At 43.6% G+C, this 144,179-nt stretch overlaps 2 long non-coding RNA genes across 2 annotated transcripts; one reads left to right on the forward strand and one right to left on the reverse strand.

Annotated features, from left to right (window-relative positions):
• The first annotated feature begins 10,490 nt into the window (after positions 1-10,490).
• LOC309339495 lies at positions 10,491-67,588 on the forward strand. The gene is made up of 2 exons (XR_014155412.1): positions 10,491-10,554; positions 67,484-67,588. It is a non-coding gene; the product is annotated as an uncharacterized lncRNA (long non-coding RNA).
• Positions 43,885-80,910, reverse strand: LOC309339415. Its single transcript, XR_014155320.1, has 6 exons — positions 80,883-80,910; positions 79,386-79,445; positions 69,854-69,998; positions 46,678-46,765; positions 45,632-46,167; positions 43,885-44,068 (listed from the first exon to the last, which is right to left on the reverse strand). It is a non-coding gene; the product is annotated as an uncharacterized lncRNA (long non-coding RNA).
• Positions 80,911-144,179: the final 63,269 nt, after the last annotated feature.

Raw genomic sequence — 144,179 nt, forward strand, 5'->3', positions numbered from 1 at the left:
CATTCTGCTATTTTTAGCAAAAATACCTCCATTATGTTTCCCAATGCCCTTAAGAAAGTAGAACATACAATATTTTGGTAAACCACGTGTAGGTATATTGTAAAGTTGCCACAGAAGGCTTCAGGGGAGATAAGAATTCAGTATTGCAAGATGTTGTTTCCATCACGTAAGTTATCAAAATTGTGTTCATTGTACAAAGTAATTCAACGGTTAGATACTCAAGAGAGGGGCACATCTTGTGGGAAATGGCCTTTCCACTCTAATGCCCAGTAAAACAATCAAGAGTTGAGAAAAAGTAGCTCTCATAGACAGCTGAAGTCAAATAATTATTCTGAGTACAGAAGGCTATTAAAGGTCAGTGAAACAAAGGACTAAAAATTGCACAAACAGATACATTTAGATTTCCGGTTCAGTGAGAAAGAAAAGGCCAGTCACTTAGAAAAATATTTCTGTAATGTTTTGAATGTATGCAGCTAAATTTCAGATATTTTGAAAGGATAAATTGATTTGCAATGATAAAGAATGTTTACATTGGGTAGTCGGATGGCAGGATCTTAGTAGAATCAGTTGCTATTTGATTCCTTGCCAGGAATTGCAATTAGACTTTACAAATGAATAAGCATAAGATCTCTGAAGACTTAGAGAGAATTTTCTTCTTGACCCTTTCCTTGTACTGGTTGACTTCCCACATAAATGTTCATCACTTGACAGCTGCAGTATCAAGTGGATGTGTGAACATCAAGTGTTTGTGTGAACAAGCCATCAAAGATCTACCACTACAGATACAGCCTTAAACAAGATGGAGTCAAATCACATCTTCAACTGCCATTTGTTAGGTGTACAATATAATCACTTTTTAGGGAAATCAAGAAATGCACATGTGTGAGAGAGAGACCCAGTGCTAGAAAATGAAAATCAACAGAAAAACAAATTGCACCTTAGATTTTATTTTATATGCCAAGGAGTGGGAGAGATCATTTTTGGATTTTTGGCTTAAGGTACCAGAAAACACCTGGCTGACCTTGAGTCCTATATGTACCTTGATTACTAGGGGTGAGATGCAGTTTCCTGTTCTCCCTCAGGCAGCAAAATATATTGGGCTGGCACTGTTTTGAAGTCTTGCTCTGTATCCTGTTGCCCTCAGAGGTTTGGCTGCTGCTCTCTGTTGTGGTGCTTAGTTTGTGGAGCTCTGTACCTTAAGAGGCTCCCTCACTTCACTAATGTCTTCCTGGCGCTCTGTTAATACTTCTTAAATTCTTGCTTAGGTTTTTTCTCCCCTCCTGTGTATGTTTAACATCCAGCCCTGGCATGTGACTTTTTGTTTCATTTTATTGTTTAAATTGAATCTTGTTTTCATTGGATGTTGTGCTTTCTGAGAGCTGTCTATGCTGGGGAAGTTGTTCGTGAGGGCCCCAAAGGCAGGATATAAATATATCAATATGTATTCTTAATCTAACGTACCACAAACCTTTTAAAGTGTGCATTACTTTATCAGAAAAATCAGCTTTCGCCTGTGGCTCCTAGAAGCTGTCAGCATGTGCCGGCAGTCACACCCTGGGAAACAGCCTTGTCTGGCCAGCTAAACCAGGTGAGGGTAGCTGATGGGTCTCAAACCCTCAGTGAGTTAGACACCACCACCCCTGCATGTGAAGACAGGCTCCTGCAGATTGAGTGGATGAGACCAATAGTGGGTCCAAGGGTCAAGAAGGCAGTTTCTGCACATGCTGTAGAGGGAAGTGAGGGGCATGAGGCTCATCTACCTGAGAAGGTAGCCCACCTAGGAAAAGGAAAATTATGATCCTAAACCAATGCTGCCTTGCAGGATATCTTTGGGAGAAGGAAAGGCTAAGGAAGAAACCCAACACAAATCTGGAGTGGAGTTTCTAAGATGGTTGGATGGTGCCTTGTACGCCTCCTTCCAGCAACTCCTGCAGCCAAGCTGATGCCAAACATTTTGCTTTGCTTTGGACCACATCTGTGAGGTCAAAAGTGTGGGGGGGGGTCCTTTGGGCAGCCCAGGGTGTCCATACACATTGTCCAGGCTTATACCCTGGGAAGGTCACTTAGGTGCTGCTAACACGGCGGTTTGACTTCACCCCCAGAGGCACACTCCATTGTCTTTCGAAACAGATGAGTGCCAGCAACCAGTGGCATCACAATGGGGAGGGCATGGGGGCGGTATGCCCCCAGGTTCCATGCCTGCGGGAGTGACAAGTCACCCCATGGGGCTCGCAGCAGCGCGAGCAAACATCGTGCCGCCGCAGCTGCCTTTGGAGGATCCTCCGTTCGCAGCTGCAGCCGCGAGCAGAGGATCCTGTCGCTGGCAGCAAACCGCAAAGTACAACGCATGTGCAGCGTCTCATGTATGCGCTGTACGTAACGACGCTTGCCTCCAGCGCCGTAGAGATAGTGTCGGGATCCTCTGCTCGCGGCTATCACCGGAGGGATCCTGGCACTGTCCGTAAAGTGCTGGAGTGGCCCCAGTGGCAAACCGCTATACAGCGCATGTGCGGCGTCACTACGTACGGCGCATGCGTCGTACGTAGCGACGCCGCACATGCGCCCGGCGTCATGACGCCCGCTCCAGGTGTCACAACGCCTTCCTTCGCCCCGGCCAACAACAACAACAACTCTATAAGGGAAGAGACTTAACGGGAACAAAACAGGATCCCCTTACCAGACGTTGAATAGCATCAAATTCAAAAAGGGCCCTAGCTCAGTGGTAGAGAATCTGCTTTGTGGAAAGAAACGTTCCTGGTTCGATTCTCAACAGCTCCATGCATGGTTGGGGAAGATTTCTGCCCACAACCCTGGAGAGCTCTGCTACTAGTTGGGATAGATAGCACTGTGCTAGATGGAACTATGGACTGCTTCCTATGTGCTGTCCAACCAGTTGTACGGAATTCAAATTTTGTCCATGGCAGTACCCTGCCAATATTTTCTTGTTTCATGATGCCAAACTGCCTTGCTTCAAGCGGCATGAATGTAGAAAGGCTGGTGCGTTAGAATCAAGCCCCTTTAAGCATGCAGTCAGGCCATATGAAATGCCATCTCTGCAAACAAAGGATGTTGCTTGCATGTGGCAAATTCTTAGCTACAAGTTTAAGTCTCACTTCTTTGCTTTTCTTCAACAGAGCCATTATGATGCATAAACATAAAATTGCTCCTTCTGGTTCATCCCCTCCTTTCTCCTTCTCAAGGGTACTTCTTAATGTTCAAGCCACACGTGTGCCTATAGAAATTCCTGGAATTAGCTTTTTACACTTTTTATGACTGGTGCTTGCTTATGCATTCTAAAAACGTCGGTGTGCTATTCCAAGGAGACTGAATTTAACTTTCCTTCCCCAACAATATAGCCTATCCATATATGTGTGTGTATATCCAATACACTGTTGATGATAGTAAATTGTGCCCTCTCTTTTTGCGACCAAATCTGCTCTGCTATTCACGTCATTAACATTCATTATTCTGACTTGCAAGTATTTTCCCTCACTTTGATTTTCAACAGATCCCCAAGTACTGAAACATTTTTTAAAAAATAAATAAATTAAATCATCACTGCCAGATGCTTAAAGTGTTATTATTTTGTCTCTTTGTTTCAGATTAATATGAAAGGGGGAAATCAAGAAATTGGAGTACATTGTGCTAAAACAAACATTTATTATTTTGTCAAATCATGCAAGAAACCCTACTTATAATAACAAGTGACATTTAAATAGAGCCTTTCATCCAGTGATCCCAGGGTATTTGACAAACTTTACATACCGATTCTGTTTCTCCCTGAGCTTTTGTGAAGAATTTTCCGTGACGGCAGTGGGAGTTCCGCATCTGGCAAACTGGAATCCAAATTAAAATCTGCATTTCTGACGCCACTAACAGATGTGAAGATATCACATATGCTCAAAACTCCCCCTATTTAGCAGGGACAGGTCTGAATTTTCTGGTGTGATTGGTAAATCACCATGAGCACTTAACACTAACAACGTTCCTGCAAGTCACTTCCCCAAAGGCAAAAATAGGTATAATGGTGATTCTCCAAGGCTCTGTAAGATAAGAGCTCCAGAAAGGAGAATGGATATCTCTTGATTCCAGTGCACATCCTACTAAAAGCATATGCATGAATAGTAAGACATGAAGTCTGCAGCTTACCATTGTAGCGGCCGAATGAACCATGTATTGTTTCAGCAAAATCACTGATTGGGGGGGGGGTTAAGATGTCAGAGGCTGGACTGAGGAGGAATGGTAGGGACTGCCCCCCCCTTCCTGGGAAGAGGACAATATAGATTTAGAACAGTGGTTTGCAGAAGGTCATAGTTCATAGGCTGCAGAGGGGAGAAGCTGGGAAATATTGGGAAGAAGCACCAGGGGAGAGACAGCTAACAGACTCTGTCTCTGGAAAGTATTTCTGGCACCCATCCTCTCCTAGGACTAGGCGTGCCTTGAGAGTAGTAGAACAGAAAGCTCAGAGGCAGAAAACATAGATCAGCCAATGCAGGGATAACATAGAATAGGAGGGATTGAGGGGGCGAGAGACTGCATTCCTTTGTCTCTCTCTGTGAATATTGAATACTGATAAGAACTCTTCTTGTTTATCTGCTTCTTGGTGTCCCACAATGGGAGGGATAGGATTCCCTGAAGCCTGACGGGGTAGGGATGACTTAAACGTAGAATCATTGAACTGTAGAGTTGGAAAGGACCATGAGAGTCATCTAGTCCAACCCCCTGCAATGCAGGAATCTTTTGCTCAACATGGGGCTTGAACCGACAACGCTGAGATCAAAAGTCTTATGCTCTACCAACTGAGCTATCCCAGGGGTTGTTGTTGTTTTAGAATTCTTAAGCATGTTTACTCAAAAGGAACCCCCAGTGTACCCAAATAATAAATCACATCTCAATACTTTCTCCCTGGCACCTAGTTTCCGATGCGCTGGGAAATGATGACTATATTGCCATTGCCGTTTAATTATATTTCACTTTCGCATCTCCAGTCCATGGTATACTCTAGTAAGAGTGGTATGCTATCTTCCTGTAAGTCCCACGGAGCTTGCATAGCATTGCAGCCTAACGAGGACAGAAAGTAATAAGCCTCTTTGCCTTTGTTAAACTGCTCCTCATTTACCTTGATTTCAGCAAGGCATTTGACAAGGTGCCCCATGATATTCTTGTAAAGAAGCTGGTAAAATGCGGACTCGACTATGCTACCACTCAGTGGATTTGTAACTGGCTGACTGACTGAACCCAAAGGGTGCTCATCAATGGTTCCTCTTCATCCTGGAGAAGAGTGACTAGTGGGGTGCCACAGGGTTCTGTCTTGGGCCTGGTCTTATTCAACATCTTTATCAACGACTTCGATGATGGACTCAAGGGCATCCTGATCAAATTTGCAGATGACACCAAACTGGGAGGGGTGGCTAACACCCCAGAGGACAGGATCACACTTCAAAACGAACATGACAGATTAGAGAACTGGGCCAAAACAAACAAGATGAATTTTAACAGGGAGAAATGTAAAGTATTGCACTTGGGCAAAAAAAATGAGAGGCACAAATACAAGATGGGTGACACCTGGCTTGAGAGCAGTACATGTGAAAAGGATCTAGGAGTCTTGGTTGACCACAAACTTGACATGAGCCAACAGTGTGACGCGGTAGCTAAAAAAGCCAATGCAATTGTGGGCTGCATCAATAGTATAGCATCTAGATCAAGGGAAGTAATAGTGCCACTGTATTCTGCTCTGGTCAGACCTCACCTGGAGTACTGTGTCCAGTTCTGGGCACCACACTTCAAGAAGGACACTGACAAACTGGAACGTGTCGAGAGGAGGGCAACCAAAATGGTCAAAGGCCTGGAAACGATGCCTTATGAGGAATGGCTAAGGGAGCTGGGCATGTTTAGCCTGGAGAAGAGGAGGTTAAGGGGTGATATGATAGCCATGTTCAAATATATAAAAGGATGTCACATAGAGGAGGGAGAAAGGCTGTTTTCTGCTGCTCCAGAGAAGCGGACACGGAGCAATGGTTCCAAACTACAAGAAAGAAGATTCCACCAAAACATTAGGAAGAACTTCCTGACAGTAAGAGCTGTTTGACAGTGGAATTTGCTGCCAAGGAGTGTGGTGGAGTCTCCTTCTTTGGAGGTCTTTAAGCAGAGGCTGGACAACCATATGTCAGGAGTGCTCTGATGGTGTTTCCTGCTTGGCAGGGGGTTGGACTCGATGGCCCTTGTGGTCTCTTCCAACTCTATGATTCTATGATTCTAAAGGTCATTGTAGCCCCTGTGATTGTGAATAGGTTATATGGTGTAGGTTTTTCTGCCCATAAACTATACTCAGTATCATGGAGGCCACATGTTACAGGCAGACAGAAGCTGCTGCTGCTGCTCCAGCTAACCATTCCCACTAACAGCTCGTCTGAAATATCTCAATGCTCAGCAAATGCAATCACTTTGCTCTTTCATATGCTCAGCATAGAATTCCTATGACTTTTCAGATAAACACTGCTTCCCTAGGTCTGATTACATACCTCCTTTTCCACACGAAAGGCAAATAATTTACAACTTTGCCCTTAACGAAGAACAGTTTAGCAAAGACAACACCATTTCTCTCTTTTTGCCATTCCCTACTTTTTTATGGTTACACAGATGGCATCATAAATCCTGCTAATTAATTCTTAAGAGGGTCCCCCCCCCCTCTTTGCTCCTTATTTACCTTGCAAAATATCTGGTGGGCCTGACTTCAGTCTTTCACTAGCCATTTGGAGGCTGGAATGTCTAAGTCTCAGGACTTAGAAGAGGAGCATGGGCAGACACAACAACCCAATAACACTCCCAAAAAAGAACCACATTTTGAAAGGGCATAGGCTGTCAATCAAATCAACCAAAGGCCTGGTTAAATAGGAACATTTTTGCCTGGCGCCTAAAGGTGTATAATGAAGGTGCCGACAAACTTCCCTGGGGAGAGCATTCCACAGACAGGGAGCCAGTGCAAAGAAGGCCCACTAAAATGTGAGAAATGGGACTCACAGTACTCTCCTGATCTACATCCCTAAACTGGTTTGGGCATTCACAACTCAAAGCTCAAGATGAATTCACTTTCCTAGGCATATCACAATGGGTATCCAGTGAAGAGAGTACTTGAATATTGTAGCCAGAATACCACCCTCTGGATATTATAAGACAATTCTCATCATCTGATTGAAAGAGGTGGGTTTGCTTAGTGTGGAAAAGAGATGTTTAAAAGGGAAACATCAAATACAACACACTAATATTACTATAGAAGAAACATCAGCATGCTGAAGGGTTTTGTACCTTGGCTGTCCTTTGAAAGATGGGACCTGGGAGGCAGGAAGGAGAGGAAGACAATGCAAGATATCACCCTCTCCAAAGGACATGCTTAATGTTCCCATGGCGAGTTATCAAGTGACTCTTGTGTCACTAGCCAAAAAAGAATGCCCTTTTCCAAGGCGTGATATCTTTTTAGTTTATTAGTTTATTAGTTTTTATTTAATTTATTTTTAAAAACCTGCAAAGTGGTTTACCAAAACAAAAAAAACCCACAGCAGTAAAATCAAGAAAAATTAACAATCCTACCTTAAAATATACAAAAGGTAAAATATTAAAATTAAAATTAATTCCACTTCCTACGCATCTAGGTATGCTTGCCTAAAGAAGAATGCTTTTAGCAGGTGCCCAAAAGAGTCTAGCAAAGGGACATGCTTTGTTGCAATATGCGGGGAATTCCAAAGTGCAGGTTCTGTCACAGTAAACAATGCAGTACAGATATTATGTGGAGCCTGTAGTAGTGCGATACAACTCGGAGGTTATTAAGAAGAAAAAGGATAACGACAAGGAGATGAGAAGATGGGACTGTGAACATCAAAGCAGCAGAAATATAAGATGATTGGACCCCTACCGAACTCGAAGCATGGGTACCCCCCCCACACACACACACACCAAAAAAAATGGTTAAATATTTGGACTCTGTGATATGTATTGGTTTAATTTGGAATAATTAATATGATATGATTGGTTTGGTAAATGGAAATTTAATAAAAATTATTTTTTAAAAAAGAACCTGTAGTAGTGCTTGAAAACTACTGAAGGGGAGGTTTTATTCATTGTGATTTCACCATGCTCTGTATTATCTGAAAAGGAAAACATTTATTTAAAAAACAGGAGTGCACAGCAGCAATCTAGTCCCATCATGATCAGTGGGCCTTATTCCCGAGCCGACGGTGCATAAGATGGGCTGCAATCCAACTTGTACCTAAAACTCTGCACAAGCCTGCACCAGAGAATTGTAGAGTTGGACCTGCTCCACTGAATTGAAATTTCAGCCTTAACTACATAGGAAAACGGCCAAGTAAACAGCTATTTTCGTGGAGGAGGGTCAAGATATTAACTGATATTCATAAAATGTCATATATAGCTATATAATCCCTAGTGTAGTAAGATAGGTTTTTTATGAACCACCATAGTAGGGCAGTACAGTGGTACCTCAGGTTACATACGCTTCAAGTTACACACTCCGCTAACCTAGAAATAGTGCTTCAGGTTAATAACTTTGCTTCAGGATAAGAACAGAAAACGTGCTCCGGGGGCGCGGCAGCAGCAGGAGGCCCCATTAGCTAAAGTGGTGCCTCAGGTTAAGCACAGTTTCAGGTTAAGTATGGACCTCCGGAACAAATTAAGTACTTAACCCGAGGTACCACTGTAATTGTTCCTTGATAATTTGTCACCCCCCCTCCATGATGGAACCTGAGGCGACCCCCACCCCCCCTTCCTACGCCCCTGGTTATCAAGTGATACTTCTGTCTCTAGCCCAAAAAGAACGCCCTTTCATTAGTTTTCCTTTTCCTAAAGTGTAAGCAGAATCCACAGTCACTTCTCCTCACTGTTACAAAACAGTGGGTGGAGTCATAAAGATGCCCAGAAGGGCTGGCTGAAGCATTTAAATCATTCCTGATCTTAATCTTTTAAATGCTCCCTAAGACTGCCATGGAGCATTACCAGCACAGAATGCAGATGCTGACGAGAAAGTCTACTTATATCTCCATCCACTTTCTCTCTCACTCGCTGAATGATCAAACCAAAGGAGATTGCTATGCCTCTAGAGCCCTAGTGACCAAGGAGCCAGCAGAGGGAGGTGTCACAATGAAGGGCGTGTCACAAGGACCTCCGCAACCTAGCAACCACCAGCACTCAACTGACACTACTCTCAACTGACACTACTAAGTTGCTAAGTTTTAATCCACATTCAGCTTTTTACAAATATGTAAAATGAAATTTATTCCTTTATATTCAAGCTTCCGTTGTTCCTGCACCTACTGAGCCTTAGCTATCTAATCTACCTATCTGCCTCTTTGGTCCTATATCGCTGAACCAGAAATCACTTCTTGGGTATTTATTCATTTTATTACCCTCCTTCACCAGCAGGTCCCAGGGAAGTTACAACCATCTAAAATTATTGATGTTGTGGTTATAAATTAAATTTGTATACCGCTGTATACCCACTGGTTTTGGGCAGTTCACAGGATAAAATCACAATATAAAAATACATAAAAGCAAAAACAACCCAATAACAGCCCCCCCAACACCTTTTAAAGGGGCATTGGATGTCAACAGGGCAAGTCTTGAAAATACAACTCTGGTGTCAAAGGCCAGGTAACAGACCCTCCAAATGCCTCTATTTCCCAGGGACAGTCCCAGATATACAGAAGCCATCCCGGTTTCTGATTTGGTCTCAGAATGTCCTGCTTTTCCTTAGGACATCCCTATTTTCAGAAATGGTGGAGGGTATGGAATTGTTGGACTCCTGAGCCATCCGAAGACAGCCTCAAATAAAGAAGGTTTTTCTTTTAAAAAAAATTATTATGGTTTTATATATGTTGGAAACTGCCACAGTGGCTAGGGCAACCCAGTCAGATGAGTGGGGTATACATAGTAAAATTATTATTATTAAATAGAATGTCCCTATTTTCATCAGAGAAATGTTGGAGGGTATGCATGAGGTTAGCAAAGAAACCAAAAGCCCAGGCAATCAGCAGATGTGTTCTGAGTTCTGCATTTGTTTCCTTTGGAACAGAAGGCCTATACAGGCGTTCTTCTCACACAACAAGGGTGCAAGAGTGGGAACAAGCTCTGGCCTTTCTGCTGTGTCACTTCTGCCAGCCCCACTGACCTCCACCCATTGGAAGGCAAGTGTGTGCCGTGGGGAGCTTGAGATACTCACGGATGCTCATTTCACCGTTTTAGAATCCTACCTGAAGGTTCTTCAGCATATGAGTTGATGTTTGCCCCCTAACCTTGGGTGGGAGAGTTGAGACAGGCAGAGTTGAGTCAGAGAGAGCAAAGCTGGATGGGTTTCGCATCCCTGCCTTATACAGTTTTAACCACATGGGGAGACTGACTACATGCAACTTTAGAAGCACTGGAAAGATTATGGTGCCCCAATGTAATTCAAAGAAAGTACAGTGGTACCTCGGGTTACATATGCTTCAGGTTACATATGCTTCAGGTTACAGACTCCGCTAACCCAGAAATAGTGCTTCAGGTTAAGTACTTTGCTTCAGGATGAGAACAGAAATCGTGCTTCGGCGGCGAGGCGACAGCAGGAGGCCCCATTAGCTAAAGTAGTGCTTCAGGTTAAGAACAGTTTCAGGTTAAGAATGGACCTCTGGAACGAATTAAGTTCTTAACCCAAGGTACCACTGTATATCTCCTGATTGTCAGGAGACCGGCACAGCTGAACTTTGTTTAGACTCAGAGACTCCGAGATCAAAAGAACGGACCTCTGGATCGAATTAAGTACTTAACCCAAGGTACCACTGTAATAAAAAGAGAACATTAAAATAGGGGCAGGGTAATGGAGGGATGTGGGTGTCGCTGTGGTCTAAACCACTGAGCCTCTTGGGCTTCCCGATCAGAAGGCCAGCGGTTTGAATCCCCACAACAGGGTGAGTTCCTGTTGCTCAGTCCCAGCTCCTGCCAACCCAGCAGTTCGAAAGCACATCAAAGTGCAAGTAGATAAATAAGTACCGCTGCAGTGGGAAGGTAAACGGCGTTTCCGTGCGCTGCTCTGGTTTCAGTGTTCTGTTGTGCCAAAAGCAGCTTAGTCATGCTGGCCACATGACCTGGAAAAACTGTCTGCAGACAAATGCCAGCTCCCTCAGCCTGTAAAGCGAAATGAACACCACAACCCCAGAGTCATCTGCGACTGGACTTAATTGTCAGGGGTCCTTTACCTTTTTAAGGAAGTCTAGCAAAGTTCTGATTCTTCCCATGATGACTACTTTGATGCTATATATATATGTAGAGAGAGAATTATTTCCCCCAAAGAAGTCTATTTTGGGGTGTGCTCCTGCTTTGCTGTACTCAGCAGATACTCAGCAAGTACTCAGGCCTCCTAGTGAGGTACAATTCACACCCCAAAGAAATCAATAGCAAAACAGCTGTTGATTGTAATGCTTCTCAGTAAGGTCATTCTTGCTATGAAGCAATCACATCGGGAGGCAACTTGTGGTGGTGATAGAGGAGGAGACATATTCTTGTGTCCAATCTCCACCTCTGCACATCGTTTTAAAAGAATGAGTAGTGGGGAAGGTGTCATTCTGACTTTTTGTTTCAAGCATAGATATGCCTAAGATCAATTCTGGTTGCACCACTTATTGGACCGTGTTCATGGAATATAATGTTGTATAAAGGAGGTGACCCCCTCTGCTGCTTCAGAAGCCTTGTTGACAAGATACTCAAGCCATATGTTGTTGTTGTTTAGTCATTTAGTTGTGTCCTACTCTTCGTGACCCCATGGACCAGAGCACGCCAGGCACTTCTGTCTTCCACTGCCTCCCGCAGTTTGGTCAAACTCATGCTGGTAGCTTCGATAACACCATCGTCCTCTGTCGTCCCCTTCTCCTTGTGCCCTCCATCTTTTCCAACATCAGGGTCTTTTCCAGGGAGTCTTCTCTTCTCATGAGGTGGCCAAAGTATTGGAGCCTCAGCTTCACGATCTTTCCTTCCAGTGAGCACTCAGGGCTGATTTCCTTAAGAATGGATAGGTTACTCAAGCCATATAAATTAGTTCAATTTGGTAAATTCAGAGAATGAGCACCCACACTTTACATTGTGGGTGCCCTTTTCAGGATCGCATGTGGTGCTACAGTTCCCAGGGATCTTACTGGCAAACAGGGCCTGGTTTGTTTCTCAGTGAATTTTTGGAGGTTCACGCCCAACCTCAGTAATCAAGTTTCTTGCTGGGAGGAGGGGCCAGAACCATTTATAAATAGGGGGTGGAGCTGACAATAGGCAGGCAGTCGGCTCTGGAGATTCACCCTCCCTACTCTCCCTTTGTTTCATGTTTCTTGTTTGTAGGTTAACTTTTTTTTTCCTGTTTAGCAGGTGCTGCTACGGTCTTGGACTGGTTGCTATTGAAGGACATGGAAGAAATTTTCCTGCATTGGCAGGTTCTGTCTTCCCCGTAGCAATTTGTCACAACTTTGGCAGTTATGGCCTTGGGTGGAATCCTTTAGTCTTTTCTTCCCTATGGGAGGGGCATGAAGTGGTGACTCACCCCCCCCCCCCCCGTGGCAGCGATTCCAAGGTCCCCCTCTTAAAGGGGTTATATATATATGACTGTCACTGGCCATACACTGAAAGGTCGTCAATGAACTACCCTGCATGTGGGGATATGGGCTTGGCTGCCTGCTACACTTACGTCGCGCAGAGCACCCCCATATCCCATTTACCCTGATGAGCCCCAGTTCCCCCCCCCCCGGCTGGAGGGCTGAGAGGGATACACGCCCAAGGCCTAAGCCAAGGTCTTTCTACATTCGGAAGTTTAATAAAGTTGTGGCCTAATTTTAATTCCATATAACGTTGTCAGAGTTTTTATCCCTTCCTTATGATCCCTGGGGGCTGGGGCTGTTGCCGCCTGGTCACGCAAATGTTCATTTGTACCAGATAGTGTACCCTTAAAAGTGTATCAAAATTCGCATCCTCCGAGGAACTCCTGGAACCCACCCAGCAAATAAAAAGAGAGCAGGGACTTCAAATCCCCAAATATTAAATAAAAAGGAAACATGGCCCCGTCTAAAAGAAAAAAACACCACAAGCCAGAATACTTGGAGCCATGATGAACATAAAGAGCAATCTTAGCAACAGCAAAATGAGGAGGGAAATGCACTTAGAGCAAATGCACAGCATGACAAACACAGCAAAGGGACACCTGGCCAAATGGGATGACAAGGCTCAGCTTGGGAGCCAAGAATGGATAAAATAATAGTGCTAAGTAGCTCTATAGTAAATCCCTTCTCAAGTGCTATTAGTCCATCTTTTCTCCCATTTATATATAAGCACTGGGACCCTGAGGGCTCACCAATTTATAATACAAAATGGACTCATTTTGATCAGAAAAGAAAGGATATTGTGGTCTTCCATCCTTCCCTCTCTTCTTAATCCAGGGTCAGTAGGTTGGGTTCAGTGACATATTTCAGTCAAGTATTTCCAGGCCATAAAATTGTACCAGATTGCAGGCTAATGTTAAGGCCAGATATACAAGGGACTTGGTAATTTTCTACACACACACGACACAAATTCTCTTCATGTTTCTAACAACAAAAATACATTGTTTTGAGAAGAATATTGGCACCTGCAGCATTCCCATCAATTCTTAAAGTAGGAATTCATCGCTGGCTACTATTCATCGCTGGATTGGGTTGCAAAAAGGTACAGGAGGTTATCAAGTAATTTACAACTCGGGAGCCTGGTACACTACGAGAGGCCTGGGAACGGAGTGAGAGTCTTTTGATCTCGGGGTCTCTGTGTCTAAACAAAGTTCAGCTGTGCCGGTCTCCTGACAGTCAAGAGATATACAGTGGTACCTTGGGTTAAGAACTTAATTCGTTCCGGAGGTCCATTCTTAACCTGAAACTGTTCTTAACCTGAAGCACCACTTTAGCTAATGGGGCCTCCCGCTGCTGTCACGCCGCCGGAGCACGATTTCTGTTCTCATCTTGAAGCAAAGTTCTTAACCCGAGGTACTATTTCTGGGTTAGTGGAGTCTGAAACCTGAAGCGTCTGTAACCCGAGGTACCACTGTAGTCTCATCATACAGCCATTGGTAAATTGGTAATTAACCTAAAGAAATGATTGGTCCCTAACCTGTCCTTCGCGTGGGTTCTCAAGGATAAAGGATTTGGGAATTCAGAGGCAAAGGACAGAACATCTTCGCCTGGGGGCGTTTGACCAGTGAAAGGACTCTTGACTACTCGCTGTGTTTTGAACTATTGTTGCTGTGTGAGTATGGTTTGAGCTAGTCATATTTTACAATGTTTTTATTTTTTGTTTGTAACCTAAGAAATGTGCAACTTTTTGAGTAGTTTTTTTTTTGAATAAAGGACTTTTTGTCTTTTGTACTCTGCCTTTGCTCGGGGAAGCTAAACTGGTGTTTACCGTTTGGACACCTACCTGTTGAATTTCTGTCTGCGTCGCGGTAAAGTGACTCAGGGCTGGGCAAACCTGGTAAATATCAAAGGGGGGTTCTCCTCCTTGAACCCCATTCGAGGGTGGTCCGGGAAAGGAGGTGGTGGCAGCTTTACTGTTTGGCTTGTGATTTGCAGCACCTAGCGATTTCTCCCCCTTCCTGGCCAAGTCCTGCCAGTGTCTAGGAGGAATGAAGGGGTGGATAGTCCCGCTTACTACAGTTCCCCTTTCAACAAATCCAGCAAGTTTTTTTTTAGGAGAGGAGCAGTTATGTCTGCATGAGCCTTTTTATGCAGATGGATCTGCAAGACACTCAGTGGCAAATGGTGCTATTGGAGAGGAGGGCACAAATATGTCATGGGAACGTGGCCAATGAGAGGTCATGGCAGTATGGCCAAGTTCCTATTTTACAGATAAGCATTGCTGGGGTGTGGGTGGGTGCGTTTAAAATTATTTATTGAATTACAAAAGAACGTGCAAGTGTCTCTGTAGATCTTAGTTACGTTCAGAATAGTTAGTGCCTAACTAAACTGACAAATGTCTTTGGTTCAGGAGGGGTTCCTGCAGTCACAATTGGTTCCCTGCTGGGAGAAACATTGTGTGGCTTCCACCTGTTCTGGTTTTCTCTCTGTCTTTCCCCTTTTGCGCAGAAAGAGTGGAGACTGAAACATTTCAGTTTTATCAATACTCGTGTAAGGATGGGCGCTTGTCTGAGTTTCTTACATGGTTCGTTGTTACGGATAATGGCATCGGTGCAGACGGTGACTGGCCCCTCCTACCTGTCAGAATTGACTCATGACCCATAAGGATTTGGCCTGCTGTTCAGATCAAGTCCTCCACCCTTGGTATATGTAGTAATAAATATGCACAAACTTGTTGGGAGAGGCATCACCTGTGGGCAATGAAAGCCTTGTATTTGCTTGCTGTAGTGCATGCCTGCTGTTACCAGCAGTCACGAAATTAAAAGACGCCTGCTTCTTGGGAGAAAAGCAGTGACAAACATAGACAGCATCTTAAAAAGCAGAGACATCACCTTGCCAACAAAGGTCCGTATAGTTAAAGTTATGGTTTTCCCAGTAGTGATGTATGGAAGTGAGAGCTAGACCATAAAGAAGGCTGATCGCCGAAGAATTGATGATTTTGAATTATGGTGCTGGAGGAGACTCTTGAGAGTCCCATGGACTGCAAGAAGATCAAACCTATCCATTCTGAAGGAAATCAGCCCTGAGTGCTCACTGGAAGGACAGGTTGTGAAGCTGAGGCTCCAATACTTTGGCCACCTCATGAGAAGAGAAGACTCCCTGGAAAAGACCCTGATGTTGGGGGAAATTGAGGGCACAAGGTGAAGAGGATGACAGAGGACGAGATGGTAGGACGGTGTTCTCGAAGCTACCAGCATGTGTTTGACCAAACTGCAGGAGGCAGTGGCAGACAGGAGTGCCTGGCATGCTCTAGTCCATGAGGTCACGAAGAGTCGGACACGACTAAACAACTAAACAACAAGTGCATGGCAAGATGGAGCTTGTTACTGCATCCTATCTCCAAGCACCAGGAAGTGACTCTGTATGCACGAAGCCAAAGTATCACCCAGACAGGCCTTGCATCTTTAAGATCAAGTCACATTCATTTACTAACTTAAATTTTTGTACCAGTTTCAATACTGAATCCCTAAGGAATTTATATTCAAAATTATGAACTCAAAAGTTTTTCAAAATAGGTCACTAAACACATTCATGAAAATGTCCTTTGTTGCAGTGCCTTCCAGCTGTGAGGAAGCGCTTGATATGTTGTCAGGCAAAGCCCTTTCCTTCACAAGATCCAGGCAGCTGCTGTCCTTTTCATCACTATGCAGCATTTTTTCTTGCTGTCTTTTTGGAATATTGTGCTGTAGGTCTTATGTCTTTGGAGATTCTTGGAGTTTTGGATCTTCATGCAAGGAGTATTCTTGGCGTGCATTTTGGTTGTAAGGCTAAGATCTGTTTCGTCTGCTCTGTCGATGCACTTTTAAAAAGCAGACAACCAGGTGGCTCTAGTGGAAGCAGAAGTAGTTTTGGGGAAAACACAACAACCCTATTGTCTGTGTTTTCCTGGCTCAAAGTTTGCAGCACATTCAGTAGTGAGCACCAGCTCCACTGATGGTTGATGAAGGACATCAACAAGGTCAAAGTTCTAAGGAGACTTGAGAGGAGATGTGTTAGAACTGTTTAGCAGCAGGTGAAATACCCAATTTAAAGAAATATAACAACCAGATAAATGTCCAAGTGGGGTTAGATATATGAGCAGCAGTTAAAAATAATCAGAAGAGGGAAGATGCAGTTCAACAAGGATTAAATAAGACCCCACAGAGGGATGTGTGGAAGTCAAAGAATGTAAGATAAACAATGACAATTGTATAATTGATGGACTAGGTAAAGGTAAAGGGACCGCTGACCAGTTGTGGCCGACTCTGGGGTTGCGGCGCTCATCTCACTCTATTGGCTGAGGGAGCCGGCGTACAGCTTCCGAGTCATGTGGCCAGCATGACTGAGTCGCTTCTGGGTGTATGGATCATTCTTTCCTCGCCTCCTTGGTAGCTTTGAAGGAAGAATGGAACCAGGCAACTGTTTTATCCCTTTCCAAAGTCTCCCAGCATTTAAAAACAATAGCCTGTGAGAAAATATCTCACTATCTTCTCTTTTGGTGGGCAGTGCATCAGAGAAGAGAATTGATTTCCGGAGAACCCAGCGGACGAATTGCACAGTTCCATCTAAGTAATTTTTTTTAATTATTTACATTGTTTCACAAAGTCAGTGGTGTCATTCCCAAATCAGCTGCTGAATGAGCACAGAATTGTCTAATAGATGGCGTAGCTTGATTGAAGCGGGGAGTCAAGTAACCTCTGGGAGGAGAAGCCCGCCCTTAGACAGAAAGCTGGTCTGCAGACCAATAACCCAAGATTTTAAGGGAAGCAGATGACCCTTTTGACAGCATACACTGTCCAAGCTGCTCAAGTCTGGAGCTTTTCTGAGCAGGAAGCTATAAAGAATATCAGCAGCCCTGAAATAAAGTACCACTGTGTTAAAAGTGAGCTGAGCAGCCATAAACTGCAGCTTGCACCTTGTTAAGGGCAGCGCTTGAAGGGGTTCCCCGGCTCAGCCAGGCAAAGGCCGGAATCATGGAAGCTAGTATCTGATCTTTTCTGTTCCAAACAAAAAATGGTAATAAAAGATTCGGAAGTTAGGTTATTTCTGAATCTTTCCTCATAACATCAACGAGAACTGGATTTGAAGTTTCTGCATCACTCGCTGGAGTAAAAAGGAGTTTTCCATTCCATCTGAACAAATAGCAATTAAGCCAATGAGGGGAAACAAGAAATTCCTGGAAGTGTTGAGGAATTCCATTTTGAATAGGGACACAGCGGAGGCAGAGAACTTAAACGCAAAGGTTTGCAACATATAAAAAATCAACGCTAACATTTAAATGCAAGGTCGTCAAGAACTGTAGAAACATAGAAAGCCAAATTTTAAAGGACAGTAAGAAATTAGGAACCTGATAAGGAAGGGCTGTTTTAATATTTTCTTTGTAATGCAGTTGATTATAATAAAAACAAAGCAATTCTGAAAACAGAAAAACTCACCAAAGCTTCCCCTTTCTCATCATCCCTTACACATAGCCAAAACTACCCCTTTCTTGTTGTTATTGTTTAGTCGTTTAGTTGTGTCCAACTCTGCGTGACCCCATGGACCAGAGCACGCCAGGCACTCCTGTCTTCCACTGCCTCCCGCAGTTTGGTCAGACTCATGCTGGTAGCTTCGAGAACACTATCCAACCATCTCGTCCTCTGTTGTCCCCTTCTCCTTGTGCCCTCCATCTTTCCCAACATCAGGGTCTTTTCCAGGGAGTCTTCTCTTCTCATGAGGTGGCCAAAGTATTGGAGCCTCAACTTCACGATCTGTCCTTCTTCCTCGCCAAAGGTGCCTCCTTCCCTTACAGCAGTCCACTTCTTTTACACCTCAAAACAAGCCACTCTCCCCAGAGCTCACCAAAACTCCTCTTCCTCTCCTTAGATTTTCATTGAACCTCTGCTCACTGGCATGTGACATTCAGCTGTCTCGGTCTCCTGGACAGCTGATCACTCACTTGCTTGGACCCTCTGGCCTGTCAGCCACTCGCTGGCCTCAAATGCCCACCTGATGCCATCTAGGAAATTGAATGCCCCAACGGATGTGGAGGAAGTTAAAGCTGCAAATGGAGGACTTTCAAGTGACAGAGCACCAGGAACGGGTGGAATTCTACCAGAACTCTATAAAATAAAATAAAAATCTAACGGAGCAGCTTGCAGATCTTTAAACTTATGATTGATTTAATTAAAACGTCTTTTAAAATGCCAAAAAGTTGGGAGTGAGCCAAAATAGTAGTCCTGCCAAAAGAAAGTAAGGATCTATCTAAAGCTCCTCCACATAGACCACCGGTGTCCAACCGGTCGAGAGAGATCAACAGGTAGATCGCCGGGTGATCCTTATCGATCGCAGGAATAGAAGCAAAGTATTTAGAATGTTTCTGCCCGCCTCGCTCTGTCCTCACATAGCGTCAAAAGGGTGATACAGTGATACCTCAGGTTAAGTACTTAATTCGTTCTGGAGGTCCGTTCTTAACCTGAAACTGTTCTTAACCTGAAGCACCACTTTAGCTAATGGGGCCTCCGGCTGCCACCGCGCCGCCAAAGCACGATTTCTGTTCTCATCCTGAAGCAAAGTTCTTAACCTGAAGCACTATTTCTGGGTTAGCGGAGTCTGTAACCTGAAGCGTATGTAACCTGAAGTGTATGTAACCCGAGGTACCACTGTATTTTGTAGTCTGCTGCCGATGTCTGTTGGCTTTATTGATTTGTGCGCTTGTTGGCATTGTAGTTAATGGTTAGCCGCTCCCTCCTTTAAAAAGCTGGAAAACTCTGGCGTAGTGTCGTCCCCCCCCCCCCCAAAAAAAAAAAAAAGCTCAACAACTCTGGCCTTTCTCTTCTAAAAAAAGCTCTGGGACACTGGGCACACACTCACTGGGCACGCTCCTCCTCCCTCCAATGGCAATGGGTAGATCACTGCCAGTTTTTTTATATACAGTGGTACCTTGGGTTACATACGCTTCAGGTTACAGACACTTCAGGTTAGAGACTCCGCTAACCCAGAAATAGCACCTCAGGTTAAGAACTTTGCTTCAGAAATCATGCTCCGGTGGCGCGGCGGCAGCAGGAGGCCCCATTAGCTAAAGTGGTGCTTCAGGTTAAGAACAGTTTCAGGTTAAGAACGGACCTCCGGAACGAATTAAGTTCTTAGCCTGAGGTACCACCGTACTGGGAGTAGATCGCAATCTCTTGGGACTTGGATGTGCCTGATATAGACCATATAGTTGCCCCACTGTTATCTAAAGATATGAGCTAAAGACAAAGCTAACCATCTAAATAGGGTATCAATATATGGAAAAAGAACAATCAAGCTTTCTAAAGAGTGCAAGGAAATTAATGTTATTTATGAGGTTAAAAATTAAAAAGAACCAGAAGCATTCTTTTTATGGATGCTGAGAAACTGACCACACTGAATGGCCATTTTTAAAAGCAGTATTGGAATTGTAGGGATTTGGTCCCATACGCAGACAAATGAGAAATATAATCTGTAACACTCTTCAGCTATTATCTTAGTCAATGGATGTTTCTCAGATGAATTTATTCTCTCTAGAGGTATGCTATTATTTATATTATGATGGAGCCTTTAGCTATACCTTTAAGATCTAAAACTGGAGTTCAATTACATACAGAACCATCTAAATTATTATTATACGTGGACAACATAGTTTTGACATTAGGTGATGTAAAAATACATATTTCTCAAGACGGGGAAAAATATTCCTGGCCCTAAAATCACATTTGACTGGCTTGGGATAAACATATAAAAGGCTCAGAAGGTGGAAGGATGAAAAAATAGCAGACTATTTTTAAAGTTTATTGACAAGATATCCCTGAAACTTAAGAAGTGGACTTAAGATTGTCTTGGGTGGGTGGAATATGAACTACAAAGTTGAAGCTGTTTCCCAAAATGTTATTTCTGTTTATGAATCTTCCATTAGCTGTAAAGAAATATATGTTGTACAAATGGCAAGATTTATGTTTAAAATTTGTATGGAACAGTAAAAAAATATGAAGAATTGCTCTAAATAATATATGCACTCCTGGAAAAAGAGGAGGCCTGTCAGTGCCTAATATTTACTTGTATTATGCATGCCGAATTAACAATCTATCAGAGTACATGACATCAGATGAAATGGAAGAATTTGAAAGAAGATCATATCCAGGGTTGAAGGATTTGATTTCGTATACAGGGGGGGGAATCAATTATCCAAGAAGAACAAAAACCAGGTTTACAATCCATTTTGATGTATGGCTGAGGCATAAAAGGAATGCTCCTGGATTGTCCCCTTGTACTTCATGAAATTATAACAATCAAATAAGACAAATGGAGAAACTGGAAGATATGAGAGAATGGGAAAGACAAGATTTCTATACTGTGTCAGACATTTTGAATCTTAATAATGAGGTTATATCACTGGAGCAATTAAGAAAGAGAATGTTACCTTTTGTCCCTCAAAAAGGTTTAAATATTTCCAGAGGAAGCCTGCCATACATTTTTTCAAAAGCAAGTATGGAGCCTAGAGGAAGCTATTGAAAATGAAAATTATAATTATAATAAATGACTAAGAGAAGAGGGAAGGGCAGTATAATTGACAGACTACTTTTTGAACTTTAAGGGAGAAAAAAAGGGCATCAGGAAAAGCATGAGAGAAAGCTATTGGAAGCAAAAAGGCCGGAGTTTGAAAATGGGGTACAATGGTACCTCAGGTTAAGAACTTAATTTGTTCTGCAGGTCCATTCTTAAACTGAAACTGTTCGTAACCTGAGGTACCACTTTAGCTAATGGAGCCTACCGCTGCACTGCCGCACGATTTTCAGGATTTCCCGAGGTACTATTTCTGGGTTAGCGGAGTCTGTAACCTGAAGCGTCTGTAAGCTGAAGTGTCTGTAACCCACTGTATAAAGTGGGTATAGAGTGAACAAAGTATTACTAACAAATTTTAAAATTTCAAAAAGACATTTTATCTATGCTATATAACACCTTTGTTGTTGTTTGTTGTTTAGTCGTTTAGTCGTGTCTGACTCTTCGTGACCCCATGGACCAGAGCACGCCAGGCACTCCTGTCTTCCACTGTCTCCCGCAGTTTGGTCAGACTCATGCTGGTAGCTTCGAGAACACTGTCCAACCATCTCGTCCTCTGTCGTTCCCTTCTCCTTGTGCCCTCAATCTTTCCCAACATCAGGGTCTTTTCCAGGGAGTCTTCTCTTCTCATGAGGTGGCCAACACCTTACAAACCAATTTTTTAATGTTTATATTAAATAATAAATGTATCCACAGTCCAGCTTTCATCCCTATGGATAAGGCAACCACCTCAACCAGGTTGTACAATCTTTCTGTTCATCAGTGTCCATTTCTGTCTTGATCTGGGTCATGCACTGATGATACAGTATATCCCCAAATCACTACCTCACCTGGCTGACAGCTCTGCACCATCTCATGATCAATCTGCCTATTCACAATTTCGTGGATGGAAAGGAAATCCATTAGGTGGCTGTAGAGATCATAGCAGTTTGTGTTGTCCAAGTTTATAGGGCTGTGATGGATGTTGCCAGCTTTGTTGCCATTGGTGGGTGTAAAGCATCAGCTGTAAAGCATCCTTATCCCAATAGAATATTGACCTTAAGGATGATGATGGCGATGATTTATATTTCCATGCCGCTTTTCAATCACGAGTCACAAAGCGGCTTACATATCATAACATAGTACAACATCACAACCACAACATATATCTTATAAAATAATAAACAAATTATCAATAAAACACCCCCTTCTATAAAACACTATTGACAAAACAACTTTAAAAAGAGGCTAAACAGCACAGCCATAAGAAAAGTCATATTAAAAAATTCACAAAGCATTACAGTACTCAAATCCACAAAACAGTATTAACAACATTAACAAACTAACAGCCAAAACCAAGCACTGCTTAAATCACACACACACACTTCCCATCCTCATGACTCATACAGTTGCAATCAAAATTATTCAAAACACACACACCCGTTGCAAATAAGGTTATTATCAAAATTTACAGACTTTTCAGCTGTTTGCAATGAACAAATCAAACAAAAGCAATTTGAATAGCTCAACACAACGGATGCTTCAAGTGGTTTCCTCAAATTCAGCTGAAAATGCAACTTACACTAGTTTCTCCGGTCTCACTATTATTCAACCTTGTGAATAGAATCCCTCACAACAGCACAAATACAACACGCCTTCTTCAGCGCCACTCATGTCAGATGCGTTGTCTTCGTCGTCACTCGCAGTCACCTTCAGATCCATCTCGTCCATTCGAAATTCCCATTTTCTTGAAGCTTTTGATGACTGCTTCTTGTGGTATGAGGTCCCAACTCTGAATTACCCACATGCATATCAGTGGGTAATATTAAGCGCCTATATTTTGATAGCACGCCCGGTCTTATGTTCCACATGGTTTTCATCCAGTCAGCCATGAGTTCTAAGTCTATCCAACCCTTTGCTTGCACCTGCACAATAATTCCGCAGGAAAATTGTACACCCTGAGGCATTGTTTTCCTCTCGAAAAAAATGTAAGCCAGTAACTTCCTTCCATCAGTTGTAACGGCAAGCATTACTGTACACTAGGCATGCCCAACTTCAAGTAGGCTGTGATCTACTATCCAGAAACAAAAACTGGTAGTGATCTAAAACACACCCCCATTGTCATTCTTCAACTTAAACATACTATATTTGGCTGAGCTTATGATAAAAATAATAACAAAGGATCATCACTTCCATAAAACCTGAAAAGTTTGTTATAAATCAATATATTTTTAAAAATACATGCTTACCTCTGTCATTAGTGTGTCACCTGGGTCTAGATTTCGTTCACCATCTGTTGGATATCAAGTGAGTACTGGGTGAGGCCAGCTTCAGAGCCATTAAGGTGTTCATCTGTCATGTTGGAACGTTCCTTACCCTTTGTCATTTTTAGATGTGAAAATGCAGATTCACACCAATAATTTGAATCGAAACATGGGTAGAATTTCACTGCATCTTCTCAAATTTTTGTCTAGGCACGAACTTTCAAAATGATACTCCTGCGTGGGCCTTCAGAAAAATGTCATTTTTCAGAGTCAATATCTCATTTTCAAGAGATAGTTTGCTCAGTGAGTAATATTAACGGATAATGACTGTAATTTCTTATGTCCAAATCAGATTTGAATGGAAATGACATGTACTCTACAATTGATTCAATTTTGGAGAAGTCACCAAATCTCTTTTCAAACTCCTGAATAACAGAACCAATTTTGGCACATACTTCTCTGTTTGAAAAACAAAGTCAGGATTTTTTTTCCATATGGTCCCACATATTAGGAAAGTTGATTGCAAGGTCAGTCATCACTAGCTTAAATTTTGTTTTGTTTTGCTCATCGTCTCTCCAATGCATTTACCTTTACCTTGTAGTTTTAGGTTCACATCACTAAGTTTACCTGTGAAATCGACAAGGAAAGCCTGATCAAACAGCTACTCTTCATCTTCTGAGCATAATCATCTCCCCTCTCCTTCAAAAAGGATATTATTTCTGTCAACAAACTGCAAAATCTGAGCAAAAATTTGTGCCTACTGAGCCACCTTACACCAGTGTGTAAAATTACTTCCTCAAGTTGCCCTTCTTCAAGAGTGAGATTGAAAAGCTGCCTTTGAAGTGATTTCCCACAAATTGAATTTACAATTTTAAAAGCTATGTCCATGACATTCTTTGTGTTCGGGCTCTTGCTTGCCAAAACTTGCTGGTGAATGATACAGTGGTATGCAAGGAAGTGAGGGGAATCGCCATGCTGTCGGCAAAGGGCAATAAATCCATTAGCCTGACCTGTCATGGCTTTTGCTTTATCAGTAGTGATGGCAACAAGGTTGTGTAATGGTACATTAAGCTTACATTAAGGAATAGAAAGAATTAAATATTTCCTGACCTGTAGTTCTTTCTTTTAAAGAAACCATCCCAAGTAGTTCTTCTTTGGTGCTGAAATCTTCAAAAACCATATGAATAAAAACTAGAATCTGAGCCATGTCACTGATGTCTGTAGATTCGTCCAGTTGAACTGAGAAAGCAGCACAATTGGACACATCTTTCAACAGCTGTTCATTTGTATATTTACACATTTTTCCCATTCGCCGCACGGCCGTGTTTCTTGATAGTTGAAGATCTTGGATAGCAGCTGTGATCTTTTTTAGTTTTAAATCTTTCAAAAAAAGATTATCAGCTATTGCAAGAAAACACTCTTTTATAAACTTTCCTTCAGTGAAAAGTTTGCAATTCTTAGCAATCAGGCTGTTCACCTTGAAGGATGAAATGGCTGCATTGTTAGAATGTGAGCTGGATTTTGCCAGTAATTGTTGCTGAGCAGCTAATTTTGATTTAAGTTCTTTGAGCTTAAGTTTACGGATTTCACTTTTGAGTGGAAAATCAACATCAATTTTATTACAATGGAGAGCATTATAATGGTGTTCCCTTTTTGGTAAGGACACTGAGACGTCACAAATTAAACAGCAACACTTATCTTTCACCATCACAAGGAAATACTCAATTTCCCATTTGTTGTGAAGAGAATAAGTTTTGGGCATCTTTTGGGCACTCATTTTTGTACAATAGCGCCAAGGCCTTCTGAAATAATTGATTTAAAAACTACGGCTGTGCAAAGACCCTACTGTACGATGGTAACAGGAAACTACGCCTCAGTTTAAAGCGCAGGGAATCACATCTTCCCTTTCTGGGTTTCGGAAATGAGAACGGTGTGTATTGGTTCCCCAGCCAAGCTGTTGCAGGTTTAAAGTAAACTTGCAGCAGTGCCATAATTATGGCTCAAAAAAATTCAGCTTTAAATATTACTTTTAAAATCACTCAAGCCAGCAAAAGTTGTGTTCTTGACCCAAAGCCATAAATCTTTACAGAATGGAATACAGTAGAGCCCTCACTGCAGTGAAAAAAGTCAGTCACAGCCGATTTCCGGGTTTCACGCAATTGCGGCCTTGGAATTGGAATACAGTGGACGCTCAGGTTGTGAACGTGATCCGTGCGGGATGCACGTTCGCAACCCGCAGCGGTGCACGCACGGGTTGCAATTTGGCACTTATGTGCAAAGTGTGGTTTAGAGCTTCTGTGCATGTGCGAATGCCAAAACCCGGAAGTAACTCGTTCCGGTACTTCTGGGTTTCGGTGGTCTGCAACCCGAAAAAAACGCAACCTGAAGTGCCTGTAACCCGAGGTATGACTGTCCGGCTTTCAATTCCTATGAGCCATAACGCGATCAACCAAAATCCATCACAATCGACGTGTTGGACATGTCTGACACAATTGATTTGTATGCTGTCAGTGGGTTCTTCTTGTCTTGTTGGGTTGAGTATGTAACGAATGGGAGCCACACTGGGGTGAAGGCATTTTTTGTCCCCATACTAGTTTCAACTAGCTTTTCTAGTAGGGCTGTTTCCCCTTACAAACACATGTGAAACTCACTTCAGCCAACTAAAATCAACCAACCATGCCCTGGGGCCCCCCATCTTTCCCAACATCAGGGTCTTTTCCAGGGAGTCTTCTCTTCTCATGAGGTGGCCAAAGTATGGGAGCCTCAGCTTCAGGATCTGTCCTTCCAGTGAGCACTCAGGGCTGATTTCCTTAAGAATGGAGAGGTTTGATCTTCTTGCAGTCCATGGGACTCTCAAGAGTCTCCTCCAGCACCATAATTCAAAAGCATCAATTCTTCGGCGATCAGCCTTCTTTGTGGTCCAGCTCTCACTTCCATACATCACCGCTGGGAAAACCATAGCTTTAACTATACGGACCTTTGTTGGCAAGGTGATGTCTCTGCTTTTTACATACATTGCACATATTCTTGGAAATAGACATTACCTTCATATTGTCCTGGTAGTGTCATGAGCTCCTCTGACATAGCAGGAGCTCTTCCGCCATCTGATGCCCTAGAGAGGTAAGCAGATCCCACAGGGAAATAAAGAGCCATGTGGGATAGCTCGAGAAGTAGAACTCTTCCCACCCTCCACTTCTCCACATAAATCATTGTGCAATTGCTGAACCTGCAACCAGTAAAGTTCCCGCCCCCTGGAAGTTATTTCTTAAGAGCTAATTTGGGGACACACAAGTGAAGACAATGAAATGAATAAAATTGCCAGAAGCTAAAATCTGGCATCCTTCACTTTTTAAAGTCTCCCTCAGCGTGATGGACACAACTGTGGACCTCAAGTGTCCTGCGCTTTTTCTCTCTCCCTTGCTCTCTTCTGGAATAGTCCAGGAACTCAAATGCCAGGTTATCTGCTGTTGAATTTTAATAAAAACACAGCTCTGGCATAATTCTGAAGTCACAGCTCTATTTCACACCTGGAAAACTTATGCAGTTGTTCTGCTATCCAGAGGAAAGCCCCTACCTTCTCAGTGCTGTGTCCCTGTTCATTTCACCCAGCTGTGCTTTTTTCCGGGCTGGCTCTCCTTTACTGACACAGACATCAGCCTGTCTCCTTTACGGACACAGAAATAGAGCCAGCAAGAAAGAAGAGGTTCCCCTACTACCCTTCTTAGTTTTCCCAAGCATCTATTGTCCCCAAATAGATTCTTTTTCTGAACTTTGAAATAGGCCTCAGACAGTTGGCTGAAATACCTTTCCTAAGCAACCTTAGTAACTAATATTACTATAGGAGGAACTATCCATTGAAAGATGGGGCCTGGGTTACTTTGGTATGCGGCCTGCATACTTTGGTTAAAAGATTGGATAAAACTGGAGAATAGAGATTTACTGGATTTAGAAGGCTTTAATAATTGGTACGGATGGCATTCGTACCTTTGGTATGGGAAAGTGAAGGTCCACAAGAGCTTTCTAAATCATATTTTTAGAGGACCTTTATACCAATCATGGGAAAGGAATAAAAATCTCCTTGAAAGAAAGACCCCATGGTGGATCTCACCAATTGAGGTTTTAACGGTGAAGAAAACAAACATGGAGGAAAAAAACGCCACCTATGAAGAAATGTTAAGAAAAACAGACCAAGGGCCAAGACTTAGACCTTATGAAGAGATAAAAAATCTATTCACTGGGTGGTTGCAATACCACCAGGTGAATGATTTGCTAAAAGAGGACAAGAAGAAGTTGGGTTTTGATGACATAAAATCAAAATTCAATGTAGAAGTAATAGAAGGTAAAAACAAAACCCTATCTAGAATCTATGACATACTTTTAGAGTGGTATACAAAGGATGAGGAGGTGAAGGAGGCAATGATTAAATGGGCAATTGACTTTGGTTATAACATCGATTTTGAAAGGTGGCTGGAAGTGTGGAATTGTAACATAAAGTTTACAGCATGTATGTCTTTGAGAGAAAATGTTTGGAAGATGCTATATAGGTGGTACCACACCCCTGTGAAGTTGGCCAAAATGTATAGACTAAAAGATAAGAAATGCTGGAAATGTGGGGAGGTGGAGGGTGACCTATATCATCTATGGTGGACATGCAAAAAGGTGAAAGGCTTCTGGGAATCGGTTTACAATGAGCTTAAAAGAATATTTAAATACACTTTTCCCAAAAGACCCGAAGCCTTTTTGCTGGGAATGACGGGTAAAGATATTAAGAAAGAAGATAGAACGATATTCCTCTATGCCACCACAGCAGCGAGAATTTTATTGGCACAATATTGGAAAGTGGAAACTATCCCCAATATAAATGATTGGCAAATTAAAATGATAAAATATGCTGAGCTTGATAAATTAACAGGTAAATTAAGAGACCACGATGAACAGAAATCTCTGAAAAATTGGAGTAAATACTGGAACTATATTGGAATAAATGCTTAATGTGATTGGCGGGGTCAGAACAAATACTACCAGCGTGTGAATTTTGGCCTATAGATTAAAAATCAAATACGTAATGGAAGCAGATATTCGATACTTACCAAAAGCATGGAAGGAAGTCCAGGAGGCGGTTTCTGTGGTTTTTTGGGGGGGGTTTTTTTTTATCTTTTACTGTTTTGTGAAATAGCCAGATTAATCTATCTTTGTATAGTTAGAGAGAGGATAAAGTTGGCTTGTATATCTTGACTCTTTTTTTTTGTTACAATTTTTTCTTTTGTATTTGGTTGTATGTTTGTTATGTGTATAACCTTAATAAAAATGTATTTGGAAAAAAAAGAAAGATGGGGCCTGGGAGGCAGGGAGGGGAGGAAGAAAATGCAAGATATTACCCTCTCCAGAAGGCATGCTTAATGCTCCCATGGCGAGTTATGAAGTGACTCTTGTGTCACTAACCCAAAAAGAACGCCCTTTTATTAGTTTTCCTTTTCCCAAAGTGTAAGCAGAATCCACAGTCACTTCCCTTCACTGTTACAAAACAGTGGGTGGAGTTGTAAAAATGCCCAGAAGGGCTGGCTGAAGCATTTAAATCATTCCTGATATTAAATCTTTTAAATGTTCCCTAGGACTGTCAGGGGAAAGGGATTCGGGTGGCGCTGTGGACTAAACCACAGAGCCTAGGGCTTGCTGATCGGAAGGTTGGCGGTTCAAATCCCCGCGACGGGGTGAGCTCCCGTTGTACGGTCCCTGCTCCTGCTAACCTAGCAGTTCAAAAGCACAAAGTGCAAGTAGATAAATAGGTACCACTCCGGCGGGAAGGTAAATGGCTTTTCCGTGCACTGCTCTGGTTTCGCCAGAAGTGGCTTAGTCATGCTGGCCACATGACCCAGAAAAACTGTCTGCGGACAAATGTCAGCTCCCTCGGCCAGTAAAGCAAGATGAGCGCCGCAACCTCAGAGTCGTTCACGACTGGACTTAACTGTCAGGGGTCCTTTACCTTTTTAAGACTGTCAGGGAGCATTATCAGCACAGAATTCAGATGCTTATGAGAAAGTCTACTTACGTTTCCATCCACTTTCTCTCTCAATCGCTGAATGATCAAACCAAAGAAGATCGCTATGCCTCTAGAGCCCTAGCGACCAAGGAGCCAGCAGAGGGAGGTGTCACAATGAAGGGCATGTCACAAGGACCTCTGCAACCTAGCAACCACAACCACAACCTCTGACCCTACATAGTTTGCTTATAAGGCTTTTAATCCACATATTTAAGGATTAAAGTATCCCGAGATGAACAAGACAAGCCTCGGGATGAAATGCAACACAACACCCCCTAGGACATGACCTAAATACTTTATCTGCTTCATAGCAAACTGGCATTTAGAAGCTTTGACAGTTAGGCCAACTGACTTTATGTGTTGGAACACTATGGCTATATGTTGCAGATGTTCCTTCCAGGTCTGGCTGAAGATGGTTACATCATCGATATAAGCAAGGGCAAAATCTTTTAACCCCACCAACATCTTATGAATTAAACGTTGAAAGGTAGCAGGAGCATTCCTTAGCCCAAAAGCTAAAACAGTGAACTCAAATAACTCATCTCGAGTTCTAAAAACAGTTTGGGGTTGATCTTTAGGATCCATAGCCACTTGGCAATATCCTTTGGTTAAGTGTATAGTTGAAATGAATTGGGTGGCCTCAATTGTTTCCACCAACTCGTCTACCCTTGGCATTGGACAGACATCAGGCACAGTCACTTGATTTAAACGCCTGTAGTCCACACAAAAACAAAAACAAACAGTCTGGTCTAGTCTGGGAACCAGAATAACTGGGGAAGCCCAAGGGCTGTCCAATGGGATTATTAACCCCAGGTCCAGCATCTCTTGAATCTCTGTAGAGATGATTTCAGCCTGTGAACCTGTTACCCGATATGGAGGCGAAGCTACGGGTCTAGCCTCTCCAGTCTCAATTTTATGTAAAGCCAAATTAGTCTTCCCAGGGAAGTTTGAAAAGACCTGCTGGTATCCCGTAAGAACAGCTTTAACTTGCCATTCCTGTTCTTTGGTTAAATCAGGGGACAGTATCACCTCTTTCAGAGTGCTTCCTTTACTTAACCTCCCACAACCTGTTAAATTAATTCATGGCTTTATTTCCCCACTAGTCTCTAAGACTAGGTTGCCTCGTTCATAATAAGGTTTAAGCATGTTAACATGGAAAACTTTGAAATGTCCACCTTGTGGGAAGCTTTACTTTAGCAGAGTTAAACGATCCCCTTTATAAGTTTATGCAGCGATCAGCTTGTTGCTGACTCGTCTGAGTTCTACTAATAAAGATGCCTTCCTGGTTAAAAAATCCCTTTGAATCCCTCTTAAAGAATACACCCACAAATCTGATTCATGTTAATATAAAACTATTTTACTCTCAGATTCATTCAGGTTTACAGAACTGTACCTGAAGGCAGGCTTAGGTTACATAACAAGCAAATCAACTATACCAGAGGGAAGTTGGTCCTGAGGTAACTGCAACTGAGCAGTTATCTTTCAAAACTACCAGCAACCGACAAACTGGTTGTCACAGCAACCGGTTAGAACATGGAGGCCGTTAGTCCTCTGTCGGAAGGTTGCACTTGACTGCACTTTTACAGCCCACACACCTTCCAAATTTAAATTAACCAAATATTTTTCATTGGAGATTCTACTAACAATACAGAAGAGACCTTCCCAAGAAACTTCCAGCTTCCTCTTCTGTCTGGGACACAGCACCAGCAGTTGATCTCCTGGCTTGAACTCTCGGTTCCTGGCTCTGGCATCATACCATGTTTTCTGCTGTTGTTGGGCTTTCTGTATGTCACTCGCTGCCAACTCCTTCAGTTCTTTAAGGTTATCCTAGAGCTCGTGTCGGTACGCCATCACATCCTGGTTCTCAATTTGTTCTTGGTCTGTCCATGCAGCTTTTAAGGTGTCCAAAGGACCACGTGGTTGTCTTCCAAACAGCAGCTCAAATAGGCTGAATCCTGAGCTTTCTTGGGTACCTCCCTGTACCCAAACAGGAAATGTTGCAACTGGGCATCCCAATCATTTGGGTGGTTGTAGGCATAAGTCTTGAGCCTATGATTCAAGGTCCCATTAACCCATCACAGTTCTCTTCTGGAATAGTCCAGTAACTTGACTGCCAGGTTTTCCGCTGTTGCATTTTGATAAAAACACCAGCTCTGGCATAATTCTGAAGTCACAGCTCTATTTCACTCCTGGAAAACTTATGCAGTTGCTCTGCTATACAGAGGAAAGTCTCTACCTTCTCAGTGCTGTGTCCCTGTTCATTTCACCCAGCTGTGCTTTTTTCCGGGCTGGCTCTCCTTTACTGACACAGACATCAGCCTGTCTCCTTAACTGACACAGAAATAGAGCCAGCAGGAAGGAAGAGGTTCCCCTACTACCCTTCTTAGTTTTCCCAAGCATCCATTGTCTCCAAATAGATTGTTATTTTTCTGAACTTTGAAATAGGCCTCAGACACTTGGCTGAAATACCTTTCCTAAGCAACCTTAGTGGCTAATACTACTATAGAAGGAACATCAGCATGCTGTACCTTGTCTGTCCTTTGAAAGATGGGTGTGACGTTCGTACAGAGCCCTCAGTCGTTTCACGGACTATTGACCTGTGCACCAAACAACATCCCTCCCCCCTTAAAGAACTTTGGTTCAGGATGGATAACTGAACAGAGTTACACTTCTAATCAAACTGCATCTGACATGCACAGCAAATCAACACATTAATACTTACGTTATACATGCTCAATGTTTCCTTGTCAAACCATTACCCTTCTGAACTTTTCCCTTAGCTGCTCTGAGGTGATTCCAAATTGTGTATAGATTAAATGTTTAAACATATCAAAGTTTCTGGACTGGTCTTCTGGCATTTGGGCATATCTTTCTGCTAAGGTTCCACTAATTCTAGCCCTTAATATTACCATTTTTTCCTCATCCTTTGCTTGCAGATCATTGCATGCACTTTCAAACGAGATGAGGAAAGCCTCTGGATTATCTTTCTCTTTGAATTCAGGGAACCGCTTGAGATCTACCCTAAACTGGCCTTGGTCCCTTGCGCTATTATTATTATTTTGGTTTTCCCCAGCTGCTAGTTCCAGTCTCCACATTTCTAACTGGAATTGCATCTCTTTTTCCCTCAGATGGTACTGCTCCCTTTCTTGTTCAGCTTTGTCTCTCTTTCTAATTTAAATTTGTATTCCTGTTTCAATTTCCATTTTTCAAATTCTAAAGTGAGTTTAGGCTCTACTGCCTCAGAGGGAATTTCTAATATTTCTTCTAAAATCTGCCCCTCTTCCTAAAGATTGCCATTTCTCTCCCCATCCCCCTTCAGAGCTTTCATATGGTATTTCCTTAACAGGATTTCTAGGCTTTTTGGGTGGCATTTGGAGTGAGTATGATTTGACAGCAAACCAGGGTCAGATAGAATTTTTTTTTAAACCCAGCTATTCCCTCCAGCTAGGTTTCCTTTTAGACTCTGGCCCAGAAGTCCTGCACTGGGTCTTTACACTGACCCTGCAAGCTCACTTCACCCAACCACAAGTCTAACCCTCTGCCAGAATAGCTCCAAGTTCTCTTTTTGATGTATTACTTTGGCCTCAGTTCACACACTGGGTTTTCCACAAATACACCAGTATGTCTTCTCACCCAGGATAAGGTGGTCATTCCTCGATCTACCTTTCCCCTCATGGGTGTATTTATCCCACCGCTGCTGCCAATTTTGTGGCATTCGTACAGAGCCCCTGGTCATTTCACAGACAATTGACCTGTACACAACTGCTTTATTCTTCCGCTGCCACCAACCAGGTTTCTTCTGGTGAAATATTGAGTCTCAGTCAGGTTGTAATGTCAACAACGAAGATTAACGTTTATTGAAGAACAAACAATTTTAAATAGGTTCAGAATGATTTCTCAAATGTGTGCCCTTAACTAGATGTGGCACTATCTCACACTGTCACACTCTTCTCCTTCAGTTCTATCCCTGTTTCCCACTTAACTGTCACAAGCGCTAAGTTCGACTTTTACTGGCTCTGGCTCCCCTATCTCCCAATGGTAAAACCCCTGGGTTGAGCCTCAAAACCAGGTAGGCTGCACCTCTGAGCCTTCTCATTGGTCAATCTACATTAACCATTTCCATCCCCCTGTACAAACATAACCACAAGGAATGGGCAAACGCCACATCAGGCCCTGGGAGGCAGGAAGGGGAGGGAGAAAGGGAGGGGAAGGTCTCTGGGAGGGGTGAGACCTTACTTCTTTTCCCAAAGCAGGATAAGGCTTTTTGCAATCTTGGAAGCCTAGAAAAGAAAGAGACAAATGGGACCCAGAGCACTCTCCTGATCTGCATCCCAAGAGGAATCTACTGTCTTCTTCATGGATTGTTCCTGAAACATTTGTAGACATTTTCAATTCTAACACAAAGTTGTCCACTTTTATGCCACTGGAGGGGAGACATTAGAGCAGTCTCCACAGATTGCAGCACAGAAATTTAGAAGATAAGGACGGTACATCCATGGCAATATTTCTCTTCAGAAGCACTTACTTGTCTACCAATGTCCGAATTAATGCTAGTGTGTCAAGTACTATTCCACCCACGTTACTTTTTTTCCTTCTTGGTTTATGTGGCCCCCACCAGAGGTGCCTCACTGGGTCCCTCGGTTGGCTTCTGGAGTCTGATACAGGCACTCTGCTGTAGAGTTACTAGACCCAGGGGCCGCCTCAGCCTCCCCTGACCAAACTGGTAGTGGAGCAGCTGTAAGTGATGGCCCAGCTGAAGGCAATGAGGTAATCCCCGCATCTGGAGCCAGGGCAGGCTCAGGCCCCTGACTCGGCCCAGCTGGTGTTTGTTGCAGGGGAACCTGTGCAGACTGGGACTCTTCAGGATCAGGCCCCAGACTTGGTTCAGAGGCAAAGGATCCGGTGCAGACTGAGACTCCTCTGGTTCCAATATCTATGAATTTCAATAAAGTATATGTATTAAAAAGGACATGTCTAGTAACTAATGAGCCGGCAGAGGGAGGTGTCACAATGAAAGGCATGTCACAATGACCTCTGCAACCTAGCAGCTCCTCTGACACTAGTAAGTTTGTTTATATAGCTTTTAATGCATGTTCAGCTTTTTAAAAAATATGTAAAATGTGCTTATTCCTTTATATTCAAGCTGCCATTATCTCTGCACCTACTGAGCATTAATGTCATTCTATATTGCTGTATGTGTCATTGGAAACAAAGAAATCGCCCCTTGCATATTATTCATTTTATTACCATCCTTCACTAGTGGGTCCCAGGGCAGGTTACAACCATCTGAAATTAAGCATTGAAACAGTTAAGACCAATTACAGTCACCAGAACAGTTTGAATCCTGAAAACACATATCTCAGGTGCCAGAGGTCAGGTAAAGAGGTGTGTCTTCAGCATATGTTAGAAACTATATAATGAAGGTGTCAGATGCACCTCTGGAAAGGGAATACCTCAACCAAGGAGCTGCCACAGGGAATGCTCTCTCCTGGGCCACACACACCAACGCTTCTAAGGGTGAGCAAGTGTGGCTAGGGGGAAGGAGGCTTTCATTCAGTGGTGTGCAGTGACATTTTTTGTAAGGGGACAGTTAGGGCTAGTTGCCTTGAGAAAACTATGCCACTAGATAGTACCCAGCAATTACAAGCTCCACCCGACTGTTGGCATACAGTGGAGCTGCTTTTACACTATTCAGTGTGTCCAATATTTGGCAGGTAAAAGTATTAGAACAGAGCGATCACACCTTCCCAGCACTCAATCACTTAAATATAACATACTAATAAAACAAATGCAGTTGATCTTACCTTCATTCATAAGTTAATGCAATTCTCCTGTCTCCTTTCTGCGCATTATAGAAGCTTCCCTGACTTTGCAGTTCAGTTAGAAGAGACTTTTCGATGGATATGAGAGAAAGTTGGGAAAGCCAGTCTTTGCGTGGTTCAAATGTAACTTTTTGCCTGTTTTAGACAGCGCTGTACAGTGGAAGCGGTCCCTGAAATTGTTGCTAACAGAAGCCGCACGCCCCAGCAAAAACCGTCCGGCTGAAACTTAAGAGCCAAAGGCTGCCCCCCCCCAAAAAAGGAGGGCTACCTGGAAAGTAATCCTATCCATGAAACAAGACAGCATCAACCATGGACAAGACCTGCCTGCACAATGTCCCTGAAGGCATAAGATTCGGACACAAGCGGAAAGAACAATGGCTCAATTACTCTCAAGAGTTATTTATTTTAAAAACCAAAATGGAAAAGCATTCAGCTGTGCTGCGTGCTTACTCAGCACGCCCACCCAGAAGGACCTGCCTCAGTGACACCTCGTGGCTCAGTGCAACCTCCAAACAAAAGAAAAAATACTCCAGGGAGTCCGTCTGCCAGCGCCACATGGCCCTGGTTTCAAAACACAATAAAATGAACAAATAAAGCCCCCCCCCCCCATAAGAATGCCAGCACATAATTAATTAAATTATTTCCCAAGTTTAAGTCCGCTTTATCCAAAGGTTCATCAAAGCCGCAGACCAAAACCCTGCTTTCAAGCCAACACACGGCAGACAGACACAGCAAACCTAAAACACACAGCAAACCGAAATGCCGAAGAACTCCGTTTCCCAGAATTCTCGGCCCTTGGTAACTAGGCAACCACTCACCCACACAAGGGAACTTGGCCTCCCAAGTTCCTCTGCAAATGAGGAAGCTGTTAAGTTGTGGGTTGACATAGCCGACGACACAGCGATTTCTCCAAGTAGCTCTTTATTTCGTAAGCTGGAATAGAACTGACTGCAAACAGCTCAGCCGGCCTGCTTTTATAGGCAGCCGGCTGTCAACCTTGTAGCAACAACAGCCCAGAGTTCCCGCCTAAAATAACTGACGCGGACCTGAGGGAAAACTATCTACAGACCTGAGTGAAAACTATATACAGTATCCCCCTGCTGGCCCAGGGTGAAACTTCACTACATAACACCCCTCCCCACCGAGATAAGGCGTTAGTTACAATCGTAATGGTTTCCTTATATACAGCACTACGCGTAATGGTTCAATTAGGCACAAAAGCATATTGGTTACATTTCCCATACTTAGACCAACAGTGATACATGTCCAACAACATAGTCTTTTAAATAAGTTGGGCGCTTGGGAACTCTGCCAGACCGCCGGGGACTGGTAGCCAAGTCCGGGGGGCCACACAGTTCTTGCTGAGGCTGTGGTGCGACCCTAGGTGGCGTTGGAACCAACTCCCCTGGATCCGCTGCTGTGGGTGGAGCCTCCGCAAGTGGAGTGGTCTGAGTCTGTGGTAAGTCTGGCAGACCCTCTGAAGCGGCTTGGTTCGGCTCCACGCTGGCAGTTTGCGAGGGAGGTGTAGGTGGGGCCTCGCCATCTGTACGTGTCTCTTCTGGAGCCGCAAGCGCAGTTGGGGGCACCTTGGTAGTGTCCAAGTCCCCAACCCTGCGCCTAAGCTGGTCTATGTGCCGTCGCCACAAGCATCCGTCTTCGAGTGCCACCTGGTATGAGCGAGGTCCAGTGACTCCCACTACTGTGGCTGGCACCCAAGGAATGTCCCCCACATAGTTCCGGGCAAAGACCTGGTTTCCTGGGACAAATGACCGTGGCGCGTTGGCACAGCCTGGGGGTTCAGCCACGGCAAAGTCTGGGTGTAGCCGGTCGAGCGGTGACCTGAGGCGGCGGCCCATAAGCAGTTCAGCAGGACTCCTCCCTGTGGCTGCATGAGGGGTGATGTGTTGCACGAACAAGTATTCGGCGACCCGCTCATGCCAGTCTCCCCGGTCCAGGCGCGCCAGTGCCTCTTTTGCCAAGCGCACCATTCTTTCCGCTTGCCCGTTGCTGGATGGATGAAAGGGTGCCGTTAGGGCATGGCGGATGCCCAGTCCCAAAAGATACCGCTCAAACGTGCCTGACGTGAACTGTGGTCCGTTGTCAGAGACAAGGACATCAGGACACCCATGCGTTGCAAACAGGCCTCGCAGCACCCGGATGACAGCTTCGGTAGTGGTGGAGGGCATCAGGGCGACCTCCAGCCATTTGGAATAGGCGTCCACCACTACCATAAAGGTCCGGCCGTGAAAGGGGCCAGCCAGATCGATGTGCACCCTCGACCAGGGTGTCTTTGGCGTCTCCCAGGTATGTCCCTTAGCTGCCGGTGGTGCAGGCCTCGACTCTTGGCACGCTTGACAGGCGGACACCCAGGCAGTGATGGCATCGTCCATATTAGGCCACCAGACGTAACACCGAGCCAACGCCTTCATTTTGACAATTCCCGGGTGGCCAACGTGCAGAGCCTCCAGGACGCGCTGACGGAGTCCCTGGGGAATCACGACGCGGTCTCCCCACAGCAGACAGCCGTGATGAGCTGAGAGTTCATGTTGTCTGGTTGCGAAGGGCTGGAACTCCGATGCAAAAGGCCCTTGTGGCCACCCCCTCCACACCCAGTTGAGCACCCGGCTGATGGTGCGATCCTGGGCAGACGCGGAGGCCACAGTGGCAGCTGATACAGGCGCTGCCGGAAGATCCTCAATCAGAAGGAGCGATGAAGCTGGAGCCGGGTCTTCCACAAATGCTGGAAGAGGGCAACGGCTGAGGGCGTCGGCATGGCCCATCGATTTCCCCGGGCGATGGATGAGCCGGTAGTGGTAGGCAGCCAGGAAAACAGTCCATCGCAGCATGCGTGGCGAGAGGACCGGTGGAGTTGGACGATCACCGGCGAGGAGGCCCAGGAGTGGCTTGTGGTCAGTGATGAGGTCAAAAGTCCTGCCATAGAGGTATTCATGGAACCTCTTCACTCCAGCCACAAGTGCCAATGCCTCCTTGTCGAGCTGGCTGTAATTCCGTTCCGTCAGAGATAGTGTCCTGGAAAAGTAGGCGAGCGGTGCTTCTCTTCCATCTGGAAAACGGTGACTAAGGACAGCACCGATGCCAAAAGGTGAGGCGTCGCAGGCAAGGACCAGCGGCCTGGATTCACTGTACTGTACCAGCACACTGTCTGATGAAAGGAGAGCCTTAACCGCGTTGAAGGCCGCCGTCTCCCGATGACCCCAGGCCCAAGGCGTCTTTGTACTAAGGAGTCGGTGAAGAGGCTCAGCCACTGTGGCTTTGTGGGGCAGGAACATGTTATAAAAGTTCAGCAGCCCCAGGAACGCCTGCAACTCCGTCTTGTTCTTTGGGGTGGGGGCCTGCTGGATAGCGCGGATCTTGGATGTGGTCGGGTGAAGGCCGGAGGCATCGATAAGATAGCCCAGGAACTCTACCTGTGGAACGGCGATCTGGCACTTCTCCCTCTTTACCTTGAGCCCGGCCTCTTGGAACCTGGTCAGCACGGCACGGAGGCGCTCGAACAGCTGCTGGTGTGAGTCTGCAGACACCAAGACGTCATCAAAATATGGTACCACGCCCGGAAGCCCTTGCAGGAGACGCTCCATAAGGCTTTGGAAGATGCCAGGAGCCACACTCACCCCGAACTGCAACCGGCGGCAACGGAATGCCCCCCGGTGGGTGACGATTGTCTGGGCTTCAGCAGTGGCATCATCGACTGGCAGTTGTTGATAGGCTTGGGCAAGGTCCAGCTTAGCGAAGACCTTACCCTCACCCAGGGAATGCAGCAGGTGTTGGACAACAGGAACCGGATAAGCGTGCTGCTGAAGTGCCTTGTTGATCGTGCACTTGTAGTCAGCGCAGATTCTCACCGACCCATCTGGCTTGACAGGCGTGACGACGGGGGTTTCCCACTTGGCGTGGTCAACCGGCTCCAAAACTCCTTGGGCGATCAGTTTGTCCAGTTGTTCGTCCACCTTAGCCTTGAGAGCAAAGGGAACCCGGCGTGGCTTTAGCTTGATGGGGGCGACTTGTGGATCAAGGCTAAAGGAGATGGGCGTACCTGTATATTGCCCCAAGGTGCCGTCAAAAACCTCGGCAAAGTCTTTGACCAGACCCTCAGTCTCTGCGTTAGAGATGCAGTTGATGCCGGTGACTTCCAGGCCGAGGGCATCAAACCAGTCTAGCCCTAGGAGGCTTGGCCGCTGACCTTCGACCACCACCAACCGGAGCAGGCCCGAAAAATCCTTGAAGGCAATCCGGAACCGGCCAACGCCTACCACGGGAATGTCGTTTCCCTGGTAGTCTCTCAGGTGTACGCGGTGAGAGTCGAGTTGCCTTTTGGACACTCTGGGTACCAGTCTTTTGATGGTGCTCCACGACACGATGGACAGGGCAGACCCGGTGTCGATCTCCATGTCACATGGAGCTCCTTCAATGAGCACCGTGACGTTCAGCTTGCGTCGCGTAGGCAAGTCGGTTTGGCCAATCGTGGTTCCAGACGGGCAGCGGCAGTTGGTGAGAGCGAAACAACTTTCCTTGGCAGACTGGAGTGAAGGCTTGGACTTGCGAGTCGATGAAGGGGGGGTGTCAGACGGAGCCGATCGGCAGACCTTAGCGATGTGGCCCCTTCTGGAACACTTCCTACAGATGGCGTCTCTGAATCGACACTTGGCACGGGAATGGTTGCCTCCGCAGCCGGCACATTCCGGTTGGCCCTTGGACTTCTGTTGGAACTTCCTGTGCTCCCGCTTTGTCTGGTGCACGTCATCGCCTTCACTGGAGGATGCCTCATCACTGCTGGCCTCTTCATGATGCACCGGAACTGGCTCCCTAGCAAGACGTGGGCTGCTGCACTTGCGGATCTCCTGGGCGGAGCGTCCAGCAGCTTCTGAGGCCACAGCCTCCTCAATGGCTTTCTGCAGCGTGAGGTCTGGCTTGGCGAGGAGACGCCATTGCAGATGGATGTCCCGGACCCCGCAGACGATTCGATCCATCAGGGCATCGTCTAAGTCTCGGAACTCACAGTGCATTGCAGCCTGTCGCAGGGCGGTGGTGTAGTTGTTGATTGACTCCCCCTCTGCCTGGTTCCGGTGGTAGAACGCATGGCGGGCAGCAATCTTGGACGGCTTTGGTGCGTAGTGGTTGCGGAGCTTCTCTTGGATCGTGTCCCATGGTGTTGCCTGGACTGCTTCGGGCGCAACCAATGCTCGGGCCGTCTCAAACACCTCAGGCCCACAGAGGCTGAGGAATAGGCCCCGCTTACGATCCTTTGATACTGCTGTCAGCTCGTTGGCTTGGAGGTAGCAGTCGAACCGAGCGAGGTAGGAATCCCATGATTCAGAGGCTGGCGCAAACGGCGGTAGAGGCACAAGTGAAGCCATGATTCCGATGCCGGCGTGAAGGGCGATGGATGGAACACCGTGCTCTAGCCAGAACAGTCAGCTCTGAATTGGTTCTGTCCAGTGATTTCGCTCAGTGATTTCGCTCTGTGATTCAGCTCAGTGATTCAGCTCAGTTCAGAGGCTGGCCGCATCTGGCTGTGCTCTGATGTCCATCCATCCCATCCTCGTCGCCAGTGTTAAGTTGTGGGTTGACATAGCAGACGACACAGCGATTTCTCCAAGTAGCTCTTTATTTCGTAAGCTGGAATAGAACTGACTGCAAACAGCTCAGCCGGCCTGCTTTTATAGGCAGCCGGCTGTCAACCTTGTAGCAACAACAGCCCAGAGTTCCCGCCTAAAATAACTGACGCGGACCTGAGGGAAAACTATCTACAGACCTGAGTGAAAACTATATACAGTATCCCCCTGCTGGCCCAGGGTGAAACTTCACTACATAACAGAAGCTGCAGCAGATTCAAATTGCAGGCACAACTGCAGAACCCTCCGCTCCTGTTCTTCTCTCCCCCCGCCCCCCCGCCGCCACCTAAACACCTGTTTAGAAGAAAGCCGTACTGCCCTCAGCAACCAGGCGTGTGGCTGAAAAGCTCCTGGCAGGCGCAATGGCGCACAAGTGCGAGCACCGTGACCACCACTTGTGTCAACATGCAGAGGGGCCAGGAGGCCAGCTGGCAAGCCCAGCTCGGACGTCTCCTTCCATCGGCCCGTGCTCCAACATAAATCAGCGACCCGAACTTCAAAAGCCAGGGCACACAATTAGCAGAGTACTGTGCACGCAGAATTAGGCGTGAGGCATAAGTAATGCTACAGCTACAGATTTATTAAACATAAATCAGAACAAAGAAACATGTCGTCTCTCTCTCATGTCGTCTCAGAGAGAACAGCAAAAGCTGTACACAAACGGAAGTTTCCAGCAAGCTGTGCTGGAATGTAAACAGACATGTGACATGCAATCTTATGCCTGTAATAATAATAATAATAATAATAATAATAATAATAATAATAATTTATTTGTACCCCGCCCATCTGGCTGGGTTCCCCCAGCCACTCTGGGCGGCTTCCATAGAAACAAAAAAATACACTAAAATATCACAGATTAAAAACTTCCCTGAACAGGGCTGCCTTAAGATGTCTTCTGAATGTCAGGTAGTTATTTATCGCTGTTCCTTAAGGTGGAACGGAATTTGCAACAACTTGATGCTAAAGCTTAGCGTTACGGTGAGGGGGATCCCAGGAGTGAAGCTGCAGACACGTGGAGGAGAACAGTCGAAAAAGGAGCCCAACGACGATCTAAGCTGGAAACCCAGCGAAGGAACAAGCAGGTGCAGGCAGCTTAAATGGGCAAGGGGTGGATCTGAGGGAAGCCCACCATCGGCTCTGCCCCCTGGCACAGCCCAAATGCCAGCCTGCGTCCCCTTTCACCAAAGCAGGGTGCAGGCTAGGATTCTGTTCCTGATAGGCAAGGGGGTGGCTTATGACCCCACCACCTATCAGGAAGGGCACTGACGTTCAAGTTTCCTAATCAGGGCCCCAGTAAAGCCTCCGCCATCCCACAATGCCGCCACACCAAGAAGATGAGCAGACTTCTCTACAGAGGGAAGCATTTCTTCAACAGTAGACATACTGAGAAGCTGGAAGTGGCTGCAGGTACACAAAATATGCATCCAAGGCTGCTGTGTTCTCCCCCCACGCCCTCCTCAACTCTTCTTAGCCACTTACACACACACACCCAAAAAATCGGCTGTTGTGCCCTCCTGGGCAGGTTTGGAAGAAAGGGGTCGCTGGGAGTTCAGTCCAACAGAAGTGACTGAAAGTTAAGGATCCCCACCCTCAATTCCCAGTTTTTGCTGGTAGGGATAGTTGAGGGCAGCAGGAGCCTGAAGGGAACATGGACTCCCCAGTGCTTGTGCTCTACAAGTTGCATGGGCGGGCCGAAATATTGGGAAATATTGGAACAAGAAGGAGACAAATTGAAATTGCAGAGTTTTGAGAAATTAAAAGATAAAGTGCGAGACTGGCTTCATTATTATCAAATAAGAGAGGCCTACAATCTGGATAAAAAAAATTGGCTTCCAGGTGGAAAAATCAAAATTGGAAACAGAACTGTTAGACCCCAAAACTAAGATACTTTCAAGAATGTATAACTTGCTGTTAAAATGGAATACTCAGGATGAAACGGTTAAATCAGCTATGATTAAATGGGCACAAGATATTGGTTATAATATCATGTTTGCTGACTGGGAACAGTTGTGGACCACCGGTATGAAATTCACGGCATGTAATGCCTTGAGAGAGAATATTATGAAAATGATCTACAGGTGGTACATGACACCAGTCAAGCTCGCAAAAATATATCATTTGCCCGAGAACAAATGTTGGAAATGTAAAGAGAACGAAGGTACATTCTTTCACCTTTGGTGGACGTGCCCAAAGATAAAGGCTTTCTGGGAGATGATTTATAATGAAATGAAAAAGGTATTTAAGTATACCTTCTTGAAGAAACCAGAGGCCTTTCTCCTGGGCATGGTCGGCCAGTTGGTGCCAAAGAAGGATAGAACTTTCTTTATGTATGCAACAACGGCAGCAAGAATACTTATTGCAAAGTATTGGAAGACACAAGATCTACCCACCCTGGAAGAGTGGCAGATGAAGGTGATGGACTATATGGAATTAGCGGAAATGACTGGCAGAATCCAAGACCTGGGAGAAGAGCTGGTGGAAGAAGATTGGAAGAAATTTAAAGACTACCTGCAGAAACACTGTAAAATTAATGAATGTTAAAATGATGTTGGATTGAAAATAAGTGGCATTAGCAACAAAGTTAAAAAGAGTACGCAAAAATGAATTGATAATGGGTGAAAACTTAGAGTTATAATATGTTAAGATATAGAGTTAAGATAAATGAAAGAGGGTAAGGATTTGCTGATTTGATTATATTAATGGGAATACAAAAAGGAGAGGTGTGAGGAGGTCAAAGAAACAAGCTAATGAGTTTAAAGTTATAAGAAATGGATTTGTTTTAACTTCTTTGTTTTTTTCTATTTTTCTTGTTTTCTGTATTTTGTATTTCTGTATGAGAGTTTTTTCTTTTTTTGTTTTACTATGTATTTTTGTATTTATGATTTTGTAAAACCTTAATAAATATTCTTTAAAAAAAAAAAAACAAGTTGCATGGGCGGCGCATGCTCAGTTCCTCTCCATACTTTCTAACTAAAGAGCAAACCATGTGTCTGTGCATTATAAAGTACACAGAGGGAGTCTGTTGAAGAACCTGCTTCCCTCCACGTCTGGGCATGTGGCGCCACTGCAAGGCTGTGCCACCAACACGGTTCCAGGAGGACACACCCTTGGATGCCTCCTGAAGAAAGCTTTTTTTTTTTTTTTAATAAATATTTATTAAGGTTTTTAAATATAAATGCACACATAATAAACAATCTTACTTCTTTTACAACAATTTCATCACTTCTTTGGACTCCCTCACGTCTCCCGCTCCCATTTACATCGTTAAAAATTTTTTCCAAACAAATTATCAACTTGTTTATAATCTCATGTCCACACATTCAAATATAATCTAGCACTTCTTCCAAAAATTTTTTATATTTTCTTTAGTCTCACTTATCATCAAATTTAAATCTAGTTTAGTGGTGGCCAGTTTTTTATAATCTAGCATCCTTAACATTCAACCAAATTACAATGTTTTTGTAGATACATCTTAAATTTCTCCCAGTCTTCCTCCATCTTCTCTTCTCCCAGGTCACGGATTCTGCCGGTCATCTCGGCCAGTTGCATATAGTCCATCAGCTGCATCTGCCACTCTTCCAGTGTGGGTAGATCTTGAGTTTTCCAGTTTTTTGCAATAAGAATCCTTGCTGCCGTTGTTGCATACATAAAAAATGTTCGATCCTTCTTTAACACCTTCTGGCCGACAATACCCAAAAGGAAGGCCTCTGGTTCCTTTGTGAAGGTATACTTAAATATCTTTTTCAGCTCATTATATATCATTTCCCAGAAGGCCTTCACCTTAGGGCATGTCCACCAGAGGTGAAAGAATGTTCCTTCATTTTCTCTGCATTTCCAACATTTATTATCAGACGAATGGTATATTTTGGCAAGTTTAACTGGGGTCATGTACCATCTATATATCATTTTCATTACATTTTCCTTCAGAGCATTACATGCGGTGAAGTTCAGCCCAGTGGTCCACAACCTTTCCCAGTCCTCAAACATAATGTTATGCCCAATGTCCTGTGCCCATTTTATCATAGCCGATTTAACCATTTCGTCTTGTGTATTCCATTTTAGCAGCAAGTTATACATTCTAGATAGTACCTTGGTCTTTGGTTCTAACAATTCTGTTTCTAACTTCGATTTCTCCACCTGGAACCCTAACTTTTTGTCATTTTTGAAAACTTCTTTAATCTGAGCATAATGTAACCAGTCTCGCACCTTATCCTTCATTTTCTCCAAACTCTGCAATTTCCAATTGTCTCCATCTTTTTCTAATATTTCCCAATATTTTGGCCATTTGGCCTCCATATTGGGTCTTTTTCGGGCCTTAGCCTCCAGAGGTGAAAGCCACCTTGGAGTTTTATTTTCCAATAAGTCTTTATATTTTGTCCAGACATTAAACACTGCTTTCCTGACAATATGGTTCTTAAAGGCCTTATTGATCTTAACTTTGTCATACCATAAGTATGCATGCCAACCAAAAGCATTGTTAAAACCTTCCAGGTCCAGTACGTCAGTGTCTTCGAGAAGTAGCCAATCTTTTAGCCAGCAGAAAGCTGCGGCTTCATAGTACAACTTTAAGTCTGGCAGGGCAAAGCCCCCTCTTTCTTTCGCATCTGTTAATATCTTAAACTTAATTCTGGGCTTTTTGCCCTGCCAGACAAATTTAGATATATCTTTCTGCCACTGCCTCCTGAAGAAAGCTGCCCATGCAAGGAGCCTCTGAGCAGCTTGGCAAAAGCGGACAAAAGAAGAAAGAGGCTCAGGAAGTAAGGTCCAAGGACGACTGAGAGAAGGAGAAAGAAGGGAGAGCGAGGAGGAAGGGTTTCTTCTGGAAATGGAGCGCAGAGGTGTGTGCCTAATTTATCAGGAACATGAGGGACTAGGCTAGGCTCTCTGGCCCACACACCGCACTCCACTGCTTTCATTCAGAAATTTGGGGCCTGTCATTTAGGGCTTCAGTACTAAAATGAACACCTCGAATTCAGCCCAGAAATGAACTGTGAACTTTAAAGCAGCAGCTATATATTATCTCTAAAGGAAACCCCAGCCAGTAATCTGTCTGATGCATTTTGGACTAGTTATCGTTTCCAAGTCACCTTCAAGGGCAGCCCTGCATGGAGTGCATTGCAATAATCCAGTCTGAAAGTTACCAGAGTAATCACAAAGTTACCACAGGTCACATGGGGGAATTGTGAATTATTATGCCATTAAGTTCCATAGACCCTGATAAAAAAAAGTTAAAGCACAAATATCTGAACGTGTATGTATGTATGTATGTATGTATGTATGTATCAATCATATATAAGCATGACTAGAGTAACCATCTTCCCTTTATGGAGGTGGGAGAAATTGACAATTGATGGCCTTGGGCAGATCGTGGTGAGGAAGAAAAAACGAAGGCTCCAGAGTCTAGGAGAATTGGCCAGGGAACAGGAAATTGAGAGAAAAGCATCCAGGATTCTCTCTACATTGACAGGGATTGTGGAAGTATGTGTGTGACAGGAGTGTGGCTCTGAAATGGTTTTTATTTTTATTTTTTTAAAAGCTGGCTATTTCATTTGAGCTCTGGTTGCCCTAATGAACCAGCCTCTACTGGGGACACCTGTCTATTTTTCTAGAAAACTATTGTCTAGTTGACACCCTTCCCTAATCCATATAAGACTGGTTAACATGGGCAGCAATCCTTATCCCACTTACCTGGGAATGAGCACCACTGAATTCAATAGGACTTACTTCTGAACAGACATGGCTGGAATCACGCTGTTAATCATAGTAGCTATATCCCAGACTCTGCAGAAATCTATCAGTTGCCAGTTTGTACCTGTCAATAAATTGGTTATGTTCTTTTATCATCCTTCTTACTAGCAAAATAAGCCAAATTAACAGCAAGACACACATTAATTAATGCAGGAGGGTGTATGTGCATTTGTCAAAATACCCAACCTGTTTCATAAATATTATTGTCTGTCTTTGTGTGCTGTGTTTCCTATGTACAGCTAGTTCTTTTTCACCCTCCCACTCTTAAAACCAAATCTTTGGTTTGTAATTATAGTTTCAGCATGTTGTTGGGTTATCTTTCTTTTCTTAACAAAACAAATTCCTTCCAGTAGCACCTTAAAGACCAACTAAGTCAGTTCTTGGTATGAGCTTTCGTGTGCATGCACACTTCTTCAGATACACTGAAACAGAAGTTTCCAGACCCTTCTATATAGTGAGAAGGTGGGGAGGGGTATTACTCAGAAGGGTGGTGGGAATGGGTGATTGGCAGATAGCTGTGATGAGCCTGTTGACGACTCTTAATGAGTCATTAAGAGTCGTCAACAGGCTCATCACAGCTATCTGCCAATCACCCATTCCCACCACCCTTCTGAGTAATACCCCTCCCCACCTTCTCACTATATAGAAGGGTCTGGAAACTTCTGTTTCAGTGTATCTGAAGAAATGTGCATGCACACGAAAGCTCATACCAAGAACTGACTTAGTTGGTTTTTAAGGTGCTACTGGAAGGAATTTGTTTTGTTTTGACTATGGCAGACCAACACGGCTACCTTTCTTTTCTTACTTACCCTTCTTATACATATATTTTACTTTGTATTATACTTAAATCATTTTAGCAGTAGGAAAAGGTCAAGTCAGGAGTTCAGATGCCATGTTTTCCCGCCATTTCAAAAATCCCACAAGCTGGGCCAAACCTGGCACTACTTTCAGTATAGCTAGTCGATTTGCAGAGAATACCTTTCTGTAGCTTTCTCTGTCTATAAAGCATGCTATTATTAGGTGCTGTTAGAGCTGGAAGTAGAAATCCCTGGCTCTTGTGAGCCCCTGAGCTTCAGATTGGTGATTCTCTCTAGGCATCAAAGAATTCACAAGTACCAGATCGATTCCACTTGCCCAGTTTCATCATTGGCTCTCTTCAATAGGAAAAGCTACAAAGTCTTCAGGCTGGGGCAGATTAACCTGAGCAGTCAACAGAAGGAAACGACTGGCTTTGGGGTTGCTCACTGATCTGATCTCTCCATGTTCACTCGTGGATCCCACCCCACAGCTGTCTACAACTCAACTTTAAGGGTAGAACAGAAATTCAATTCAGTTCAAATTTAAGCACAAATCTACCTAATTCACACTAGAGCAAAATACAACGCAAACATCCTTTGACATTCTTGCTTCTCTGAATTTTTACAGTCAGTACAGTTCTCCGGCCAAGTAATGTGTGTGAAAATGCATGTATTAGTCAAAGTACTGTACAAACAAGTGTTCCTTTAGCTGTTGCTTTAGTGGAAACTGCTTTGCAGAAATGTATATATGTTAGGCAGAATTGCAGACAAGCATTTATATATTAGGAGAAATCAGCCCTAAAATGCCAATGTATCTTCATAAGAATTTTTTAAAAAACAAAAAAACCTGATGTGGAAATGTGGAGAACTGAATTTAAGGTTGAAAAAAACAAAACACTGAGATAAATTGAAATTGACACGAGCTAGCTAGGGCTGGGGGGTGGGTTACAATCTCGCTCCTGCAGCCAGGGGGGCCTGGCTTAATAGACTACATTATAGTGTGAAAATAACTTTTACATGCACTGGGAAACAAACAAACAAAAAAGTGTGACTCTGTTGTGAGAATCACTTTATTGTGGTGGTCTGGAACCAAACCTCCAATATATCCGAGGTATGTTTGTATATGTAAATGAAATTTGTAAATGTTAGAGTAATTTTGGTAAACCTGTATGTGATAGTATGTATTGTGTTAAATATGTAGGTAAATATGTTAGATTAGAGTTAGGTTGGGAGTGGAAATGTGCCCCCACCTTAGGTGCAGAAACAATATTGTTAGGGGAGCACTTTGTTTTACAGTAGCATCGCTGATATTCTTGGCTACACACAACCATTGTAGCTGTGCTATTTCCTTCAGAATTCCCTACATCTTTCATCTGCTAATATCTTCTCAGGAAATATTGAAAACCAGTTGTGAGTGGAAAGCTAATTCACTTTGGTGCCTAGTTGAAAATACTGTCCTTCAGCTGACACAATCTCAGCCAGCCTATTTCTTGAATCATTTTAGTCCTGAACAACTCTGGTACATGGAACACTTTTGTAGCACCAACATTATCAGGTTGAAAGTAATACTTTCAAACAATCATATTTTTGCCTGCTTCGCCCAAAACTTGCATGCTATTTTATTAAGAGTTGAGGGTGCTTTTAGTTTCCAACCCTGTAAAAAGCACCCTATAGACAGATTTTTCTTTTCTCAGGAGAGTGGCAAACAAACACAAAACTGTTCACATATTCAAAGTGAGGGGAATGACTTATGTAGCCACTCTGAATTGGCTTTGCGACATTGTCACATGTCCAAATCTAATTGGCTACATGGTACCTGGGTGTACTACTTAATACCTCATTGGCTGGGCTCACAAAGACAGCATGAAGAAAATGACAGTGTTTTTAAAAATCTGATGTCAAGGTGGGGGTGAGCATTGAGACAGAGGATTGGAGAACATTCAAACTCCTTCCAAACCCCTTGACTGCTACAAAAATATTTCCTGGTGAACATTTAGGTCAGCAATAATAATTTCCCTCTTTTATCCACTTGTGACTATCCCAGGACCAGTCCAAGATATTTTGGTACCTGAGGTGAACCACAAAATGGTGCCTCCTTCCCCAGGGAAGAAAGGATGAGTGAAGATCTACATCAGGAACATGGGGTGAGGGGGGATAAAAACCTACATCAGAATCTGTTGCCCCTGTGAATCTTGCCACCTGAGGCAATCCCCTCACCTTGCCTCATGGGTGGGCCTACCCTATGCCTCCATACCTTTATTACGTATAAATGTTCGCTATAAACAAACACTGTCATACTGTGAGCATTGATGTGTATTTCCACACATATATACATATATATATATCCACATGTTGTGTTCATTCACCCGATTCCCCTGTCCAATGACCATTCGTGGATTCTCTTCCATTTCATTCTATCATCCTTATCAACATAGACATTATAAAACTGTCTTCTGTTCACTGGCATCAAAACAGTAGTCAGGTGAATTTTTGCCTTAAGAATTATTTAATAAGTAACATATGTAAATCAGTTACAGATATGTAAATCAGTTGGCTCCATCACATACAATATGCAGCCAATACTAATTGAAAAGACAGCTTTCATCTGATTCTTTCCTTCTTTTTGGGCAAGAAATGTGGGTTTCCCCCCTCCCCCTCATTTCCATTTTTTTGGCAGCTCTTCGGCAGCAGTTAATATCAGTGAACATCTGTCCAGCAGGCAAGTGATTATTGACTCCAGCCAAGCATTAGCTTAAAGATTTGTAGGAGATAACTCCCTTGTCTTTTTAACTCTCTAAAGAATGTCCCTAATGCATACAATATTGGCTGAAAGGGGGAATCTGCAAATCTGTTTCTTTTTTCAATTTTTGGAATAGACATTATCATGGCAGCTGTTAAGACAGCATGGATGCTTCCAGTAAGCGGGGCACCCCTCAGCTTAAAGGCGCTTAAGATGTTTGTTTGTTTAGGATTTATATCCCACCTCTACAGGAGAAATATTCAAGGTGGCAGACTATACAACAGAATTAAAACAATATGTTAAACATGTATTGCTAGTTTTGCAGCAGGTATTTCAAAGCAGTCCCATCACATCTGAGCTGGGTGCCATTTTCGTAGCCAGCGCCCTGACATAGTACCAAGAGGAGAGAAGCGCTTCCAACCATTCTGAGCAAAGTGTCTCTGTAAATAGTATACATTACAGCAGAAGCCCTGTTCACACAACAAAGTTGTGTAAAGCGAACACATGATGGAGAGGGGAGAGGAAATGGCATCACATCTGCCAGCTTTGCTCCTAAACTCCATGTGTTCATCCAGAGGCCTAAAACAAAGTCTCCATGCCTGTGTATCTATTCACTGCATGCCTGGAAGTTTATGTTGGAAGTGTAAAGAAAAAGAAGGGACATTTTATCATATGTGGTGGGAATGTAAAAAAGTGAAAGGATTCTGGGAAATGATTTATAATGAATTGAAAAAGATGTTGAAATATACATTTGTTAAGAAACCGGAGGCTTTTCTTTTAGAAATTGTAGGAAATGAAATATGTAAGAAAGACTGTAAACTTTTCCAATACGCAGTAACAGCGGCGAGAATACTCATAGCCCAAAAATGGAAACAGGAAGAATTACCGATGGTTGAAGAATGGAGACTGAAATTGACGGACTTTGCAGAACTGGATAAACTAACGGGGAAGATTCGATATTTGCGAGACCAGAAGTTCATCGAGGACTGGGGGAAATTTACAGATTATCTGAAAAGTATATGTGATGAACAGACAACGCTTGTAGGCTTTCAAGATGTTCTGTGGAAATATGGGGAATATTGTAAAAAAGGGAATAAGATTGGGGAGGTTATATTTTAAAGGCAATATTAAAATTAGAAAATGTGTGAATAAACAAAACGGAAGATTGGCAGAGAAACTGGGGGAAGTCAAAAAAAGAAGATTATGTGATAAATTCTGATATTGGTTATATAAATTTGTATTTGAAAATGAATAAAAATATTATAAAGCAAAAAAAAAAGGAAGTTTAAGTGGCGAACTAGTGGTACCCCCATGGGTTCTGTATTTAGGCTGTGCTGTGGTTTGCAAGAAGCTGAATCTTAGCCTTCTTAGCAAGAATATTATTGGCACAAAAATGGAAGCAAGAAGAATTACCGACGAAAGAAGAATGGAGGATGAAATTGATGGACTATGCAGAATTAGATAAATTAACAGGAAGGATTCGAAACCTGCAGGACTAGAGATTCTTAGAAGACTAGAGTATATATATGAACTATTTGAAAAGTAATTGTAATGAACAGATTAACGCTAGTAGGACTGCAAGAAGTTTTGCAAGGAAGATTATCTGAAATATTGCAAGAGACTATAAGGAGAATTATTAGTTAATGATAATTAAGAGTAATAGAGAAATTAAGAAATGCAGAATAAGTGATAAAGAACGAAAAATCATCAGATGTGTTGATGGAAGTCTAAAACATTGTATAAGATAAGAAGTTATGATATATGATTTTTGGAAATGATATGTTAAAAAAAAACAATAAAAATGTAAAGGTAAAGGTCAGTTTTTATTTTTCAGTATGTCTTATTTCCAGCTTAACAGCACACTCCAGTTTATTCCTTTATTTTATTAAGAAATTTTGATATCACGCTTCACCAAAAATGGTCATAGGGTGGTTTACAAAAATAAGATAATATAAAAACATAACACATAATAAAGAGAAATATTAAAACAATTTTCATAACATAATTAACATCCTAGAAATGTCTTAACCCAACAGCCTCTATAAACTCGACCAAAAATGAGATTTATTTTTTAAATCTGGCATCTAAAAGAATGTAAGGTTGGGGTGAGACTCATTTCAGTGGCTATCACTGAAAAGGTTGTTCCGTGGGCCCCACGCTACACACCATTTAACAGAGGGAGTATCAGGAGAATTTTCTCTGCATATGTTAATACATGGTCAGATTGATACAGGAGGTGGTTTCCTCAGAGATATTTGGGTCAAGGCCATTCAGGGCTTAAAATGTCAACATAAGCACTTTGAATCGAGCCTGAAAGGAAATAGGCAACCAATGTAGCTGTTTGAGAATAGGGATTATATGCTACTGACCCACATTTCCCATCAACACCCTGGCCACTGTATTCTGCACCAGTTGCAACTTCTGGATCATCTTCAAAGGCAGCCCCACATAAAGCACATTATGGTAGTCCATCCTGAAGGTTAGTAGAGTGTGAACAATTGTAGCCAAGCTATTACTGTCCATAAAAAATAAAGCTATCTCGCTATCCAAAACCAAGCATAGGAATGGCTAGATACTGAGGAGTGATGATTATGGTTCTAGGACAAAGAATTTAAGACTATGAACCAGCTCCTTCAAGAGTGGTGTAATCCCAACTAGAACAGGCTGTTCCACCAAATTCCACATTTAGTAAAAATCCAACCACAGAACTTCAATCTTATTTGTATTTAGTTTCAATTTATCAGTCCACATGCAGCCAACTATCGTCTATGGGCAATGATTCAGGACTTTCATTGCCCCTCTTGATACTGATGGAGCAGAGAGATGGAGCTGGGTGTCATTGGCATATTAATGACACTTAGCTTCAGATCCCCTGATGGTTGCTCCCAGAAACTTCATATAGATAATGTACAGCACGGGTAAAATGCCTGATGACTATAGGACCACATAGGATAGTTCCTACAGGGTTGAACAGAAGTCTCCAATGCTGCTTTCTGAAAGCACCCTTAGGGACAAGAATGGAACCACCACAAAGCAATGTCCCCAACTCCCTGAAGCTCATCCCAAAGATGCTGTGGTCAATGTTAATAAAAGTCCAAAAGAATCAACATGGTTGCACTCCCCCCATCTCTATCCCAACAGTGGTGATTGGTGGCAGGCATCCATTGACCAGAGCTTCAGTCCCCAAACCAGGCGTGAAGCCAAATTGAAATGGGTCTAGATAATTGTTTTTTTCTGAGCATTCCTAAAGCTATTCTGTCAAGCCTTTCTGAGCACCTGACTAGTTTAGCATCACTCATTAATAAACATGCCATAGATACGAGTTCAGATGGTACTGTACAGTGACTCTGTGTTCTCTTAAGGGTCTATTTCTATAGACAGCCATGAAGTAGTGTTATGATATCGTCCGGAGTTGGAGTCCAACAACTTCTGGAGGACACTACATTTGCTACCCCTGATCTAGCCCTAAGCAAGTCTTATCAGCTTCAACCAGCACGGCTTGTTGGGCAAGGATGATGAGAGTTGCAATGCTTGACATCTGGAAGGTGGTCTGCTGGCCATCCTTGGGATAGAGTTCTGGAGTTTGTCTAGGATGATCTAAGCCCAAAGCCATTAAGCTTTACGTTTGTTGCCAGAATAAAATAAGAAAAAGCCCCCTGTGTGCAGCTGACAGCTCTTTAGAAGAAGGTTAGAAAACAACTGTAATAAGCAAATAAATACTAGTATTTATGGTTGTCTAGTAGGACAGATGTAAATGCTGTTAATTCAATATGAGCCAAACGCCCACTGGAGCATTTATTCCAACTGGAGTTCACTTAGTGCTATCCTAGAATAAGTTGATTTCTTATTGGCTTTCCAATATGCTTTTCACCAGCAAAATTATTTTGACTCTTACTCTTTACAGGGAATGTGGTAACATGATAATTACTGTAGTTATGTCTGTCAGCAGACTTCTTATGAGGCAAAAGCAACCTTGTACCCAGTAGGTACAATTTCTTACCTATGAAATCCCCTACTTCTGCCCTTTCTTTCAGGTGACAAGAAGCAACTTGTGAACTATAGTTTTTTTTTCAGCCTCCCGAAATTGTCAGCAACAGCAGCCATTATTCCACCAGTGCCTGCGAGACTATTTCTGGAAACAGAGCAGCCTCTCTAAAAGCCTGGGCATTTCTATGAATCATAGTTTGAATGAATACGTTAGACTTAAACGGCCTTGGTCCAGTATATATGAAGGAGCGTCTCCACCCCCATCATTCTACCTGGACACTGAGGTCCAGCACTGAGGGCTTTCTGGCGGTTCCCTCACTGCGAGAAGCCAAGTTACAGGGAACCAGGCAGAGGGCCTTCTCGGTAGTGGCGCCCTCCCTATGGAATGCCCTGTCAAAAAGAACAACAACTACCAGACTTTTAGAAGACATCTGAAGGCGGCCCTGTTTAGGGAGGCTTTTAATGTTTGATGTAGTACAGTATTTAAATATTTTTTTTGGAAGCCGCCCAGAGTGGCTGGGGAAGCCCAGCCAGATGGGCGGGGTATAAATAATAAATTATTATTATTATTATTATTATTATTATTATTATTATTATTATTATTATTACTTATAATATGCATATATGCAGACCCTCCAAGTGTCACTATTTTCCAGGGACGTCCCTGATTTAGAGAAGCCATCCTGGTTTCTGATTTGATCCAGGTATGCCCCGCTTTTCCTTAAGATGTCCCTATTTTCACTGGAGATATGTTGGTGGGTCTAGAGTTATCTGACCCCCGAGCCGTCCGAAGGCAGCCCTGTACAGGGAACCTTTAATGTTTAAGGTTTTATTATGTTTTTATATATGTTGGGAAGCCACCCAGAGTGGTTGGGACTACCCAGTAAGATGTGTGGCGTATAAATAGTAAAATTATAATTATGGAATGGGAAATCCCTAGTTTAACTGGGAAAATCTTGGAGGGTATTATGTATGCTATAAGAATGGTACTGAACGTGGGTGGCGCTGTGGTCTAAACCACCAAGCCTCTTGGGCTTGCCAATCGGAAGGTTGGCTGTTCAAATCCCCAAGACAGGGTGAGCTCCCTTTGCTCTACCCCAGTTCCTGCCATCCTAGCAGTTCTAAAGCACACAAGTGCAAGTAGATAAATAGGTACCGCTGTGGTGGGAAGGTAAAATGGCGTTCTGGCACTTGTCACGGTTTTCTGTTGCACCAGAAGTGGTTTAGTCATGCTGGCCACATGACCCGGAAAGCTGTCTGTGAACAAATGCCAGCTCCCTTGGCCTGAGAAGCAAGATGAGCGCCACAACCCCATGGTTGCCTTTGACTGAACTTAACCATCCAGGGGTCCTTTACCTTTACCTTTGAACATGTGGCAAACAGAACGTTGCCTGAACATTGTCTCCTTTGACTAAGGGGACTGACCTGCAAGTAGAAAAATGCTGTCTTCCTCAGGTGACTGAGCTCAGCTGCACTGTTTTTAGCCAGTATCTGTTCCTCAGATTTTAGAGAGTGCTCAAGCATTTGCCAACTGCTTCCACCTTTCAAAACTCTTATTTCAGTCAGCTCTACCATTAGGCAAAGTGAGGCAGCCACCTCAGGCAGCAGAGTTTGACTTTCATGAAAGGGCAGCAAATTATATTCCCATTTCATACAGTCTCTGTCAGGTTTGAGATTAATAATTTATACTGCCCTAGTCAGAATCTGTGCATATCATATATGTGAGAGTGTTATGTGTGGCTTTTTCTTGTTGTTTAAGAAAACCTATTTCACTTTGAACTTTAAATAAGACTCATTGATTTTGTTCCATTTCATCTCGACAAAGAAAAATCTCTATCCGAAGAGAAAGGTTGTTCACCATTAAGTGCAAGCAAAGGGGCTCCTTGACCTCAGCCAAGTTGTTAATGAGGAGGAAGCTAATGGGGAGAAATTGATCTCTTCATAATTTATCCAGGGAGACAGGGATGTTGCAAATGTGAAATCTCATTATTATCACAGTTTGGGGGAATAATATTTTTTTTTAAAAAAAAAAAAAAACCTGGAGAAGTCAACATTATTAAGTTTCTTCCCAGCCAGAAACTTTACACTGCAGTGGTGGCAGTTCTGGCCTGTTTTAAATCATTTCTGCACGCTGAGTTCTCCTTTGCTTCCCTGGTTAAAACTACTGCTGTAATAAAGCAATAGTCATTCACTAGCAAATCTGCCATCTCTCCCAAGAAGCTACAGGGCCAGCCTATGAGAATAAGGTGGTGAGCTATACATGGGCATTATTATCCCATTTGGGCTAAGCTGGTTTTCCTTTGCTGGTGCTTTTGTTTAAACAGCAGTTGATGCTTTTACCCCTTCGGCCAATGGATGGGGCCAGAGTATCCTTTCCCTTTGTTTCTGTTGTCTTAGTTGAGATGGGCAGATGGAGCAGAGCATTCTTTCATGTAGGGTGAGGGCAAGCCAATGGTTGGCCAAAGCACATCTCATCATTCAGCATCAGTGACAATATGCAGGCACCATCTAATTAGGAGCTACCGTATTTTTCGCTCCATAGGGCGTGCCGGACCATAGGGCACATCTAGTTTTTAGGGGGGGGGAATAAAGAGAAAAAAATTATTCCTCCCCCCCCCATCCCGCCCAAAAGAGCAAAGAAGCCAAGACAGTGAGCGGGATCCATCCCGCTCGCAGGGGCGCCGACTTATAAAAAATATTGGGGGGGCGGGGGCCCATACCGACTTATAAAAAATATTGGGGGGGCCCAAGACCTCCAAACCGCTGCTGCTGGGGGAACGAAAGGGGCGAGCCCCGGGCTGCCCCGACCTTAAGTGAACCTGTGAGGGCCCGCCCTTTGCGGCAGCCGATTGGCTGCCGCCGTGGGCGGTGAATATTAATGAGCTAGGGGGAATCCCCGCTTCTCGCAGGGCTGACGCCAGCCCCGCGAGATTGTTGATGGGTCGAGAGATCGGGAGTGGCTTTGTTTTAACTCATTACTGAATGTATTTTAAAAGGTAACTATCGTCAAACAAGGAAAATAAAAAATACCAACATAATTTTGTGATTTTACAAAGCATAATATAACTAATAATTTTCTTAAATTATTGGGGGGGCAGAGCCCCCCCAAATGAATTTTTGAGGGGGCTTGGGCCCCCTCAGGCCCCATGGAGTCGGCGCCTATGCCCGCTCGCTGTCTTGGCTTCCTCTTTAGCCATGCGCAACCTCTCCAGCCGGGAGAGGCTGCGCGCAGCTTTGGCAGAAGCCAAGACAGCCCGCGGGATGGATACCGCTCACTGTCTTGGCTTCGTTTTTAGCCGCGGGGCCGGGGCGGGGGAAGCCCAAGCTTCCCCTGATCCCAGCCCCCAAAACAGGTCCAGGAGCAGCAGCAAGATTGCGCGCAACCTCGCTGCCACTCCTGGAGCTTGTGGGGTTGGGGGCGGGGGAAGCCCCCAGAACAGGCTGCTATTCGCAAGCCTTCGGAGCCTGGCGGGAACTCCTGCCGGGCTCCGAAGGCTTGCGGATAGCTGCCTGAAGCCTGGAGAGTGAGAGGGGTCGGTACGCACCGACCCCTCTCACTGTCCAGGCTTCAGTGAAAGCCTGCATTCGCTCCATAGGACGCACACACATTTCCCCTTCATTTTTGGAGGGGGAAAAGTGTGTCCTATAGAGCGAAAAATACAGTAAACTTGATTCCCTTTCATGGCAGCCAGCTACCCACCTCCACCTTTGGCCTTCTTGCTGCCTTATCTGGGCTGATGCAAAAGGACAAAGGGGGTCCTTCTTCCCAGAGCCAGGTATTCAGGAAAAGGGCCCAGGAAAATGCCTTCAGTTTTTAGAATCTAAGCTTTAAAAGTGTTTGTAACTGCAGAGCCATGGTAGGCATTCTTCCCAAGCCACGTTACCTCGAATTCCTCACTTTGAAGGACCCGTTTGGCCTTTTCTCGGCCCCCAAGTGGCAGTGGCTCGCCATTCTTTTCAGCCGAACATAAAAGAATGGGGGCAGGGGCCAGCGGGCAAGGTCATTGGGAGGGGGGAAGCAAGCTCCTTGTAGCTGCTTCTTCTCTGGCCAAGGGACAAGGCCAAGCTGGTCTCCGCCTTGCTTTGACGTTGCTCCTGGGAGGTAGCAAGTACAGCCTCTCAGTGACTCGGTCCCTCCTTGGCTGTTGGCAAAGGCCCGAGTGATTTGCTGCTTGGTTTGTAATCAGTATTTATATGATGTGTGAATTAATTTTATTCACCGTTTTGTACAACGCTCTGGGATCATTTGACGAATGGCAATTAAGAAATGCTTTACATGAATAAATAAATAAGTATAAGGCGACCATACCTCCTCCCCATCGATTGATAATGAAGCCAAGCCAAGAGGGAATGGATTTCCTGCATCCATGAAACCAAAGTTTCTTCTTCAATACAGTAAAATTGCAACTTGCACGTATTTAACATGCGTGATATCAATTTGATGTGGTCGAAGGCTGGCTGGTTGAAATTACATGAATTAAATGCAGCAAAGGGGGAGAGCTTAAAAGCTCTTCTTGTTTTCCCGGCACAGAGAAATGTTTTAAGCTCTGCGCCTTCCTTGCTTTCCAGGCTCTGGGGTGCTCTTGTGCAGGCTGTGGGTGGTCTCCCGAGATCTCGCAGGAACTTGCACAGCCCCATGAAATCTCGTGCAAGAGCATCCTGGAGCCCATCAAGCTTGGGGTGTGTGTGTTTGCAAGGCCTGCTTGGCGCACGGCTCCAGAATGGTAAGGATAGTTGTTTAGTCGTGTCCAACTCTTCATGATCCCATGGACCAGAGCACGCCAGGCACTCCTGTCTTCCACTGCCTCCCACACTTTGGTCAAACTCATGCTGGTAGCTTCGAGAACACTGTCCAACCATCTCGTCCTCTGTCGTCACCTTCTCCTTGTGCCCTCCATCTTTCCCAAAATCAGGGTCTTTTCCAGGGAGTCATCTCTTCTCATGAGGTGGCCAAAGTATTGGAGCCTCAGCTTCACGATCTGTCCTTCCAGTGAGCACTCAGGGCTGATTTCCTTCAGAATGGATAGGTTTGATCTTCTTGCTGTCCATGGGACACTCAAGAGTCTCCTCTAGCACCATAATTCAAAAGTATCAATTCTTCGGCGATCAGCCTTCTTTATGGTCCAGCTCTCACTTCCATACATCACTACTGGGAAAACCATAGCTTTAACTATGCGGACCTTTTTTTTCAGCCGGACCTCTCAGGTGGGCACCATTCCCATTATAATAAGAGAACAAGGGAGGCATTCGTGGTGAGCTCCAGCACCTCTTTTTCTAAGAAAAAAATAGTGTCGTTTTATATATATATATATATATATATATATATATATATATATATATATATATTTGCTTTCGTAGATTTTCACGAACAAAACCTGCATATATATATATATATATAAAATTTTGGTATTACTGCATATATATATACCAAAACCTGCATATATATATATATATATATAAAATTTTGGTATTACTGTGCTTGAAAACTACCTCAAGATTGGTTTAAAGAGCTTTTTATTCCTCAAAAGTCATAGGGAGAAGTCATGCTTCCTGCTTCTAATTAAGTTGATGTATCGGACGAAGGATTTCTGCATCCTACCTTTTTCTCAGGTTAGCTGTAAAAACCGCTCAGCCAAGTAGTGAGACAATGAGAGCTAATTAAAAGCACCAGTGTGGCAGTAGTAAAGTAGCACACAGTATGCAGACAAGATCCAGCTCTTCTGCGCAGATATTTCAACATGTGTGCCCTGAATTAAAGAGCTTGCCTGTTTTTAATAACTCGAGGAGATTAGATAAACAAATAGAGATACATCCTGATAGATAGATGGTAGATAAAGATGGATAAACACAGTGTAGATAGATAGATTCTATTTACAGCATTCTCTTCATACAGATACCAGGTTTATATGAAGACACACAGAGAGACAGGGTTGACTGCATAAGTACATAGGTGAATGGATGTAAGGATTATACACATAATGATTATAGGGCTCCATATAAGGATTCTGTGCATATATATATATATATAACACATAAGCATTATAATTCTGAAATATAATGATCAATATAGCATCTTTTCCTTTAATAGGTCCAAGCAAAATTAAATGCCCAGGGATTCATTTAACCTCATGTGACTTGTACATGGAAAAAAGCAAATTTTGTCGAGATAATTAATCAGCCTTGAGCAAAGCATGCATAAGGGTACCTTTATTCATTAGCTCGCTGGAAGGAGCCAATAAAGCATAAATTGATTACTTCGACTGCATTATCTTTTCTAGTTGCTGCCAACTGTGGCTCCATCTTCCTTTCATTTAGTGCATTAAGTAGAATCATGATTTCTATTATTTAGGATGGAACAAGATGGAGAAATGAGACAAGTTTCAAACTGATGGAGAAAATGCAAGGTAGCCAAAAGGACTGGCTAGCCCTTCTTTTTAAAATCGTGATCATGAAATTCAGTCAACATACACACACAAAAAGGGGGAAACGTCTGGCACCTTGAAGACTAACAGATTTATTGTGGCATTAGCTTTCATGGAAAAGAGCCCAGTTCATCAGATGTTTAACAATATTGTTGTTATTGTTTTGCTGTTTTGTTTTCATTATTTGTTTTTATCCTGCATTTTATTTTGCTAACCGCCCTGAGATCGTATGATGAAGGATGGTGTTTAAATCTAATAAAGAAATAAAATAGTAACTAAAATAAATATCGTCTTAAGGTACCGCAAGACTTTTTACTTTTTTGCCATAACAGACTCGGGCAACTGCATCCTCAGGACAAAATTCAGCAAAAAATGTTTCAAATGAAGAACACTGAGGACATGCACACATGCAGTGCTATAGCCTGGAATATTGGGTGCAGTTACGTTGACTAACAGTGGTTTTATCTACAAAACTTACCCCTTATTATGTATCAGCTGTCCTGTGCATACGCAGCCAAGGAAGCAATTCTTTATTGACAAAAGCAGGCACTTACAGCATAGATGCACATTTCCAGCATCTACAGTATGTGGCTATTTTCCAACTGCCCAGCAGAGCAGTTGAAGTAACAGTCAGGCCATGTCCCACACCCCCACAGCTTATGTGCCCTAGTCTGATGGGGTACATGAATGCAACCTGAGACTTCCTGCATGGAAGTCTTCATTATACTTCCCTCTTCAAGCACCTCCTGGTTCTAGGAGACAGCAGACAGGGATTTGACCAGCCCACCCACCTGAGCAGCCTCCTCTGCTTCTGACTCATCTGGAACTTCTGCCTCTGTCTCTGATAGCTCATAGCCTTCCCTTTCCCTGGCTCCTACCACGCAGGTGGCACCAAACTTCTCATTGGTCCACCTCCAGCCCTCCTGTCTCCATCACACACCCATCAGAGCCCTGTCAGTCCCTGACATGAGCCTACATAATGGATGGATGGATGGATCATAGATTCATAGAATTGTACAGTTGGGAGGGACTCTGATGGATGAGATATTTGACAATAGAACTTGAACCATGGCCCGATCTACATCAGGCCTTCCTCTGCTCCAATGGCCCTTAGGGCATGGCCACTAATGACCAATTTCTAAGAAAGGATTACTGGTATGCCGAATACGGGGATGTTTCTAAATTATTGACTATCTTGGCACCTTAAGCTTTATCTGGGCTAAGGGTCTAGGATTAAGACAAAAGTGTCTGAAGTGGACTTGGGCAAAACGGACAGCACATTTTCATAAATGGCAATAACTATGCATTTCTTTCATCAGAAAGAATGAGTTAATGGAATGAAACTGTTGTAGGAGGTGTATGCTATAGCCCCAAATTAGATATTTTAGGGAAAGAATCATATGGACTTGTGATTACAACCTTTGTTTCCCTCTTCTACCTTTTTTTTGGGAGGGGGGTTGTTGTATTCAATCTGCATCTTAGTCCAGAAGCGATAATTTAACATGGCTGTGCCATTCTCATAAGCCACAGCTTGTCAGTTTGCTGAATTATCAGTACCAAGTCAAGCAGTGCAGTAGAAACAGATCGCATGTGCCAATTTTCCTTCATTTGCTTACCATTTTCCAGTCACTGGAGGAAACTGCAAATGCCAGTCTTTCTCTTGCATGATAGAAGTGCGTCGAACTCAATAATTTAGCAGATGTTCATGGACAGCAGGTGGTCCAATGAATTACAGCAAAGACACAAGTCATTAATGTTAAGGTTGCTAGTCATCAAACTTGTTAAACTTATACTTTACAAGTGTCTTTTAAACTAAAAAAAAACCAAGAAATTATAATCCCCTATGTAAGGGGCTGCAAGAAAGGTTACAACATGGGGCTTTTTAGTTCAGAGGGTGAACTCAAGGGAGATGTCTAACATTATGTGGTGTGGAGAAAGTGATCAGGGAGAAGTTTGTTCTCCTCTCATGATACTAGAACTCAAGGACATTCAATGAAGATGAATATTGGAAGACAAAAGAAGATACTTCACATAGCACAAAGTTAACTTTTGTCAGGAGATGGAGTGAAGCGTAGGTCAGCAATCAGAGCAAAACACTGTCGGTGAAGTTAACTCTTTATTTAAGAAACCAAAACAGCACAAGCCTAGTGACCCCAGCAGCTCTTCCCGGTAGGTCTTGCTCCAACCAGGGAGTTGCGAGGACTGAAAGGAGACTCCTCCTCTCCCAAGCAATCTCAGACTGCATCTGCGCACAAGTAATTTCTGCTCTGCTCTTTTCAATTCTCTGTGTGTCCTAGACCGGGGAAGGGGAGCTGATCGCAGCAGGATGGAGAGATACCCTGGATTCTTCAGTAGCCTGCCCCCCTGTCTCCTGGCCCCCTCCTCTCCAGCCTCTGCTTCTGCCTCGGAGTCTGAACTGCTGTCTGCCACAGCCTCTTCCTGCTCACTAAACCCTGTTGCCTCTTCAGCTTCTGACACCTCCTCCTCCCAATCTGCTCCTTCTTCTCCCTCTGACCACTCATTGTTGTCCCACCACCAGTCCCCTGGCTCTGAGCCTTCTTCCCCTGCGGTGTTCGTTGAGGGTTCCCCGACTGGCACTTCCCTCAAGTTGAGAGAGTGGCAAGTGTGAGAACAGATGCCAGCCTAGATGGGCCTTTGGCCTGATCCAGCAGAGCTATTACATGAAGAGACATATCACCATGATCTTAAGCAGGAACACAACCTCCTTTACTAGATTCTCCCTCCAACAGACTAGGAAGAATGAAGGACGAGAACTTTACAATTCTCCACACCACACATAAGAACAGAACACATTGCTTTTCCCCCTACAATGTAGATTTACTTCAAAAAGGTGCCTCAAATCAATAGGCAATCTGGTGTGCCGGTGTAACATGACGTCACGTTATGTCATGGGTGCCATTGGGCACCCATAATCTGGGGCCCAAGTCAGCCCCCCTGCTCTCTGGTGCGTTCAGCATTTTTCAGAAATGGAAGTTCTGCAGCAACTTCTGTCACTTAGGCCAGTTTGTGCAGCACGTGTGCCAATTGGAACTAAAAACAGTGCCAAATTGGAATTCTTTACCAATGTACACAGGTGACAGCCTTTTAAAATCCATTTCCCATGCTCTTTTAAGAGGAATAATTGACAGAACAGTGAGGTGCAACACACTGAAGAATGAGGCTCAGTAGCAGCACTTAATTTGGCTGCGAGAATTTGTCTTCTCAAGAGCGTCATCGTTTAGCTGCAACCGTCTTCTGATTTCTAGATGCTAGTTTCTGAAAAATGATGATGGCTTGAATCTGCTGCAGTATTAAAAATGCTCAGGGAGCTTAAGTCACTGGGTTGAAACGGATATTCTTAAGAACAGAGGGCTCTTCCTTATACCAAATCAGACCATTTGTCTATCAGTCTCAGCTTTGTCTACAGTGACTTGTAGTAGCTTTCCTGTGTTTCAGCCAGAAGTTTTTCCTAGCGCTATTTGCTAGACACTGGACCTGGGAGTTTCTGCATGCAAAGCAAAAGTCACCCATAGTGCATTGTTTTATTCTAGAAACACTGGTGCAAATCTACCTTGTTCAGCATAAATATTGCCGGCACATGCAGCCACTCTGACCATTCTCATCTGATCAAAGGCAATGATATGCACCATCAGGACAGGAAAATTCTGCAATCCATGTTATTAGTAAATATATTAGAAGGAAGTGTGATTGTGGCGATCACACACAGGGCCCCCGGACATTTGATGGTCTATTGACCCTGTGCCGCCACTGCGATTGCTTTTTCCGTTGCCACCACCCCGTATCTCACGGGGACACACAGAGTCCAGTCAGTTGTTAACATAAACAAATCAAGTTTATTTTTAAATGCAGGAATAAGCTTATGGTTTCAGTTAATTTTTCTCCTCTCAGTTTCTTATTCTTAGTTCTTAACAACTCCAAACTGATTATTCCAACTATCTATCTGACTCCACCTAACAATCCTCTCACTCTTTCACAGTACAACTCTACCAACCCACACCTAAACCTCAACTCAGCTCCCAAACCTCAACCCCCAACTCAACTCAACTCCTTTCAAAACCTCCCACTCTAACTTTTATTCCCCCCCTTGCATTCTCACTGGCCAATCACATCACACCTATTTTAACCCTTTCCTTATGACCCATCCTAGGAGGCAAACGCCACAGTGATGCTGCCAGTTTAACTCTAAAAGGGAAATCAAGTCTGCAGTATGGTGTCCTGTGTGTCGGTAGATATGGGTCAAATAGACCTGGCTTCATGGCCATGCAGGAACTGTGTGACTTTGGACCACCCACATACTTGGAGGGGTGCATTAGAGGCATAAATGGCATCATCCTGTTCCCTGCCAATATTGCTAAAAATGAAAGACTGCTCGCTTCAGCTAGTTTCTCAGGGGAAGTATGCCATAAATTTGAAGAGAGCCCTGCACGTCTCCAAAAGGGAAAAGCAACCCAGGACTGATGAAAAATGAACTCGAGCTGAACTCTCCCAGTGGCAACTCAATGAGGAATAACAATGAGATATATGTGAGGATAATGGTGTGAAATATTCTATGAGACACAGAAGGGTGACCTAGTGTTCCCGTGCAAAGGAAAACAAGGATCAGGTCTGACGTGCTAAGCAACCTGTCTCCCTGGCAGCTCATATATAAGGAGGAAATTATGTTCTCCATATGAGCCTCGTCTAATTTAATAACAAATGCTCACACTTTCAAAATGCTGCAGAGGCTTTCACAACTCACTTAATGCTTACAAATTACTTCTAATACTGTACACTAAAAATAAAACATGCCATTTGCTGATTCATTAATAAGTCATATAAGGCAGGTGAAGGTACACATAGCAATTCTCTGAACCTTTGGCATTAGTATTCAAATCTCTCCCCCTCCCCCAACCCACCATGTTGTATTTTCAGAGACTTGGTAATAGCACCTCATCAGGAGTACTGGAAATCTTATAGGGATATGTATTGCACAGTCTTGACACAGTGCAAAATGTGAAACATGGAACACAGCAGCTTCTTTGGGGAATTTCTATATTTATTGAACATTTCTAGCCCAAAGGCTGCATAGCACCTGGAAATTTCAAATTTCCTGAGACATACTCTGCACACCAACACCCTTGCGATGTCCAGCGAGATCCGCATCTCATGCCCTCAGTTATGGCAAACCTTCAAAATGTAGCAAAGCTCTCCCCCAGAAATAGTATGACCAAAATTGTAAACATATTAAGGTTATGGAACCCCTGCCTGTGATGTACAGTAGATGACAATCACAGAGTTTAGGTACAGAATTCTAAGCCACCCTGACAACTCCATTCCTCATGTTCTTAACTCTTTGCCTAACCTTCCATCCTTTCTGCTCAAGCCCTCAAAATTTATGCTGCATTTCTTGCTTCAAGTACACGTCACATGAATATTTGGCTTGTGATCGTGGATTTTTAAATTTTTTTAATTTCGCCTTCCCATGTTGAATGTTGCTTGGCTTGCTCCGCTGAAACACTTGCAGGCAACCAGCAACTCTGCCTGACTGTCTGTGGCTGTAAACCAGGAATCTTCAAGACCCAGGAGCCCCTTTTAACCTAAACATGCATTTGGGGATCCATTTCTTAATCTTTTACCATGATTTACACGGTAGTAGTGCTCCTGTTGCGGCCTACCTTGGATCAGGCCACAACCCACCAGCTGAAGACCGGTGTTCTAAACTACTCTACCACAATGGGATACAAATCAAGGAAGAATTTAACAAGTTCCCTTGAGTTCCCTTAGGAAAAATGAAATGAAATGAAATACTACTACAGTGGTACCTCAGAAGTTGGAAGAGAATCCGTTCCGGAAGTCTGTTTGACTTCCAAAACATTCGGAAACCAAAGTGCGGCTTCTGATTGGCTGCAGGAAACTCCTGCAGCTAATCAGAAGCCATGGAAGCTCTGCTGGACGTTCGGGTTCCAAAGAACATTCACAAACCGAAACACTCACTTTGCAGCGTTTGGGAGCCAAAATGTCCAAGTACCAATGCAGATAGGTAGCCGTGTTGGTCTGCCATGGTCAAAACAAAATAAAAAAATTCCTTCCAGTAGCACCTTAAAGACCAACTGAGTCAGTTCTTGGTATGAGCTTTCGTGTGCATGCACACTTCTTCAGATACACTGAAACAGAAGTCACCGGACCCTTCTATATAGTGAGAAGGTGGGGAGGGGTATTACTCAGAAGGGTGGTGGGAATGGGTGATTAGCAGATAGCTGCGATGAGCCTGTTGACGACTCTTAACGACTGCAATAGGTCTAACAGGAAAAAGCAAGGGGTGAGAAGGTGAAAAATGGCTTTGTCATGTATAATGAGATAAGTTTTATTATACATGACAAAGCCATTTTTCACCTTCTCACCCCTTGCTTTTTCCTGTTAGACCTATTGCAGTCGTTAAGAGTCGTCAACAGGCTCATCGCAGCTATCTGCTAATCACCCATTCCCACCACCCTTCTGAGTAATACCCCTCCCCACCTTCTCACTATATAGAAAGGTCCGGTGACTTCTGTTTCAGTGTATCTGAAGAAGTGTGCATGCACACGAAAGCTCATACCTAGAACTAACTCAGTTGGTCTTTAAGGTGCTACTGGAAGGAATTTTTTTATTTTGTTTTGACCAAGTACCAATGCGTTTGGGATCCAAGGTACAACTGTACAGTGGTACCTCAGGTTACATACGCTTCAGGTTACATACACTTCAGGTTACAGACTCCACTAACCCAGAAATAGTGCTTCAGGTTAATAACTTTGCTTCAGGATGAGAACAGAAATCGTGCTCCGGCGGCGCGGCGGCAGCAGGAGGCCCCATTAGCTAAAGTGGTGCTTCAGGTTAAGAACAGTTTCAGGTTAAGAACGGACCTCTGGAACGAATTGAGTACTTAACCCGAGGTACCACTGTACTTGAAATTCGATAGATCCTATAGCTGGAATTACATACAACCAAACCTCTGCTTTTGGGGGGTTATTTTTAAGATAGTTTAGGATAATTAGGCCTTTCTCTAGAGAAGATTAAAACAACAGCATGATTTTTATCACTAAGCATTGAGGGTGCAGTCTTTGGAATTTGGGGGCTAAATAAAAGTTATTTCAAGGTAAAAGGAGTAACACAGAAAACTTTTGCTTGCCAACCAAGAGAAAGAAACCCAAGTTTGATGAGCCAAGGAACCAGTATTCAAGTTCGGCATCTCAAATGGCAAAAAGGTTTGCATTAAAAAAAAAATATGTTAAAACAAAATATTCATGGAACAATTTCAGGCAACAACCAAATGTGTAAATATGACCATCTGCTTGTGGGCCGATGAATACAAACAACAGCAACACATGCTACCGACATCATATGCCAACCATCACCTTGATCATCTTATGTTCGTTCTTGTCTCCTTCCTCTCACTGAACTGTTGCATATGCATGCGCATATAAAAATCACTCAGCACAGTTGGAGCCCAATCCTTACGGGAGCATGAGGTGCTTCCCTGGCATACATGATAGCTAATCACAACACTCAAACATCTCCAAAGAAGAAGAGGGGCTACTGCAAACCCAGCTCTAATTAGAACACAAGACTTTCTGGCCTTCCAGTCCCCAACATCTCTGCCCACATGACCGAGCACAACGGCCTGATGTGAGGGACGTTCCTTTTTTTGAGAAATGCACAGCATTGGCTGCCACTGCCCATTCCAAAAAAACAACAACAAACCTACACAGGAAGCTGCAAACCTTCACAGGTTATATAATAATAATAATTTATTATTTATACCCCGCCCATCTGGCTGAATCTCCCCAGCCACTCTGGGCGGCTCCCAATCACATGTTAAAAACAATACAGCATTAAATATAAAAAACTTCCCTAACAGGGCTGCCTTCAGATGTCTTTTAAAGATAGGATAACTGCTTATTTCCTTGACATCTGAAGGGAGCGTGTTCCACAGGGTGGGCGCCACTACCGAGAAGGCCCTCTGTCTGGTTCCCTGTAACCTCACTTCTCGCAATGAGGGAACCGCCAGAAGGCCCTCGGCGCTGGATCTCAGTGTCCGGGCTGAACGATGGGGGTGGAGACGCTCCTTCAGGTATACAGGACTGAGGAAATTTAGGGCTTTAAAGGTCAGCACCAACACTTTGAATTGTGCTTGGAAACATACTGGGAGCCAATGCAGATCTCTCAGGACTGGTGTTATGTGGTCCTGGCGGCCACTCCCAGTCACCAGTCTAGCTGCCGCATTCTGGATTAATTGCAGTTTCCGGGTCACCTTCAAAGGTAGCCCCACGTAGAGCTCATTGCAGTAGTCCAAGCGGGAGATAACCAGAGCATGCACCACTCTGGTGAGACAGTCCGCGGGCAGGTAGGGTCTTAGCCTGCGTACCAGGTGGAGCTGGTAAACAGCCGCCCTGGACACAGAATTAACCTGTGCCTCCATGGACAGCTGTGAGTCCAGAATGACTCCCAGGCTGTGCACCTGGTTCTTCAGGAGCACGGTTACCCCATTCAGGACCAGGGAGTCCCCTACACCCGCCCGCCCCCTGTCCCCCAAGAACAGTACTTCTGTCTTGGTTGACTGTGAATGTCCAAAAGAAGATCCTATGAAGTCCTCTAGTCCCCAGGACTTGGGTGGATGGCATAGCAAAGAGCATAACAAGTTTCTGTTTCTGTCATTGAAACATTCAACGTGTGGATTACAAGTGGAAGATGAATAGTAGTCAAATCGTAATTTTCTTTATATTAAAAAGCCCTTTAGATGCACCATTCTGTTTTTATACAGTTGTTAATAATGCGTAAAGGAATGCCATGTTATCCTTTGTGGTAATGAGTCTCGGTCTGTGGGAAACCTCATTCTGATGACCCCAGAAGCAGAAAGTCGACTGTGGGTGGTTGCTAGGGAACTAATGGCATGGTTTCTCTGGTGAAATTTTCAATTTCATTGAAATTGAAAATAGAAATGAGAGAATTCCCCTGCTGGAAAAGACCACAATCTGTCAAGTACAGCATCCTATTTCCAGAAGCAGCCAGAAGTTGCCTTCAGAATTCACAGGAAGGGTACGATCACGATCCCCTTTTTTCTTTCTGACCCTCAGAGGTCCACTGGTGCTGGGTGTGCAGTCTCCATTCCCTTATGAAGGTCTACCAAAGGTTTTTCGATGTCATCTAAGCTGATGGCTATTGCTACTTACGTTTTCACGCCATCGTGTCCAAGATGTGCAATGAGAAGTTGTAAAAAAAAACCAGCTGGAAAACAAGACAGGCTGCAGTCGTCTCTGCAAACTCCCACTGTCCACCATTCAAGGATTACGCTGACTTATGATTCCAGCATGATACCTACAAATAGAGGGAACCAATGAACTCGTAATAATAGAGGCACACCCACAATACCCCTCTTTATCACAACTAGGGAACGGAGAAATCATGATTCGGTTTGCATTTAAAGGCAAGCCTACCTAATTCTTTGTGGCAACAATGGAAGGTTGCCGGGGGGGCAGGCAATTGAGGCTCAATCCCTGAGAGCAGCAATATAGGATCCAGTGGATCCCAGGCTGTCTCAGCCCTGGCCCATCCTCAGAACACTCCATTTCGCAGCTGTCAGCTGGGCTGTTCTGGTGAGCCCATCACTGGTGGCTCTTCCACTCACCCACCAATTCAACAGACAGTGGGAGGCTTGCTGAACCAGCAGACATGAGCAGAGAGATGCCTCCACTCATTCCAAACCCCCCCATATCCCCTACATAAGGGGGGAGTTTGGATCGCAGCGTAAGAGTTTTATAATGTCAGTGTGCAAGAAGTGTCTCTGAACTGGTTCAAAACCAGTTTGAAATGTCTAATCAGAAACCAAATCAGGGAGCTTTTTTTAAAAAAATGATATAAATAACGATTTGGAAGCATCCCCATGTTTTTAATGGTTCAAATCCCTGATTTCCAGTTCTGTGTGTGGCTGGCCTTGCGGGAAGGGGGGCGGGGAGCAATTGATCTATCAATTAAAGCAGTATTGGAAAAGAAAGGACAAAAGCCATTCACTACTGGCATATAAGTGCCTAGCAATGTAACTATGGGAGAATCTACAGTTCAAGTTTACATCATAAAGTGTTGTTGTTGTTGTTGTTATTTGTACCCCACCCATCTGACTGGGTTGCCCCAGCCACTCTGAGCAGCTTCTAACATATATAAAAACATTAAACATAAAAAAACTTCCTTAAATATTTTAAAATATGTTAAGCTATTTCCTCCAACGATTCCTGCATACCAGAGCCTTATATCACTGTTACTTCAAAGCCAAATATTTTGAAGCATGCTCCTGACTCACTAGAAGAAATCACTCATGGAACTAGCAGGCAAGGTGCCATTTCTACCAAGTACAGAACACCCATACTGTGCATACTGAAGAAGAAAGGCAGAAATCCTCTGAAAGTATAGTATGTCATATGACAATACAGAGAGACTTGTCCCTTTGCTGTCTATGGGCTGTGTTTTCCTTCTCTTTCTCCTCGGGGCTAAATGAGATGCGATGTCGGCAGGCTCGTATGTTTGCATACAGGTCGTGCCCTGATCGCACAGACTGTGGTGTTGAGAAAACCAGCAAAAGGGATGTTTACATGAAGTGAGCCTACCTATGGCTCATCCTCCCACTGCTCGCACTTTCTCCCAGCCAAGCACACTCTTGATATATGAGTTCAGCTCAAGAGAAAGGGCAAATGAAAGCAGTGAGAGACAAGCTGGCATGGGGAGGGTTCTGAACTCCTCACCCATATGCCACCACCATCCAGCATTTTCCTCCTTCCTGAGAAGTCTCTGCTCTTTCTTCCTCGCTGCTCTGTATGCTTGGAACTGTCTCCCAGATCACCTGCACAATGCCATCTCTCTCAAACGCTCCTTTTCTGGGGGGGGGGGATAATCAGTCTCATATAACCAACATACCTGTCTAATTGATGCTTGAAAGGGTTAAGACCATAGAGAAAGCTGTCCTGCCAGGCTTAGCTCACCTTGGGAGGGACTAGGTCATCAAGTCTTTGTCCTTCCCATCCAGCACAACCCCCCAGTCTACCAGAGAAACTCAGTGTGTAAGGAGGTCTAAGCTGGTTGCTGTAGCTCAGACCGCATGGCACTTACAAGCCACTCTTGAGTTCCTATACCAATAATTTAGGACATGCTTGGGGCTGATTAGAGTGTTGTCTCTGCAGGGAGGACCCACTGACAGAGGAGGGGCCCCATTAATAGTGAGGGAGAAAGATGCACCTCACCAGGGAGGGCATTCTACAAAGAGGGAACCATCACCAAGAAGACCCTTTCATAGGGCAATGCCAGCAGCCAGCTGCACAGGATTGGCTCTCTGGTATCACCTAATTCCCAGGACCAAGAGAATTCTGTGCTGTGATGCTAGTAGCTTAACTTGAACTACCTGCAGCCCCCCTTCTCTGATCCATGCCTCACTCACATCTCCCACTTCAAGCACTGTAGCACCTGTCGAGAAGCCCAGCTGTAGCCATAGCTGTGTGTATGGGACTCCTTACCCTTAAATTCTGTAGGCTGTATCTCAGGTCTAGTTAAATCAACACTGTTCTATTGACTTCTTCTTTGAAATTACACCAGCTGAGGATTCAGAGACATATGTTTTACACACACACCTGCTAAAGAAAGGATTATTTCTGGAGGAAAGGAGCTTAGCTTTTCTTTGAATTGAAGAGTTTGGGGGCTTCTGAAAGCTGCTGTGGTTGCTGAATCCCAAGAGCATCGTCTCCTTTGTGGCATCGTTTTTCTTTTAAACGGAAGATCTTTTCCTAACCAGAATAAAAATGGCTTGTCATGTTGAAGCGTAACATCTGTGGGTTTCGCTTTTATGAAAGCAGAACCGCACATCTGCACTATAAATACTCAATAATGCTTACATACATTAATCTGTATTCCCAGCTATGTCTTTTCGCCCCACATTCAAACCTGGAGACAAGAGATCTCAGACAATGAGAACCTGGCTTTAAACAATGAAACGGGGGGGGGGGGGCGGGTGTTGAGAAAGAATCCAGCCTAAACAAGGAGCATTAAATTCTTTTGCTAGGAAGGAAAACTGTGCTGAGAGTAAGTGCATTTGGTTTAAAAACTATTCTGAGATATTTTCAGTCAATGCAGGTCAGAAAGATGGTCTGTGGATTCTGGGAAAGGAGATTTGAATACACTATTCAATACAAATCAGATAACTTAAAAATCAATTTTGTTCCAGGGAAAAAGTTCTCTCAAACCAAAAGAGACTCAACTAATTACATCAAGCAAGGAGATGTAATATAGTCTATATGCACTTCAATAGATTTTTGTCTACGTGCAGAACAGGCAGCTAGAAAACCATGGCAGCAGGGGCCAGACATGCTCAGAATGTTTAATCTGGTGTCTTTTGCCTAGAAATGGAGTGCACATTATTAATGCCACAGGGACTGCGCTGAAAGTGGTCTCCACATGGTGGCCCATAACAACATATGGGCTGTGGACATCAGGCACGGGGGCAAGGGGATAGAAGTACTTCCACAAAGGCCAGCTTATGGTGGCATCCTATCACAACCCAATAAAATCTGTTCTGGATCGTTGAAACAGCCATGCAGTTCTTACAGCACAAAACGGAACAAGTGGTCATTGAACGCATGGTTTGGCACACTGGTTAACATCCTTGGTGGTGGCTCTTCTGAGCATGATTGCCACCCAGAAATCCTGGGAAGTGACAGAAATCCTGGGAAGTGACAGCGAGGTGGAATGTTTCCATTTTTAGCTCACGCCCAGTAAGGGATATTTTGAAATAGTCCCTTACTTCAGTTCCTGGATGTGCCAATATACAAAGAGTATAGAGAAATTCATAAGAGGAGGGGGAAAAACAATTGTATTTCAGACAAACTGGCAGGGTTTAAAATGAAGGCTTCAGGAAAACCTTATCCAGCCTTCCTGCAAGTTATTATTGCTCCCAGTGCTGGAATTCTAATGTTTGATCTTTGAGAGCTGAGAGCAATACTAGATGCGACAATGGCAAAATATGGCGAGGACAGCTGATCGAAAGATTGCAAAGGTCACACAGGGGAGCACTCCCTGCCTGCCCACCACAAAATCCAATGGGTCCTCCTTGCAGCTAAGTTTGCTTCTGTTATCAGAACCCCGCTGAGAGGAAGGTGACATTGGAGGGCAGGGTATGGGGGGAAATGAGTAAAAATACATGCAGAGCTCTGTGTTTTTAGCCCTATATAAGCTGAAAAGTCCATTAAGATATGCCAGAGAGGGTCAGATTTCCATCCATTCCGGGAGCAATTCTTCAGGAGCTACAGTGCAGAGCCTTTACATCGGTGGCCCTGTCAGTGTTCCGCACTACAGCATTAACTGCTGTGCCTGATGGGCATTTAGCGCTGCGTCTTGTCAAGATTTGCTTTTGCATCTTAATATAGCAGAAGGTTTACTGATTTGTCATGTGCTATGATTTGTAATGTGATTTATTAGCTGCACTGTGTTTCTGAAATGAATCAATCAGGATGTATTAGTAAGCAGGCCATAATAAAAATGAGTCAGGGTATTCAGATAAATTGAGTGTGACTCCAGCTGTTTAGCATTTCTCTCTTCTTTTATTTTAAGAGGCTGCTTCTGTGCTGGGAATCCATGCCTAATTTTGGTTTTTCCAAAATCTGTACGTGTGACAAAAGAGATGGACACCCAGTTGTGAAGGGAAAAAAACCTTCCAGTAGCACCTTACGAGACCAACTAAGTTTGTTATTGGTATGAACTTTTGTGTGCATGCACACTTCTTCAGATACCAGTTGTGACATGTAATGATCTACATGTGGGTTTTCGTCATAAAAGTACTTTTAAAATGCCTTTTGAGCTAATGGCTGAGATAAGAAAACAAGATTCCTTATCTCCAGATGGGATACTGAAACCGGAACAGGCATTTCAAACCACACCAGAAGTAGTCTGAACAGTGATACACGGGAAGCTGCCTCCTACCAAATCAGACCACTAATTCATCTAACTCAGTATTGTCTCACACCAAGGATGGCGAACTTCCAGATGCTACTGAACTACAACTCCCATCATTCTGACCATTAGCAGTGCAGCCTGGAGTTGATGTGAACTGGAATCCAGCAACCCAGGTCTGCACTCTCTAGGGTTCAGGGATCTTCCTCAGCGCTACCTGGAAATACCAGGGATTGAACCTGCAAGCACAATATGAGCTCCACCACTGAGCTATGTAGCCCTTCCCATGTGTCTGTCAAGATCCCACCCAACCGAGACCCCAGGAAGACCTTTTTGAAAGAAAAGGGCTAGGAAGATTGCAAAAAAAAACCCCTACAGCTGAGGACCTGGAGGAACCCACAATTGTCCCCAAGACGGCCTGAAATGCCCTGTGTGGCATTTGCCTCCTAGGTGGGTCATAAGGAAAGGGTTAAATGAGTGTGAAGTGGTTGGCCAGTGGGAACTCAAGGGGAGGAGTTAGAGTTGGAGTTGTTGGGAAGTCAGTTGGGAGTCGGAGAAGGAAGAGGAAGGATAAGTCTGTCGGTTGGTCAAGTTGTGTTGTGAGAGAGTGAGAGAGAAACTGTTAGGAGTCAGATAGACAGTTGGGATAATCAGTTTGAAGTTATTAGGAAGGTATAGGCTGGTATAAAAACTAAGGATAAGAAACTGACAAGAGAAATTAACTGAAACCATAAACTTGTTCATGCTTATAAAATAAACTTGATTATTTGTTTTAATGTTAACAACTGTCTGGACTCAGTGTGTACCCGAGAGAAACGGGTTGGTGGCAGCAGGGAAGTGATCATAGTGGTGGCACAGGGATCAATAGATCGTCAAACGTCCGGGGACCCTGTGTGATCGCCACATCCTGTCTAATGCACACCTTGCATGGACCCTACCCATAACCCTCCAACTCAAGCCCTCCTCAATCCCTGATTCTCTCCCTTCACCACCACCACCCCTGGACCACAAAGACAGCAGCTTTGGGAAGCCCAGAGTCACCGCAGAAGAAACTGTTTGGCTGAAAACAGATATTTCCTTGTAAGAAAGGGCCTATTCAGGAAGAGGGAGAAGATTCAGCCACAAAGAATGACTTGGGGAAGGAGGAGCTGGCAGATATGTGTCCCGGTGTCCTCTAGACCTTTCCTGGGCTAATAGCTCCAGCTTTCATACTAGGTCCTCATCATGGACAATGTCTGCATCCTTCTCAGCCCTTGCGTTGCCACTGAGATGTGCATCCTTGGCTCACTCTTCCCCCTCCTTCCAGCGGATGAGTGCAGGCTTGTTTATTAAGTTGCCTTATTCATTCTCCTTTGGTGGAAAGGATTTGACTAAGAGGCAGCCTGGAGAGAAAGAAAATACTCTGGACCGGTTCCAGACCGACTTAGGGTGGAAAGGTAATTTCAGGCAGCTCTCCATGCCTGAGCTTGCTAAAATCCAAACAAATGACAGCACATGAAACATCCTCTGTAAGGGCAAAAGTAAGCCCTGTGCCCTTCCATCAAAATAAACTTCCTTGGAGTTTATTGAATATAAGTATGTCCCGGCTAAGCAAATGATAGTTTAGCATTTTCCCCTAGCATGTAGGACAGGGAGGGGGGAGGATCTGTGGTCAGGGATAGTGGTAGCTGGAGTCTGGCAACATTTGAAGGGCCACAGGTTCCCCATCACTGGGGCATGAAGATAAAACTGAAGAGTCACAAAGCTGCATCTGGACCAACCACAAGAAAGAAATCATTTTGCTTGCCGCCATTCCTCAACATTTTAAGTGTCCCCCTCCAGTGATAATCTTACCTTTGCATTCTGCACCATGGCCACCCACAGCACATTTTAAGGGCAAGTTTATTTTGACGGAGTTGTTGTTCCATTAGGTGTTGCTGTTCATCATTCATACAGCACTTGTAAAGTGCAGAGCACTCCATTATCAACACCAGGTAAGTGCCTTTTTCTGTACTTCTCTAGTACAGAGGCTGGAGGGAAGGTCACAGTGCATTTTGCTCCCATTTGACTGACCTTAAGAGAATGCTGAGCACTCTTTTGAGGAACAGCTAGTGAGCTTGTGATGAGTTAGCAGAAGTCAAGAAGGAGTTAGCTGTGTCTTTTAAATGGCCAGGTAGATCGCACGCCATCTCATGTCCCCAAAGCATTTGGTCTCGATACGCTTCTGTTTGCAAGTGTCCCTCTTTCCCTCTGATCCATTTGTACATCTTCAGATAGTCTATCGGTCTCACCTTCCAGTTCTAGAGCTGCTTAAATGGATCATGTTGAGCTGCTGTTCTAACAGCGATTCCCTAAAGCCCTGCTAAACAGATGAGCCACAGGACACTTGCAAACACATTACATCACAATGCCCTGAACTTTTTTCCCCATAATGCACAGGTGTACCAGAGCTAATAACCGAAACAGAAACAAATAAATGCATGATTCTGGGCAGTCCAGCACCCATTCACACCCAGTTTTAGAAGTAGTTGTTGTTTCAATGCAAATTACAATTGGGTGGCAACTCACAATTGGGGTAAACTACACATGGGAACAAGTAAAGGGTGACTTTGTGCTTACAACCAGACAGCACTTATGCAGAGGCACTGATTGTCAAAACCAGTTGCCTCAATTTGTGGGCACACAGCTACTGTGATTTGTGCCTGGGAAAGGATTTTTTTAAAAAAATCATCAGTGGATAGTCCAGCAGCATATGTGTCAAAAGACTGCTCTTCATTCAAGAACCTCATTTCATTCTTCTTAAGGAAATGCCATTGAGTTGTGGCCAGACATAGTTGGCATTTAAAGTAGACCCATTGAAGTCAAGGGGGCTTAAGTTATAACTTTAAAATGCCTTCATTTCCACAGATCTAATCTAAGCATGACTTGATCTAGATCTAGCTCCTTCAAAATACACCTAAAAACACAAAATTCCACAGCTGAATTCCAAATCCCTTACATCAGCCAAACACTAATGCTCCCCATCCTGGGCATTTTTGCCTGGCTGGAATGTGTCCTTGACCTCCGGTAATTCCTCTTTCTTGTCTGGACAGAGCAAAGAGAGGGGCGTGCGAGTGTGTGTAGAACAGGGGTCGGCAACCTAAGGCCCATGGGCCACAAGCAGCCCATTGGGGTCATTTAACCAGCCCATGGACCCCCGTCACCCACTCGGTAATGCCTGCTGCCCACTCAGTCGGCTCCCGTGCGCTGCGTTAAAACAGCGCAGAGCAGAGTGGGCTCCTGCAGCCAATGGGAAGCTGTACACACCTCCTCCGCTCCAGAAATAGCATTTGTGCATGCGTGCATGTGTGCATGTGTGCATGCGCGCACACTCCAGCCCACTGCGGTATCTGCGGGACCGTGAACTGGCCCAAGCCACAAAAGCTTTGCCGACCCCTGGTGTAGAAAGTAACCTATGCACAAAGGTAAAATTCACATCCTTTGCTCAGTCTGCTGTTGCCTTTAACCCTGCCCTCCATGGTGATGTGGTCCTCAGAAGGTTGCTTCAAAGGGGCAAAATCCCTTAGGCTGGGGGAAAAAAGGGTAAACCTCTTCCTCTCTCAAATACATGTCCTTGCTAAAATAATCCAGGTAGCAAACATTAGTGCCTTGCTGACCAACCTGGCTGAAATGCAGTGGTGTAGTGGCGGGGGGCACAGGGGTTGTTGCCCCGGGCCCAAATTTGCTAGGGGGGCAAAATATCAACACCCGGTGCTGCCTCTGTACAGCTATTCACTTCCATTTCTGGGCTCCATTGAAAACAGCTTTTCCATGTGAACCAGGAAGTGACTTCTGCAGACAATGGAACAACTCTTCTTTTCTTATCAGCAGCCATCTCCTGGGTGTCTGTCTCAGATGCTGTTAGGCAGTTGAATGTGCATGTGTGCTCTGTCCGTTTCCCTCCCTCCCACCCCCCTCCATGCAGCCCTGGGTGCTGGCAACAAACGCTATGCCACTGCTGAAATGCACGGCCTTCTGTCATTTCCTTATTTAACATCTCTTTTACTTAAGAGAACAATCCACCTCCAGGGCCTTAAAAAAATGTCTAGTGTCTATTGTGTATAGAGGACTGAACTATGGGAAGGTAATGAAAGAAGTGTTATCTTAAAAGCTACGGACCAAGTAGCTGTTTAAATCTATTCAGGTGTCTGTTTAAAGTTTGTTTTAAATGTGCTTTCTATACAGCAAAAAAGTTCTTTCCACACAGTTTATTTCCCTGACAAAAGAACTGTGTTTTTTTAAAGCCAGAAATGCCACGCTGATCTCTGGAGCAACATAGCTTTTTCTCTTTCAGTTGTGGTTGCTTCTTAGCACTGTAATTAAGTTTGAATAATGCTGCCAAAGTAAAATCATGCATTTTGCACAATTACTGTATGGCATGTAAGGGGGAAAATATGATGTGAGCTTTGTTAAACTTATAATACACTTGGCAATCACTTAACTTAATCAGCTCCTTTCTCCTTCAGGAAGGAAAGAAAACCCTGCAAGGTTGTTAAAGATTACTCCTTCAACTGCTCCAGAGTAAAAGGCTGTTCCTCAGGGCCTAAATCAACATGAGCTGGCCCAATACTGGCCATTTCATTGTTTTTAATCAGTTGTATTTATAGGGATATAGAAAGAAGGATGCTAGATTGTTAACCAGGAGCCATAGGATTAGTTACTGGTCATGTTTCTAACATAGCGCATGACTCTGAGAACCAGTCACTACCTTCCTGTCATGTGGGACACTTCACATGATACAGCCTCAAAAACATTACTTACCCTTTCCCAACAAAGGAGGACCATGATGAGATTTGAGGCCTCCTTTCTGAGTATCCGCATCTGTAGTGCACATTTTAAAACATATATTTGTTACTGTTTTGTGGCTAATACAGGTGCACACAATAATTGTAAGTTATGAAGCAGCCTTGGCATGAACGATGTGTCTTGCCTAGTATTTTGATTCTGTGGTCTTTGGACTTAGAATAAGCTGCTAACTCCGCAGATCGTGGTGATGAAAAGATGTGTGATTAATATTACTGTGGGCGCAAATACCTAGGACTGCCCCAGTATAAACAGAATTTTGGGCCCTTTGGGTTTATGCACTAGACCAGAGGTCAGGTGGCCCTGTAGATGTTGCTGGGTTGCAGCACCCATGATTTCTGGGCATAGACCATGCCAAATGGGACTGATGGGTTCTGGAGTTCATTTGGAGGGCCAAGGCTGACCATCCCTGCACTAGACTAAAACCTCTTATTTTTCACTGTCATTAGTCATGCTTAATTTTGATTGATTGATTAAATTTATATTCCGCCCTATACCCAGAGGTCTCAGGGTACAGAAGAAAATCAAAATATAAGACCACCATATATTCAAAATAAAAACAACAACCCAATAACACCCCCCCCCCAAAAAAAAAAGAACCACATTTTAAAAGGGCATAGGATGTCAATCAAATTAACCGAAGGCCTGGTTAAAAAGTCTAATTACATCTTTACTTCTCCAGCCATTTTCTCTCTCCCTTGCTGTATGATCAAACCAAAGAAGATCGATATGCCTCTACAGCTCTAGCAACCAATGAGCCAGCAGAGGGAGGTGTCACAATGAAGGGCGTGTCACAAGGACCTCCGCAACCTAGCAGCTGCTCTGACACTAGTAAATTTGCTTATATGGCTTTTAATCCACGTTCAGCTTTTTACAAATATGCAAAATGAAATTTATCCCTTTATCTTCAAGTTTCCGTTGTTCCTACACCTACTGAGCATTAGCTACCTAATCTACCTATCTGCCTCTTTGGTCCTATATTGCTGAACAGGGGAAAACCAGAAATCAGCCCTTGCGTGTTTTTTCATTTTATTACCCTCCTTCACTAGCAGCTCCCAGGGCAAGTTGCAACCATCTAAAATTGTTGTTGTTGTTGTTATTAATTAAATTTTTATAGGTTTCAGGTCAGTTCACAGGATAAGATCACAATTTAAAAACACAAAATACATAATAAAACAACAACAGCCCAATAACGCCCTCCCCAACACATTTTAAAGGATATTAACAGGGCGAGTCTTGAAAATACAACTCTGATGTCAAAGGCCAGGTAACAGACCCCCCAAGTGCCCCTATTTTCCAGGGACAGTCCCAGTTTTACAAAAGCAGTCCCACTTTCTAATGTAATCCCAGAATGTCCTGCTTTTCCTTAGGACCTCCCTATTTTAAACGTTCCCTAGCACTGCCGTGGAGCATTATCAGCACAGAATGCAGATGCTGATGAGAAAGTCTACTTACATCTCCATCCACTTTCTCTCTCACTCGCTGAATGATCAAACCAAAGGAGATCTCTATGCCTCTAGAGCCCTGGGGACCAAGGAGCCAGCAGAGGGAGGTGTCACAATGAAGGGCATGTCACAAGGACCTCCGCAACCTAGCAACCACCAGCACTCAACTGACACTACTCTCAACTGACACTACCAAGTTTTCTTATATGGCTTTTAATCCATCTTCAGCTTTTTGCAAGTATGTAAAATGAAATTTATTCTTTTATATTCAAGTAGTCCTATCCTTCTTTTTGGTGTCATCCTATATTGCTGAACATTGGAAAACCAGAAGTCACCCCTTGCGTGTTTATTCATTTAATCAACCTCCTTCACTAGCAGGTCCCAGGGCAGGTTACAACCATCTAAAATTATTGTTGTTGTTGTTATTAATTAAATTTTTATACCACCCTATTCCCACAGACTTTTCACAGGACCGTTCACAGGATAAGATCACAGTATATAAACACAAAATACATAATAATAATAAAAACAACCCAATAATGCCCCCCACAAAAAACCCCACACATTTTGAAAGGGCATTGGATGTCAATCAACCAAAGGCCTGGTTAAAGAGGACTGTTTTTGCCTGGCTCCTAAAGGTACATAATAAAGGTGCCAGGCATTCCACAGAAGGGCAGCCATGGCAAAGAAAGGCCTGTTCACATGTTGCCACTCTCTGGACCTCTCAAGGAGGAGGCACACGAAGAAGGGCCTCAGAAGATGATCTCAGGGTCCAGGTAGGTTCATCTGGGAAGAAGCTGTCCTTGAAGCATTGCTGTCCTGAGCCATTTAAGAGCTTATAGGTCAAAATAGGGCCCGGAAACTACGGTACCGTATTTTTCGCTCTATAACACGCACCCGACCATAACACGCACATAGTTTTTAGAGGAGGAAAACAAGAAAAAAAATATTCTAAACAAAACAGTAGATGTATGAGTTTTGTGGTTCATGCTGTGGCCACAGGGAAGGAAAAGCACTCAAGGGACAAGGAGCATGCGTGGGGTGTGTGGAGAAGGATGCTGCTAATAATGCAGAAGAGGGGTATAAGAGGAGAAGGCTTCTCTCCTCTCCCACTTTGCTCCTTTAAAGCAAGCAGGCTCTGCTTTTCTCCCTCCTCCCCGCTCATTCCCGGCTTAGCAAGCTGAAAAACTTTGCTGCTATGTAGCTAGCTGAGTGAGGAGGAGAGAGGGACAGAGAGCCTGCTTGCTTTAAAGGAACCAACCGGACAGGAGCCGCTTACACTCGTGTAAGTGGCTCCTATCCTCTCCCACTTTGCTCCTTTAAAGAAGCAGGCTCTCTGTCCCTCTCTCCTCCCCACTCAGCGGCTCTTCTCCCGCTTTGCTGTTTCAAAGCGAGCCACGGAGGAGGGAAGGAAGGGGAACCATGGATCCTCTGCTCACGACTGCAGTAGATTCCCCCCCCCCCGCCACCCATAGGCATTCCCTCCATAACACGCACAGACATTTCCCCTTACTTTCTAGGAGGAAAAAAGTGAGTGTTATGGTGCAAAAAATATGGTAATTGGTAGCCAGTGCAGTCAGACCAGTGCAGTCGGATGCTTCTTATTTCCTCTTAGCCTTACATCCTCACATCAACCAGTAATTGCTGGTTATCCTTCCACTTAGTTTATGAACATGATTGTCAACAAGGGGAGGGGAGGGAGGGAACGAATGAAAAATTCATTCAGGGTGATTTATCAGAATGCGAACTGTCACTCATACAGTTTTCAGCTCCTTTAGTAAGTGGTACTAGTCTTAGCTCATCTAAACATGCAATTACTATAGCTGTATAGTAACCCATTTATACATCATCCTTACTAGGGATGGATGGATCTGTCAATTTCACTTTCTCTTGGTACCTCATTTTTACTATCTTACATTCAGTTCTCCATATTTGAGCATCAGTTTACAGATTTATTTATTTACAAAGAAAATTCACCAGCATTTCTACGCATATTCAGTATACCATTTTTTGTATGCAACTTTGCCTTATATACATTATTAACAAGCAGTTTTCTATACTATAATGCATGTTTATGTTTGTTTTCACTAATATTTATACACACACCCATAATATACAAATATGTGTGTGCATTATTTGGGTGAAGAAGTGCAGATCTGGAAGAAGAGCTGCATTTCAATATACATGCATTTGTTTTGGTCAATGCTAAGTAAGTACAGTGGTACCTCGGGTTAAGTACTTAATTCGTTCCGGAGGTCCATACTTAACCTGAAACTGTTCTTAACCTGAAGCACCACTTTAGCTAATGGGACCTCCTGCTGCCGCTGTGCCACCAGAGCACAATTTCCGTTCTCATCCTGAGGTAAAGTTCTTAACCCAAGGTACTATTTCTGGGTTAGCGGAGTCTGTAACCTGAAGCGTATGTATCCCGAGGTACCACTGTAGTAGAAAGTGAGCACCTCACAACAAACTGTTTGACAGCTGATGTCATGTGACATCACAGGAAGTCCCTTCTCTGAGAACCATGATGCCATGTAGTTTTACATTAAAATGCAAACTGAACCAAATCCCCCCCACACACTTTCGTTCTCCTGACTTCCTCTGCTTGGGTACCACATGCCAAAGTCATAGGAGAGGAACTGGAACCTCAGACTGGAACATGTTATTTCCTTAAGGGAATGGCCATATCAGAAGGGAATTCAACAAGAAATGGGAAGAGGAGGAGAACCCGAGTTCATCCATGTTAATGTACATTTTTTCTTGCTAGAAAGTAAATCAATAAATACCTGCCTAAATCAATTTTCTGTCATATATCTGCACCACACTGAGGAAACGCAACAAAGGAATCATTTGCAACTGCAAGTAAGTATAAAACTGGCATTTAGATTATCACCTGAGCCGCTGTTACTGAGTTTTGAACGGCTGGGATTTTTTATTTTATTTTTAGGGAGGGAGGAGTTCATCGATAAATCCAAACATGCAAGTAGCCAGGCTCTATAATATCCCATACATCACCAGCTCTTTATGTTCTCTATCAATGAAAAAAATGTTGTGTCATTGAGATCTGAAGGTATCCCATAAACTGGGAGCAATCTATTTATGGGAGATGCAATACCTGCAGAAGTTGTTTACTAAGGTCATTGATACAAAATGTATGATGGATGCAAAGGCGGTTTATCATGACGACAGTACTCAGTGATGCAGGTTTCCAAAAGTGGTCAGCTTTTTGGTCTTAAAGGCTGTTTTTGAAGGGAAGGCAGCAAGACTTTCTGGATCAAGATTCCTGCCTCTTTTGAGCAAGCTACCTTAAACCTGGTCAGATTACTTGTCTCTCTCACTCATTATTTTATATTTTAATGGACAGCAGCCTTTAGCAGAGGAAGGGAGGCAAAGACCGCCTTGGGGCCTGCCGCAGATAAACTCCCATTGCTTCTCCCATCAACTGTCCTGAGGGGGAAATCCCAGGGACTTTCCAAATTTTCTTGTTTATGGAGGTTTGTTCAAAGTTTCATGTAACTTGTAAAACCTCCTTGAAAGGATATGTATCCTGAAAGGTGGGGTATAAATAACAGTGATAAATGAATAAGGGGAAACAGGTATCCATCTTCTAGAGATTCTTAAAATACTGTTTGGCACCAGAGCTTCAGCTATAAATTGTTTCTTTTAACTTTCTTTTAAAAGTATCACTTTTCACTCAGCGTCTGGGACTGGGCAGAGGCGGAATGGTGGAGACCGCCTTCCCATCCTGACCCTTCCAGGGAGGAAGAAGAGGAAGAGGAAGACAGTATAGAGTTACAACAGAGGTTTGAGGGAGGTCTCAGCTCACAGGTAGATGAGGGGGGGAGAAGTTGGGAAATCATGGGAGAGCCAGAGCAACACCTGATTAGGTGTTTCATTAGAAATGATAATCCAGCTTCTATCTAGGGTTTTAATAGGTCATAAGATTTTATGGTAACTATATTCGTAATGTATTTTTGTTGGTGTTTGTCCTTTGATGCTATGGCCTGTCGGCTACGCAAATAAAGTCTATATCTATCTATCTAGAAAGCATTCCAGACCCTCCATCTCCCAGAACCCGGCGAGCCTTAAAAGTAGGAGAGCAAAGAGCTCAAAGACAGAGGGCACATAGTGGCACCTGTGGAGGAGGTGATGATGATGACAAATGAGGAAGAGACAGGGGAGGGTGGAGATTCACTCGGGACAATGCCATTATCCAAGAGGCTGGGTTCTATAGCCTCTCTCTGTAAAGACTTAAATTTTAAAAAGGCTGTAAGAAACTTTTCCTTGTCTTTATAATTCCTGGGCAACCAGCCAAGAGCCACTGTCAGCATCCTGACACTCAGTCACTCAGAGTAAGGATGGGAGAGAAATTTGGTTCTGTTCTTGGGTTTAATATGAACCTACTCAGCAGTCAGGAGTCAGATACAGCAGGGTATAGACACTCTCCAGGTGTCCCTCAGAACTCACACACAGATATTCTCATGTGTGTCAACGTAGAACTGTGTTAGGTTTGGACACTGGCAAGTCTTGCTGGGAAGAGAAAAGACCAGGCACTCGCATTACCACAGTCAGAAGCTGCATCTCGGTTCTCTTCCCCCCACATCAGTCATTTTAATAATCAACTAATTAAACCGAGGAGGAGAATATTTGGACAGGTGACCTGTCTTCTGCTATCAACAGCTGATGCTGTGCTCTTCCCACCTGAGATGGAATATCTCCAACCAAGCAGTCAATAAGCCTATGCTGCTTTGTTAGAACCCAGTTTGCAGGATAGTTTGACTCAGTAAGGCAATTCTGAAATTCTTAGGGACCAGATTACCAGCACCTTAAACATGTCAGGGCTTATGGAGGTGGGCATCTATATGTTCTTCTACCCCCTGCCCCTTTTTAAAACAACTGCCGTTCTATATATGATGTACAATAGGGACTTTTTGCAAAGGGGTGGTATCGTGTGGCAGGGACGGACTTTGGCCTTTCTCATTTCAGCAGCGACCCAAATTTCACAACCTCTCACCTTCCGTTCTGTTCAATTCACTACTGTATGTCATAGTTGCAGCGCCCCCTAGACTCAGCATCTGGTGTGGCGGAACCGGTTGCACTGCTCTAAATTCACCTATGGGTGTGTGGGGTGTGTGTATTTTGGTATCATCTTTGCCTTTCACCATTCAGACTTGTACAGAAACCACTGAACCCCACCTGTGGTAAGTTTGCCTCCTGGCTTCTTAATACAAATATTTAGGCTGCTGCGTAAGACAGGTTGCATGATCCCTTGGTGTTGAGCAAATGTTTTGAACCCTGCAGTGTAGCACGTCTAGGTTTTGATTCATTAGTGAGCATTAATAAATAAAATAAAAATAACTTATTTGACTGGTGTTAGTCTTTTTCTTGCCCAAATATGTGTATCACTAGGTAATTCCAGGCACATCACAGGAAACAGGATCCACTGAAAGAAATGTTCCCGGTTTGCTCACCTGTGTTATGTTTTATAAGTATCTTGTTTACTGAAAATAGAATTCAAATGGAAACAGCCCAGGAGACATGCCCAAAGCAAAGAATAAATCAATGGTAACATGGCTCTGTAAAACTAAGGCTTCCAATTCACCTCACCACTAGTGTCTCAATGTCCGCTGTTGATATGTGGAATTTATTAGGATTCTGCTTCATCTCCATAGAAGGTAAAGTTATCTATGCCACGTATTTCAAGCAAATAGTCCATTCCAATAAAAATTAGTTGCAGAGAAATAAACGTGCTTAAAATTGGGAGGATGGGAATCTATATGTCTTAGAAAGTGGAGCAGGGAGACCGAGGAGATAGACCCTGATTGAACTGTTTGACTGCTTCCATCAAATACATTTATTGCGGCCATAAAGTTTGGCTTGGCAGAAAAGGCATTAATAATGGAACAGCCCTGCATACTAAGGTCAGTGGCTGTAGGAAGAGGCTCCTGGTCCTGACATGTGTGTTAATTATTTGCGTAGCAGAAAACAGGCTGCTTAGCAATGTCATTGCCGCAGCTCCCATTCATATATAGTCAGGCAGTGCATTGAAGCATGCTAATTTAGAAGTTGTACCAAAATCAATGGGGCTTATTTATGTCTCTTGGTGGCTAATGTCAGGGTGTTAAGCCTCATCAAAGCCAGTGAATGCCTGTGGCTGAAATAAATAAACAACTAATCTTTATGTTGACTCCCCAACCATTCGTTGGCCTATCGTCAACCTAGCCTGTGATGGAAGGGCACTGAGGAGCTTGCTGTGCTGCAGATTCAGACAGACTCCAATGGACAGCTCAGCTGGTAGAACACAAGACTCTTAATCTCAGGGTTGTGGTTTCAAGCCCCAAATTGGGCAAAATATTCCATCACTGCAGAGAGTTGGACTAGATGTGGTCACTTCCCACACTACAATTCTATGTTATCTGGCGCCTAGAACCCTTCCTCGGGAACTCTGCCCCTTCCCTTTGACTTCTGTTGAGCCCTGGTAGTGCAATTCCTTGGAGATCATCTTCCTGTCTTCTCTTCTGAGAATTTCCCATTTTCTCCTACTCTTGGTTTCTCATTGTCTAACCAGTTATCAGCTGATCCTCTTAATCCCAGGACTGCTGTTTGTTTTACTTATTAACATTTGTTTATGACCCAATCACTAATGCTCTTGCCTTTTATAGCCTTCTTGACTATGCTCATTAACCACACTAGCATCCTCCTGGATTTGCTGGGTGAGTTTCCTAATCTGTGGAATACGTTCTAGCTGAGTTTTTATTATCATGATTGTAAATGGCCTCCAAGTGACTTGGAAAGATTTCATCCTCTTGGCTCAGTTTCCTTTTAATTAAACTTGTGTTTGATGTCCTCCCCTTCCCCTTTTTGGAATTAAATGCTACCATACTGGTCATTCTGGGCAACTTTCCAGGGCCCTGGCATACTGGACACTGCAATCTGTTATTATGTTGCTTGACTTTTATATATCATTATGTTTTTTATGAATTACCTCAAAATCACCACTTAATGAATGAACAAACGAATGAATGCATTTGGAATTCTAAGCCCTGGGGAGATGTCTCCTGCAAGGCTTCACTGACATGTTCATTTAAACTGTTAATCTCTTTCCTGATCCCACGGGAAGAGATAGGAAAAATAAATAAATTAGTAAGACAACCTGGAAGGTTTTTTGTTTTTGCTTTGTTAAATTGTACTTATGGGGCAATGCCCCATACGTGTTGGATGGGAAGTCCATCACTCAAGGTCAAAGGCGTGTTTACAGTTTGCTTATTAATTGAATCTCCTCAGTTAATGGTCAGTGAATTTGGGGTTAAGGGATATGAAAACAGGATAAGGTGATTAGATGTGTGTCATGATAAATATGTCCCAAAAGTTGATGTATTGGTTTTGTGAGACTTATCAAAAGTGTATTTAGAGCTTACCTTGTCCGGAAGAAATATATATATATGCTTCCTGCTTATGTTAACATTTTGGGAATGTTTAAGGGTACTAATTTAGAGAGTAGGTGTAAGCCTTTTGTATATTTCAATCACTTGGGAATGTCAAGAAAAAATGAGATGGTTCATTTGTGAGCTTAACAAAGAGATGGTTAAGACTGTGAGCCAGATATGTGGGACAGTGAGATTATCTTTACATGATAAGATTCACAGACACTGTATAAATATGCTCTGAAGTCTGAACGTATTAGCTTTCTGTCATCTAAAGGTATCTTGTCTGTACCTAAGTGGCTGGTAGCATCTTAGACAAGACCGTGGAATGTGCTGTCCTTTTTGAACTATAGCTAAATTAGGCTATATGTTTCATATTTTGATATGTGAGTTATTAGAAGTGTATGTTTCTTCATAGAAATAGAAAATTAACTCAAAGATTCTCTTGAATCTTTGGTACCAGACTAAAACCGAGCCCCCTATCAAAAACCTTTATAGCTGTATGCTTTTTTGAACTGAACATAGATGGCATAGTGGCAGCCCACGTCTTCTTAAAGACAGGAACTGTAAGTTGATAACACTAACGAAGTCTAAATCCATGACACCACCACCTTCCTGGTGCCTCGGCTCAATAAGGGTGCAGTTTTAAATGAAGGGTTATACCCTGAGTGGTCTCGTCCATTCATTTCTGATCGAGCAAGATCCCCCCAGAGTGATCTTGGGCCCAGAGTATCCAATGGAAGCCTAGAGCTAGCCTAGAGCCAGTGGTGCAGTTGATTCTTCCTGAACCCTACTCAAGAGAAAGATACCTGACTAAACATGCACTCTTACTCAAGACCCTAATGACAGTTCAGGAAAGGATGGGACATTGACGCATCTATAAACCTGCACAGTTGAAGTCCAGTTAGTACTGAAGCAACATTTAATCTTGTTGTGGCCACTGTTGGACAGCTCCTTGCTTGTCCTGAATCTCCTGATTAGGTGGGAATTGAGCTATATGGGACAAAAAGCATATAGAGAAGAGATCTTGATTGACCATTTACAAAAGATCTACAAGAGATCACTCTTCAAGAAGCCAGGGATAGTTTTCTTTCATGCAGAAGCTATTCTTATGGTGGAATTGCTACCACACTGTTAGAATCTAAATGATAGCAACTTAAAGCACTGCTAACAACCACAAAAGCTTTTATTTATTCATTAAGCTGCCACTGTTCCCTAAATAATAGCTCGTACTGTTGTATATAAGTAAATCAGATTTTGAAAGAACTAACACTCTAAACAACAAAATAAGTAAAATAATAGCAGCTGATTGCACTGAGCTGAAATGAAGGCCGAGCAAGCAAAGTGATCACGGCTGATGCTGGAACACATGAAGTGAGAAGGAGGAGGCATTTAGTAGTAACTGATTTCAATAATGTATTTTTGCATATGCCTGACCTGGAAGCTTGTGGTGAAGGGCAGGTAAGAAATCTAATTCACCATCATAATCTGGAAAGACTTGCAAGTCAACAGCACTGAAACATAGGAAACTCGCTTACCCTGAGTCAGGCAACTGGTCCACCTTGCTCACTATTGTCACAGAGCCTGGCATCAGCTCTCCAGAGTTTCAGACAGGGACTCTCTCTCTGCCTTTCATGGACATGCTGGGAACTGATCCTGGGACCTCCTACAGGCAAAACAAATGCACTACCCTTGCTTTTAGAAGTGCATATTAAAAAAGAAGACCATAGCTGTCAACTTACAGATTTGAAAATAAGGGACCAGCAGCCTTGAAAATAAGGGACCAGCAGCCAAAATAAGGGACCTGCAGCCTCACCTGTTCCAGGCACTCCAGTCTTCCTGTCCTCCTGCAGTTTGGTCAAACTCATGCTGGGTAGCTTCGAGAACACTGTCCAACCAGCTTTGTAACCATAGATTCAACTGAATAGAATCTGAATCACATGCACCACAAGGCCTATGCAGCCTCAACTTAAGATGGCTCCCCGGCCTGGCTTTGCACTGCAAAGTTTGCAGCAGCACGTGCAACAAAATGGCGTCCAGCATTCAAAACCCCCCTCAGCTTGCATTAACTAGCCACACACAAGGCATGCAAGCTCCACCCCCCAGACTTCTTATTGGGTGAGCAACACAGCCAAGCAACACAGTTGGAGCCTCCCTCCTCCCTGGCCGGCAGGGAGGGAGGGAGAGGAGCTGCTTCCTTTGAAATTTAAGGGACATTTAAGGGACATCCATCAATAAGGGACAGCAGCGGGACATGGCACTGGAATAAGGGACTGTCCCTTCAAATAAGGGACACTTGACAGCTATGGAGAAGACCGTTCACAATCTAATAATCACAATACGAAGGAAGAAAGAAGCAGGAAGAGAAAAGGAAAGCAAGCAATGAAGCAGCTTCTGCTCCATCACTGGCCAAGAGATGGGCAAGCTCCCCCTTGCTATGATGTTCTTCCTAGGAAAAAACCAGGAAAGCCAGCTTTTCAATAGCCTTTGGTGTCCTGGCTGGTGGCAGAAGCTTCCGGAAGTAGTTCTGGGGGAAATAGGAGAAATATGAAATAATGTGGGATACCTTGTTCAAAAGCTTTTTCTTTTCATTAAATACTGCATTTTTTTCATGTACAGTGGTACCTTGGGTTACAGACGCTTCAGGTTACAGACTCCGCTAACCCAGAAATAGTACCTCAGGTTAAGAACTTTGCTTGAGGATGAGAACAGAAATCGCGTGGCGGTGGGAGTCCTCATTAGCTGAAGTGGTACCTCAGGTTAAGAACAGTTTCCAGTTAAGAACGGGCCTCCAGAACGAATTAAGTTCTTAACCCAAGGTAACACTGTATAAGTTTGTTGCTTAAAAATTGGGGGTGGTCTTATACACGGATAGTGAATGGGCAATTGGCGGCAAGTGGGTGGACAGGTGAGCAACTGGCACTGGAGGCTTCCCCCCAAAAAAGCTCAACAATTCGGGGTGATCTCCCCCCAAAAAAGCTCAACAACGTAAGAAATATTTTGAGTTCAAAAATAGGGATTGTCTTATATATGGGGGCGTCTTATACGTGAAAAAATATGGTACTATCTAGAACAAAAGCAGGCAAGATCTTGGCATTTTTGTCTATGCTAAGTATGAGCTTGGCACACACAAGTTACAAATAACCCCCCCACACCACTCTTCAGCTTTTGTTACCATCTCCATGAGGATGAAAATGATCCTACTAGAGTTGTTTCCCGATGCTGAAAGGCTGCACTCGCAACATCTGAAAGCTGCAATTAAGTGATGTTATGGCAGTGACACAAACAAAATGAAATCAATGTGAAGACCGATGGCCTTTCTCTGTCGTCCTCTGTTGGGGCTTTCTTCCCCACTGCGGCATGATGAGATAAAGACAGACCCACATTCCTCTCTTGTATTATATGACATGAAGCCCATTGAAACAGCTTGCTTTTGGATGCAATTAGCTAAGGACTGAGCATCAGCCTAGTGTCTGAACGTCTTGGCGCCTGGCTGGCTTGAGTCACTAACTAATGAGCGTGGAAGCAGTATTTTAAATATTTAATTCTAATAAAGATGTCTCAGGACCTCAGCAGCTATTGATAATGTGTCATCTCAAAGGCAGATGTGTCCTGATTTGTGCAAACTAGGGATAATAAGTGATGGATGCGTGTGAAGGATTGAGTCCCCTAACCTCTTCCCATATGAGGTCTTCTGGGTACCAAAATGCAAGAGGAGGGGTGGGTGGGGGCCCACATTTAAGTCACTTTACAAAATGTTTGCCGCACGAGGCCTCCAGATGGACCTCATCTACTTTCCCGGTTATTAACTTTGAAACATGCTATGCTGTAGAAAGTATTTAAAAATGAGGAATAGAAACCGAGGGCAATTAATGGCTCGTCCCAAAGGCTATTAAGCGTTTGGTGATATAGTTTGAACTAATATGTATAGTTCCAGATTCCCAGGACCATTGCTGTTGGTGGATATTGCCCTGCTTTCTGAAATCTGTTTTTTTTTTTTATGTAATATAGAAGAACAATAAGGATTCCAGCAACATGTACTGTATAGCAAAATTGTAAATATTTTTTTAAAAAATGCTCCAGCTATGAGTTTATGAGTCACACTGGAATAGAATGTTTCTTCTACCCAACTTGACGGGGAGGAGGGATGAATCTGGCCTGCAAAAGTAAGAAAGAAAGAACAATGTTCCAATGAAATCATCACTTACAGCATTACCTTATACGTGTCTCCTCAGAGGTAAGTCCTGCTGAGTTTAGTGAGGCTTACTTCTCAGCTAAGTATGTATAGGTTGGCAGCCTCAAGTTGTAATTTTAAAGTTAGCTGGCATTTTTTCCTCAGAGTGCAACCTCTTGTCGAAGCTGCTTTATTTTACATGAGAATATATAAAGAATTAAAGTTTTCGATTCCTTCTACACGTCCCTCTGCTCTGTGTCTATTCCTCCAAGCATTAATAACTAAGTAGGAAAACTGCAAATATGCATAAAGAAGAAGAAAAAAGTACACACAGCTGTTTATAACAGCATGCTGTAAAACAGCCCTGTATTTCAATAAAACTGAAGGCCATAATTAATTTCCTAAGATTTTGAAAAGGTTGTTTCCTTTGTTAGTCTAACAGAGTGACTAGCTTCCCTCCCACCGTAAACACAGGCTTTAAAGGAGACGTATCGTGATTATTAATAGTATTTCAGCAACAAAGAGGCCAAAGATCGGAACCTCATTGTGTCAAGAACTGCATAAACAGAACAGCAAGAGGTGATGCATCTCCCTGAAGGAAAGGAACACAATGGGCGGGAGGAACAAATACTAAACACCTGCTTGTTATTCTGGAAGGCTACCAATTGTGCCTTTGAAATATTCCATTTAAGGAGTCAGCTCTTGGGTGGGTGGGTGGGTGCTGCTTCATACAAATGGCCTCAATGGCCATTTGGGGAGGCTGAAGGGTTGCGTGGAGAGTTCCCGCCCCCCCCCCCAGTAGAAATAATGACTCATGACACAATCATTAAGGTTAATGGGCTAAAAAAGGCCACAACTTTATTGGTTACAGGTGATGAGCAGTATTGGCTTAGGCATTGGTCCTATCTGACTTCAGCCAATCCACTTGAAGTCTGGGAAGGGTTAACCACTAGTAGAGGGAGTCCTGCTGATGCACATAAACTAGGAGCTCCCCCGGGGTCACCGATAGAGGGCGTGCCTTAGGCCCTCACCTCTCTAGGCTTCGGACAGGGCCACGCCCCCCGGAATCCTTTCCCGGACTACCCTTCAATATTCAGGGCAGGTGATGGCGTTACCTCCCCTCTTCCATCTACAGAAATATATCAATGCCTAACCGCCAAAACCCAGAAAGTTGTGACGATTTGCTACGAGGTAGGCGAAAACCAAGTGGCTGGTGCCAATTTGCCAAGTGGAAAAATTCCTACCAGGCCCCTCAATGGCGACCAACCAAGGTCCATAGCAAGGTCAAAGAACGAAAACCTTATAGGGCGGGAGGGTGGAAAAACAGAACACCTGATGAGCGGCAAAGAGGGAGATTCCCCGGCTGCATCATGCCTTTACAGGGCAGGCCACTCCCCCTGAGCCAGCCGATTGGCCGGCCAGGGGGTGATGCGGCCGGAAATCCCTCCAATCATGCGGGGGCTGGCCTCCACCCACCGCGCGCGCATGGAGGAGCCGTGAAGCCCGCAACCCCGCCTCCTCCTAAGGGCAGAAGTGGCTCTATGGTTGCAGGTCCGTCCCGCCCCAATATCACGCTGCAGCAGAATTAGGACTATTTCACATGAGGCATATTAAATGAATATTATCTTGTGTAAGGGAGTGGGGAGCCTGCAACCACATCCTCAGCTTGTTTCCAGCAACCTCTCAACCATGTGCTATGTGCTATCAAGTGCTTGGCAAATCCTGTTTCTTCTAAATTGACTTACAATGTTGGTTTCACCACCTTCTTAAACTGGTAATCTCCCCCCCCCCCGAAACCTGAAGCCTTTTTATATTAGGGATAACAGGCTCAAAGAACTCACCCCCCCACACACCCAAATAAAAGACGATTAACTTATTTATGTATGCAACAACAGCGGCTAAAATGTTGCATGCGCAGGACCGGAAAGCAAAGAAAACAACAACAAATGGACTTTAAAGCTAATAGACTCTGCAGAGCTGGTGAAACTAACAGCAAAATATAAGAAACCAACATGATGGACGATTTATGGAAGAATGGAAGCCCTTTTTGGAACATCTGAAAAAATATCATAACCAGGCAAAATTGCGAGCAGGATGTGAAATATGAGAGAAGTAGAAAATTCACAATATATGAAACATAAGAATATGTCTTAGGCAGTGCTTTTTTCTGGGGGACACAGGGGGACGCATACCCCTAAACATTTTGTGAATCTAAGTTTGGCCTCGTTGAGGGGCAGTATTTCAATATGAGTAGGGAAATGAGAGTACCCCTAAACATCTTTTTTAAGAAAAAAAAAGCACTGTGTTTTAGGTGAATAATGCAGTATGTAAATTAGATAGGATTATGAGCAGCATGGAAGGAAAGATGGAAAGTTTGGCCTCGTTGAGGGGCAGTATTTCAATATGAGTAGGGAAATGAGAGTACCCCTAAACATCTTTTTTAAGAAAAAAAAAGCACTGTGTTTTAGGTGAATAATGCAGTATGTAAATTAGATAGGATTATGAGCAGCATGGAAGGAAAGATGGAAAGTCAAAGTTTAAAGAGAAATATATAACAAATTTGGAATCTGGAATTTATATGTAAATATTTTTTTAATTTATTTTTCCTAAAAACAATGTTAGTTTCACCTTGCCACATAGTCTTAAAATGTCCTCCTCAATTGTTTTATTCCCCCTCTGAAGCTTAATTGTGGGAGTGTCAGGACAGATAAAGGAAAGTACATCTTTTCACAGAAGCCTGGTGCACACATAACATTAAATCGAGGTTTAGTAAACTATGGATTCGTGTTATGTCTGAACACAGAAACCACCCGCGCAGCTTACCAATGGTTTGTTTACTGCCAACAAACCATGATCTGAACCTCACAGGGAACGGCAGTAGCTCAGTGACAGAACATCTCCCTTTTATGCAGGTCCCAAATTTAGTCCTCAGCATCTGCAGGTAGGGCTGGGAGAGTCTCCCTGTCTGAACCCCTCAAGAGCTGCTGGCAGTCAGTGTAGACAATACTGAGCTTGACAAAGCAATGGTCTGACTCAGTACGAAGACACTTCATAGGTTTCAGAGTTGTTGGCTTAAAAAAAAAAAAATCCTTGATTTGTTTTAACCATGGCTTGGCAGCATGTGGAGGGCATCAGTTTAGGGGAGAGTGTAGCAGGCATGCACCAGTAACTGCTTGGCATTTAGAAGGGTTCCAGAAATCTCAGCATATTATTTGCATTTTTAAAACCTTCAGAATCTTATCTTTCAGGCAGTCAGTGTTTCACACCCAGTGTAATCTGAAGGGGCAGAGGGGGAGAAGCCAGAGTAATTTAACTGAGCGAATAGATAAAGAGTATCTCTGCCTGTCCAGCATGTAAATTTGAAGAAGTGCCTTTATTATGCTTGCCAAATTTAGTGGAGGAAAGTATGAAACTAACTGATAAAAACTGGAGAGCTTCTATGTTTGCCCAATGATGGGGGGGGGGGCGGAGAGAGAATTAAAAATAATGCAGAGTAGATACAGATCTGCATCGTACTAAAGTAATATGCTGATTGGACAACCAGGTCTAATAAATTCAGGCATGACGTTATCTTAAAAAAACTTATGGAATGTGCAGAAATGGCGAAAGTTACCTGAAAAAATAAGAAATCAAGATAACAATTTTTATATATATATATAAAAGAATGGAAGTGGTTTATTGAATATGTACAGATAAATTATAAACAGATAAAAAACATTGGCTGGGTTATTGTAATAACCTGCAGTTTCATAAGAGTATACAGTGTTTAGTTAAAGAAGATGAATAAATGAGTAAATTAAGTTAATTTGGATGTGCAGAAGATATTAAAAACAAATTTAAGGAACTGCAGGAAAGGGGAAAGAAGCCAAGTTTTGAAATGTCAAAATGATTGTAAAATTAGTGAAATGTATAAAATTGGTGAAAAGTTTAAATGAATGAATGAATGGGGGAGGGGGGACTAAGAAGTCGCTGACCGGTGTGTTCTTACAAAGTGTGCAGGGCATATGCTAAATCAAGTCGCTTGTAAAATGTGCTGATAGAGTAGGGCTCCAAGAGCCCATTTTTAAATGTTACAGCCACCACCTGGAGTCTCCACAGTAAGCTGCAGCATCTGTAAAGTTGTTGGTTTTTTTCCTGCATGCTCCGGCCTGACCACATATAAAAATCTCTGCTCAGTTCTGATTACACGTCCGCTATACAGAAGTGTATTTTTCATGACCTCCATATGGAGACTGAAAAGCATCCCTTAAGATTTCATAGGCTGCAGAAACAACGGGCACCACAGTACAGCTCACTAAGAGGAAACTCTGATTTCTTGTTCCCTCAAAAAAGCATTTCAGAGATGAGAAAGGAGGGTGACCGTATATCCTGCCCATTTACATTTGGCGTGTGGTAAACTCATAATTGTTACTCATTTGTTGCCGGGGATCATTCTCGCTGCCGAAGTACTTGCATTCCCACCCCCCAATGCTCAAGCTACAAAATGGAAAATAAATTTCTTCCTCCAGCTAGCACATGATACGCTCTTAAAACTGCCAGCTGGGGTGCGATTCCACAAGTGTTACAGAAACCACTTGTGCAGGGTCTGAGAAGTCTCTCGTGACAAATGGGTCCACAGGGTGGCAACATGAGAATGGGGCCTCTCTTTTTAAAAATATTTATATTTTGTTGGAAATATTTCCCTTCAGCAACATGAAGCGAAAAAATAAAAAAAGGAAACAAAAGCTGCTTTTAAAATACCAAATAAATAAATAAATGGTGGGTGCTATTATTCCGTACCTGTCCTCCCCTCTTGCTCTGCTTTTGGTACTGCTGTCTCTGAAAGGAGAGGAAAGGTTTCAGGCTATCTCTGGAGAACCTGCCCCTCACTGGTTTACAGCAGCTGGCCCTGACACTGCACTTCTGGGTGGTGTGGGGAGATTAAAATAAAATAAAATGCTGGATTGATGTGAATTGTTTTTGAGCTAGGCAGGGGGTACTGATGTTGAGTTGTTATTTTTAAGCACTGGTTAGTGGGTGGGAGTGTTGTTACGTTTACTGTTTGCATGCTGCTAATGTTTTCTAACACCCTTATGTGGGGGCAGGTGTTTAGTTTCTTCTTCCCCCAGTAGGTTATATTGAATATCAGTGTGTTATGCGATTTAGCTTCCCCCTTTTCTATGGTATAATGTATTTCTGCATATATATTTTTCAATGTGGGTCGCTTGGAAACCCAAATAAATTTAATAATGAGTAAGTGAAGGTGTGGAGGAGTTAGTAAAGGTAAAGGTACCCCTGACCGTTAGGTCCAGTCGCGGATAGCTCTGGGGTTGCGAGCTCATCTCGCTCTGTAGGCTGAGGGAGCCGGTCGTTTGTCCACAGACAGCTTCCGGGTCATGTGGCCAGCATGACTAAGCCGCTTCTGGCGAAACAGAGCAGCACACGGAAATGCCATTTACCTTCCCGCCGGAGTGGTACCTATTTACCTACTTGCACTTTGACATGCTTTCAAACTGCAAGGTTGGCAGGAGCAGGGACCGAGCAACAGGAGCTCACCCCGTCGCGGGGATTCAAAGTTAATTGGCATTGGAAGTGGAGGGGGTGGGTCCGAACTCCATCAAGTGATCTGAGTTGTACTGTAGTAATCTCAGCATTTGTGTTAGGTTCACAATCCACAGCTTAGAAGGTTGGCTGCACAATATACTTCATAACTTTCTTTCTAGAAAGGTTAGAGACTTACTTAAAAAAAAAAAAAGCTCAGAGTCTGGCACCCCTATTCAGGGGCACTACGCTGATGGCCCCCACTCTAAATTGGAGAGTATTATTATTATTATTATTATTATTATTATTATTTATTACATTTGTACACTACCCTTCATCCATAGATATCAGGGTGGATTGCAACATAAAATTACAATTTTAAAACAATATACATAATGAAGATAAGAACAAACAAAAAAACACCCCACCCCAGCCACAACACATTTAAAAGGGCATTGGATGTCAAACAGCCAAAGGCCTGATTAAAGAGAAACTTTTTCGCCTGGCACCTAAAGGTGTATATTTAAGATGCCAGGGGGTAGGAGAACCGAAAAAAACTAAACAAGTAGAATTCAAATATATCCTTTCAGTTAACAATGCATACTAATAACTTGGGGGCCCCAATTCTGCGAATATGTATAAATCCGCCACATGGACTTCTCTTTTCTGAGAAACCAGGGAATAGTGCCATCCCCACCAATGTTTCAGACTGTGCAATTATCCCTGAGAAGTGCAAATATTATAATAAGGTATTAAAATAACTAAAATGTGTTTTCTTAACATGCACAGCTTTTTTTGCACTTTAAATGTTGACTCTGTTCAAGAGTAGGTCTTTGAGCTTGGATGTAAACCCCGCTCCTTCTCCCAGTCTGACACCCACAGACAGTGCCAGATTACCAAAATAGGCACTGGCCTATGAGCTCCATCCCTGCAACAATGGATCAGAATAATATTGATTTGATCTTGAAATAAAATGCATTAGGAGATGATTTGCTAAGGGATGCTGTGAGATTTTGGTTGCCTAGATGCCTCCACAGGGTTTAATCTGGCACTGCCCACAGAAAGAATAAAGGCACAAATGTATTTGTCTCTGCCTCTTCGGAAACCAGAAAGTGCCCCAGATTTATAGGGGTCCTAGGAAAAATGCACCATGGCAAGCCCCTTCCTCTGACAGTGAGGCCTGGTGGGCTTACCTTGCATGCCCTCCAACATTTCTCTGATGAAAACAGGGGCGCCCTATTCCATAATAATAATTCTATTATTTATATCCTGCTTATCGGACTGGGTTGCCCCAGCCACTCTGGGCAGCTTCCAACATATATAAAAACATTTTAAAAATAGACATTTTAAAAACTTCCCTATACAGGGCTGCCTTCAAATGACTCGGGGGTCAGATAACTCCATACCCTCCAACATTTCTCACAGACCTTCCAACTGTCGCTATTTTCCAGGGATTTAGAGAAGCCATGCCACTTTCTGACTGGATCCCGGAATGTCCCACTTTTCCTTAGGTAAAGGTAAAGGGACCCTGACCATTAGGTCCAGTTGTGGCAGACTCTGGGTTTGCTGTGCTCATCTCGCTTTATTGGCCGAGGGAGCTGGCATACAGCTTCCAGGTCATGTGGCCAGCATGACTAAGCAACTTCTGGCGAACCAGAGCAGTGCACAGAAATGCCGTTTACCTTCCCACCGGTGCGGTACCTATTTATCTACTTGCACTTTGACGTGCTTTTGAACTGCTAGGTTGGCAGGAGCACGGACTGAGCAACGGGAGCTCACCCTGATGCGGGGATTCGAACCGCCGACCTTCTGATCGGCAAGTCCTAGGTTCTGTGGTTTAACCCACAGCACCACCCGCATCCCTCACTTTTCCTTAGGATGTCCCTATTTTCACTGGATAAATTTTGGAGGGTATGGAGTTTATGGAGTTAGCTGACCCTCAAGCCATCTGAAGGCAATCCTGTATAGGGAAGTTTTTAAAAATGTTTAAGGTTTTATTATGTTTTTATATATGTTGGAAGCTGCACAGAGTGGCTGGGGCAACCCAGTAAGCTGTGAGGGGTATAAATAATCAAATTATCATTATGGAATGAGATGTCCCTTATTTTAAGCAGCGCACATCCCAAGGTGTGCACAGCGAGCAGCAAGCGTCCCGGGGGGGGGGTGGCAAGCGGCAAGTGTCCCGGGGATGTGCGGTGAGACCAAGCATCCCAGGGGGCAGGGGCAGCCGCGATGTAACCCCCCCCCAAATAGTACCTGGGGCAGGCCGCCCCCACCTTTGTCCACCAGTGATCCTAAGGAAAAGAAGGAGATGCCGGGATCAAATTAGAAACCAGGATGGCTTTTCTAAATCTGGGACTGTCCCTGGAAAAAAGGGACACTTGGAGGGCCTGATCTTGTTGCAGGGCATAGCAGTAGTGTATGTAGCAGTTATGTGTAGCAGCAGTCAGTTTGTTTAGTTTATTGTTGTTTAGTTGTTTAGTCGTGTCCGACTCTTCGTGACCCCATAGACAAGAGCACGCCAGGCACTTCTGTCTTCCACTGCCTCCCGCAGTTTGGTCAAACTCATGCTGGTAGCTTTGAGAACACTGTCCAACCATCTCGTCCTCTGTCATCCCCTTCTCCTTGTGCCCTCCATCTTTCCCAACACCAGGGTCTTTTCCAGGGAGTCTTCTCTTCTCATGAGGTGGCCAGAGTATTGGACCCTCAGCTTCAGGATCTGTCCTTCCAGTGAGGACTCAGGGCTGATTTCCTTCAGAATGGATAGGTTTGATCTTCTTGCAGTCCATGGGACTCTCAAGAGTCTCCTCCAGCACCATAATTCAAAAGCATCAATTCTTCGGCGATCAGCCTTCTTTATGGTCCAGCTCTCACTTCCATACATCACTACTGGGAAAACCATTGATTAGTTTATTATATCTATAAATCACTTCTAACGACAAAAAGCCCTGAATTGATTTACAAAACAAAATTGTATTAGAAATACATGAACATAATGAAAAACATAATCAGAATAAATACGTTGACTCCTTGGTGCTGCCCAAATGCCCCGGAAACCAAAAACTGCTTTGCCTGGCTCCAAAACAATGACAAAGTTGATGCCAGGTGGGCCTCGCTGGGAAGAGCATTCCATAGATAGAAAAGGCCCATTTTTTATCATCACCACCAGATCTCCCTTGAAGGTGGCATGCAGGGAAGATGGGCAGCAGTGGTTTGAGCCTTGCCAGGCAGCTGGGTCTCGCTATTATTGTAATTTGCCATAATGCCCTTGAACAATGTTATGTTGGGTACTTTTGCGGTCAACTGAAATGGCAGCTAGATCCTGTCTGGAAGATTATTAGAGATTAAGGGAAGTCTACATCTGAAACAGCTATGGGCCTTGGCTGGATACTAGCTGCTACTCAAGCACACCAGATGTTCAAGCCAGCCTTGAGAAATGGCACTCATGTTTGACAAGATATAAAGACCTACTGGAAAACAAGACCCCAAGGTGGCTATCACCTATGGAGGCTAAGGCTCTGAAAAAACTCAATATGGAGGCCAAGTGGCCGAAATATTGGGAGATATTAGAACAAGATCGAGACACATTGAGATTGCAGAGTTTTGAGAAACTAAAAGATAAAGTGCGAGATTGGTTACATTATCATCAAATTAGAGAGGCCTTTAACTTGGATAAAAAAATAGGCTTCCAGGTGGAAAAATCGAAATTAGAAACAGAATTGTTAGAACCTAAGACTAAGATACTTTTGAGAATGTACAACTTGCTGTTAAAATGGAATACTCAGGATGAAACAGTTAAATCAGCTATGATTAAATGGGCACAGGACATTGGTCATAACATTATGTTTGCTGACTGGGAAAAGTTGTGGACCACTGATATGAAGTTTACGGCATGTAATGCCTTAAGAGAAAATATTATGAAAATGATCTATAGGTGGTACATGACCCCAGTCAAGCTCGCAAAAATTTATCACCTGCCTGATAACAAATGTTGGAAATGTAAAGAAACTGAGGGAACATTCTTTCACCTTTGGTGGACATGCCCAAAGGTTAAGGCTTTCTGGGAAATGATCTATAATGAACTAAAAAAGGTATTTAAATATACCTTTCCTAAGAAACCAGAGGCCTTCCTTCTGGGCATTGTCGGCCAATTGGTGCCAAAGAAAGATAGAACACTCTTTATGTATGCAACAACCGCAGCAAGAATACTCATCGCAAAGTATTGGAAGACACAAGATTTGCCCACTCTGGAAGAATGGCAGATGCAAGTGATAGACTATATGGAACTGGCAGAAATGACTGGCAGAATCCGAGACCTGGGAGGAGAGTCGGTGGAAGAGGACTGGAAGAAGTTCAAAGAATATCTCCAAAAGCATTGTAAAATGTTTGAATGTTAAAATGAGGTTGGTTATAAAGAAAATAGGGCATCAGTGACATGGTAAAAAGAAATATGTAAAAATGCTTTGAAGAAAAAAAGGGGTAAGACCAGAGTATTATTATGTCGAGATTAAACAAATGATATAAAGGATTAAGTTATAAAAATCATGTGATAAATGGTTTTAAAAGTAAAGGAAACTAAAGGCATAATAGGTTGAAATGTATAATATTGAATAAGATTGGAAAGAGGGTAGGGAACTGCTGAATTTGATTGTGTAAAGGGGAACACAGAAAAGGGAGATGTGAGGAAGTCAGGAAAGAGGGTTATAAAGATAGTAAATAAGAAATAATCTTTTCTCTGTTTTTGTTTTTATTACTTTTTTTTTTTCTTCTTTCATTGTTAAACTGTGTTGGTTTTGTTTGTCTTTTCTTTTTGTTTTTCCTTAATGTCATGTTTGTTTTGTTGTGCAAAACCTTAATAAGTATATTTTTTTAAAAAGAGAGAGAAATGGCACTCATGTTTGAATGACTTTGGTTATTGTCACTCAAAGGACTGGATCCAGAAGTTTAAAGCATTTTCCGAAGCATCCTTTGGGAACATTTCCTTTCCTTTTTTTCACTTGCCAAACATTGTGTACTAGTATCCGTTTAAATATCCAGCTGACTTAAGGCAGCTTAGTTTCCTATGATTTGCTTAAGGATAAAATGGGTAGCTCTGGAAACATTTAATTCCTTTCCAGTGAAGTCCTTTTTCACTTTTACTTGCAGAAGAAACGGGGGGGGCGGAGTCATGCTGCCCTTTTCAAAACTTGTGCACCAAGTAGCATGAAGAAACAGAAAACAGAGGGTGCTATGCCAACAAAAACTTCAATTACAAGGAGAGGGAGGAGTGAAGCTATGCAGCAGACTGGCGTTGTGTACAGACCCTCCTGGCTTGTCATACCAATAAGTCTTTGAGAGCTCCTGGTATGGCAAGCCAGAAGGGCCAATGGATTGCACTGCATTTCCAACCATTGATGGTCGCTGAGAAACCTCTTGCCTGAGATGTTAATATTATGAATGTGAGTGTTCATATTAGTGATGCATTCCATTCTCAAGCACAAACAGTCTCTAAAGACATATTATAAAGAGTGTGTGTTTGTGTGGAAAATCATTCCATTTGCAAAGAAATTAAACATTTCCTGTACAAAGAAGGTCATGGTTATAATGTGGACTCCCACACCAAACTAGCCCCAACTCTTGGAGATCAGAAGACAAATGTGAATGTGGAAAAATGGGGTACAGTTAAAAGTTCAATATGTGTTATGGCTTTCCTCTTGAAAGCTGGAGAGCTGACATTTTCTTCAAATGAAATTACTGTCAACGCAGCCTACTCAGGTTCACAAAGGGGCTTGTTTAAAGCTTAGTCAATTAAAGATTCAAGTGAAAAGCACTTCAGACATCACTGACCCAGATTTTCTGGCATTTATATTCGAACGAGAACAGAAATGTGGACACGACGGCTTGTGAGGGAAATTCCCAGTACAGATGGTTAACTTGCCACTTTGCCCTTCGATAGTTAAAATGCCAGAAAGGTGACAGAGTTTGATGTAGAGGACTATTCCCTGAAACAATTGTATGCTATTTTAATAACCATGAGGTTGCTGAGGGGGATTATTTAAGAAGTGGCCCAACTGGGTTATTCTACTTTCACCGAGATTAGTTGCATAAACTTGTTAGGATTGAAAATGGGTGCTTCAACGCCTTTTCCCCTCAAGTATCTTCCTCAAGCACCTTACAGTTCCCAAATTCATTATCGGACAGCAACTTAGGTTTGTGCTGTAGTTGTATTCACATTTCAGACGGCTTCACACTCTCACATTGCTCCATGCAATCCAGTAGAGCCTGCTGAATCAGGCCAAAGGCCCAACTACTCCAAAGTAGCCAACCAGGTACCTGTGGAAAAACCTGCAAGCAGTACCCAAAGCAAGAGCATTCTTCCCTCCAGTGGGTTCCAACAACTGGTATTCAGAAGCACTGCTAGCTTACATATCAGCAATCGCAAAATGGCTCCCTTGTGGTTACAGCCTGGCGACTGCTTGCCTTTTTCCATACAGCTATGAACCCACCCACCCACTTGCATGGAGGAATTTGACATTATGAACTAGCCCCGGGTCATTCCATTATTAAGCCCCTTGGCACTGGAACGCCTTGCTTCAAAGAGATTGTATGTTAAGCATCCGAGATGTCCCTTTCTGCTTCCTAGCATTAGGGATTAGAGATGAGCAGACTCTCGTGCTCACAGTAAAAACCTCAAGGAGCCCAAGGCAAGGCCAGGGAAAGCTGACAGAGAACTCTCCAGACACGCTCATTGTTAACTGAGCCATATATTTATATCATAGTGCCCCGGGTGGGTTAGGTAAAGCCAGGAGCCTAAATCTAAAAGAGCAAGCTTTGCTGGGACAGCACCTCCAGTCAAAATGACTGCTGTTTGGGGAGCTGGGTCCTTCAAGACAGTGAAATTTTGGGTACCTTAAAAAAAAAGTAGGGGGCAAGTATGGCATAAGACTGCTGAGTGACAAGAGCAAAATAAAACAAATAGATCAGCACATGGGAGGATCCCGCACTTCCATCGCTAGACACACAAAGACGCTTCTCAAAAATTCCTTCCTGGTAGAGCAGCTGCCCACATGCAGATTCCTGAAGGCTAATCCCATCATGGCAGATCCCAAATCTGAGCCACTGCACCAACTCCGTAGGGCAACTTGGTTCGGTTCAGACGCATTGCTCTATGTGTGAAAATGCTGGTTCAAAAATGCACCTTTTCCCCCATCTTGAGACAGTGATAAGAAAGGCATGCAAATGAGTCGCAATTATAAGCCATTGTCTCCCTTGGAAAACTGAAAGGTGGCATCAAAAAACACCCACACAAAAAAACAGGTGGTAGAAGTCAAACAGGTTATAGGTAGACTGCCAATAGGCCCTATTACAGTTCTTTTAATAGCAGCCTGACTCAGAATATAAAACGGATGAAACCGTTCACATCGCTTTATTTCCATGATAGGAAACACTTTCCCTACTTAATTTCTGTATGCCGGGTCAAAAAGGCAGTTGAAACATTAGCAGCCCTGGGTTATGGTTACATCATAATGTGTTAGAACAAATGGAGCTGGAAAAGGACAGAGTTGAAAGGGGGTGCATTTAAGTTCAAAATCCTGGTGTGTTTTTCTAAAAGTAATGTCCAGCTTTGCTCATTTAAGGAATGCCATATTTTTCTTTTAATTCTGTTCTTTGCCTTACTACAGCCTTCTCCAATCAGATAGATCCCTACAGATGTTGTTGGACTCCCATCAGCCCCGACCAATGGACAATGGCCAGGGAAGGTGGGACTTTAGCCCATAACATGCAGAGGGCACCATGTTGGGAAAAGATGCCTTACAAGATACATATGAGTTCCGATTAGTGCTAAAGGCATTCAGGGCAGACACATACTTGTCAGAAAAATCCTGACTTTCATTGTTTGGTGGGTCCATATTTGTGCACTTTCTAATTCTGCCTTGCAATCCTCTTCAGAAAGCCGAGATTTCTTTGTCCACTCTTGGGTTGTGCTTACTCAGATTTTACCAAGTTTTTCTGGGCTCTGGGCTCAGAACAAGGGTTGCTAAGGAAGACACTCTAGGCTTCCAGGACTTGTTGCTCATCGCTCCCTGTTATTAAGAGGGATTGCTAAGGGCACTCTAAGCTTCGGGAATTAGTGGCAAACTTGGGCTTTAAAAATTGCATTTGGGTCACTCTGTGTGACCCAAAATTTGGAGTGTGCCCCACTCCACCTCTTGCCTTCCGTTGGTCATCATAGTTGCGCCCCCGCTCTCGGTTTGGCACCCAGTGCTGACAAACCAGTCATACTCTCCTAAACCCACCTCTGCTGTCATTCTTAGTCCAAACTTCTCTCCCTCTCCATTCTCTAGAGAAGCCAGGTCTTTTTTCTTTTCTCAGAGGACATGTTTTGCAGTGATGCAGATGCCCTACAGCTAAATGAAAAGGGGCACTTAACATTTCACCATTCCGGTGAGGTTTCTTCTAATAGGCCAACACAACTTTCCCCAAGCCTTTGGTTGAGTGGCTGTCTTCCCTCCTCCTGTACTGCTGTCCTGTGCTGCCGTTTCGTCACTTCATCGTTGGCTCTTGTGAGTTCATTTTACGATCTTAAAGGAAATGGGACCTGATTTCATTGCGACATTTTTGTAACCCGTTATGGAACCATTTGGTGAAGAAGGGTGGGCTTTAAGTCCAAATGGTGAGTGAGTGAGTGAGTGAGTGAGTGATTGAATGAACTATCCGCGCTCGTATATCTTGATCCTGGCATCAGGTCCGAATGATGATCTGAGTTCAGAGAATAGTCCGAATAGGCCCTTAGGCAGAGCTAAATGGGTCTGCTCAGTTTGCCAGGGACAAAACATTTCCCCAGCTTCCAGCTTGTTGTTGCACACACTTCTGCTTGTTCTGCACTACCTAATGTGGCAGGATCAAATTGCCTTGTGCAGTTATCCATCCACAAGCCTGCAAATGCCATAATTCATATTAATAGTCCAATCCAGTTTCTTAACTGTGCTCAGTACAGTAAAGGCAAAGAGCAAGGACACCTGCAGGCCACCAGATCCAAACCTGGGTCTCCAGCTGTTTTTGGACAACAATCCCCATCATCTCTGACCACAGGTCCTGCTATCTAGGAATGATATGAGTTGTAGTCCAACAACAGCTGAAGACGCAAGTTTGGGAAACCCTGATCCAGATGTTGAGCTGCCTTTTGTTGAGTCAGGCCCATGGTCCCTCTAGGTCAGTGTTGTCTACACTGACTGGCCATGGTTCTCCAGGATTTCAAACCAGGATCTCAGCCCTGTGTGGAGAAGCCAGGGATTGAACTTTCTGCATGCAAGGCTGGTGTGTTGCCACAGAGCTGTTCACATCAGCCCCAGTAAGCATGCCCATTGTTTAGGAATGATGGGAGTTGTAGTCTAAACAACATATGGAAGGATACAGGTTGCCCACCCCTGGCATGGAGGGAAACTAAAACTCCATCTTCAGCCACCTCACAATAAACAGTAGGTATGAAGGAGGAGGCATGAGGTTTGCTACTTATCAGTTCTTTAGAAAACCCAGAATAAAAGCAGCTCTATAAATTAGACGTGTCATCCTCAAAGAAAATCAGCTCTTTTGTTGTTCCAAAGAGGTAGGGCAGGAAGGGGGCCAGAAATAAATACAGATCAGCACAAAAAAAATTAAGGAGTTGTGGGGGAGCTTTGTGAAAAAGACATCATCAGAGCAGCTCTTCTGGACTCTGACCCACCAGAATTTGAGAGGTAGGCATCAGTTCAATAGTACAATTATACAATTTCAGATTCAAGGGAGCTCCAGCACAGCAATTGCCTGCTGATAGCGAAATCTTGAAAGAATGAAATTGAGTTAAATGGTATATATCAGCAGTAATTTGCTGAAGGGAGCGTTTGGGAGATATTAACTCCAGACGTGCCAGTGGTGTTTTTTTTACTGAACCCCTCATTGCATAAAACCAAGAACTATAGGCCTATCACACATACTGTAGACAGAGAAGGGGTTGGGAGACAATGAGAAAACAATTTGGTTGTAAAAAAGCTAATGTTCCTTAGTGATCACTTGTTGCTGCAGAGTGGATTCTTTTGTCTTATTCCAAGGAAAACAGGCACAGATAAAAGTTTTAAACCGGTGTCTTTACTTAAGATGATCAGCCGTTATGTGTTAGAACAGAACAGGCAAGAAAGGGGAAACTGAACTAAGCTCACAACTCATGAAAACCACCAGGCCCCCATTTCTAGATACATTAACCCCTTATATGGCTTCTTCTCACCCCGCCCCCATTAATTAAAGACTGTTATCTCTGAGGAAAGTGTTAAGTTGTGGGTGGACATATCAGATGACACAGCGATTCTTCAAACCGCTCTTGTTTATTCACAGGCCAGAAGAGAACTGAACTATAAGGTTCAGCCAGCCTGCTTATGTAGAGCTCCAGTACAATGTAACTGTAACAATTTTCTGTAACTATCCAATCACTGAACGTCACTTTCAATCCCTTATTTGCATATGTGGACCTGAACTATCTACAGTATCCCCCTGCTGGCCCAGGGTGAGAACTTCAGTACATAACAGAAAGTATGCATAAAAATGCATTTAGTGATGATAAGAACATATAAAATACATCATATTGGGGACAGTGGGTTGCAAAAATAGGAGGAATGCACACTATAATGCTGGCAAGTTTTTGAGGTGACTCCTTAAAAAAAAACAACCAGCAAAACTACATGGAAATGTGGCAAACTGAACTGATAGCTCAGTTCCTTAGGTGCTGATAATGCCAAGGTTGCAGGTTCAATCCCTGTATGGGACAGTTGCATGTTCCTGCATTGCAGGGGATTGGACTAGATCAGGCATAGGCAAACTCTGGCCCTCCAGATGTTTGGGACTACAATTCCCATCAGCCCTAATCACTGGTCCTGGTAGCTAGGGATGATGGGAATTGTAGTCCCAAGCATCTGGAGGGCCGGAGTTTGCCTATGCCTCGACTAGATGATCCTCAGGGTCCCTTCCAAGTCTCCAATTCTATTATCTATAAACAGGAATAATGTGAAATGAGAGAAACCAAACAGCATGTGCCAACATGTTCAGAGGCAGAGCTCTAAAATACCACACTGTTGAATATTAGAATACATTCCTGCCAAACTGCAAATGGCAATCCATGTGTCCACGCCTCGTCGAGAGAGCAGCACGGGCGACCTTTCGAATCTGCCCCCGCCCAAAATCGACAAAAGTGCTCCTTCACTCGTTTCCACTGAGATTTTGTGCTCAGCGCATCATGCCTTTAAGCTGCAGCCCTCAAAGTAATTGCTTCAGTACTGGTCCCACTGGCTTTTGGTGGGGCAATTCCGTAGTAAGTGGCTCAGTTGCTATCACTACTTCATGGCGACTGAAGAAGGATGCTCTGTGAAGAGTCTCCCTGGGTCTGTCAGGGGAACATGGCAGAAGTAAAGCTCTTAATCTCGCTAGACAGCTGGGCTAAACATTTATATAGGAGACATTTTCAAAAGACTAGGCAGATTATAAAGGCAACAGGAGTCACTGAAATCTTGTTAAACATTGTTCAGTGCATCACTTTAGATTTTAGTTGGAACTTACACTGTCAGATAAATTCTATTTATCTCTTGAATGCTTTTCTTGCTGTGAGTGTTTGTTGATCTGAATTCTCACCTTCAGTAAAGATTTACATGTCTGTCCTTGATCAAGATAATACTCGATTTCAAAATGCTCAGACTTTTTTTAAAATAAAAAAAGCTGAAAAGACACCATTTTCTGGTATCTTAAAGCGAGATCTGAAGTTACACAGGTTCCTCGTTTTAATATGATCACTTATATGTCTGGAAAAATGCATTTACTTATTTATTTCTATCCCTACCTTCAAGTATATCTCTAGAAGTTTTTTTAAAAAAAATCTATACATTTAACTATGGATTAGTCCAGATTAGGCTGTGACTAATTTAAATCACATTGATTTCAGTGAATCTCTCTAAACAAGATTAAATCTGGATCTAGACTCATTTCTCAGAGATACCAAATGGGTCTGCGGGAAGAGATGAATTTGTGAGCATCCATGCTCTCAGTGACAAAATGCAGGATCAAAGGAAGCATTGAAGCTTGGAGATGGTTTCAGGAAAGCTAGAACAACTGGAAATACAAATTGGTCACTTGCCTCAGCTGCTGATATGCAAAAAAAGAAGAAGAAAATAAATCACTGAATGGCACTAAGACTGTAAAGATCCCTTATCACTGTCAGTAATGGAATGCACATGATAAGGCAGTCAAACTGGGCTTGTTTATGAAGCATATTATTGCAGTAATTAAAATTAGTAGTGATTCGCTGTCATGTTGTTAACATTTTTTTCAGATTGACTAATTATACCGGGATTAAGTGACAAACTAAACATATATTTCTGTCAAAGGTTGCTGATAAATAATCCATGATTTGTTGAAACATGTCCCTTGTTGTCCTTTTATTCTCTTTTTTCACTTTTTCTCCTCCATGGTCAAATTTGAGCTTGTAAGCTTTTCATGTATGTTTGTTTATGTTACTCTGACATGTGCAGTAATAGTATTATGTCGAATAAAATGATTGTCATCATTACCATAACAAAAAACTCAACCACATACTTAGAGCTCTTTACCCACAATCTTACTTAATCGGTATGTATTTCTGTATTTACATATGATTAATCTCCCCATAACATTACTCTCTGGTCAGTGCACAATAAAATTTTTAAACTAAATTTAAAACACAAAAATGCAAATAATACAATAACAAACACCAACATTAAAGCCAAAGCAGAACAGTAAAAAAAAAAAACTAACAATACTCATATTTCCCCCTCACATGGAAAGCTAAAACCATCTTATAAGAGCACCAGAGCCACAATAACAGCAGAGTCAAAATATCAGTGTCAGTTTTACATAATGCTAATTAAGAAAGGAGAATAGAAACTTTAAGAAGCTTCTACTTTCATGAGTATCATGAAAAAAAGTCATTGTCAAGTAGATTGTGACCCCCTCAACACACTTTTACAGCAGTTTTAATCCATTATATACTGGGATGAGAGTGTTTGGATTTGGTGGGTGTTGGGCTTTAGCAGCTGAGGCAGGGGCTCAGCTGGGGCTGTACCAGTATAAGTCCCTCACTCTGGCTGAGCTGGAGATACTCAGCCTGGGCTCAGCCAGCAAAATTTATGCTGGCATAATTTATACCAGCATAAATCCCAAAAAAGAGGAATTCTGGGGGCATGCGAGGGGCAGGGCAAGGAGAGACATACATCTCTTCCAAACCCTTTTTAGCTTGGTCACATGACCTAGGGCCCAATCCTCGAAATTCACATCCACACTCTCCTGCCAGTTCTGCCAGTGGTAGCTCTTCCTTAAGGCTCCAGAGCTTATACCGATGTACAGTGGTACCTCAGGTTAAGTACTTAATTCGTTCCGGAGGTTTGTACTTAACCTGAAACGGTTCTTAACCTAAAGCACCACTTTAGCTAATGGGGCCTCCTGGTGCTGCCGTGCCGCCGGAGCACGATTTCTGTTCTTATCCTGAAGCAAAGTTCTTAACCTGAAGCACTATTTCTGGGTTAGCGGAGTATGTAACCTGAAGCGTATGTAACCCAAGATACCACTGTAATTAGGACTGCACTGTAATCTTCCTATTTCAGGAAGTAACAGACTGAAAGAAAGGTCTGGAGTGTTTCTGGCTGTAGGCTTTACGTTTAGACATATATATATATTCTTGTTTGCTTTCTCTTTCTTTTCAGTTCAGGCCCATTCCAATTCTCTGAGGGCACCCCCTGTTTTCGTCCAATGAAGCTAAATGCTGGAGCATTCAGGACAGACTTCTCCACACAGCACATGGTTAAATTATGGAATTCCTTCCCACAGGATGCAGTGGTGGGGGTCATCAACTTGCATTATTATTATTATTATTATTATTATTATTATTATTATTATTATTATTACCCCACCCATCTGGCTGGGTTTTCGCAGCCACTCTGGGCAGCTCCCAACAGAATATTAGAAACACAAGAGAACATCAAACATTAAAAACTTCCCTAAACAGGGCTGCCTTCAGATGTCTTCTAAAAGTCAGGTTGTTGTTTATTTCCTTGACATCTGATGGGAGGGTGTTCCACAGGGCGGATGCCACTCCTGAGAAGGCCCTCTGCCTGGTTCCCTGTAGCCTCACTTCTCACAGTGAGGGAACCACCAGAAGGCCTTCAGAGCTGGACCTCAGTGTCCCAGCTGAACGATGGGGGTGGATATGCTCCTTCTGGTATACTGAGCCAAGGCCTTTTAGGGTTTTAAAGGATAGCTTTGGAAGAGGATTACGGTAAACACATTCATGAAGAATAAGATTATCCATGTCTACTAGTCATGATTCCCGTGTGCCACCTCCAGTACTGGGGAAGTAATATGCTTCTGAATACCAATTGCTACAGAACATTTTTTTTTTGGGGGGGGGGAGTACTGTTGAGCTCCTGTCTTGCTTGTGGGCATCTGGTTGTCAGAGCAGCGTGTTGGGCTGGATGAGCTTTTTTGGTCCAGCCGGGCTCTTCTTATTTTCTTAGAGCAAACACAGAGCTATTCATTCCTTGTTGAGAGGCTATGGGTAGTGACTGAATGAGACGCATGCTACAATGCATTAAAATGGTACAGTGGTACCTCACAAGACGAAATTAATTCGTTCTGCGATTTTTTTTGTCTTGCGATTTTTTTTGTCTTGCGAAGCACGGATTTTGGAAAAGCTTCAAAAATCACCAAAGTCTTCAAAAACCTCAAAAAAGGCTACCACACCGGGTGCTATGAGTTGCTCCTTGAAGTCAAGTCGCAACTGCACCCCCTGAATGCACGGTTTCAAGAAAAAGGAAACAAACTTGCAAGACAAAGGAAACAAACTTGCAAGATGTTTCCGTCTTGCGAAGCAAGCCCATAGGGAAATCCGTCTTGCGAAGCAACTCAAGAAACGAAAAACTCTTTCGTCTTGCGAGTTTTTCGTCTTACGAGGCATTCGTCTTGCAAGGTACCACTGTATGTGTTTTTAATACTCCTTTCTCTGGTTCACTCTATGGTGCACTGCAGTGGTTGAATAAACCATTGCTTGCCTTTCACCAAAGAAGATATTGTCATTCAAGGAGGCCAGGAAATGTGGGTTCCATTATAACTAAAGTGAAGTACTTTGATTTCTTTTTGAAGAGCAAAGTGTTACTAAGGCAGAGACACATGGGAAGGCAACTACATTGTGATGATTGTGACTAAAGTGGCTGACCAACCATGTCTACTCAGAAGTAAGTCCTACTGCATTCATTGCCTATGCCTTAGGGTTCGGAAAATGAGATTTAATTATATTTCTAGAGAATTTGTTGGTACTTTGCTGCGGCTGAGTATTTTTATGTCTGGAGCAATTTCCTCCAAAAAGCAGTTTCTGCCAATTTAGCTGCTTCAGAGATGGTGTTTAGTGTAGTGCTATCTTTTCACTTAACTAATAATGTGTCATTTTCTACAAGCATAAAAAAAAAAGAATGGTACTTGTGCGATTTCTCCCCAGAATTGCTTACTTGCAAACACCCATCTGGATTTTTGGCCTTGAAGTATGGCTTTCCTGCAGGATGTATATACCAAGCAACTTCCAGTGGGGAATGAGTGCCAGCATTCCACAGGATCTGATCTTTCATAAGAAGAAGCAAAGAAAACAGCTTGTATCTTATTACAGTGCAATCCTGACCATGTTTGTTGTTGTTTAGTCGTTTAGTTGTGTCCGACTCTTCATGACCCATGGACCAGAGCACGCCAGGCACTCCTGTCTTCGACTGCCTCCCACACTTTGGTCAAACTCATGCTGGTAGCTTCAAGAACACTGTGCAACCATCTTGTCCTCTGTCATCCCCTTCTCCTTGTGCCCTCCATCTTTCCCAACATCAGGGTCTTTTCCAGGGAGTCTTCTCTTCTCATGAGGTGGCCAGAGTATTGGAGCCTCAGCTTCAGGGTCTGTCCTTCCAGTGAGCACTCAGGGCTGATTTCCTTCAGAATGGATCGGTTTGATCTTCTTGCAGTCCATGGGACTCTCAAGAGTCTCCTCCAACACCATAATTCAAAAGCATCAATTATTCGGCGATCAGCCTTCTTTATGGTCCAGCTCTCACTTCCATACATCACTACTGGGAAAACTATAGCTTTAACTATACAGACCTTTATTGGCAAGGTGATATCTCTGCTTCTGCTTCTGACCATGTTTACTCAGAAGTAAACCCTTCAGAATTCAGCAGAGTTTACGCCCAGGAAAATGAGGTTAGAATTGCAGTCTAACTTGACTGACCATTAAAACTGAAGGAGCAACAGACAGGCTGGAAGCCTGCCTATATTTCAATTACAATAAAGTGCATTTTCTGTCTCCTCTCAGAGTCACAGTCAGTCTTGAAGTAGCTAGCCTTAGATGGGGGGGGCGGGAATTGATAGATAGATGAAATATATCCAAACAGCCAGGAAGATGCCACTAGCTTACCTTTCCTAAGACAGTATAATTTATGGTGTCGAGTTGTCCTGCACTTAAGAAAGAACACTCCAGTTATATTAAGCTTTGAGAGCGTAGGGACATAGTATCATATCACATAAAACACCAAATATGAGAACCATTATAAAACTTTGGGAGTTCACCACAGTTTACCTCGCAAAGCTCAAGGCGAGAATTGTCTAATGAGATAAACTGAGCCCAGGCAGGGAGAAAAGGTTTAAAGTACTTAATGGCAGTAGCTGAAAGGCCTATAAGCACCTCAAGTTGCTCCATGATCTTGAGAGGCCAGAACAATTTAAACGACTGGAATAACAGGAGATAGGCAGCGCTCCGCGACACGTAGAGAATGGCAAAACACTTTGGCTTTCTTTATCCTTGTGATCTATAGGGGATTAGTGAGGGCCTCATATAGCTGAGAGGAAGAAGATGTTAGCCTTTGATTGGGACACCAGAGAAAGCCAGCACGGTTGGAGCAGGGACAGCATTCACAGGCAGAATACATCAAGTGCACAGCATTTTTGGATAAAAATAGAGCTCTGTGGAAAAACAACGACCACACAGGGAAGGGTAACTTATACAAGCAGGTCCCTCAAAGCTGGACCTGTCGCTGTATTGTAGCTTTGCTGCTGCCAAGAAAGCCTGCCCAGGACGTTTTGTCGCCTGAGGCAGAATGGCAAATTCCACCTGCTACTGGAGGAGACTCTTGAGAGTCCCATGGACTGCAAGAAGGTCAAACCTATCCATTCTGAAGGAAATCAGCCCTGAGTGCTCACTGGAAGGACAGATCCTGAAGCTGAGGCTTTAATACTTTGGCCACCTCATGAGAAGAGAAGACTCCCTGGAAAAGACCCTGATGTTGGGAAAGATTGAGGGTACAAGGAGAAGGGGACAACAGAGAACGAGATGGTTGGACAGTGTTCTCGAAGCTACCAGCATGAGCTTGACCAAACTGCGGGAGGCAGTGGAAGAAAGGAGTGCCTGGTGTGCTCTGTTCCATAGGGTCACAAAGAGTCGGACACAACTAAACGACTAAACAACAACACCCAAGGTCAGTCAAGTGTCCAAGGCTGGCCAAGTCATTTTGGCGGCTGGGGCAGAAAATCCCACCAAGGCCTCTGCTCAGGAATAAAAAGTACAATAATAATTAATTAAATGACCCCACCATTTGCTGCTTGTTTGCTGACACCACAAATAGGCTCCCTGAAGCAGAGGCCTCACTCCGGCCAACGGTAGGGCCAGTCCTAGAGCACGTGTGAGACCAGATCAGTGCCCATACATGTTGTGACTTAGGAACTCCCTCTTGTAGGTCACTTTAGGCGTCATAGAAAGGAACTGTCTAATGAATAGAAGTGTAATGAATAAACAGCGTTGGAAGTTTTGTAGCACTGTGGACTAGGGCTAGGCAGATTATAAAAGCAGGAGATTTGGCTGAAGGAGGCTTTCCTAAGGAAACATAGCAGTAGCCACAGAAGGTGCCATCACCTCCCTTACTCTCCACCCTTCTGCCCATTTTTTGTGAATTTACTATTCTCAGACTGCATATAAACCATACATATAAAGCACCCTCCCAAAAAATAATAATCCCCCAGAAAATAATAATTCTGAGACCAGTTGTTTGCTAAGGGTGCTGAGAATCATAGCTCTGTGATAAGTACAGCTCCTGGGATTTGGAGGGTGCATCATGGGTGTAACATGGGGACAGCTTCCCTGTCCATCAAGTAAATAAATAAAAATACTTAATTAAAAGTAAAAATTGTAGAAAGATTTTAACAGATTTTTCTGAGCACTTGGGGTCAAAAGAAAATAATTTAAAACAACTGTTGTTGGGGTAGAGTGATCATTCTTTCATATGCGGTGAACGTGTAAAAGGGTAAAAGAGTATTTGGAAATGATTCATAATGAATTGAAAAAAATGTTTAAAGGCACTTTCCCCCCCCAAAAAACCCAACAACCAACAACCAGAGTTCTTTTTGTTGGGGATAATTCAGATGGAAATTCCCAGGTGTCAAAAAAAAAAGTTATTTATGTATGCCACTACTGTGGCCCGTGTTTTGTTAGCCCAAAAATGGAAAGCAAGCGAGGTCCCAAAATAAGAAGAATGGCAACTTAAACTTGATGGAATATGCGCGGCTTGCGGACCTAACCTATAGAAGATTGAATATATGGGGGGGGGGATTATGTACACTTGAAAACGTTGGCAGCATTAAGATAAATTCAGCAGTGTAAATAAGTTTTGATGGATGTAATAATGAAATACTGAATGGTTTAGTTTATGTAAAATATGCAGGGATTTATGTTATGCAATATGAACCATGGAAAGAGAGGAAGGGAAGTCATTGATATTTTAAGGTTGTTTAAATGAATACTCTAAATTGTGAAACAGAAATTATATATATATATATATATATATATATATATATATATATATATATATATATTTTCTACTTAAAAAGTAGAGACATCACCTTACCAACAAAGGTCCGTATATGGTTTTCCAAGTAGTGATGTATGGAAGTGAAAGCTGGACCATAAAGAAGGCTGATCGAAGAATTGATGCTTTTGAATTATGGTGCTGGAGGAGACTCTTGAGAGTCCCATGGACTGCAAGAAGATCAAACCTCTCCATTCTTAAGGAAATCAGCCCTGAGTGCTCACTGGAAGGACAGATCCTGAAGCTGAGGCTCCAATACTTTGGTCACCTCATGAGAAGAGAAGACTCCCTGCAAAAGACCCTGATGCTGGGAAAGATGGAGGGCACAAGGAGAAGGGGACGACAGAGGACGAGATGGTTGTATAGTGTTGTCGAAGCTACCAGCATGAGTTTGACCAAACTGCGGGAGGCAGTGGAAGACAGGAGTGCCTGGCGTGCTCTGGTCCATGGGGTCACGAAGAGTCGGACACGACTAAACGACTAAACAACAACAACAACAAATATATATATATATATTGTGTGTGCAGCCTAGGAGGCAATAGGCTAACACACCTAATCAGTGCAAGTTGAAAAACAAGCAAGCACATTTTCCATGGGCCAGTTTCTTCATGAACATCACTCTCATCTGAGACCAACTGAAGTTCTGCATCACTTCATGACCTGCCCCTCACCGAGATCAACCCTCTTCCTATTCCCCCTCAAGCTTAACCTAAGCCTTGTACTTGCACAAATATAGCATACAAATCGGCTCCGGCTTACCCATTCGTCCTTCACTGTGTTTCCCTTGTGTGCTCTTATCCATCCTAATGTGTTTCAATATCCCAGTGTTGTAATCTATTAGCCGTTGCTCTGAGCCCCTACAACCTCTGGGTGCCACAGCTGGGTCTTTTCTTGACAGGTGATTAACCTGCAATCGCACGCCCAAGTGGAGGAATCTCTCTTTTTTTTTTTTTTTTGCACATCTCTTGCAACCAAGATACCCAAGAATCTTAGGTTGGTAAAGAAAAGCGCACTAGAAAGAAACTGATCAGGAAAGTTCAGCAGAGATAATAGGGGCTTTGAATGGCTATGGGGAGAAATTTCTTTATCTTTGCCTTCCACTATCGCAGGAATAATAATATTTTTTTTCATTTATTCATTCATATGCCGTCCATCAGAATGGGTGGCCCCTGCCATTCTGGGAGGCTCCCAACAAGAAATAGTAAAAACACAACACAACATCACACACTAAAAACCTCCCTGAACTTCTCCTCGATGGCATTACCCAGCTGTTTTGCAGTTAAGACACAGCACCTAACTTTAGCCAAGATGGGGCTGCCTTGGGTAGCTGTATTACTTTTCCCACTGCAAAGTAAATAGTGTGTCCACACTGAAATAACTGCATCTGATACATTTGATTGACCTACTAAATATCCTCCAACATTTCTCCAATGAAAATAGGGATGTCCCATTCCATAATGATAAATTTACTATTTATACACCACCCCCCACCCCCACCCCACATCTTACTAGGTTGCTGCAGCCACTCTCAGCAGCTTCCAACATATCTGGAAACATAATAAAACATTTTTTAAAAAACCTTCCCTATACAGGATTGCCTTCAGATGGCTCAGGGGTCGGATAATTCCATACCCTCCAACATTTCCCCAATGAAAATAGGGACATACTAAGGAAAAGTGGGACATTCTCGGATCCAATCAGAAACCAGGACGGCTTCTCTAAATCAGGGACGTCCCTGAAAAACAGGGACACTGGGATGGTCTGCTACTATGGGAAATCAACAACAATGTCAGTTTGTAGAATTTATTATATTCTTTGCTCTGGATGAAGGCCACCAGCCTGACTCCCCAGTGCTTTTCAGAAAGCTGCGGAAGACATGGCCATTTATACTATCTAAGGCTGCAGTCCCATACATACTTTCCAGGGAGTGAGCCCCATTGTAACTCAGTGGGACTTACCTTTGAATAGATGTGCATAGGATTGCACAATAAGAGTCACTGTTAGGGACTTGTTCTAGTTAATCTGCATTTTGGTTTTTTTTTTCTGCATATGCTTCCAGCAGGATGCATTTCCCATCGCCTGTTGCTGTTCAACTGGAGACACGAGGGGTGGCCAGACATGCGAGCTGTTCAACCAGACTATGGTTCACCACTTTCCTTACTGCAATACAATTGGTTTGAATTTATTTGCATGGTGCCAAGATCTCCAATGCAGTGGGGGAGGAAGTGGGGGAGGAAGCGGGGCGGGCCGCCCATAGGGGCGGGAAGAGGGTGGGGTGCACCACAGGGCCTCTGGAGTCTACCTGCCTCCTCCCACTCAGCTGACCTACAACTGGAGGGGAGGCAGTGGGCAAACCATTTGGGCAGCGCGTAGCCTGCGCATGCCCAAGCCACCGCATCTCTCCCAGGAGAGACATGTGGCTCGAGCACGCTGCAGGCCCCGCAGTGAGTGCTGCCCGGCATTTTGTCACCCCCCTCAGTGGTGACACCCGGGGTCGACCACCCCCACCACACCCCTTTCCTCCGCCCCTGCTCCAATGTGGTCTCATGGTGCCACTTTCCTCTCAGACACCTGCTGAGGCCCATCACCCTTGCCCTCTCAATTTTCAATTTTCATTTTTTTAAATCCACTTGTGGGGGTGGCAGGCTTGTGTGGTGTTTGTGGGAAGGTTCCTGATCCTTTGTCTGTCTCTCTGTGTGTTTTAGGATTCATGCAGATGTTTTGCCTGTTTTGGGGAGGGCAAAGGGAATCTAAGCATTCATTTTTCTTCTGTGAAATTAGCATGTTGTGGTGCCCATGATAGTTTTCTAGATTTCCAAATGTGACCCCCTCCTCAATCTATAAAATAGGATGGAAGACATGAGCTACAGTGAACTTGCAAAGAGGGCTATCCTATCCTCAGCAAAATAAACAAGGTTATGAATTAAGTCCTGTTGCAGCAAGCCCTGTAGCAAACTCTAAAGATACTCTGGCATTACTGGACTACCTCTTCGCCCTGCCCACTTGACTTCCCTGCTTGAAAAAGTTTGTGGTCTTTCATGCAGGTTTTTCCAGAGTCAGCAGCAAGGTATACAATGGCTCTCAGCCTGACAGTGCAAGCCTATTCGGGTCTACTCATTTCAATGGAAGTGTAAAGACTAGAGGATTGTACTGTGAGTCACCTTGGCAGAAGTCCACACATTTGTTTGATATTCAGCAATATAATAGAAAGAGGTGTCTGATCCCAGCTGTGTCCATGTGGTCAATTACCCTTGTTTCCTTCCTGTGAAATGCATATGCTCACCACTTCCATGTTGCTAGCAATTAAGACCAGCTTTAGCCATAGGCAAAACAGGTTTTTGGCCTAGGGCAGCAGATTGCAATAGAGAAATCAAACTCTGCAGTCAAGGACAGAGTTCTTTTTGGATGACACAGTGGTATTTATGAGATGAACATATTTTCATAGCTCTGTATTAGCACACTTTTTTGTCACATTAATTTTTTCTTTGCTACTCAGAATAGCAAATTTCTCCTTTGTCTTCATCCTTATTAAGGAGTGTCTGGGGGTTAAAATTAAAATTTGCCGGCATTACAAAAGATGCTTTCTGAACTTTTCCACATTAGAGGATAATTCTGCCACTTAACAGCATGACTTCCTGCTAGGATGTGCAAACTCCTTTGGGGCTTGCCTTAATTTCCACTCAGTTCTTGCAGACTTTCCTTGTGAGCACTTAAAACATACCAACTCTGGGATTTTTCCAAGTGATCATAGAAAGAACACAGAAAGTGAGTTAAATCATCATTCTTCCCCTGTTTGTGAACTCTCTGACCCAACATTCCTTCATTTCTCTCTACCTTTCTCTCATTTCTTCATAGTCTAAATCTGGACTATGATAGTCCAAATCTGGACTATGATAGTCCAAGTCCAATAGTCCAAATCTGGTCCTGAGGCACACCAAAGGTTCTCACATGGGGCCAATAAAAGAGCATAAAGGAGTATCTTCTCCGGAAGTAGGACCTGACAGAAGGTCACTAAGGAGCAGGAAGGTGGCATACGCCTTCCAGTGTAACTTCTTCCTCAAAAGTGGCCCTCATAATAAGCTTTTTTGTTTTATTTATTTCACAGAATTATCTATAGCACTTAAAAGGTAAAGGTACCCCTGCCCGTACGGGCCAGTCTTGACAGACTCTAGGGTTGTGTGCTCATCTCACTCTAGAGGCCGGGAGCCAGCGCTGTCCGCAGACACTTCCAGGTCACGTGGCCAGCGTGACGAAGCTGCTCCGGTGAACTGGCACCAGAGCAGCACACGGAAACGCCGTTTACCTTCCCGCTATAAAGCGGTACCTATTTATCTACTTGCACTTAAGGGTGCTTTCGAACTGCTAGGTGGGCAGGAGCTGGGACCGAACGGCGGGAGCTCACCCCGGCGTGGGGATTCGAACCGCCGACCATGCGATCGGCAAGTCCTAGGCGCTGAGGTTTTACCCACAGCGCCACCCGCGTCCCTCTATAGCACTTACTCAAAACTAAAAAGACCTCTAATCCATTTCTGAAAGCCTTTCATGGTGGCTGTCTCTCAAGGGCTATGCAGAAAGAAGGGAGAATCACATCAAGTGTCACCTTTACAACCTGAAAAATACTACAAGGTTCTTTTACAGTTAAGAGGTGTAGTTACTGGCGTGTAGAGGGGGCAGGGGGAGCGTACCGCACCAGGTACCATTTGGGGAAAGGGTGCCATATGCCGGAGGTTCCGTACGACCGAGCTGAAATAGCTCTCTTCCACAACGTACTTCAGAATCCATCAGGCTCTCCTCCTCCTCCGACGATGATTAACAACCTAAGCCTTTGATGCGACTTCAGGCACGTTCCCCCATTCCGCAGAGTATCCAAACAGCAGAAGGATGTGCTACATCACTACGTTTATTTCTAACTACGCAGAACAGAAAAGAATATGCATCTGCTCTCTGTGAGAGTCGGTGAACAAAGAAAGAGAAAACCAGTAACATCAACATCCGTCTCCCGTCTCCCATGAGACTTCCAACAGTCTTGAATGTAAACAGAGTCTTGTGACTCCAAAAACTGCACGGTGACATAAACAGAAACCGAACACCATCATGGCCACCGCCCCTCCAGGACACATGCCATGCCCTCCCAGGACACACACCACGCAACCTCAGTACACATGCCACGCCCATGCAGGCAACGTGCCACGCCCCCAGGATGTGTGCCAGCCACGCCCCCACCTGTTCTCCGCTCCAGGGGCTGCAGCATGTTCCTCTGCCACAGGGTGCAGTCAGGGCTTTTTTTCCAGCCCAGTTCCAGGTGAGCACCATTGCCATTATAAGAGGACAAGGCAGGCATTCATGGTGAGTTCTGGCACCTCTTTTTCCAGAAAAATAGCACTGGGCGTAGTGGTATTCCTCCACAGCATGGGAAAATTAACCACTTGATTTATTAATTAAATGACTGATTTATTTTTACACTATTTGAACCCCACATTTTCAGCTTCCCAAAGCTCCTAAGGCAGCTAACAGTACAAAGGGGGGTGGGGAAACCATGAAAGACAAAATGGATAGAATTAAAAGTACAAGAAGTAAAATGCATAAGTAAAAGAAACACTTGGCGGGAAGGTGGGGGGACAACAGCCATATTTCCCCAACTGCTTTGAACTAAAGAAAATCCAGATTTTTTAAAAGGTCCTAAAATGCCCAGAATTATTTTTTTTAAAATGGATTTGTCTGGCATCTAAAATACATTAGTGTAAGTACCAGGCTGCATTGATACAGATCATCTCTATTTTTTAAAACATATTTGGCAGCCCTGACCCCCATTTGTGGGAGCGAGCCCCAACAGAAGTGCAACAAGACTCCTTGTACCCACCTCCTCCTCACCTTGTTTTTATTTTCTAAGAATATTGGGAAAGCTCCAATAAATGTACTAAACACAGTATAGGCACCTGCATCCTCTCTCTCTCCCTGATATATTGTGTGCGCTAGATCATAAATATGCATTTACATGACGGCGATGCTGATAACAGATATGAAGCAAATAGAAAATCTCACATTCAACAAGAGAAGACTTCGATTTTCCCCCCCATCAGCCTATATGTCTTGCTCTCAAATTCATTTATTTCCACTGGATACAATCTAATACAGCACGAGAGCAGTCCAGCCGCCTCTGTGGTACACTACCTGTTGAAATATACATAGCCACCACCTGGGGTGAGGATAAAACCTCAAAATGGAGAATAAATAACTTATTGTAAAGAACCAGATATCCAATTGTTATTCACAGTAATAGAAAAAGAACTCCTGCTTTATAATTTAGGGACTCCATCAGGTTCATATCTTTGCAATGCACTGAAGTCATATATCAGGTAAAAGGGAGAATAAGCATTTACTTTTCCATTAGGAAAGGAGGGAGGGAGAGAAGGTGGCTTGATATATAAATGCGAGATCTACTAGGGTGGTAGCAGGCAAGTCCTATAGGGCTGGAAAAGCTACACTTGGTCTTGCACAAACGAATACAGATTTAATTTTAATAGGATCATGGGAAGAGTATATGAAAGCCAGGGGAATGAAGGAAATGATAATGTCCTTAAACAAGAAAAAATAAGGAAGCTGGGAAAATAATCTACTAAGCCCAAGGGTCAAAAAGACACAAGACGTCAACATTGAGAACAGATTTGTGTTTCTGGCCCCAAGCCAGCCAGAGAATGAATTCCTAATGGAGGTGATGTCTTCTTCTTATTCCATGCAAGGTATTACACCAGGCTACATTAATCATCAACAATGTCTTAACAGCAAATCCATGGACTTGTAAGGTAGCTAAGGCTGAGCTGAGCACCTTGGCCTCTTGGCAAGAACAAAAATCAAATGCCACAATATCACAGCAAGTAGAACCCAGCGGGGGGCAGGGGGGGAGTGGATAGAATGTCGGCAACAACCACACACACACACACACACATACAAAAAAGCAGATTTGAAGATACCTGCAGTAAGCTGACATTTGGACATTGTGTTTCATTTTTCAGAACAGATGGCTATTATGTGAAAGGCATGAAATATGACATTTTTCACTAGCTAGCAGTGGGATTCCTGTTATATCTGTTACTTGCTCTCCATGTGAGAGTCAGAGAGAAAGAGTGTATTTATTCACTGAACTTTTGCATTGCCAAAAGCAATCTCACTGCCTGAGACCTAACCTAGTTTTGAGATAGTTTTCTACTGCTGGGGCTTAACTGGAATTTCTAAGGCTGCTGAAGGCTGTCCCTCTAGTACCCAACAGGGCAAGAGGTAGAAAGATGGTTCTCCAAAATAACAGGGACAGCATGGTGTGGGGAACCCCAACTTTGAACCCCACGCAGATGCCAGCCCAGCACCTGCAAGTGGAGCTCACGGATCAGTTCTTAATTAGCATGTAGCCAGCATTGCAACGACTCAGTGGATTTGCATGATCTGTGCAAGACGTTCATGTTCTCATTCATTTGAATCTTCAACAAGTCCTTACACCAGTCTATTGTCCCACCCTGCCTGAAGTCGTCAACTATTATTCCTCTGCCTAAAAAATCCACAATCAGTAGTCTGAACGACTACAGACCAGTTGCACTGACTCCAATCATCATGAAGTATTTTGAGAAACTGGTGCGCCGTCACATTATTTCCTGTCTTCCATCAACTTTTGACAACTACCAGTTTGCATACAGGGCAAATAGATCCACGGAAGACGCTATCACTACCACTCTCCATGCTGCTCTGTTCCATCTGGAGCAGCCGGGGAGTTATGTGAGGCTGCTGTTTGTGGATTTTAGCTCTGCTTTTAACACTATCCTCCCCCATAGACTGGTGTCCAAGCTAGAGGCGATTGGACTCTCCAACTCCACCTGTCTCTGGGTTTTGGACTTTTTGTCAGAACGTTCTCAGAGGGTTAGAGTAGGGTCACATATGTCCACAGCCCTTAGCCTTAACACCGGCTCACCACAGGGTTGTGTGTTGAGTCCCCTGCTCTATACTCTCTATACGTATGATTGTACAGCCATTTATTCCAGCAACAAAATCATCAAGTTTGCTGATGACACTACGGTGGTGGGGCTCATTTCAGGAGGGGATGAGTCCGCCTATCGGGACGAGGTGGAGCGGCTTTGTGCTTGGTGTGGAGAGAACAATCTGGCTCTTAATACGGCTAAGACCAAGGAATTGGTGGTGGATTACAGGAAAAAAAAGGCGGACATTCAGCCCTTGTATATCAACGGGGAACGGGTGGAGAGGGTGGCGGAATTCAGGTTTTTGGGAGTGACTATCGATCAGGGCATGACTTGGAGCGCAAATACCACTGCTCTGGTGAAGAAGGCCCAGCAGAGAATTTATTTCCTCAGACTTTTAAAGAAGAACAATCTGAGTGAGAGACTGCTGGTGTCCTTCTACCGAGGCTCCATAGAGAGCATTCTCACATACTGTATTTGTGCCTGGTTCTCCAGCTGTACAGCTAGGAAGAGGAAGGTGCTCCAGAAGGTCATAACCACAGCCCAAAGGATTATTGGTCATCCCCTCCCATCTTTGGAAGAACTGTACGGTTCCCGTTGTCTTAGGAAAGCAAACAATATCCTGCAGGATGCATCTCACCCGGGACACAGTCTGTTTGTACTACTGCCTTCTGGCAGGAGATACAGAAACATCAAGTCAAGGACAAATAGACTGAAAAATAGTTTCTATCCAAGAGCTGTGGCCTTCTTAAATGCAGTAACTCGATAGTGTGACCTGGGAGTTTGATGGGTGTGGGTGTGGGTGTGGCTGGAATGTGGTTTGTTTGGTTGTTGTTGTTGTTTTGCTTTTGTTGTTTTTAAGGGATGGCATCCAATTTCGTTGCACTTGTGCAATGTTGCACGTGTGTAATGACAATAAAGAATCTATCTATCTAGCTATCTATCTATCTATCTATCTATCTATCTAATTAAGTATTAAAATCCAGAGCCAATATACTTCTGAATACGGAATGCTTGTAACAAGCAGTGTTGTTGGTCGTAACCTTCATGGCCAGTTTGGTGAGTTCCCAGAGAGTTTTGGCGGGCCAACCTTGGAAACAACCCCACTAGATTAAAATTATCAGTGTGTCTTGTTCAATGCAACTTCGAACACAACCTAGGTGAGGCATCTTCATCTCTCTCTCTCTCTCTCTCTCTCTCTCTCTCTCTCTCTCTCACACACACACACACACACACTTTTTTCAGACCAGAAGACATGGCTTGGGTTGACCCATCAGAATCAGAAAATTGTCTCCTGGTGCAGTCTATCATCCAATCATCGAAAGGGTCAGCCGAGGTCCTTTTGGTTCCCAGGTAATGTCCCAATGCACAGCAGGCCTGCGCCACCTGAGTGCCTTTATAAGATTTCAAAAGGCGTCTGCATCCTGCTGAAACAACAGTTCCCCTTGTCACAGGTGAGAAGCCATCAACCACTGCTCTATCCAAGGTCCTGAACTTCTCTGCCCAGTTCCTGACAGATTCTGCTCTAGCAGCTGAGTCCAGACCGTGCCAACCAAGAATTGTATTTGTCCAAGTCTCCCTTTGCTAAAGCCTAACTTTGACAAGAGAGGGACACGGGTGGTGCTGTGGGTTAAACCACAGAGCCTAGGATTTGCCGATCAGAAGGTCGGTGGTTCGAATCCCTGCAATGGGGTAAGCTCCCGTTGCTCGGTCCTTGCTCCTGCCAACCTAGCAGTTCGAAAGCACGTCAAAGTGCAAGTAGATAAATAGGTACCACTCCGGCAGGAAGGTAAACAGCGTTTCTGTGTGCTGCTCTGGTTCACCAGAAGCAGCTTAGTCATGCTGGCCACCCAGAAGCTGTACGCCGGCTCCCTCGGCCAGTAAAGTGAGATGAGCGCTGCAACCCCAGAGTCGGTCACAACTGGACCTAATGGTCAGGGGTCCCCTTTACCTTTAACTTTGACAAATGTGACTCTTCCACAATGGTGGGGAACCTCTGGCCAGCAGGTCAGTCTTTACCCACCAGGGTCAATTTGGCCCACCTGGCTATTTCCCCCAACCACATTCACTTTCAATCAGCTGATATCACTAGGTGATGCCAGCCTAGTCTACCTCACAGCACTGCTGTGAAGACCTAGATTTATTACCCTGAATTAGGATGAAGGACATATCTTGAAAGGTCAATACATGGAATTCGATGGTTCCAAGCTTTGCCCACATTGAACTGCCTCTTGCATCGAGTGCCCACCTATGTGTGAGCCACTTGTGCATTTGTTTTAAAACCCAGCTAATTAAATGGAAAATTATACACAAAAATACATAAGAATACCATGCATATACAACAGTCAAGCCTCATATTTCTAAAGCACAATTTTATCACTATTGAAATGTAAGCGTATTGTATAGTTATACTCACTGTTGTATGTATCTGCTAATGTGCTGGTTACTTCAGGAAACCTGGAGCGCATATGTGTATAATAGTTTAGGTATAATAATGCAGGTAATGTGCAAGAATTACTCTATTTTTAGCAGAGCCTATAAAAAAATAACTAGCTGCTCACAAAGAGCAAGGAGCAAGGCAGGGATGTGAGGGGAGGGAGATAAGCTTGACATCAAGATTTTCATTGACTTCTCCCTGAGCTCTTTGGGGGATGGACCAAATAATAAAATATACAGTAGATAAATAGTTTCATACTCTCCTTCCCCTGTGCAGAATTGTGTGGCAGAACTTCAACTTGAAGCATACTATGTGCATATACCATGTGCAGAACCCTGTACATATTTCTGTCATCATAATGGCACTTTCCTAACTTCCATGATCATGGATATGAATACCAGCTGTGTCTGTGTACTGATACGTTCACACCAATACTATAATAAGGAGGCACAAACCAAGTTGGCGAAAAACAGCATCCATGCAGCTTTCCACAACATAATAGTGTTCGTTTTAGCAGCAGAACTAATTCAGGGAGGAGATAAATATTACAGGCATCAAATGGCATTTGGAAACCACAGCTGCCCAGTCCTTTTAGAGGAGACGTCAGCTAATTCCTGGGTAAGAGATGTTAATTGCCTTAATTAACCATCTCAATTTGGCCATCGGACAACTGGAGTGTGACCTGATGTGTGGTCTTGCAGAAGCAAAGGCAGAGTCCTAAAATGCATTTTGAGTTGGGGAAGAACACAAGAAGGATAATATGGAAGGCAAGGACAAGGATGGGCAATGCAATTCTATGCAAATATGTCTAATCAGCTTCAACCTGCAAACATTTGTATACAGACTATTTCAAAATGCTCTTCCTGTAGTTGAATGGGGGGCGGGGAGGCAGAGAAGTACAGTTTCCAGTTCTTGTCAACCTTTGAAATCAGAATTAACAAAAGCATGTGCTGATTTATATGTACAGGTGCCACTTTAGAAAGGATTAAAACATTTAAGATACGAATGCAGTGCATTTAATCATTATCAGAAAGACATGCTTAGTCTGCTGCCCAGCTGCTAACTGCTGATGGACAACTAGAAGATCTCAGAGTTGTCTTCTTATGATTATATATCTGTTAACCCAGACTTGGTCTGACTTAACTAGAAGGGCACCTTCAAACAGAGGATTGCCCTCTGTAACGTAGGACACATGGCCACCATAGAACATAAGCCTGTTGAATCAGGCCAATGTCTCATCTAGCATCCTGTTCTCATAGAAGCCCACCAGATGCCAGGTAGATAGAGCTGAGGAGAAAAAAGATACAGCCCACAGATTGAAGCCAAGCACTATTAAGACCTGCCTTCTCCTGCCTTGTAGTTTAAAGTGTGTGGGGCTATGCCTTCAACCTGCCCTGATCAGAGTTTTCTGCAGAATCTTATAGCCCCAGCTCCACACCAAGTACCAGGGCCCTTCTTCCAGATGATTCCACTCATTTCCATGCAGTTTTTGGTTGTAACTGTTGCTACTACTTGAGCCAATGCAGCAGTAAAGGTAAAGGGACCCCTGACCATTAGGTACAGTCGTGGCCGACTCTGGGGTTGCGGCGCTCATCTCGCTTTATTGGCCAAGGGAGCCAGCGTACAGCTTCCGGGTCATGTGGCCAGCGTGAGTAAGCTGCTTCTGGTGAAACCAGAGCAGCACACAGAAACACCGTTTACCTTCCCGCTGGAGTGGTACCTATTTATCTACTTGCACTTTGATGTGCTTTCAAATTGCTAGGTTGGCAGGAGCAGGGACCGAGCAACGGGAGCTCACCCCCTCGCAGGGATTCGAACCGCCGACCTTCTGATCGGCAACTCCTAGGCTCTGTGGTTTAACCCACAGCGCCACCCACGTCCCAATGCAGCAGTAGAGAGACCAAATTGGGTAAGAATGTGTGTCTGTGTGTAGCTATCATAACTCACTAGTAAGAGGGAAGAAGGAAGGGTGCACCAAAACACAGTTCAATTCCCCCATTCCTTCCTTCTCTCTTCCTAATCAGCAAAATTAGAGGTTTTACATGTGTATGCACCTTATTTGCATATGCCCAATTTTCCTGCAATTAGAGTTTCAGATTCCGCTCCTGTTGCTGCTCTTTAACCACATATTTACTACAATTCTTGTGCAAATGGTCCTGATTTGTCACTCACAGTGATCTCGGTGACACCGGTCTCTGACTCTGCTATCTTGCTAACTGCATCTAAAGTAATGGGCTATGAAACCTATGGCTATAATGAAGGTTTAAAAGTGATAAATAAAAGGATCACCTTACAAAAATACAAGCATTCAGTTGCTTTAGCGCTGTAGCTTGAATGTTTTTAGGCTAGTCAATGCCAGTAGGTAAAAGCTTTAAAATCTATATTAATGGCAACTGAAGGACATTCCTTGACCCCAGGTGCCCGACTGCATTGTGCTAAGTGGGTTTTTCAAAAGCTGGGTTAACGGATAAAGAACTGGGGAAATCTCTTTCTAAAGGTCACCTATTGGGGCCTGAAAACACCAAGAAACATAACCATGTTGACTTCTCTTTGTCGCTAATGTTTTCACAGTAGTGGATCTGTCATGGATCTGTCTGTAAATTCTGGATCAAATGTTCATATGGTCCCTCTAGATGTCTTAGGCTTACCTGGAGCTTTGAAGAGATGAGTGAAAGAAACTCAGTCCCATCAGCCCATTTGTGTACAGTCAAACTTCAGTTCCCAAACGCCTCCATTTTGGAATGTTTCAGCTACTGAATGCCGAAAACCTGGAAGTAAGTGTTCCGGTTTTCAAACATTTTTTGGAAGCCGAACATCCGACGTGACTTCTGTTTGAGTGCAGGAAGCTCCTGCAGCCAATCAGAAGCCACACCTCGGTTGTCGAACATTTCGGAAGCCAAACAGGCTTCCGGAACGGATTACGTTCAACAACCGAGGTTTGACTGTATGTATGTATGTATGTATGTATGTACCCTGCCTTTTTCCATAATATGACTCTAGCCCAATGGTAAGCTCTTCCCAGAAAATCTTTTCCCACACAATACAGTATCTAATGAAAGCAGAAGCATACATATTATTAAATAGTTCATAAAGTGGGTGTTTTTTTATCCATTCTTTTTTCCCCTCTTTTGACAGATAGCATAGCTCTACTTTCTCTCATTTGTGAACATTTTTTCTCAAATGAACTATGAATAATTAAAATCTAACTCCGTTTGGCCTTTTATTTTCCTTAATTGAAGAAATTAAAGATGTATGTGCTAAGGATGTACGCACTCAGACTTCAAGGACGGCATATGAAAATATATATATTATTTTATTCAAATAGCAGGCTGTAACAGTAAGGTACATTTTTAGAACTGATGCTTAATGAAATTTTCTATCCAGTGGGGCAAATTAACCCAAAAAAAGCCATTTTATCAGGCTCGCTAAGCCAAAATGCAAGTGTTCCAAAAAGGTCACATCAACCACGGCATCAATCCAATCCTACAAAACACAATCACCTGGAACTGACACATTTCTGCACATTTGAACCCGGGCCTGTCTACTGCAGCTTCCTCTTTCATCTCAACAGAGAGGGTAGCTATCCACACACAAATAAATTACAGACAACCGAAGCTGTCCATCCATTGAAATAAATTAGCAAGCCTACTCTCATCAAAATGAGGGACGTGGGTGGTGCTGTGGGTTAAACCACAGAGCCTAGGGCTTACCGATCAGAAGGTTGGCGGTTCGAATCCCCACAACAGAGTGAGCTCCCGTTGCTCGGTCCCTGCTCCTGCCAACCTAGCAGTTCAAAAGCACAAAGTGCAAGTAGATAAATAGGTACCACTCTGGCGGGAAGGTAAACGGCGTTTCTGTGTGCTGCTCTGGTTCACCAGAAGCGGCTTAGTCATGCTGGCCACGTGACCTGGAAGCTGTACGCCGGCTCCCTCGGCCTGTAAAGCGAGATGAGTGCCGCAACCCCAGAGTCATCCGCTACTGGACCTAATGGTCAGGGGTCCCTTTACCTTTACTCTCATCAAAGTTCAATGCCTGCTTTAGGGGTGGGGCATTGTAATTTAAGTATCATAGTAACAATATACTATTATACACATTTAGAACCATAGTATGAATAGGCGAGGCTTGCATCTCGCACCTCTTATTTTCATAACCAGCCCAACTGATTATTGATTGATTATTCAATTTCTATACAGTATAATATATTTAAAATATCTCTAAGCAGTGTACAGAAAACCAAAGCAACAATAGACAACTTAAACTAAATATTATAAAAATACAGTGGTGCCTCGGTTTTCAAACATCTCCGTTGACGAACATTTCAGTTCCAACACCGTAAACCCGGAAGTAAATGCTTCGGTTTTCGAACGTGCCTCGGAAGTTGAACATGAACAGAGCCTAGGACTTGCCGATCAGAAGGCTGGAGGTTCGAATCCCCGCGACAGAGTGAGCTCCCGTTGCTTGGTCCCTGCTCCTGCCAACCTAACAGTTCGAAAGCACATCAAAGTGCAAGTAGATAAATAGGTACCGCTCTGGCAGGAAGGTAAACGGTGTTTCCGTGCGCTGCTCTGGCTCGCCAGAAGCAGCTTAGTCATGCTGGCCACATGACCGTGAAGCTGTACGCTGGCTCCCTTGGCCAATAAAGCGAGATGAGCGCCGCAACCCCAGAGTCGGCCACGACTGGACCTAATGGTCAGGGGTCCCTTTACCTTTACCTATGGCTGACAGGCTTGGTGTTAATTCCTATTTCAAAATGACTGTTCTTGTAGGAATTGCTTAAGATATGCTGTATCCCAGGGTGAAGATGCTGGATGATATATTTTACCTGTTCCAGTTATGTTCCCATTGATCATGCTCATTTCCAAACAACCTATCGCTTGTAGCCACTGCCTTTACTTTGACAGCTTTTCCAATATCTGTTGCAAACCTCTCAGGGAATTTGATTTCCATTGTTAGCCATTGCTGCTGTATATAACTGCACAAATACACTGAAACATCTCCACAACAAGACTACCCAGGACTTTTGCGGGGAGGGAATGTGCACTGAAGTTGCTAAGCGATGGCAATGTACTTACCTGTTATGCGCCATTTCACAAAGTCAAGTGCTTAAAAGCAAGAAAACCAATGGTGAGAACACAAATATTTCCATGCTTACATGATATAGTAAGTCATATTATCTTTGCCAAATGCAATGGCTTGTTCGTGCTTTGTACCACAAATCTTACCATTTCTCTTGAATCCTGAAGCCCACCTTGAAATAAACATTATTTCCATCTTTTTTTCTTATGCCATCTGCACATCGAAAAGAATGTTCTCCACCACCCACCCACACAAGAATATGCATATGAAGTTAAGACCAAGTATTATTTCCCAGTACGTTTGCACAAGGACAATCGGCATAGCTCCCTATCTGCATTATCACAGTTTTGTTTGTACACGGCAATGAACAGAACGTTCATTCAGACATGCACCTTGCCGCAAACAGGTCACATATGTGGGTCGCTATTCAGCGGAGACCACAAATGGGACAAAGTCTTCTGCCCCCTCACAATCCTCCCTCCCCCCCATCAAAGAGCAGAGAAGAATGTTTGCACAATGCTTTTAGAAGCTGCACACATATGTTTTAAATTTTCTTTCCCTAAAGAGATCTAGTTAAGAAGCCAAAAAAACCACATATGCAAATTGGAACAGAGAGGATGGCTTTTAATGTATTGTTCAGATAGCAGGGACTGTGACAAGATAAGTCATGTGATGCATAATTGCCTCTGTAATATAATGTATACACTTTTATTAAAGTACATGAATAAAATTATTTTGTCAATCACTGCTAGAGAAAAAAGGCCCTGGAGGAGCATTAATTCATCTACTGTCACTTGATGCCAATGTAGGACTCTTTCCGCAGAGATGCACTTTTAAAAATGTTGCTCTTCACACACACATACACAGAGAGAGAGAAAGAGAGAGAGAGAGAAGTTACCATATATGTTTGTTGTGGCACAATCAGTGTCATATAACAGGGAAACTAAGGGAGGGCTGACTGGCGCTGTGGCTTAAACCACAGAGCCTAGGACTTGCCGATCAGAAGGTCGGTGGTTCAAATCCCCATGATGGAGTGAGCTCTCGTTGCTCGGTCCCTGCTCCTGCCCACCTAGTAGTTCGAAAGCACGTCAAAGTGTAAGTAGATAAATAGGTACCGCTCTGGTGGGAAGGTAAACGTTGTTTCTGTGTGCTGCTCTGGTTCGCCAGATGCGGCTTAGTCATGCTGGCTACATGACCCGGAAGCTGTCTGCGGACAAACGCCAGCTCCCTCGGCCTATAGAGCAAGATGAGCGCACAACTCCAGAGTTGGTCACGACTGGACCTAATGGCCAGGGGTCCCTTTACCTTTAAGGGAGGGCTGGGAGGTGAGGGGCCCCCAAAAAATCCAATGAAAGGGTTGCACGCACCCCCCAAGAAAGTTGATTGTATTAATCTAAAAAGTAAAAGTGTTTTCCATGGCTGGATCATGCCCTATTTTCATTTTCATTTGAAGAGGTGTGCATAGAGGTGAGAAATCCATATCTTTCTCTTTCTTTTTCTTTCTCTCTTTCTCTCTTTCTTCCTACATTGCTAATGAAGCAACTCTGACCATGTTACCAGCCCACATTTCTTTGCATATATTTTTTTTCCTGATGTTCTTCCACCTGTTCAGAATTAAGCAGGCATGAAAAGACTGATCAAATTAAATAAAAACGCTTTTCCTTATCTTTGTTCTTGCTTTAGCCTTATCTGGGTTAATTGGGTTCACATACCTATAACAAATAGACAATCTGTAAAAAAGCAGAACAAAAAGGGGAAAAGAAAAGGAAAAAAAGCTTTCTTTCCTTAAGGATTTGTTCGAGAAAGAAGAAGAAATGAAAATGAAGCCTTCAAGGAAGGTGTATCCCAAACAATTTTGTTCCAGCTGGTCAACACTTAGAAAAGCAATCCTCTCCTCTTCTCTCCATTCCTCCATTTTCTTGTAACAGCTACATGCAGGAAATGTATAAAAACATAAAGATTTTATGATATGACGTAATCTTTGGGGCCATAGACACTGTTTTAGATCGCTTGTACACTGAACAGTAGTAGGGAACATTTTTCAGCCTGAGAGACATATTCCTTTTTTATGTCTTAGGTGAAATGCTTATTTTTTTATAATAAATTTTATTACATTTTCAGCAGTGTAACATACGTTTCAATACATAATAAATTCATTTTATTTTATTTTTTCCTTCTCACCCCATTTTCCATGTTGTTTTTTTTAATTTCTCCCCCTCTGCTGCATGCTACCTTTTATCCCTTATACCACAACAACAAAAATATATCCTCTAATTTCTTCCAGTGAGTTGCCTTAATTCCGAATGACAATCCCGGAACGGATTAAGTTCTAGAACCAAGGTACAACTGTAGTGGTCTTGCTGTCCTCCAAGGAGCCTGGCTTAAATACACTTCAGAAGGGAGGGATCGATGGCATACAGCTGGCTCCCACAAGTCTCTTCCAGAGCATCAAAAGGAAAGGGAGAGCTATGATTGGCAATCTCTTCACCAGCCGCCTGGAAGTACCAGCTGCTGGTGCAGGTCTTGTTGCAAAGGGTTGGGTTACCTTCTGGAACACTAGAGGGGGAAATTGGTGAAAACCACCTCTTCCCCCCAGAGGGGTAGCAAAGTCAGGTGGTACCCGATGCGGAAAATTATTTGTCACCCCCCCACATCAACAGCTTGGGGTAATAATAATAATAATAATAATAATAATAATAATAATAATAATAATTTTTTATTTATACCCCGCCCTCCCCAGCTAAGGCCGGGCTCAGAACGGCTTACAAGCAATAATAAAAACAAGATGAATGATTACAACTTAAAAACAAAAATAAAATACAACATTAAAATAATGGAACATTAAAATATTAAAATGTAGGCTCATCGCAGGAGGAGAAGGAAAAGAAAAAAGAAAGAGAGGGAGGGAGGGAACCAAATTGGCTCCAAGCCAAAGGCCAGGCGGAACAACTCTGTCTTACAGGCCCTGCGGAAAGAAATCAGATCCTGCAGGGCCCTGGTCTCATGAGGCAGAGTGTTCCACCAGGCAGGAGCCAGAGTTGAAAAGGCCCTGGCTCTGGTTGAAGCTAATCTAACTTCCTTAGGGCCCGGGACCACTAGGGTGTTGTTATTTATGGACCTTGAGGCTCTCCGTGGGGCATACCAGGAGAGGTGGTCCCGTAGGTACGAGGGTAGGCCTGGGAGTTTTGGTCGGCGGCGCGCCAAATGTCACCCCTGGGCGAGCTGCCTGCCTGTGACTCCCAAGGCTCCCCTGAGCTGTCAAAATGAAGGGGAAAGGGGCGAAGGCCGCCGACAAAGCGGCACAGCTCCCCCTTCCCCCAATGGCTCGGGGTAGGCTTGGGAGTCGCGGGCAGGCGGCGCGTCAAATGTCACCCCCCCCCCAGTGCTGACACCCGGGGCAGTGCGCCCCACACCCCTGTCAGGAGCTCGTCCTACTCTCGAGTAGGACCCTGACAGAGACACATGCCCAACTGGCATGTTCCCTCCCTCCTAGTCGATCGTTCGGGAGCTTCAAAAGCTTTCTTCTGCTCGAACATCACAGCGACCGATGCCAACCGACACTGGCACACTAAGGGATCCACAGAGTTTGCACAGTTGCGTAACAGACCTCAGCAACTCAGCATTTTGGCTAATCTACTTTATTTATATACAAACACACACGCACTGCAACATGGCTCCCTCTCTCTCTAGCATCAGACAGCAAAGAGAAAAAGAACAATGGACAATAGTCCCACTTCACGGAACACACTAACACAAATATCCTGTCTCCTCCACTTCCCACTCTGTGGAGTCAAAACATATACCATCATGTGATAGACAAAAACCTCATGACTGCAACCATGGAGCAGGAATTCTAATATCCCCTCCCCTTCCTATGTCTCTGCTTCCCCCAATGTGAGGGAGCCTCTTCCAAGAAGAGAAGGAGCATGTTATTTTGCAAAAGGCAAACTCAGGACCCAAGCCAATATGTCTAAGCACTGGGTCAACATAAGAGGCCAAAACAGAATGGCTATTGCTTGATTACTGTACATTTGGGGAAATTGCAGTTGTGATCAGTTACTACTGTCTTCTCCTGCCTGCACTGAATATGCCACTGGGAGAATATCAAGAGGCACTAGTGCTGATGGAGAGACAGCAGGATACAGAGGCAATTGTCTCTGGTCTGTGCCAGTTTCCCATCAGCTCACATTCATCTGCCATCAAATACTGTATTGCATAGAAGGGAAGCGGGAACCTCCTCCTCCTCCTGTGACAGCCCACCCCAATGTGGTTGTCAACCTGATTGTCACTTCACCAGTGCATAACAGTAATCCAATGCTTGATGCTGTGCTTTGACCATAAATCATCATTCTCGATTTCTGTGCGATATATATCCAGAAAAGAGGTATTTGACTTGCCCTACACAGATTTTTACTTAATCCTTTATTCAGATGAATATGCCCCACCTTTAATTCCCAGATTTCAGTCTCAAATGTTGCACAGGAGCAACGCAGTGTGAAACTAACCAGATCACATGACCCATAAAGTAGCTCTGCAGCCATGAAAGTTGATTGTACTGATTTCTGGCCTATTCTACAATATACACCTTGAAGTTTAGTAAAATTACCTGCGTCTGCTATGAAGGTTATAAAACGTCCTGTCACTATGTGAATGCAGTCATCTGCAGAGACGACAATATTATGGTTTGCATGCTTAAGGATTCCGTATACAATGTTAAATTTTGATCCACAATCCAACAAGCAACGGATAAGTATGTTTAAATGCCACTGAAATAAATGGAGACTCGAATTAACACAACAGTGTACTACACTGTCACTTTTACTTGAAACTATGTTGTCTTTTCTTTTTTTATATATAACTTCAAATTAACCGGGAGTAAGAGGTTCGGAGTTGGTGGAGTTGGTGGATTTTTGATTGTTAAAGTAGCTGAAATTCTTCCAGTTTATTTAAGCTTCATTTATTTCAAAATCCCATCTGCCTTTTTTTTTTCTTTTCTTTTCTTCTTTTCTTCCTTTTTTTTGTATTTCGAAAGCCTAAATAAGAGCAGTTAGTCTTTTTGCCAATGGTTCTTTGATTGGGGGGGGGTACCCTTAAAAGTGCAGCTTTTAACAAAAGAAAAATGCCAATTCCCACCCATCTGCCCACCCCACTCCTGGCTTTTCAAAATAGCTCCATATATTTGTAACAAACCATTTACCAAGTGCATGTATCTTCTTTATTGTTCTTCATAAACAGGCTGTTGGATCTTGCTAGCTTCCACTGTGAAAAATGAAAGAATTTCCTCCCATTTGTGCCTCTCTTATCTCATAATTGTTTTGTTCAGAGCAGTAGGGACCAATATAAATGTCTCTGCTGCTTTATTTGTCCTTTCCAGGCTCATTCATGCATTTTCTCTGGGGCATTCCACACCCCCCCTTCAATTCTGCTTTTGTATCTGTTTACTGTTAAACGTGTATGCAGCAAGTAAAATTGTTTGGGTTTTTACTGCTAAGTCTTGTGTAATGAAGATGGGGGTGTGAAGAAGACGGTTCTGATATGCTTAATTCGTTGAAGCTTGTAGCATTGATAAGAGACCATCAAACACATCCAAGACCAGCCTTCACCAACCCAGTTCCCTTCAGCTGTTTTGGACTACAACCCTTTCCCAGCCCTGTCCTAGAATAAAAAGGTAAAGGTACCCCTGACCGTTAGGTCCAGTCGCGGATGACTCTGGGGTTGCGCGCTCATCTCGCTCTATAGGCCGAGGGAGCTGGCGTTTGTCAGCAGACAGCTTCCGGGTCATGTGGCCAGCATGACTAAGCCGCTTCTGGCACACCAGAGCAGCGCACGGAAACGCCGTTTACCTTCCCGCCAGAGTGGTACCTATTTATCTACTTGCACTTGACATGCTTTCGAACTGCTAGGTGGGCAGGAGCTGGGACCAAACAGTGGGAGCTCACCCCATCGCGGGGATTCGAACCACCAACCTTCTGATTGACAATACCCATGTCCTAATTTATAGAGAAGGGCTGTCTGAAAGGCTTTCAGATGATAGTCTTCTATTTGAAGGTGTCCTGTACTGGAAAAGCTGTCCAATCCAAGTCTGCCTTACAGACAAAGCATCATAACTGTCAGCCTCCCTGTGGAGATCTGATGTGGGGCTGAGTATTTGACAGTCCTGTTCATCAAAGATCAAGTAAAAACATAATTATATTCTGAGCGAGAAAGAAGAACACAAGATATCTCATATACTTTAGGAGCTGACACTGCATGACATATTGCTCTTTAGTAGGGATGTGAGAATCAGTGAGTTTCAGTTCTCTCTGTTTCTAATTTTTCCATTCCTAAATTCACATTTTGCAACAATTTTGCAGAGTTAAAAATACTCATGAAAATTAACCAGCATTTTACTGCTAATTTCTTCTAATAAACACATTTTTGTATGCAGTCTTGGCCAATGTGTACATTTTTTGCAACAATTTTTTCCTAATATAAAGTGCACTTGCACATTATTTTTATGGATATGTTCACTTTTATACAAACTTTTACCAAATGTATGCATTTTTGTAGCATTGGTTGGTTGGAAAAAATATATCACAAGATTTAGAGGGGTGAAAATTTTGAAGGATGGCTGTGTTTTGCTTCTCATATTATTTCTGAATGTGTGAATTGATAAATTCAGCTTTAAATGCAAAACAAATCAAATTTCTCCCCCTGATGAAGGCAGTGTGGGTGAGGCATGAAAGCTACAAATGCAAATATTCACAGCATGGATAACAGGATTGTGATCTTCCTACATTTCCCCCATTGATAATTAGACTGCTTGTTTTAATTTTAAATAAATAAAATGGGGTGAAGTCCACCAATTTCTCCATCTGAGAATGATTTAGTTGAACATCATCTTGTGTTGTGGGGTTTTCTGCTGCTCTTACTTGATCATTTGTGTTGTAATGCTTTATTTTAAGTGCATTGAATTTAGTAGGTCTACTCTGAATAGGACCCAACTGAATCTTACCCTAAGTCAACAATGTGACCCTCCCCTCCATCACATATGAAGACCAAGGATTTTGTGCAGATGGCTGTATCCAGGATGAAAACCCTCTTCCCCTCCAGGCCATTGTGCATCTAGCAACACACACACACCATCCTTTGCATAACATTACTGTTAAAGATTTACAGAGTGTGGGAGGGGGTTGCTTTTTTTTTCTTTAAGTCAGCAAGTAAAAACCAGATTGCTTTGGGGTGACTTTCTCCGCAACCATGCAGGACTGTCATCATCAGAGAGAAACGCTGGAGTGGAAGGTGAAACAGATACCACATAAATCTACCACAGTACTGTCTAGCCTGTTTGGCAGCGAGGCCTTAGGCAAAAGTGTTGTCTGGCACTGCAGTCCAAGATTGCTTATCGAGAGAGAATACCGGAGACAGAATGTTGGACCCTTTAGCTGCAGCTTTAACGGACTCTGGCTACAATATTCAGGGATGCTAAATAATTTGCAAGTGGTCTAAGGAAGAGACCTGAACTGCAATCATTGGAATTATGTCCTGCATTCATTGCAAGGGAATGTTTGCACACATTTGCTCAGTGGTTAAGTTCTGCTGAGTTTAATGAGGCTAACTCCCAGGTAAGTAGATACTGCAGTCTTGCAGTGCAATCCTATGGATGTTTACTCAAAAGTAAGTAGCAGTGAGTTCACTGCAGCTTACTCCCAGATAGGGCTTTTTTCAGCCAGAACTCGACGGAACTCAGTTCTGGCACCTCTCAGGTGGGCACCATTGCCATTACGGTGGTAGCTTGCTTCTCAAACACCTTGGTACTCAAACAACTTTGAACCCAAACACTGCAAACCCGCAAGTAAGTGTTCCGTTTTGCAAACTTTTTTCGGAAGCCGAACATGCTCTGTTTTGAGTGTTACGCTTCCATTTTGAATGTTACGCTTCCGATTTGAGTGCTACACTGGGGTCTGTCTGTTTTTGCTATTTATTTTGCATTTTTGTTTTTGTGGCTTTTGTGTTGCTATTGTGACTGTGTGGAACCAAGTTCAGCTACTGATTGATTGATTGATTGATTGATTGATTGATTGATTGAATGACTGCAGTACATTGTTTATTGTTTATTTTATGGACCAATGGTCTAGTTAGATAGTAAAATCCATGCTAAATTGCTGTTTTGGGGGTTGTTTTTAAAAGTCTGGAATGGATGAATCCATTTTGCATTACTATCTATGGGAAAGCACGCCTTGGTTTTGGAACGCGTTGGTTTTGGAAAGGACTTCTGGGACAGATTAAGTTTGAGAACCAAGGTACCACTATATAAGAGAACAAGGGAGGCATTCATGGTGAGTTCTGGCACCTCTTTTTCTAGAAAAATAGCAGTGCTTCCAGGTAAGTAGGTACAGAGCACCCTTTTTTCTGTGAATAAGGAGCCACACAATACTTCTGCTACAGGTCAGCAAATGAAATATTTTCAAGAAATCTGACAGTTTGCAAATAGTACCTTTCCCCCCTGTGCACACACATAATAGCCATAATAATGCTAATCCCTGGCACTTAAACGGCACTTTACATCTCTAAAGTTCTGGAGAAAAAATTAGCTAATTTAACCCCAGCAGTCTCCTACGAGGCCAGTAAGTAAGTACAGTGTGCAATTCTCAAATGTGCTTTCTGACTTTCTCCTGTTCCCTTCCTAAGTGTACAGCTGAAATTACAAACAAGGTGAATAATGCATCTGTGTGGTAACCATGGTAATCAGCTGTATTAACAACCTTAAATGACAGCGTATCTACTAGGACTTCACAGAAGCAGACCAACCCTTGAATGCGACTGGAGGGTTTTTGCCTTTCAGCCTGATTACAGACACGTTCCTGGGAAGCAAGTCCCATTGAGTTAATGGAAGCTGATGTCGCCTAAGTGTTCTTTGGGTTGCGGTCCTAAGGTACACTTGGGGAGGCTTGAGCACTTGTCATTCAGAATTAAGGCAACTCACTGGGAGAAAAGATCTAAAAAAATCCCAGCCTGTAATAACTTCGTTTCTCCCTTCCCACCCCCATTTATCTTGGCCCAGGTTTCCTTGCTTGCCAGCCTTTATGCTTCTGCTCTTTTCATTCTGCAGGTTTGTTTGTTCATTTGTACTCCAAGGATTTGGGGCAATGGGAAGGTATCTTCATTATTCACATTTAGGCGCCAGGCAAAAACCGTTCCTTTTTAACCAGGCCTTTGGTTGATTTGAATGACATCCAATGCCCTTTTAACATGTGGGTGGGTGGGCAGTGTTGTTTGGTTGTTGTTTTTATTTTGATTATATGTTTTGTGGTTTTATATTTTGATTTTGTTCTGTGAACCACACTGAGACCTCCAGGTATAGGGTGGTATATTATTAATAATAATAATAATAATAATAATAATAATAATGTGATGCTACATGGTGGTAAAGCTATCAGACGAAGCTCTTATTAGACCTGAGCGATGCATCTCACATGATACAGCTCGTATTTGCCTTTTACTCCCTCAGGTTAGAGATGGACAAGGCCAGACCAATACATTTTTTGCTCTCTGAGGGAAAAAGTGAGATGACGCTACACCAGTTCAAAGTCCAGAAACCAATTGTGCCAGTAGGAGTTGTTAGGAGATGCCTATTCCCCTCAAGAGTAGGTTACACTCAATCTCTCATCCCGTGGAAGTCTGGGAATTGTAGCTCTAAAGGGAATGGGGGTCCCCTCAGCACCCTTAACAAACAAGAGCTCCCACAATGCTTTATTCGTTCGTTCGTTCGTTCGTTCGTTCGTTCATTCGTTCATTCATTCAACTAACTTATACACCACCCTATACCCAGAAGTCTCAGGGCAGTTCACAACAAGACCACAACATACAAATTCAAACCAAAAGCAGTAAACCAATATCCCCCCCCCCCTGCGCGCGCTGTGGTCTAAACCACTGAGCCTTGGGCTTGCCTATCAGAAGGTCGGCAGTTCGAAACCCGGGGTGAGCTCCTGTTGCTCGGTCCCTGCTCCTGCCAACCTAGCAGTTCAGAAGCACGTCAAAGTGCAAGTAGATAAATAGGTACCACAACGGCGGGAAGGTAAATGGCGTTTCCGTGCGCTGCTCTGGTGCACCAGAAGCGGCTTAGTCATGCTGGCCACATGACCCGGAAAAACTGTCTGCGGACAAACGCCAGCTCCCTCGGCCAGTAAAGCGAGATGAGTTTCGCAACCCCAGAGTCGTTTGTGACTCAGGGGTCCTTTACCTTTACCTTTACCTTTACCTTTAAAAGCATATAGGATGTCAATTAGGTCAACCAAAGGCCTGGTTAAATAGGAATGTTTTTGCCTGGCACCTAAAGGTGTATAATGAAGGCACCAGGCGAACTTCCCTGGGGAAAGCATTCCACAGACGGGGAGCCACTGCAGAGAAGGCCCACTAAAATGTGAGAAATGGGACTCACAGTACTCTCCTGATCTACATCCCTAAACTGGTTTGGGCATTCATGACTCAAAGCTCAAGATGGATTCACTTTCCTAGGCATATTATAATGGGTATCCTGTGAAGAGAGTGCTTGAATACTCTAGCCAGAACACCATCCTCTGGATATTATAAGACAATTCTCATCATCTCACTGAAAGAGATGGGTTTGCTTAGTGTGGAGAAGGGATGTTTTAAAGGAAACATCAAATACCAAATACTAATATTACTATAGAAGAAACATTAGCATGCTGAAGGGTTTTGTACCTTGGCTGTCCTTTCAAAGATGGGCCCTGGGAGGCAGGAAGTGGAGGAAGACAGAGGGCATTCTTAATGCTCCCATGGCGAGTTATCAAGTGACTCTTTTGTTGCTAGCCTAAAAAGAACGCCCTTTTGCAAGGCGTGACATGTTATTACTTTTCCTTCTCCTAAAGTGTAAGCAGAATCCACGCTCACTTCCCTTCACTGTTACAAAACAGTGGGTGGAGTCATAAAGATGCCCAGAAAGGCTGACTGAAGTATTTAAATTATTCCTGATCTTAATCTTTTAACTGTTCCCTAAGAATGTCATGGAGCATTATCAGCACAAAATGCAGATGCTGATGAGAAAGTCTACTTACATCTCCATCCACTTTCTCTCTCACTCGCTGAATGATCAAACCAAAGGAGATCTCTATGCCTCTAGAGCCCTAGTGACCAAGGAGCCAGCAGAGGGAGGTGTCACAATGAAGGGCGTGTCACAAGGACCTCCGCAACCTAGTAACCACCAGCCCTCAATTGACACTACTCTCAACTGACACTACTCTCAACTGGCAGTACTCTCAACTGACACTACTCTCAACTGGCAGTACTCTCAACTGACTCTACTAAGTTGCTAAGTTTTAATCCACATTCAGCTTTTTACAAATATGTAAAATGAAATTTATTCCTTTATATTCAAGCTTCCGTTGTTCCAGCACCTACTGAGCATTAGCTATCTAATCTACTATCTGCCTCTTTGGTCCTATATTGCTGAACCAGAAATCACCTCTTGGGTATTTATTCATTTTATTACCCTCCTTCACCAGCAGGTCCCTGGGCAGGTTAAAACCATTTAAAATTATTATAGTTGTTGTTGTTATTAATTAAATTTGTATACCACCCTATACCCATAGGTTTCAGGGCAGTTCACAGGATAAGATCACGTATAGAAACACAAAATACATAATAAAAACAAAAACAACCCAATAAACCCCCCCCCCCCGCAACACAAAAGAGCATTGGATGCCAACAAGGCAAGTCTTAAAAATACAACTCTGGTGGCAAAGGCCAATTAACAGACCCCGCAAGTGCCCCCATGTCCCAGATTTAGAGAAGCTGTCCCA

This window comes from Podarcis erhardii (genome assembly GCF_964252035.2).
Source record: "Podarcis erhardii genome assembly, chromosome: 3".
Classification (NCBI taxonomy): Eukaryota; Metazoa; Chordata; class Lepidosauria; order Squamata; family Lacertidae; genus Podarcis; species Podarcis erhardii.